This window comes from Mus musculus, chromosome 3, assembly GCF_000001635.26.
Source record: "Mus musculus strain C57BL/6J chromosome 3, GRCm38.p6 C57BL/6J".
NCBI classification, from domain to species: Eukaryota; Metazoa; Chordata; class Mammalia; order Rodentia; family Muridae; genus Mus; species Mus musculus.
This window is the reverse complement of record NC_000069.6, coordinates 155,944,458-156,088,636: the sequence shown is the minus strand read 5'-3', so window position 1 is coordinate 156,088,636 and position 144,179 is coordinate 155,944,458. Positions and strand designations below refer to the sequence as shown.

Below are 144,179 nucleotides of genomic sequence, written 5' to 3'. Positions count from 1 at the left end.
CTCATATGAACTCTGCATCTACATGTATTTTTAGTCTGTCTTCACGATGGGATGCAAATTAAGCAAAAGTCATGCAAACTGTTGGCTTCCTTGAGTGCTAGAGAATATACCAAAGTGTCCAGTGTTCTTAGTATATAGCATGCACTTATTCAGCCCTACTTCCCAGCCTTAGGCAACACTCCCGTGCCCTGTGAACTCACAGGCAGGCCATGGTAGAGGAGCTGTCTACATGGTCTTCTATGTAATGTCAGCATTGGGTTCAGTAATGTTTATATTCTTTCCAATAGTTATTGATTTTCTAATATTGCTGTATATGACTTCAGCAATTATAGTTTTCTAATTCTGATGATACCAAACTGGGACTATTCCCAGAAAAGACAACCAAAATATTTTATAGCAGCTGCATTAATGTGCAGCCTTGTGTTTGCATCTCTAACTCCTTCTCTTTTACTGGACTGCGAGTCTCAGAAATTTCAGGCTATGGATTTCTACTTTTACACTTAGGGACTGTAGTCATTGGTTTTTCTCATCAAAGTTACACACAAAGTCACCTGACAGAAGCAGCCAAAGGGAAAAATAGATTTTGGCTCACAAACTACAATTGGCCAAAAGTATGATGAGAACAACTGTCAGCCATACCATAAATCGGTAGCAAGCAGGGAGAACAATGCGCACAGAACAGGACCATGAACCCAAAGAAACAAGGACAAACTCCAGTAACCTAGTTTCCTCACATGCTACCACAGCCTTAACTTGTGCATAACTTGATTACATCATTTTTAAATTCTGAATTCAGTAAAAGATTCATCTATTATTAGGTCAGAAATGGCCTCTTTGAAACATCCACATGAATTTTAGAATCTTCTAGGAACTTACGTATAAGTCCAGCTATGTTTAAGGTCAAATTTTACTATCATCTGTAGTAAGTTGTTTCTAAAATAGAACATCTTTTTAAAAACATACAGAAAAATTAATTCATGAAGAAGTAGAACCTGTCATACTATTATCTTTTATCTTCAAGTTTCCATGTAAACTAAAAGTTACTAGCAATGTGTTTTTGCATTTGGAGTAAGAAATGAAAAAAAATTCATGGGAACAAATACAATCAGAAGAAATCGGAGGAAAGTTAATATTTAGCAAAATTTCATTAAGCTGGATATTATATGATATTTCTGTTAGCAATGGAGATATAATGAGAGTATAATGTCCTTCCTACTCCACAGAGAGTTATGTATTGGTGCTATATTAAACCTGTAAAGCCATTATTAAATAATTAACTTAATGAAGTCTATTTGTTATAATGTTAAGAGAAATATTTGACAAATTAAATATATATGCTATAATATACTAGAATTCACATCAATATAATTAATTTGTGTGAAACAGAGAGACTGAGCAATGATTTACTACTACAAACTAATGAGCTCAGAAATGTGTAACTGACTTAATCAGGCTTAAAGAATGAAAAGCTGAAACCCACACTATCCTGTGGTTCTTATTCGCCATTAGCTTATGTGTAAGAATAATATTCTGTAATTAGATTGTAAACTTCCTGCAGGCATACACTCTTGATTTTATTGCTTGCCTTTGTTTCCATGTTTGAATCATTCTGAGAAATCCATTCCCACTTGAGGATGAGATGCCTAAGGCCTGATGACTCTCTACCACCTCCTTCTTCTCTTTGCCTCCACGGTGTCATCTCACCTTTAATGTTTAATTCTGATAAATTAACAGTGTTCAACATCTCAAACTCAATTTCACACTTCCTCAGGAGTCCTGAGAAATTTCCACGCTTCATCAAGACAACAACTCACAAAACTAAGTGTGAAATAACTGTGAAGACGAGGCAGAAAACGTAGATGTAGCATTCCTCTATAAATAAGAACGGTACCTGTGCAAATGGTATAGGAACGGGATGGGCTTGTTCCCCTGACGCTCAATTCTGGCACTATAGATTTCTCTGTCTGTCTGAGAAACTCAAAAGTGAATGTCCCAGGGCTGCCAGAATGAGGTGACACTGTAATTACCACTGCTTTCTAAAATTCCCGAGATTTCTCCACTTACTGACAAAAACAGGAACATAGCATAATCATGTCTTACGTGGCTGAATTATATGTTTCTCCCTTTTAACTAAGCTTTTCAGCAATCCTTTGTTAAGCTTCAGCTTCAAAATAATTTTAAAATCTTATAATTTATCACTTTCTACCTCTTCACACTTAACGTATTGACAAATCCCAGGTATGCAACTGTAGACATCGCTTTCCGAAGCATAATTGGCAGAGTTATTTATGAACCTTCATGCTATACAATTTACACTCCTGTGGATGGCACAAACATGCAGAGGGAGCCATCCCTCTTTCTTATGCTTCCTTTCAACCTTTGTGAAAATGTCATCATAATTCAAGAACATTTATTGAATGCTACTCAGAGAGAAAAACTGGAAGCTTGATTCTAACTATTAATAGAAAATTTCTCCATTCAATTTCTATTAAAGTAATTTTGATTCATCAAGAAATAATCACACTTCATTTTCTATTTTTGACTTTTCTTACGGTCAACACCTACAGAGCAGTTGAGGTGTATGATAATCAAAGACTTGTTCACGGCTGAATAAATTCAATACCCTTCTTTCATCAGTGTATTGCATTAAAAAGTCCCTTGGCATATTTAGCATGATTGTTTAAGACATTACAGTGGATTTCTAATATTACATTCCTCAAATACAACACTGGCAAAATAAGAATCTGATTTTATCCATCTCTTACATGTCATGAAAATTGGACCAAAATAATTTTCTCTTTCTAAAACAAACAAATATATTAGTAAACCTATAATCTAATCTTTGTATGACAAAAAAGAGTAAATATTAATTTTCTTTCTTGTAAAAAGAAGTCCTATGATTATTTTTCTGTCATAGACAAGTACAAGTTTTCCAATGATGGAATGAATACCATTGGGGAAAACCCACCATTGTTCAATACCATCCATACCTGGTGACTTTTTATATAGGATGACTACTACCAATGACAGAGATATACTCAGGGTATAAAAATAATCAAATATAATTCAGTAGTGATGTGTAAGAATGAGTATAGAATTTTCAGAAATCTCATGTTAAAACTGCACTAATTGTAAATGTTAGATGGACTGTGATGATCTAAATTAGCACGTATTTAAGTATATATTTCCACCTCTATATCTTTTCATGGAGTCATGCATGCAACGTATATTTACTTTATAGACTTTCCCTTTACCTCAAGTGATTAAATTTCTTTCAACAATAAACTGTATTTTTTTAAATACCCACATTTTCTGTGGACAATTAATATATTCTAGAGGAAGTACTTAAGGTGGTAGGATACCTTATACTAAAGAAATGGGGAAAAGCGAGTAGAGAATTTTAAACTCTAGGCATGTTTGATGGAAACTGCTTTGCATTCCTAACATGCACTGTGATGACAATTCTTTTTAGAAATCCAGGTGGTGACACCATGTTGCCAAACCTGATGTTTAGAGTTTTCATCATTGGACTAATTCATAAAGTTATCAGATAGATATAAAGACATTAAAGAGCTTTTGAGATGTTGTCCACCAAACAATATCAATCTAGTATATTTGAATATGATGCTTAGTGCCTTAATCCTAAAAGACTAATCTGTAAAAAACTAGATCAATAATGAATACTCTGAGAAGTCCATTACATTGATGATTTAGATACCAAGGACTCAAACATGTGTGATGTCTATCTGACCTCTTTGGACTATCTAATGACCGTTTCCTGGGAAATAAAGCACAGAGCTCCTGACTCTGTCCCTGGCATGAGCTCACATCTGATTTCATTGCAGTCTTGGCATTTAAATGGGTGTAGAATGATTCAGAAAAGGACCTGAAGACTTTTGACTATTCTTTCTAATTAAATCTGCCTGCTATAGATTACTGATCTATGACACCAGGACAGGCACATCCCTCGACATCGATTCTTGACTGTTGGCCCCTGCATTCTGGTAATAGTACGTTTTTCCAGAACTCACACCTCCTTTTATTTTTTATTTTTTAGAATTATTAATTATTATATATACGTATACTGTAGCTGACTTCAGATGCACCAGAAGAAGGCATCAGATCTCATTACGGGTGGATGTGAGCCACCATGTGGTTTCTGGATTTGAACTCAGGACCCTTGGAAGAACACTCAGCTCTCTTACCCGCTGAGCCATCTCGCCAGCCCATCACACCTTCTAACTGTGCAAAAATTATTTTTATTTTTATTTTGTCTGATTCTCTGTGCATCACTTTTTCAACCAAAACCTACTCTTTTAGAACTAAGAATTATCAAGGCATAACCATTTGTGAGATTTCTGCCTACAAAATACCAAAGGGACTGGCAAATAGGATCACAAGTGATGGGTTTTATAAGCTCTGTCTTCTCCAACTGCCCCATGTATTGTTGAAGGCACACATGAGGGGGTGTTCAGACATTCTACTTAGCTCCCTTGTGACAAGATACCCAAAATCTTCCACCAAATTCCTGATGAAAGTGCATTCCTTGAACTGAAGAGTTTGAAGCACACAGGGAGATCTGTTGGAAGAAATGGAAAGGAGTAGGGAGGAGAAAAATAGGAACCCTTTTAGAACTACATTGCACAAAATCTGACTCCTTTCTACCAGATAAAAACTGTTTGCTTTTTCACTAAGTTAAATATCTGATTCTCATTCTTGTCATTTATCTAAATTGTGTATTAAGAGTGAATTTATGACTGTACATTGATTAATAATGTAGATAAAAATTCGACTCAATATTAACATATTAATATATATTTTATTTGTCATTAATGATCAGAACAAGAACTCATGTACAGGTTAACTTGTTAGGTTCATGCTGTGGCTTTGATCCTGTAATCCTTATCACTATTTTGCTCTTGAGGAGTTCTCTGGAGTCACAACAAAGGTACTGCCTTTACCTTTTCAAGTGGTGGATTTACTTTCTGTTAAACTTTTCCCTCCCAGGACTGTGAGACATTGGATATCTTTAATTCTGTCTTCCCTTTACTGACAGATATTCCTGTCCACATACTCAGTGTCCCATGACAAAATGGGGTCGTTGTACACCTTTACCAGTCTGAGGCTCATTTGTTACTTGGCCTCAGCATCTTCTCATTTACATTTTCATACCTAACCCTGCAGCATCTCAGTCATCAAATATTTGGACTCTGTCCATTAACGATCTTCTCTTTTTCTGATACCTTCCAAGATCTTCACTTCACTCTTCTTTCAGAGCATCTTGGCCTTCATATCATTTCACTTCACTCATTTGTTGATACAACATAAACCTCTACATTGTTGACTGTAACACACCCAACTTCCTTCTTACCCACTCAGCAAAGTTGCTCCCACATTCCCAGAAATGTCCCCTTTCTTGGTGCATCCTCTATAGCTTGCCAGCCTACAAGTTCAGTTAATCATTGTAGGTATATGCACACATGGCCTCTGTTGTGTTCTGCCCTTAATTTACTTTATTTGCTCTGTAACAACAATACTCTCATTCAGCTAAATTCAACTTTCTGTTGTACTGCTCTTTGCATTGCTATTTTGTTTATTTCTGTTATATTGTGTTTATAAATGAATTTATCCAACTAGGGATCACTTAGGAAGTCAGCTGCAATTTTCTGTCCCCAGAGTCTCTGCTATCCCCTAGTCTGACATGCCAGGTTTCTCAACTTTGCCATTAATTACTTTTTGAAATGGAAATATTGCTTATAGGAGGGGAGATTTCTTAGTGCCACCTCGAAACACTATTCTATACTAAATACCAATCAATACTTCTTCTAGCTGTACCATCAAATAAAGCCACCATTTTCCCTAGGTGGGTGTGACCCATTCTATCTTTTGTGGAGAATGACTGGTCCAGAGGAATTTCTAACAAATTTACAGAATCTAATTCTTGCTTCTACCTTCTCAAGTAGTTTTAAAGTTAACTAAGCACAAGGTTCTAATACTTTACTCTCTTTTTTTGCTTTTGCTTTTTAAAATTTTATTTATTTATTCATGTTAAATCCAAATATTCTCCAAGTACCCCTTTATGTAGATCCTCCTCTTTTCCTTCCCCTCTTCTTCTCTGAGAAGGCTGAGCCCTGGTCTATGTATCAACACCCCACCTCCTGGCACATCAAGTAACTGCAGGACTAGGTGCATCCTCTCTGACTGAAGCCAGACAAGGCAGCCTAGTTAGGGGAATGGAATATATAGGCAAGCAGGCAGGCAGGAAAAAGATACAGGGACAGCCATCACTACATATGTTGGGGGACATTCCAGAAGAACAAGCTGTACATATGCTATATATGAGTGCAGGGTCCTAAGTCCAGCTCCTGCTCAAACTTTGGTTGGTGGTTCAGTCTCTGACAGCCCCAAGAGTCCAATTTAGTTGATGCTGTTGGTTTTCCTGTGGAGTCCCTCTCTTCTTCAGGTACCTGAGACTTTCTTCCAACTCTTCCATAAGACTCTGTGATTTCCATCTAATGCTTAGCTGAGAGTATCTGCATCTCTTTCCATTGAATACCTGTTGGAGCCTCTCAGAGGATAGTTACGCTAGGAAAACAGAATATCATTGATAGTGTCGAGATTTGTTCTTTCCATGTGATGGGTCTCAATTTAAGCAGTCATTGGTTGGCCATTCCCTTTGTATCTTCTCCATCTTTGTCTCTGCACTTCTTGTAGGCAGGACACAGTTGGGTTGAAGGTTTTATGGGTGAGTGCTGTCTTTATCCTTACATAGGGAATCCTGCCTGGCGACAGAAGTGGCCACTTCATGATCAACATACTCCTCTGCTAAAAGTCTCAGTTAGAGTGTCACCAATAGACAACCTGGGCCTCCCCCACATTCTAGGTCTCTGTTATTGCCTATTTTAACTTCCATATTTTTTAATATTGAGGATTAGACTCAAGGATTTGCTCATGCTAGACAAGTCCTCTGACATTGAGCCACACACGGGGCATTTTTACTTTTATTTTTATAAAAAAAAATCTCTTTCAAGTTAAAGAAGAACAAAAAGGAAAGTGTTCTCTTGATAGTGGGCTTATCTTCAAACAATTATTCATTTTTTTTTCTTTTGAAGATACTCAAACAAACCAAATGAGAAAACTGGTGTGGAACATGGTAGCATGGGGTGAAGGGTGTGGGTGGAAGGAGAAACACATAGACAATTATGTAGCAGTTTTAAGCATGTATACATAAAAGAGACTCAAACCATTAGCATTCAGTTCACATAAATTATTTAAACAAAATGTTTTCGTGTGTAAAATTAGAAAGTAATTCTGTTGGGGTAATATTTGAGGTCAGGGTTGATTGAAAAACCAAATCTATTCTTAGTAAAACCACACAGATTACTTCTTTTTCACATAGCTCATCCAAAAGATGAAAACTTTCCTTTTTTCTTAAAACGTAGGGTTGTGGGAATGATAAACCTTGCCATAATAGTTGCATTTGCTATCATGGCTTAATAGATGATCTTTCTTTGAAACAAAAGTTCTTGGAAGAAATGCAATGCAAACTGATTGTCATATCTATTTCTTGTCCTCTCTCTGACCCCTCCCCATGCTTTCCACCAATTGAATAACTCGTTTTCCCTTGAAGACAAGTGTGTGGTGTAGTTTCTGTGAGTCCTTCTCTGTTCCCTCCTGGTATGGCTAGCACACCGGTAAGAATCGTATTTTCTGCACAGAATTCCTTTACACAGCATCCATTTCCATTAAACCAATTTAGTAGCCTTCAGTCTGATTTCCTCTGCTGTTGTATGGCATTCTGCACTCCAGGCTGTTCTCATTCCCAGAACAGCCAAATAGTGTAGACTCTGGAGGTTGTTGTTGGTTCTTGTCCTTTTGTCTGTCCTCCTGGTTTCATTAGCATCAATAAATAATTGTCTTCTAAATGCCTTTGCCCAGCACAACTTCTCCTTACTGTCAGATGTAAGTAAGTCTATGTATCCATGGCTTTCTGCCTGTCTGAATTATTGTTATTAGTTTTTACTGGATGTGTATTCACATTATGATGCTTAGGCTGGCCTCACACTTCAGAACCCAAGAAATCCTCTCTCTTTTTTTTTTTTTTTGTTTCAGTCTCCAACAGAGTTGAAATCACAGTGGACACCAGCCCATTTAGATTCTCTCTTTTCTTGATATCTCTGCTTCAAAATTTGACCCACATCCTAAATTTATCATCTCTAAAACCAAACTTATTGATGCTCACTGAAGATGTTGAGGAAAAATTTAGTAGCTTCTCCCACTGTACCTGGCATTTTGAATACACCCAACATAGGTTCAAACCATTGTAACCTTTATACCTCAATTGCTAATAATGGTTCGAGTTCATTCCACCTGCAGATTTCTCACCAATATCCAAATATTGAGCTGTATTAAACAGCATTCTTCTTCATCATTAATGTATTCTACACCCTTTCTTTTGAGAGTATTAGTTATGCTACCTGTTTCCTAGGAACTTGGAATGGGGACAGCTTCAAATGCTTGCAATGTGCAGGCCCCACATGGTTTATATAATCCCAGTTTCTATCCTGCACTTTGATTTCTATCCTGGCTTCTCTGGTTGTGTCTAGCCTGTTTGCACATTACCAACTTGCAGCAAAAGCCTCGGCTGATGAAATGCAAGATTACCAGGTGGCATTTCCTGGAATGAGAATAAAGAGAAAGCTTGAGGTGGTAACATTTCTTGTTGGCCTGTGACTTGACACTCTTTTACTGTAGACATGATCTACTCACTTATCCCAAGAATTAAATGCATATATAACATGACTTTTCTTATACAAGCATATCAATTGGGAATTTTATAGCCTGAGTTTAAATTGGCGAAAAATTACTTATAAAATCTGTTTTACTCTGCTCCATCCCATCCTCATCACAGATGAATTTTGTTATTTTGCTTTTTTTTTATTTTTCTAAGCATCTAGCCTCTCACCCTTTATTCCAAGGATCACAAAAAATCTGTATTTTCCAATTCCATTAACAACCCCAAGATTGTTGTAGGAGTGACAGAAGCAACAACAATTAAATCCACTAAAACTACCACGATTTTGGTCACATACTCTAACTTTCCTCTTGTTTTACTGAATAAATTCTCCACATTCTTCAAGAGCACTAATTGCAATTAGCCAGTGTTCGGTGAATACAATCCTTCCTTGGTTCCTCAAGACCTTGGTCATCTCCCTCTCTTCCTTCCCAGTGCAGTCATGCTTCCAATCCTTAGAGGTGCATTCATCAGCTTACATAAACACTGCAGTTCTTCCAAAGACAAATATCTGCATCCAACATGGCCAATGAGTTACCCATCAACTTCCTGATTTTTTCCTTATAATGAAGCCACTGAGGAAAGCATCTGCCACTGAAGTCATTTCTTGGAAGAATTCCTCTTATAATTCCACTGTTCTGTATTCAATCTTAATACATAGAATGAGTACACATAAACAATCGGTGAGTGAGTGGGTAATACTGTAATAATACTGTGAAAGAATCAAGTTTTCACTTAAGACAACAGATATGCTAACATTTACTCAGAACATGACATAGAAAAGAAACAAAATGAGGATGGTTAAGGGACCAAATTCACATAAAACAATACAAAAACAAACAAGGTTTTCAGGGACAGAAACTTAAAGTTAAATCTGGCGCAACCAAGCGAATGACAATCGATGACTCTTGAATCTATAAACTAACCTGGAGGTGGTGCATTTGCTAGGGCCCACCTCCCCGATGTATTGCAGTCTATAGTCTACAGGACTCTGCTCTGAGTAACATTATCTGATCTACTAATCTTGAGTTGCTAATCTATATTATTATATGTGTAACTTTACTTTGTTTCTTGTAACCCAATATTCATGTTCTATGAACTGTAATTTCATCAAGGATAAACACCTTTTCTTTTCATACTTTGTAATTAAATTAAAATATTTAATTTAAACTTTTGTTTTCATTGACGTAGTCTCTCTATTTATTTTTATTAATTTTAATTTTTATGTTTATATCCACGTGTCATTACGTAGGTATGACACATGTACAGGTACTGGTGAAGGCAAGAAATTAAAGGATTTCCTGAAGCTGAAGTTACAGGTGAGTTTGAGCTGTCATATGTGTGCTGGGAATGAAACTTGAGTCCTCTGAAAGACCAGCAAACCCTCAACCACTAAGCCATCTTTGCAGCTCCTGTCCACTTATTTTTAAAATTTAATACCCATTATCTATTAAAATTCATTTTTATAGCAGACACTGTCACCATGGCTCCATGTCAGGCTTACAGTTTTTATCATTGATATTGCTCAGGCAACACTGGACAGGAGACAGTGTGGTTCTTATTTTGTAATGAATCCTCAAGCCTAGTGCATATTCAAAACAACTTTTCTCCACAGTTCTAGTGTCATCCTAGACATTTGGGTTGGGCTGCTTTCCTTTGATATTTTAGAACCAAGCAACTTTACTTCAGAAGAAATTGAAAGCAGCACCTGACTCCTTGTTTTGAGACATTGACCCACATCCACTTTTATTCAGTGTTATGGGAAATGGGTTTTTAATTATCTTACCTTGCCATTTTCCCCTTATCCTCAGTGTATCTTTGCTTTCTATGAAATGATAGCAAATGAAGTACATTCATGATAGTTCACTCATTTTATCTGTCACTAATCAGATATGTAAAATTGAGGAATCTAAAAATTAAATTTTCTTAAATAAATGAAAATAGAGATTACTATTCACTTACTATTATTAGATTATGTGAGGAAAGATCAACATAAAATGAAGGTCAGCTTCCAACTTATCATTTGTGGGCGCTTCTGTTTTCCTTTTTCCTATGCAGTCAGATATTTGTCTTCCACTTTAAATTATTACTTAATGTATTGAGGTTGAATATGAACTATAAGTTGTTTATGTCTCTTAAATATGTGGAGGAAATGCAATTTTTTAATATTGTATGAAAAAGAATTAAAAAGTTAATATTTGCAGCAGAGTATTTTGTTTTTTTAAGTACCTCTAAGAAGCAATAATCCAATATTTTAAACACATAAACTTAAATATTCTCTCTCTCTCTCAGTGTGTGTGTTTGTGATTTTATGTGGGTATCACTACCCTGATATAAATGTGAACATGTTTTGTATCAAAGAATAAACAGGAAAAACATTTGTATGCAGCAAAATTCATTACCCAATTCTTCAACCACTTCTGAAGTTCTTGCACAGTCAGCTGTTAACAGGGAAGGATGCAAACTCTTAGAATTCTACAAATTTCATCAGTTTGTTTGAATTTGTAGCCCTGTGGCTGACCCAGAAATGTTTTCTATGTGTTTCTTTCTTTCTTCTTTCTTCTCTCCTCTATCCATCTCTCTGTCTCTCTCTTTTATTTTTAGTTCTGTATCACATTTATTTCATTCGTTCATTCACTTTCCATCCTGCTCACTGCACCCTCCTGGTCCCCTTCTCCCACAATCCTTCACCCCTTTCCCCTTCTCCTCTGAGTGGGTGGGGGCCACGCTGGGTATCTGCTCATCCCGGCACATCAAGTCTTTGAGTGGCTAGGAGCTTCCTCTCACACTGAGGCCAGACAAGGTAACCCAGGTACAAATACATATACCAAGGACAGGCAACAGCTTTTGGGATAGCCCCTGGCTCTAGTCGTTCAGGATTCACATGAAAACCAAATGACACTTCTCCTACATATGTACATATGTGCAAGGAGGCCTAGGTTCAGCCAGTACATGTTCTTTGGTTGGTGGCTCAGTCTCTGAGAGCCCCAGTGGTCCAGGATAGTTAACTGTTGGTCTTGCTATGGAGTTACTATCCCCTTTGGGCCCAGAATCCTTCTTCCTATTGGTTAAGTAATCCAGTCCCCAAAGGACATACATGGTATGTACTCACTCTAACTATGAAAAAAAAATAAGTGAATATCAGCCTTAAAATATAGGATACCCATGCTATACTCCAGAGACCCAAAGAAGCTAAACAAGAAAGAAGGCCTGAGAGAGGATATTTGGATCTCACTTAGAAGGGGAATGCAAATAAAGAAAACAATTAAAAATTTAAAAAAGAAGGGGAAATAAAATAGTCATAAGAGGCAGCTGGAGGGAGGGAATTTGGTTGGAAAGGGAATGGGGAGGGGTATGGAGTATTCAGGATCAAGAGACAGGAGAGATGGCCAGATGACTATGTAAATCTGCAATAGACAGGGATAGAGAGGGGTGAGGCATCTCCAGGATGAGTGAGAAACCTTGGAGGAACCCAAGAGTCACTGGGGGTGGCCTTAGATGTGAATCTCAGCACTCAGTATGTGTATGACACTTGGGGTCTCCTATGCTATGCGTTTCTTTACAAAGAACTAAAGGTGCACCATAAAGGGCCAGAAGAGTGAGGTTTTGTGGTCCATTGCTTAACTGCTAACTATGGATAATTGCATAGAACATAAATTTTAATGAAAGCAGATAAATTAGACTTGAAGACATTGTATGTATACATAACATTTTCATAGACCTACACAGGCATACTTTTTATTAAGAAATTTTCTTTTGTAGCACCCAACACTCTATGCATCTTATTCAAGATTTTTTACATTTATTCATATTTTTAAATCATCATACAGGAGCTTATAAGTAGTTACAAATGACATATTATAAATAATAAGGACAGAAGTATGGCTTTTGGACATCCAAGTGTGATCTGGTTTTAATGAATTTTAAGATTACAATTTCACCCATAATCAGCTTCCAAACACTTACACCATTGCATACACTAGCAAGATTTTGCTGAAAGGACCCAGATATAGCTGTCTCTTGTGAGACTATGGCAGGGCCTAACAAACACAGAAGTGGATGCTCACAATCAGCTATTGGATGGATCACAGGGCCCCCAATGGAGGAACTAGAGAAAGTACCCAAGGAGCTAAAGGGATCTGCAACCCTATAGGTGGAACAACATTATGAACTAACCAATACCCCGGAGCTCTTGACTCTAGCTGCATATGTATCAAAAGATGGCCTAGTTGGCCATCAGTGGAAAGAGAGGCCCATTGGACTTGCAAACTTTATATGCCCCAGTACAGGGGAACGCCAGGGCCAAGAAGTGGGAGTGGGTGGGTAGGTGAGTGGGAGGGAGGGTATGGGGGACTTTTGGGATAGCATTGGAAATGTAAATGAGGAAAATACCTAATAAAATATTTTTAAAAAAGAATACAATTTCACAGTCTCCGGTTATCAGAAGGAAGGGAGGTTGCAATGAACTCTCTTTAGCATCTGACCATGATACTGATAATGAACTGTTAAAAAGTGTAGCTTTTGGTGATCCGAGGGAACAAAATACCAATGGAAGGAGTTACAAAGTGTGAAGCAGAGACCAAAGGAATGACATCCAGAGACTGCCCCACCTGGGATCCATCCCATATACAATCACAAACCCCAGACACTATTGTGGATGCCAACAAGTGTTTGCTGACAGGAGCCTGATATAGCTGTCTCCTGAGAGACTGCCACTGCCTGACAAATACAGAAGTGGATGCTCACAGCTATCCATTGGACTGATCACAGGGTTCCCAATGAAGGAGTTAGTGAAAGTACCCAAGGAGCTGAAAGTGTTTGCAGCCCCATAAGAGGAACAACAATATGAACTAACCTGCACCCCCAGAGCTCCCTGGGATGAAACTATCAATCAAAGAAAACACATGGTGAGACTCATGGCTCTAGCTGCATATGTAGCAGAGGATGGCCTATTCAGTCATCACTGGCAGGAGAGAGGCCCTTGATCCTGTGAAGGCTCTATGCCCCAGTATAGGGGAATGCCAGGGCCAGGAAGTGGGAGTGGAATGGCTGGTGAGCAGGGGGAGGGGGAGGGGGAGGGGGAGGGGGTTAGGGTCCTTTGGGGGTATTTGAAATGTAAATAAAGAAAATATCTAATAAAAAAATTAAAAAAAAAACTGGAGCATTCACTCTGATTTTCAGTCCTGTATTCTTTGAACAAATATCAAGGGTCTAACAGTTTCATATGCATGCATAGCCCAGAGCCCTCTAATTACACCATGTGTCCCGACATCCATGTAGATGCTCTCCTCGACTGGTTGAGAGAAATAAAAATTTAAACGTATGCTCTAATGTCAGCACATCAACCAGTTCGCACTGGCCCAGCAAGAAATAGTCTATATGTCAGTCACAAGTGACAGAAACCTTTGCTTCCGTGCTACAAGGTCTACTAGGTTAAACACAGTGGTCATAAGATGACATTTAATGCTAGCTTGAAGCCTGTTAATGTGTCATTACACTCTGTAAATTAATTCTGTTATTGTGCTAATGACTCAGGAAGATAGGCACAGATAAGAATTTTCTACAGGTCTGAGATTTTGAGGGCAGCAGATCAGACTGACTTTCTTTGGTGTTTTCTAATTGTCTTGGATGTGTAAATTATCAAGATACAATCATTCCTTGGCAAGACTCCAGAGGAGGAAAAGACTCTTTAGGCCCTAACCAGACCAAGGAAACCACCACTTTCTCAATATTCCTCATTTTTCTTCTGTGGCAGTCAGCTTACTTAAACTATTTTTCTCTCAACATCTAGGCTCACCATTATGCTCAATAAGAACTCTTTAAAATATAGATTCTTGAAAATCAAAGAAACATTTCAAAAAACAGCTGTGCCCTAATAGAGGGCTGATTGATTTCTGATTCCCTTTAACATAACTAAGTAGGGCATCTTGAATCCAGCTCAGCTGAAAAGGCTTTTCTTCCAACACTAAGTTGCCATTTATCTAATGCTCCTAATGAGAGCAAATGCTACATGTTAATATTTCTGTAGAACTGGAAAGTCCTTAGAAAACTAAACAGAATTTTACTTAACTTGAAAGAAACAAGTTTTTGCAAGTTTCCTCAGTGGTTTAAGATAATTGAGACCTATTGTCTGAGTTACTGTATTTGTGGTTTGTAGAAGTAGCATGCATTTTAAAAGTACTGAGGCAGAAGCAGAATTTCCATATTTCAGGATGCCCTTTTTCCATCCAGTGTATGTTTTCGTTGTTGCCAAATGAACTCCTTTTACATCAAGCTTATATTATAACACATTTCTTTTGCTAGATTTGAAGTTCCTGCATCACAATTTCCTTCTGTGGGTGGCAGCCAGAAGTGGACATTCACCAATGGGAAAGCCGGCTTGTTCCATCTGAAGTAAAAAATAAATAATAATTATAGGAAGTAGCTATAGACTGGAAGCACGAAACATTTTCTTCTGATTACTTTCTATAATATAAAACTTATACATTATAGTTCTGGAGATGGATGAAAGGATTTTTAAGAATTCTCTCTTTAGTCAATGGGAAGATCGTTCAGGGGTTAAAAACACTTACTTATTCATATCACCTACATGGTGACTGACAACTGACTGTTAATACAGTTTCCAAAAAATGGGATATCCCTTTGTGGACTTTATTGGCACCAAACCTGAGACTTGCACAGGCTCACGTGTGCTCTCTCACACACAGATGTGAGTGTCTGCATGTACATGCATATACATATAATATACATATAAAATGTATATAATGCACATATAATATATACTATACATATAACTTACATATACATATGCAGGCAAAACACATAAAAATAAATAAATACTTAGATAAACAATACAAATTCTGTACTTTATTGGTTGTGCTTGGCACCATGATGGCTGCTAAGCTTATTGTAGGTACATCAAATTTTTGAGTTGTGAATTTTTACATTGAGGTGATAAAACCAACTTTTGTTGAAACTTGTTTGACACAATGATTTCTAGAAAACAGATTATTACTCGTGTGATACCTTATTTTAATCCTTCTTCCAAGAAAATCATTAATGGAGTGTGACAGTTTCTTTTTAAATTTTATTCTATGTGTTTTCCATTTTCTAGCCATTACTTCTGTATATGTGGATGAGTGAATCTGTAGCAACCAGCACTGATATTATTTCACCAAGCTTACAAACAAATCCCTTACCTGGATGGTCTCACTATCCCAGGGGCATGCATTATCATGCTTGCTTTGCCTTCCTCTCATCACACAGGAACTAGGACTCTTACTGGGTCACAGAGTAAGGTAAATATATGGTTTTTTTGTTTGTTTGTTTTTTTTTTTAGACCATATGATTCCAATTTGATACAAATTCATTGCTTGCTTGACAAGATCCTGTGCATGGAGTAGGTTTGAACAATGCACTGTGCAATATGGGTAGGGACTGTTCTCATTATGCACTGTTAAGTGAATTAGAAAGTTTTCATGGGCATATTTTGCAAGCTCACATATAAACGCTGCCATGACTCTAGGAGTCCCTAGGCCTCTTGAAAAATCCTCTCAGCTGTGTCATCTTGGTGGGTGTTCATAGTCTTACACATCTTTATGATTTTACCTATGCAAAGTGCATAGGGTCGCCCAAGTGTGGTAGGGTTCTCTTGTGAAGATTTGACATTCATCAGACATGTAAGGATACTTCCCATCTCCATCTTGTCTTACACTCTCTGCCAGTTAGAGCAGACAGAAACATAGTCACTCAACTGTGCTACTGTTTTGTATCTCTATCTGATCTTGATAAATTTCAACTACTGAAGTCCTCATTTTCTCATGTAAAAATGAGGCGAATGTACAACTTTGGTATGAATTAAAATGAGATGGCATACATGAGATGTTGGCTAGTCCTTTATGTATATTTATGTCTCAAATCATTAACATTTATAAATGAATGTATTTTAACTACCAAACAAATACTTCTAATATATATATATTATATATATACACACACACATACTTCTAATATATAAATATATATAAATTTGGAAACGATGTCAACATGCTGAGGGACTCTTTGATATTATGTGTAAGGTTTAGAAACTGGTTTTAACTCCCATAAGTCTTCACAGAAGAACTTATTCAAGTTGAATAAGACTTTATAGATGAGTTAAGGTTTAATAATTTTATTTGTTTGATTGATATATTAGCAAATGTACTTTGATGAAGAATTTATTTCTCAGTTAATTGCTGTTCTTTGAATAGTATCTCTGTCTCTGTCTGTCTCTCTCTCTCTCTCTCTCTCTCTCTCTCTCTCTCTCTCTCTCTCCCTCCCTCCCTCCCCTCTGTACACTATAATGAATATTTCCTAATAACATGAATCATAAAATGAAAACATCTAGACTCACCAAATTAAATTTATTCACTATTCATGCTTCATTGAGCAGGGGTGACAGACTTGAGAAAGTGGTATCTGTCTACTTCTTTCTCTCTGCATCCATTTAGTTTTATTTGCTCCATCTTATTCTATAGGGAAAAAAAGTCAACATTTTACCAGACCTCATACAACGCACAGTTTATGTTCCATGGTACTGGGCTCCTCATTGATTCTCTTCAAATTGGATCCTTGGGAACGATTTCCTCTCTTCTACAACCTCCAACGATTCCATCTTCCTTCCAAAATACAGTGCCTACAATGCTCACATTTCTGCCTGGCTGTAAGTCACATATTACATATGAGATATTTTGAATTGCTTCTAACCCCTTGTAGTTTCAGTTTTAAGTATGCATATGCACTTCTTACATTATATTTTGAAGTCCTTGGTATCACAAGGTTGGATGAACAGTTTTTTAGCTTACAGGAAAAAAAATGACCATGTGTTTGAGGTGCATTGTGATAGTAAAGGCTAAACATGAAGATGTGGCCATTATTGCCCTAGCTGGTGGCACTAATAATATTTTTTTGAAATTAAAATATAGAAGCCTTGGTTTTTGAAACTAATTTTCCAGCATCGAAGTTGACCAATGAATATTAGCTTCTACATTTTAGTAGACAGGAGAAATGGAAATGTGTGGCCTAAGATTGGCTTCACAAACGTAGTGTAGTCCAACCAGAAGACTGTTCACCTCTGGAAACTACTGAAGATCTACTTTAAACGTTATTGAAACATAGGTGATTTTTCTTACAAGATGCTTTCCGCCATTAGAGCCTTCTCATTTCTTTCAGCCAGAAAATACTTCGCAGGCTGTAGCTTGTATTTCATACCTGTACTTTTCCGCAGCTAGTGAATTCTCCAAGGAATCTCTCTCCATGGAGACCAAGCCAGACAGCCCAACTATAGGCTGTTCTTGAGATCCTGTTTGCAAGTAATGATTCGGATAAACTGGAGATTGGTTCCCTTTCCTGAATCTCTGGCAGCTGGAATAATTCTCCAAAGACTCCTCTTTGGAGCAAACAGATGGTCTGTAGGCACGTGCTTTCCTTGGGATTGTACCAGCTTTGAATAATTTAAACTTCCAAATCTCTATAAAACTACTGTATTCCCTTTTCCCAGTACAATTTTTTCCTCTTTTTACCTTAGAAATTCCATCTCTCTATTTTAACATTTGGCTGCGACTTCTCTGTTTTGTGAGGGGCTTCATTGTCATGTGTCTCCCGCTGCTCTGTCACAGTTTCAGATAAGTATAGCTTTAGAAAACTAAGATGCTTTGAGAAACTCCTGTGCTGGTGACTTTCCTACTTACCATTTGCAAAGCACTTTGTATACATAAACAGCACATTAGCCAAGTGAAGCTGTTATCACAGCTCCTGTTGGGTCGCACGTGGTTCCTGCTTTAGAATTACCTCAAATAGGTTCGCAGAATTTTATCGTTGCATTATGAAGCACTCAATAATTTGTACGAACTTTGGTGATTACTTCTCTGCCAGCCTGCTTCAGAAGGAGCCAGTCCCTGCTCTGCTAAGGATTCACTGCCTTTCCTGTGGAAACACAACACAAAGGTCATGTGCAGAGTGGTTTTCACAGGGTTTGAACTTTTCTTTCCCAAACTGAGGTCTTTCCATCTTCAAATTAAGAAGATTGTCCAAACATAGTTCAGACATTTCTATGTGATCCAGCGAACTGAAAGTGTGTGCCTTAGTCTGTTGTACAGAGGCACAAACCATTTCAGCTCACACTGCAAACATTTCAGGAACTAAAGCCATGACTCAGTTCTAGAGGATCTTCAGGGATGGCTGAGGTAAAAGAATAAAGACAGCAGAGGCGTGTGTACACAGTCATCAAGACTCTACTAATTTTTGTGTAACATAGCCATCTCATCTGAGGAGATGAAAAACAGTGCTCTCTACAGTGTGCAATTAGCTTTTACCAAGTGATTTTCACATTGTCTTTTGTTTCAGTCATTTCTTATAAAGGCGATTTTACCTTTGATCATACTATGAAAGCAGATGCTAAAGCCCCAGAGAGACTTTGTCTTAAGTAGATTCACCCAGAAATGGGAGCCAGGGAGGGAAAAGCTCTGGGTATTACAGCACCAGATTCTGTGTTTTCTCATGTGGAAAGAACAAAGTAAATAGTAGATTATTTAGGGAATAGCCAGGTATCTTTCATCACAGATACTATTTATATTATGTTCTTATTAATTTAAGAAATAAGATATAAAAGTCATTATTTTCTGTTATTTCTGTATGAAGTTTGGAAAAGTGAAACTCAGGGAAAGTAAACAAGTCTAAGAAAACTCATGTGTTTGACGGGATACTTCCATATAGAATCTCATGGTGAAAATACAGAACAATAACCAATAATCAATAACCTTTACAAGCCTCTCCTCTCATGCTTTTCAACCATCTGTGGATGTAATGCCACCTTCATCCCTTGCAAAGTGTATCTACAAATCAGCAAATTTCTCAGGGTGGGTGTTTTCTATGTATTTCATCCTAATAGTCATATTCTACTTTCATTCCATTCCCCTATAAAGGCTATACTTTATCAATTTGACACAAGTCATGGTGTTCTGAGAGGAGGGAAGCTCCCTTGATAAAATCCCTTTAGGATTTTTTGTTCAAAGCCTATGGAGCATTTTAGTCACAAGTGACTCATGTTGGAGAGCCCAGTTCAGTGTAGTCAATGCCATTCCTGGGCAGGTGGTACTGATTTATATAAGAAGGCAGACTTAGCAAGCTACAAGGAGCAAGCCAGAAAGCAGCACCCCTCTGGCTGACTCTGCATCAGCTCCTGCCTCAAGTTTCCTGCCTGGGTTCATGCCCTGAGTTCCACACAGTTCCACAGGTGATGTGGTCAGACTGTAAGCTGAAGTGAATTATTTCTCTCCAAATGGCTTTTGTTTATGGCTCTTTATTACAGCAATAGAAACTCTAAGACATTCCCATAGCTCACAGAACGGAAGCACATCACTAATTTGTTTCTTATTCCACACATTTCAACATTTGGCCAACTGGCATTTTCTTCTTTGATTTCTTGCTTTCTTTGGAGTTATGGCTCAGCAAAAAGCAAATTCTAAATACACCACTTATAGCATTTTCAAGGTGACTTTTGGCCCGAGAAGCCCATACTCACTCCTGGCTGTATCTTATTCTTTCCCTGAGCTTCTCTTAAGCCAGTGCTCAAACCTCTGCTAAAGTCTCCTAAGAAACTACAACTATGTTTTAAAGTACCAGTTTTTATGCTTTCAACTCAGAATTTTAAAGGTAAGAAACTAAAATGTGAATCCAAAACAATTTAAATTGTGCAGCAGTTTAGTCCAGAGACTACTTCATTTAAGAACCTGATACAGGGGCAGAGGGAGATGGATCAGGAGCTGAGAGAGGTCCTTGTACAGGTTTCAGGATCGGAGTACAACTAGCCAAGGCCCAAGTCAAATGTACCTATAACCCCAGCAGCACAGGTCAGCAGAGACAAAAGCTGTACATTTCAGTGGTTATCAGCATACAACCAGCATCTGCTAGAGACCCCATCTCAGAAGAACAAAGCAGACAGTGGAAGAGCAGGACACTTAACTCCTTTAAGCTAGTGCATCTTACACACACACACACACACACCACACGTGCACACACACATTCATGTGAACCACGAGAGAAACATCTTAATAAAATGGAATCTCACAAAGTGCTATTTTGTCATATAGGGACTTTGACACATTGATGACTCTGTCTTCAGGGTACACCCATTAAGATGAAAAACATCTCCAATTGTGAGGGGATGGACCTGCATGTTGTGTGCCTCTGGATACCCTTCCCTTAGCTGGGCTGCCTTGTCTGGCCTCAGTAGGAGAGGATGTGCTTAGTTCTGCTGCAACTTGATGTTCCAGGGATCTTAGTGCCAATGGGGGCTTCTCTGAGGAGAAGGGGAGGGGTAATGACAGGAGCCATTTGTGAGGGTGGAACTGGGAAGGAGAAGAGTAAGAGGGGCTGCAATTAGGATGTAAAGTAAGTAAATAAATAATGAAATAAAAAAGATGGAAAATTCTGTTACTGAATTGGAAAAGGCTCAATGGCTTGTTCTAAGAGTATAACTGAAATCTGCTTTGCTTTAAGTATGACACTCAAAGAACTGAATGTCACAGACTGATAATTACTTTTACTGAATTTCTGTCTTTCTTAAATTTGAATTCCAGCTCTCTTTTCTTCTGTTTTTCCTTCCTTCCTTCCTTCCTTCCTTCCTTCCTTCCTTCCTTCCTTCCTTCCTTCCTTCCTTCCTTCCTTTCAGTTTTTGTGTGTTGTTTGCTTGTTTATGACTTACAATTTGACTTACCTGCTGTCTCCTTCTTGAAGTCATTATTTTAACCTTAGAATTTGAAAGCATTCATCATGACCACTCACGACTCACCTTCTTTTTAGGGTGAAAATTTAGTGGTAAACAATTAGGGTGCAAATTGAGTGGTAAACAATTTCACATGAGAGTTTTCTACCTTCACCAAAAAAGTTCTCATAGATATTAAAATGAATTTTATTTTCTTCAGAAGGCAAGTAAACTTTTATCTTTAAGCAGGGTTTTATTCCCCCCATCACGTATGCACAGTTGGTAGTGAGAATTGTAGATAAGTTTTCCTTCTGTACTTACCACTGAGGCACATCACCTCAGTAAGTACCAAGAATGATAATGGGAAGTGCTTGCTGGTCACCATTCATACAAGTGTTCTGCTGGATCCAGGATTCACAAAACACCTGGAAGCAGTCACCAGCTTGTGGAGTAACTCAGCTTATTTGTCTAAAGATCTCTTAATACTCCATGTCTCCGTAGTGTGCGGTATGGTGCTGAGGCAGGGTTGACTTTGAACAGCATAGGTTGGTAAAGCGTGCAGACCATGACATGGGCCACAGGCAGGCCACCAAGGATTATTCTGAAACTTCAGCAGTTTAAGTCACTGTGGCTACTGTGTTAAATCCAGACATTTTCTGCTTTTGTGAAAGGAAGTTTTATTGTCATAGAGACACTACATTTGTTCACAGATTGTCTGTAACTGCTTTTCTGCTTCAACTTCAGAGTAGTCTATTCTAGGCAGAGAAGGTGTTGCTTGCAAAGCTTTGATTGTTTAGGATTTTTCACAGATTTCTAAAGACTCTAGGCTCTAAAAAGTCACTGAAAGATTTGATCCAAAAGATAACATTATCCTTCTACCTTTTAGAAAGTTGGACAATAGTGCAGAGTGTGAGTAAACTCACTCCTGGAGGTGATCAGGATTTCATCCTACAGTACTCCACCTTTCCCTTTCTTTTGTTCACTCTTCATTGTACTTGGTTACACCTGATATTCAGACTTCTTACCCAATATATCAATGTCTAAAATGTGAACCTTAAAAATATAAGTGGGAGAAATTTACTAGATTTGAAAGTAACATTACAGAAATTAATTCATAATTATGAGAAGCATAATATGGTCTGAGAAGCATCCTGACTGAACACATTTTAACGATACTACATTTACTATTGCTTATTTATCTTAGGTGGCCTGGACACACCAACTCACAGAGCATCCCCCATTCTGTATAAAACATGCAAAAATAGCTCCATGCATTCTCAGATTCCCTACAACCCTATAAGTCCCAAAAGAATGCAAAAGCACTAAATCACATTGCTTTCTTCCATGTAGTATCTGGAATGCATATATTCTGATTAGATATTCTTCTATCCTGAAAGTTGAGATGGCAGACTAATGCCATGCGACTGGTGGGCTCAGTGAGTGCCGGCAGGTCTTCTTTTCCTCTTGGAAACTGACTTCACATTGTGCTATTTTCAACTTGTGCAAAACCTTCCTGATGAAATCAAGGTATCATATTGCAATTGTCTCATTTTTACATTCTCCCACTGTAGTCTGTTGACCTTTTCAGTATTCGAAGCAAGATTTCCAAGGAGCTGCCCAGTCCTTTCTCCTCCTATTAAAATGTCCAGTGACTTGTTGTAGGCACTGAGATGACTGGCCAACTGAGATGGAGAATTTTAAAAAGGTCACAATGGTTCAACACATCATGTATTTCTTGGGGTTGATAAAGTGTTTTTAATGTGCACCTTAACTATTTTTAAATAAATGCCAAACCAATGATTCTATAACAGAATATATCCTGCCAATGTCTTTTCTAAACTGGATCTCACTTGCTTTTATGAATTTTGCTTGTACTTAGACATAGAAAAGTGGAAGGTACGTAATTCATGTCAAAATGATGAAATTTTAAGCAGTGTGACAACTACTTATAATTATCATGAGTCCACTCAGCTATACCAAATTTCAGAATAAACACATAAAACTCATTCAAATAAAAGACACAATGTCACTTATCTAGCAACATTGCGGGAATTTTCTTTCAGCATGCCTTCACCCTAAGTGAAAGGACACCCACTTTGCATTATTAACATAACGAGTGTAGAAAGCAAGGTTAAGGATGATTTCGCAAAGGGAAGAATTAAACGTATTTCAGAGACACATGAGCATCCCACAGTATACTTTGGTCAGGAATAAATTTCAAATTCCTTGCACATCCAAAGCCAAACACATTATAACACAAGATGGAACTACCACAGGATTGTAACATTCACTATCTGCAGTATATGTAAATGACACAAATCCCTGGGTATAATAATCATGCAAAACCATTATCTTCTGCATCTTATTTGGTACCAGGGGACATAGCTGTTGCCTACATACTCAATTCTGCAAACACAAAATTGAATAAAGGGTAGGAATTGGGTACAAGTATATATTTTTGACATGCAGATTGTGAAATTTGTTCAAAGGTGTCATGGAAACTAAAAGAAAGAGTAACCAAGTGTAGTGTTAACAGAAAAATACATCAGCATACACTAAATGCAGAAAAATGAAGATAGTATGTATTTCAATATTTAGAATTTCAATAATAATATTGTTTTTAATTATGAGGAAAGAAATCAGGAGCCTCACACTGGAAATTTAGGAAAATGAATATAGAGTACTTATTTTAAAACTCAAGTAACATTTCAAAATCGCAGTCACAAAACCAGGCTTTGGATATGTGTTTATAAGATCAGTGTTTCTGTGTGTGTGTGTGTATAGAAGACTACATGTATAACATTCCGTTAAGAATAGCTCTTACATGGAAGAGAACTGTTGATATGTGCACTGAATTAACAACTTTATCTCTATATTTAATACTTGGAATTATATTGCAACATAAAGGCAAAATGAAAACTTACTAAAAAAAAAACCTACTTCTTGAAATATTAACTGTGAAGTCCATGTACTAAATTGAAAAGAAATAAAAAACCATATATGATATAATATCTGCCAAGAAATTATAGTCTCCAGGGTGATTAGGATCAAACAAATATGCTTTTTTTTTTCTGAAGTAGAATTTTATACTTTTCAACATGGTATTCTACTCAGATCTGGCCATTTCCTCTTTTATTTTAGTTTTGGGAGAGATACTCTGGCTACCTAGTAAGACTGCAAAAGTGACCTCATTTTAGACACATGAGCTAACTGGGAATGTGCTTTGTAATATAGTCCACTCTGGGAGAGTTGTATATAATGATTAAAATGTGACAACCTGCAGGTTGGTTAGACTCATATCATTACCAAGAATTTCACACATAGAGTCTGTTTTTTATGTTAATTGCCCTTAAAATTCGGAGATAAAATTTGACTTTAAAATAATCTTTCTAATCTAATGGTATTCCTCTGACTACTTTTAATTAATAAACTTATATTAAGCAATCTGTAATCACAGCAAAGAAGAGGAAAAGTACATGTATGTCTGCTCACTCAGCATGTGAGCCAACCGTGATCAACACAACATCCTGTGTCAGTGTGAGACTCCTGTGATGCTCAATAAATCTGTGATGACAGACTGACATGTACTCACCCTCAGAACAAGAGTCCTCACACACAGCGTTCATGCTGTGGTGGTAGCAGGTAGACACTGGGATATAGCACAGCCACTGGAATCTCATAAAGGCTAGCCCCACTGTCCTGTAAAATCTTTGTTTCCTGGTGCTTGGTGTTACCACCCTACCTCCGGTAGCGATTTGTCTCCAATGGTCAACACAGCTTTGCCATTCGCAGATCATCATGAGGATGAATTCACCTAGAATTTTGCTTTTCTTTGTAGCGTCTTTTACTGTTTGATTCATTCACGGTCCTTCCTTGTCTTTGGGTAGCTTTCTTTCTCATTCTCTGGATATACTCCCACAGTGAATGATGATTCAGGTACTCCTAACCTTCGACAATTGAGTTAAAATGAAGCCACTTCAAGATGTCTGCTCCTCAGGTATGGAAGATGAAACCTCCTTGGATTTGTTGTAAGGATAGCGTTTTTCAGTAAATTAATTAAATTTAATTAAGTACCAAGCTGTGTTTGTGTTAGACTCCCCTGAACAACAAATGGGAAGGCCTGCTGCCATTATGTAGTGGTGTCCTGTTCCAGAACTACACTTTCAGGAAGTGTACAGTACTGATTCCCTGGAGTTTAATGTAGATTTTCCTAGCACATCCTTTCCTAATGCAACTTTTTGTTTCTGCCCACTTACAGTCTGTGTATATTTTTAGCTGAGTAGTCAGCTTGGCTCTTTAGCCCATGTTTGAATTAAATTGTTCATTGTCTTCATATGGAGTTTTAAGGAGGCACTGTATATTTTAAACAATAGCCTTTACTCTTTTAAGCTCTGCACATATTTTTTTTTCCAAAAAAAAAAATTCAGTTGTTTGTTCATTTTTTAAATTTTAGTTGATAAGGTTATTTGAATAGAAGTTTTCTTTTTTATGGGTGATAACCTTATCTGGCTTATTATATAGGTTTGGCTCTGCCTTGGACATTGTACCTAAGATTGATCACTTTGTGTAGCTTCCTAGCCTTACATTCATCTTCCAAATGCATGGATTCTAAATTGTCATTCACTAGTTATATTGTAAACAAAGTGATATCTCGCCTAACTCAATGGGTCACATATCGACGACTCATATATATGGCATAAGTAAGATGCGAAATGAAGAAAGTTCAGTGCCTGGTTCTACACAAAACATAACAAAGGGTTAAAACTACAGCAGACTAGAGTGACTTTATGAGACATTGAAAATAATTTTTGTTTCAAGAGGAAATTTAAGTTTATTTAATATACAGTTTATGTCTGACACTGATAAAAATGAAAATGCTATTTACATAAAACGGGCTAAAATACACATTATCTGTATTTTAATGTAGTAATAACCCCTGAATTCAAACCTGGCTTCCAGCACTTGCATCATGTAGTTAGTTTACCAAGAGCTATACCAAAGGGCAACATTGGCAGTGGGTCCCACACATCACCTTCGTGGCCTGGCATCTGTGGAGGAAGACACAGTCTCTTCAGCACATGTCCCAGTTCCCGAGTCTTCCAGTTCTGAATACTCAACAGTTTCTTCAATGTTATCCAGAGGTTCATTACTCAGCCTCTGGATTACCTCGGCCATGTACTGCACGTGCTCAGCTACTTCTGCCAAGTCTTTCTTATTTATTTATTTATTTATTTATTTATTTATTTATTTATTTAATTGGGTATTTATTTCATTTACATTTCCAATGTTATCCCAAAATTCCCCCACATGCTCCCCCACCCACTCCCCCACCCACCCACTCCCACTTCTTGGCCCTGTTGTTCCTCTGTACTGAGCCATATAAAGTTTGCATGACCAATGGGCCTCTCTTTCCAATGATTGCCGACTAGGCCATCTTCTCATTCATATGCAGCTAGAGACACGAGCTCCGGTGGATACTGGTTAGTTCATAATGTTGTTCCACCTATAGGGTTGCAGATCCCTTTAGCTCCTAGGGTACTTTCTCTAGGTCCTCCACTGGGGGCCCTGTGATCCATCCAATAGCTGACTGTGAGCATCCACTTCTGTGTTTGCTAGGCCCCGGCATAGTCTCACAGGAGACAGCTATATCTGGGTCCTTTCAGCAAAATCTTGCTAGTGTATGCAATGGTGTCAGGAATTGGAAGCTGATTATGGGATGGATCCCCGGATATGGCAGTCTCTAGATGGTCCATCCTTTCGTCACAGCTCCAAACTTTGTCTCTGTAACTCCTTCCATGGAAGTCTTTATTCTCCTTTCTCAGGCAGGCAAATTTCACTGTCCTTTTGTTCAATTTCTTTATGAAGTTTCTCATTCTCTTTCAGTGCTTCACAGAGAGCTTTCCTCTGCTGCTCTGCCACTTCTTTCCAGTACTGAGAAGATGGGCTTTCTTTACTTACAAGATCAAATGATTCCTGGGTGAGGTCTCCAACATCCTTATTTTCATTAGCTTCTGGACCACAGCTTGAAGTCTTAGATGTTAATTGGTCATCCCAAAGCTTCCTTTTGGACAAGCCTTTTGGCAACTCATTTTCTCTGCATCAAGGGATCCATCTGCAGAAAGCTGTATCATCTTCAGCATTCTCCTTGGGACAGGACTATTCTTCACATTCTCTTGGGCTCCCTCCTGTTTCTGCTTCATACTGAGGTTCATTTTTTAGCAAGTGGGCCAGAAGAGATGAATGTCCAGAGTAGTTGAGGGATGAATTGGTTAAAGAGGCACCATTGCCATGAAACTCCTCAAGGATGTCTTAGTTAGGGTTTCCATTGAGTTTCAGGAGTTTAATCCATTATCATCATGACTGGGAGCATGGTGGCATGCAGGCAAACGTGGCACTAGAGAAGTAGCTGAGAATTTTACATCAGGATCCACAGGCAGCAGGAAGAGAGGGAAAATAAATTTAAATGTGGATCAGGTAGAAAAGTAGCTGTTGGGATCAAAGTGGGAAACTGAATGCAAGAAAGCATGAGGGATGTACTGTCACAAACTAAGGCAAATAAATCACCGAATCATGCACTGTGATGGTGGGCTTTTCCACCCAAGCCCCAGTTCATGAAATAAGGATGCTAAGAATTATATATAAAAAATTGCCTAGGCCATAAGTTTGGGCTTGTAACCCTTCTAGCTTATAACTAATGAATCCATTTCTTCTATTCTACGAGTAACACATGGCTGGTTAACTTTCCTCAGTTTCATGTGATTGTCTTCTCTGAATTCGGGGTGAATCTACTCCCTTGTCCGTAGCTATCCCAGAATTCCTCTTTCTCTAGTGAAACTCCCACCTCCTATTTCCTGCCTCAGCTCATTGGCCAATCAGCTTTTTACTGGCAGGAGATGCTTCCATACAGTACACAAGAGATTCTCTCTGCACGATGCAAATTCATTTGAATTTCTCACATTGTATTCCAAGTCGTTGTCCAGATTATTTCATCATCTGTGTTGAAAATCATAGTTTTGTGCCCATCTGTGGCTATTTTCACATTCTCCTCCAGCCTGAACTATTGGATGTCATTTGCCAATATTACATATCTCTATTTCAGTGACTTTGTAGTGTGCTGAAGCCAAGTAGCATAACAACACAAACCCCATTCATCTGTCTAAATTTTGGGTTAAATATTCTGTCATTTAAGCTTATCTACACATTGTCATACCAGCTTGCATTGCTTGGACATTTGCCATGTTGGAGATTTAAATTAATTGGGGAAAATAACATCACCTTTACATATTTCAAACCATGACTGTGGCATGTCTGTTATTATTTTAGTTCTCCTATGATGTACTTTATCAAGTTTTTTTTTAATTTCTTACCCTGAGTATCTTTTGGGTATATGCTATTTAATCAAACCATGTCATGTATAAGTTACAGAAGTAACCACGTGAAACATTTGCTTCTCAAACAAGTAACAAGCAGTCAAGAAAAGTTTGGTATTAGTTGCCTTTTAGGTAAATTCAAATGATGTGTTTTTGTTACACTTATATTTTTGGTTGGCAATTATATATGTATACATACATGTATGTTTTTACATATACTTCATTATATTTATAGCAGCACGTATCAGCTGAGGCAGAGAGTATGCTGAAGTCGATGGCCATATGTTTTCACTTTCAGTTCTCCATTGCTATAGTATAGGAGAACTGTGGACTTCATAAGAACAGTGAGCCCCACTCATCTGCCATGACTACTTATTGAATCCAGGAGCTTTATAGCAATTCTTTCAAATTTTCTGCATGGTTGAACATATAATATGTAAATTCAGATAGCTTTACTTCCAGATTCAAGATTCCTGCACCTTTTCTCTATGCTTACTTCTCCACAAGCTCTTTAGAGGTGCTGCCTAGCAGGGGAGTGCTTCGCTTTGCAATTGATCTTTGCATCCAAGCTTGTGATTTTCTCATTTCTTTCTTGCACATTGCTCCACCCTCCAGCAAAACAATGGGCTTCTAAAGGAGCTTTTGATACTTAGTCTTTAGGGATCACTATGATCCCGGCTCTAGTGTTCCCTACCCCAATCTGCCCCATAGGCTCATGGGAATCTTACAATACACAAAAGCTTGTAGTCTGTCTCTGAGATTCCTCAAGTCTTATCACCTCTTGCATTTATCAAACGTCTGAATTCAGAGTCTCCTGTTAAATGTCTGTGAGCCTCTGTGGAAACGAATAATCAATCACAGACTTCAAGAAATGGTTATGACGGGGTCGTTCCACTTCCACAAACGTGCAATCAGGAGATGATATGGTGGAATTAGAACCACAGCAGAGCAGCTATCAAATCCTGATCTTCTTAAGCCTGCCATCCAGAACATCTAGTTCTATTCTGGTGAGATTCAATATAAGCCCCCAAACCTTTGAGATACCCACATTGAAAACTTGCCTACTGCACACCAAGTGCTGTTCTCTGGGATAATTCTGTTCCCGTCCCACAACTCCCTTCCACAGTTCTTTGTGCTCCTCACACATCCAGCATCTTGGTTCTTCATTGTAACTTCTGTTTCATCCTCAGAGCTTCACATGCTATTTCATCATTTGATGCTTGCAGGAACTTGGAACCTAGCACATGGTGTGGCCTTGCAACTATCCTTGGAATATCAGCAGAAACTTCAGTCACTCTGTCACCACCACATCTGCATATCTACAGAGCTAATGTCACATATTTAATGCTGAATCCAGTGGGTGCTTCTCATTGCCTCCACAGTGCAGCAGAGCCTGGGTAACCAGGATACTGCACCTTACTATCAGACTCTTCTTTTCCCCTGTGAGCTTTTCAAACAAATTTGTACCTTCAGACTTTTTAAACCAATGATGTGTATCGTCTAACGCATCTATGACATACCCTGGAATTTTTCTCTTGTCCTTTTGTAGAAATCTAGTCTTCCTTTGGTGGGGCTAAAATCTCTACCAATGTCTCTCCCTTTATATACATTTAACACACTTGTTTTCTGGCCAAACAAGATTTCCAAATGTTTCTCCTCCACTTCTTTTTAATCTTGTTTCTTCCTCTTAATCAGGGTAAACACAGATATCAATGCATACATTCCTGCCAACAGGTTGAGTGCACTGCTACTTGAAGTTCCATCCTCTAGATTAATCAGTATATCACCTTTAAAACCAGCTTTCAAGGTGTCTCAGACATCATAACAATTTAACTGTAACTTCTGTCATGGAATGAAAAGTACATCCCTTGGTCAAATCTCCAAGATCACTGTATTCCATCCCAAAATCTGTTTGCATGCCTGCCAGATCCAGTATCTTAATGACCAGCATAACTGTATATTAAGTTTGCCTCTAGTCTACCTCTCCAAGCTGCCCAAACTCCTGCTGGTCCAGTACAAAGATTCTTCCATGTCATGCAGCACAATAACTCCAGCAAGCAGCTTTCCTTTACCAGGTCTTTATGTGAGGCACCATTCTGTCACTGTAACTAAATGTGAAATGGGAGCTAATTTAATTGCAGGGATAAATATCCTATTTGGGCTTCTTTTAGAGGTTTAATTCCATGCTTGGTTGATCATTCCCCTTGATGATAAAGCAGTAAATAATGTTGGCAGCATGTGTCCATGGAAACTGCTCACATCATGATCCCTGAGCAGTAATGAGTTGAAAGAGTAGTGAACTGAAGTTCCAATATGCCCATCAAGTCTAAGGTTGCAGTCACCAAATTCCTTCAACTGGACTCCACATTTTAATATGTCTCTTTTGTCCCAATAATGCTAAGGACAGAGGACCAAGCATTTAACATGTGGTCACTAGAAGATATTTAAGATATAAATATTAGCAATGGGACACACAAAACCATTGGCTATAATGTGATATGGGAAATACCGCTAAGGATTTCAAAAAAAATTTCCCCTTTCTCTTGGCTTACCTATTTATTTATTTATTTATTTATTTATTTATTTATTTATTTAGAAACATGGTTTCTCTGTATAGCCCTGGCTGTCCTGGAACTCACTTTGTAGACCAGGCTGGCCTCGAACTCAGAAACCCGCCTGCCTCTGCTTCCCGAGTGCTGGGATTAAAGGCGTGTGCCACCACATCTGGCTCTGCTTACTTCTTTATTATTGATCTGTTATCTATCTTCTATGTATCTTCCAGTGAATCTTTCTCTACTGTCCTATTTACTTATCAGCTATTGTGGTAACATGGTGAAGAGATTGAGCCATGGTGAACAGTGAGAGGAAAAATGCAGAGGGCCTTTTACTTCACTTTCTTACTTGGATCTTTCTTGGATTTGTTTTTGTGCCTCTTGAGTACAACACTAAATTGACATTCAGTTTGTAAGACATGTTCTTGTTGGATATCAGAACTTAGCTTATAACCCAATCTGGTCAGTGTACGCTGAATTTGGATAGGCCTTCTGCCTTGCTTTCATGCTGACTCAGATATAATCTATACTACATGGCAGGTCGTTATTTACAAATTAGTCTGTCCTGAAAACAAACTGCAATCTTAACATTTAGTATATGTTTACTGGCATACATGTATAAAGAACACTGAAATGGAAATGTCCATAACACCAGACTTTAGTCTGTACAATTCTTTCAGGTCCTCAGATCCCAGGTTCAGCAGACAAGATCAAAACAGGTCAGCTGAGAAGCTGACAATCTATGATCAATTTTTTTATCTATCTATCTATCTATCTATCTATCTATCTATCTATCAATCATCATCTATCTATCATTTATATATTCATCAATAATCTATATACCTACATACCTATCTATTATCTATCAATCTATCAATCTATCAATCTATCAATCTATCAATCTATCTATCTATCTTTCTATCAATCAATCAATCTATCTATCTATCTATCTATCTATCACTTATATATTAATCAATTATCTATATATCTACATACCTATCTATCTTCTATCTATCTATCTATCTATCTATCTATCTATCATCTATCGATCTATCATCTATCTATCATCTGTTATCCTTCTATCTATATATCTATCCATCTATCATCTATCATTTGTCTATCTATCCATCATCTGTTATCTATAATATACATCTATCATGGATCTTCCATCTATCTATTGTGTCTTACTGCAGACAGTCACTTTATTTTCACATAGAAATTAAAATTTTCTTGTTATTTAAAAATGTTTCTTCTCTGAATTCACTACAGATTCAACATCTTCTGTCATTAATATCAGTTAATGTGATATTGGCTTGCATAAATGACATACTAAATTTTGTAAGTTTACCTATATAGTATGGATGGATACAATGTTAAAATTAAATATGATGCTAGTAATCAGTCTAAAACATAAAGCAATGGGTAACTTGTCACTAAATTTATTACTTATTCTAGTGTAATTAATAAATTAGTTTCAGCTAACAGTGGATTGCTCCAATAATATCAGTTAATGATGACTTCATATGTCATATTTGAAATGAAAGTGTAAATTACTTTAGACGTTTTGGAATGAGTGCTATTGCAATTTAATATTGATCTAAAATTTTCATGAATTCCTAGATTATTTCTTGAAAAGTAATAAATTACTCAATATTGACTTAGTATCCTAATTAACTGCACAATAAATAATGTAAATGACCTAAAGTAATTAGTTTTTAGAGTTTACATAATTGATTACAATTTATAGAAAATACTCACTGTAAGTTTTTTATGAAAAGTTGATTCATTTAGCAGAAGTAAGGAGAATGAGCCAGCACTTATCAAATCATTACTCAGAAGAAACAGCCAGTGATGTTCAGGAGAAATATTCTTTCTTCCCGTCCACAGGGGAACTATTTAATAAACTGCCACTTCAATGTGCTAAATGACGTCCCAATGGACAGAGAGGAGACGTCTCTCAAGCTCTAATTCGCACTGTGGGAGCAGTTCACTCACTGGCAAGTGCAGGCATGACGTATCAGACTCAAAATGCCAGCACATTCATGCAAATATAATTGACAGCAAATGAAAGGTGCAAAAAAATTACCTCCCCTTATTTTCTCTTCTAAATGTGAAGTCCATGATGCACCAGTGCATGGCTGAGAGAAAGGCATCTCATGAGTAGTAGGAATCTCATCTGACATTTTAACTTAGTGGGGTCTTCCCAAGGATTTCTGTGTGGTGAGACTCAAATAGTTTCAAAATCTGCTCAGGTGTTCCCACTGAAGATGAATGAAGTTTCTGGAAGGATCTTCTTTTGGTTAACACAGTTGTGATAATGAATCAGCTTCATTTCTTTATACAAATTTTGGATACTTTATGAAATATTGGGGATATAAGAAAATAGAAAAAGTAAAGCAGATCTTTGTAAAAGCAGTTCTGGCAAATATATATATAAGTTTTTTACAGTCCAGTATTTATCCCCCCTCCCAGTCTACCCTCCTACAGTTCCTTAACCCATTCCTCCTCCCCACATCTCCAAGAGGATATCCCCACCCCACCCTCTACCCCACTAGCTCCCCCAAACTCCCGGGAGCCTCATGTCTCTCAAGGGTTAGGTGCATCTTCTCTCACTGAGGACAGATCAGACTGTATATGTGTTAGGGGTCTTGTATCAGATGGTGTATGCTGGCTAGTTGGTGGCTCATTGTCTGAGAGATTTTGGTGGGCCAGGTTAGTTGAGACTACTGGTTTTCCTATGGCTACACTTTAGCTTCTTCCAGCCTTTCCCTAATTCAACCACAGGGGTCCCCAGGAAGAGATACTCGAAGCAACCTCTGGCAAACATTTTTCAAGAAGCCAATTTGATTTTTCCAGAAAGAGTGAAAAGTCAGATCAAGCATTAGGGCCACAGTTTTCTGGAGAAGACCAGCTCCCAGCATCAGCTCCCAAGTGCACAGCAGGTTTCTGGTTACCTTAATAAATCTGCCTGTTGATGCATTCCTTCAAGAAAATTCCACAAAGGGTAAAAAAGAATGCCCAAAGAGTAATAAAATATAAAGTTTTGATATGGGTACATATCCTGAAGGTACACACACACATACACATACACGTGTGTGTGTATGTGTGTGTGTATACTAAATATAAATAATGTATTAACTATATAATTTTAAATATATATTAACTAAACATATATAATACAATATAATACATAATATTATATATGATGTATATTAGCTAAAATGTTCTTATCTGGGGTGACAATGTTCCTTCAAAGAGCCAAAGGCCACTTAACAAATCCTCAGTATCAGGAATAACATGTCATTTTTGAGTTGTTGGTAAGTAAGAATTTTCCAAGAGACTCCCCCAAAATTATAGCCTATTGCTATTGTCTCTGGTTCACCCTCTTAAATTAGAGGCTATGTACTTCAGAAACAGAATCCAGAGACCCCTGAGCTGGAAGTTACTTGATCACCTGCTCCATAAGGACTAGCTTTCATGATACCAGAAGGTGTCATGCAGACTTCCAGAAGAGGGAAGCTACCAACAGTCCAACCAGCTGCAAAACCTACAAACCACAGCTATTACAAGCATGACACACTAAACCCAAGGGTACAGTACTGCTACATATACATTGGCAGTAACTAACAGGTCTCTAATTGAACTTAAGACCCACTGAATAGGAAGAAAATCATGCCTTGCATTAGAAATATGGCTTGCTACCCAAGGCTATTGAATTCATAGGTCTTAAAGGAGCTCCTACAAATACCACTTTATTAAACCAGCATAACCCCTAAATATATTCTTATTTCCAATTTAAGTTTAATTTTTACTCATTCACTTTACATCCAGCTCACGGCCACCCTCCTGGTTACACCCTCACAGTCCTTCTCCATCCCCTCTTCTCTGGTCAGGTGGGACCCCCTAGCTATCCCACACCCTGGCACTTTAAGTATTTGTGAAGCTAGGCACATCCTCTCCCACTGAGACCAGACAAGGCAGCCCAGCTAGAATAACATATCCTACATGTAGGCAACAGCTTTTGGGATAGCCCCTGCTACAGTTGTTCAGGACCCATATGAAGACCAAGCTGCACATCTGCTAGATATGTGTGGGGAGACCTAGATCTAGCCCGTGTATGTTCTTTGGTTGGTAGTTCAGACTCTGAGAGCCTCAAGGGTCCAGTTTAGTTGACTCTGTTGGTCTTTCTGTAGTGTTCCCATTCTTTTCAGGCCCCCAAATCCATCCTTCTGTTCTTCTAAATGAGTCCTAAAGCTCTACCCACAGTTTGGCTATGGGTGTCCATATCTGTCTGAGTCAGATTCTGGGTGGAATCTCTTAGAGGACCACATTCTCCTGTCTGCAAGCAGAAAAGTGTCATTAATAGTGTTATGGCTTGGTGTTTGCCCATGGGATGAGTCTTAAGTTGGACTGGTTATTGGTTGGTCATTCTCCCAATATCCTCTCTATCCCCCATGCCTTCATCTTTTGTACACAAGATAAATTTGGGGTTAAAGTTTTTGTAGGTAGGTTGGAATCTCTATTACTCCACTGAGGATCCTGCCTGGCTCCAGGAGGTGCCCTATTCAGGTTCCATAACCCCAATGTTGTGAGTCACAGCTAAGATCACCCCCATTGATTCTTGAATGCCTCCCTTTGTTTCTTCCTAGAGAGGCCACCCACCTTCTCACTCCTATCGGTTTCAGATTTCCATTCATTTTAATGGTCATCAAGACATCTCGCCTGTTCTTTTCTGTACCTGATTCTGAATCCCCTCTCTACCACCCCCCCCATCACCTCTCCCTCATGGTTCTTTCTCTCCATCTGCCTCGTATGAGTATTTAATTCCCTCTTCTAAGTAAGATTAAAGATTTCTTGCTTGCCCTTTCCTTCTTGTTTAGCTTCTTTTGGTCTGTGGATTGTAGCATGGTACCTGTATTTTATGGTTAATATCTACTTATAAGTGAGCACATACCATGCATATTCTTTTGGGACTGTGTTACCTTACTCAGGATGATATTCTCAAGTTCTATTCATTTGTGTGCAAAACTCATGATGTCTTGTATTTCAATAGCTGAATAGTATTACATTGTATAGATATAACACATTTTCTTTATACATTCTTCAGTTGAAGTAAATCTAGGCTGTTTGTAGTTTCTGGCTCTTAGGAATAAACTGCTATGAACATACTTGAGCAAGTGTCTTTGTGAGATGGTGGAGCATCTTTTGGGTATATGCCCAAGAGAGTGGTATAGTTGAGTCTTGATGTAGTACTATTCCCAATTTTCTCAGACACTGCCAAACTGATTTCCAAAGTGATTGTACAAGTTTGTACTCCCATATGCAATGAAAAGTGTTCCCCTTACTCCACATCCTGGCCAGCATCAGCTATCTCTTAAAGATTTTATCTTAGCCATTCTAGTAGATATAAAACGAACCTCGGAGTTGTTTTGGTTTATATTTCCCTGATGACTAAGGACTTTGAACATTTCTTTAAGTACTTTCCCACCATTTGAGATACCTCTGTTGAGAATTCACTGTTTAGCTCTATACACCATTTTTTATTTGAGCTTATTTGGGCTGTTGGTGTCTAACTTATTTACTTATCTGTAAATTTTGGATATTAGCCCTCTGTCAGATGTAGGGTTTGGTGATGACCATTTCCCAATCTGTAGTCTGCCAATATGTCTCTATCAACAATGGCTTTTGCCTTACAGAAGCTTAGCAGTTTCATGAGTTCCCAATTATTAATTGTTCTCTTTATTTGTTGAGTCTTTGTATGGTTTAGGCATCAGTGTGGCAGTGGCATCATAAAACGATTTTCGCAATGTTTCTTCTGTTTCTAGTTTGTGGGTTAGTTTGTGGAGTATTGGTATTAGCTCTTATTTGAAAAGCAATCTACAGCAAACCAGTAGCCAACATCAAAGTAAATGGTGAGCAGCTGGAAGCAATCCCACTAAAATCAGGGACTAGACAAGTCTGCCCACTTTCTCCCTACCTCTTCAACATAGTACTTGAAGAATTAGCCAGAGCAATTCGACAACAAAAGGAGATCAAGGGGATACAAATTAGAAAAGAGGAAGTCAAAATATCACTTGTTGCAGATGATATGATAGTATATATAAGCGACCCTAAAAATTCCAACAGAGAACTCCTAAACCTGATAAACAGCTTCGGTGAAGTAGCTGGATATAAAATTAACTCAAACAAGTCAATGGCCTTTCTCTACACAAAGAATAAACAGGCTGAGAAAGAAATTAGGGAAACAACACCCTTCTCAATAGTCACAAATAATATAAAATATTTCAGCGTGACTCTAACTAAGGAAGTGAAAGATCTGTATGATAGAAACTTCAAGTCTCTGAAGAAAGAAATTAAAGAAGATCTCAGAAGATGGAAAGATCTCCCATGCTCATGAATTGGCAGGATCAATATTGTAAAAATGGCTATCTTGCCAAAAGCAATCTACAGATTCAATACAATCCCCATCAAAATTCCAAATCAATTCTTCAACAAATTAGAAACAGCAATCTGTAAATTCATCTGGAATATCAAAAAACCTAGGATAGCAAAAACTCTTCTCAAGGACAAAAGTACCTCTGGTGGAATCACCATTCCTGACCTAAAACTTTACTACAGAGCAATTGTGATAAAAACTGCATGGTACTGGTATAGAGACAGACAAGTAGACCAATGGAATAGAATTGAAGACCCAGAAATGAACCCACACACCTATGGTCACTTGATCTTTGACAAGGGAGCTAAAACCATCCAGTGGAAGAAAGACAGCATTTTCAACAAATGGTGCTGGCACAACTGGTTGTTATCATGTAGAAGAGAATGTGAATCAATCCATTCCTATCTCCTTGTACTAAGGTCAAATTTAAGTGGATCAAGGAACTCCACATAAAACCAGAGACACTGAAACTTATAGAGGAGAAAGTAGGGAAAAGCCTTGAAGATATGGGCACAGGGGAAAAATTCCTGAATAGAACAGCAATGGCTTGTGCTGTAAGATCAAGGATTGACAAATGGGACCTCATGAAACTGCAAAGCTTCTGCAAGGCAAAAGACACTGTCAATAAGACAAAAATACCACCAACAGATTGGGAAAGGATCTTTACCTATCCTAAATTAGATAGGGGACTAATATCCAATATATATAAAGAACTCAAGAAGGTGGACTCCAGAAAATCAAATAACCCCATTAAAAATGGGGCTCAGAACTGAACAAAGAATTCTCACCTGAGGGATACCGAATGGCAGTGAAGCACCTGAAAAAATGTTCAAAATCCTTAATCATCAGGGAAATGCAAATCAAAACAACCCTGAGATTCTACCCCACACCAGTCAGAATGGCTAAGATAAAAAATTCAGGTGACAGCAGATGCTGGCGAGGATGTGGAGAAAGAGGAACACTCCTCCATTGTTGGTGGGATTGCAGGCTTGTACAACCACTCTGGAAATCAGTCTGGCGGTTCCCCAGAAAATTGGACATAGTACTACTGGATGATCCCGCAATACCTCTCCTGGGCATATATCCAGAAGATGTCCCAACCGGTAAGAAAGACACATGCTCCACTATGTTCATAGCAGCCTTATTTATAATAGCCAGAAGCTTGAAAGAACCCAGATGCCCCTCAAGAGAGGAATGGATACAAAAAATGTGGTACATTTACACAATGGAGTACTACTCAGCTATTAAAAAGAATGAATTTATGAAATTCCTAGGCTAATGGTTGGACCTGGAGGGCATCATCCTGAGTGAGGTAACACAATCACAAAAGAACTCAAATGATATGTACTCACTGATAAGTGGATATTAGCCCAGAAACTTAGTATAGTGAGATATAAGGTAGAATTTGCAAAACACATGAAACTGAAGAAGAACGAAGACCAAAGTGTGGACACTGTGCCCCTTCTTAGAATTGGAAACAATCACCCATGGAAGGAGTTACAGAGACAAAGTTTGGAGCTGAGACAAAAGGTTGGACCATCAAGAGACTGCCATATCCAGGGATCCATCCCATAATTAGCCTCCAAAAGATGACACCATTGCATACACTAGCAAGCGTTTGGTGCAAGGACCATGATATAGCTGTCTCTTGTGAGAGTAGGCCGGGGCCTAACAAATACAGAAGTGGATGCTCACAGTCAACTATTGGATGGATCACAGGGCCCCCAATGGAGGAGCTAGAGAAAGTATCCAAGGAGCTAAAGAGATCTGCAACCCTATCGGTAGAACAACATTATGAACTAACCAGTACCCCGGAGCTCTTGACTCTAGCTGCATATGTATCAAAAGATGGCCTAGTTGGCCATCACTGGGAAGAGAGGTCCACTGGATAGGCAAACTTTATATGCCCCAGTACAGGGGAACGCCAGGGCCAAAAAATGGGAATGGGCGGGTAGGGGAGTTGGGGGGGGGGTGTAGGAGGCTTTTGGGATAGCATTGGAAATGTAATTGAGAAAAATACGTAATAAAAAAAAATAAGAGAAAAAAAAAAAAAAAGAAAGTCTTATAGAATTCTGCACTAAAACCATCTGGCCCTGGGCTTTTACTGATTAAGAGACTTTTAATGGCTGATTCTATTTCTTTAGTGGGTAAGGGCTGTTTAAATACTATAAATGATCTTGATTTAACTTTGGTAAATGATATCTGTCTAGAAAATTGTCCATATAATTAGTTGTGAAGACAGACTTTTGAAGTAAGACCTAATAATTCTTTAAGTTTCCTCAGTGTCTATTGTTATACCTCCTTTATCATTTCTGATTTTGTATACTTAGTTACTGTCTCTCTTTCTTTTGGTTAGTTTGACTAAGCGTTTGTCTATCTTGATCATTTTCTCAAGTACTAGTTCCCAGTTTCTCTTAGTTTTGTTAATTCTTTATATAGTTTTCTTTGTTTCTAACTAATTGATTTTGGCCATGACTTTGAATGTTTCCTGCCTTCTGCTCCTCTTTGGTGTCCCTTCTTCTTCTTTTTCTTTTTCTTTTCTTTTTTTTTTTTTCTTCTAGAGCTTTTAGGTGTATTCTTTTTTTTCCTTTTTTTTTTTTTTACAATCCAGTTGTTGCCCCCCTTCTCTTTCCAAGAGGATATCCCTCTTGCCAGGTCTTCCTACTCCCTGGGGCCTCAACTCTCTCAAGGCTTAGGCACATCTCCCACTGAGGCCAGATCAGGCAGTCCTCTGCTGTATGTGTATGTGTTGGGGGCCTCTGACCATCTTATGTATGTTGCCTGGTTAGTGGCTCAGTGTCTGAGGGATCTCAGGGGTCAGAGTTGGTTAAGGCTACTGGTCTTCCTATGAGGATGCACTACTCCTCAGCTTCTTCCAGCCTTTCCTTAATGCAACCACAAGGGTCCCCGACTTCAGTCCAATTGTTGGGTATAAGTATCTGCATCTGGCCCAGTCAGCTGCTTGTTGGGCTTCTAAAAGGATAGCCATGCTAGGCTCCTGTATGTAAGCACCCCATAGCATCAGTAATAGTGGCAAGCCTTGGAGCCTTCCCTTGTGATGGATCCCAAGTTGGGCCTGTCACTGGGTCACCTTGCTCTCAGTCTCTTCTCCATTTTTGTCCCTGCAGTTCTTTTAGATAGGAACAATTCTGGGTCAGAGTTTTTGACTCTAGCATGACAACCCCATCCCTCCACTTGATGCCCTATCTTTCTATGAGAGATGGACTCTATGAGTTCCCTCTCCCCACTGTTGGGCATTTCATCTAAGATCCCTCCCTTTGAGTCCTGATATTCATTCACTTCCCAGGTCTCTAGCACTTTCTAGATAGTCCTCCCAACCTTCCACCCCTGAGGTTGCATATTTCCATTCATTCTGCTGGCCTTCAGGGTTTCTTTCCTGTCTCTCTCCCTATACCTGGTAAGAACTTTCTAATTTTTTAAGGAGGTATTTAGTGCTATAAACTCTCCTCTTAGCACTGCTTTCAATGTTCCCCATAAATTTGTGTATGTTGTGCCTTCATTTTCACTGAATTCTAGCAAGTCTTTAATTTCTTTCCTGACCCAGAGATCATTCAGTGGAGAGGTGTTCAATTTTCATGAGTGTGAAGGCTTTCTTGTGTTTCTGTTGTTGAAATCCAGCTTTACTCCATGGTGGTCTGATAAGATACAAGGCATTATTTCAATTTTCTTGTATCTGTAGAGGCTTGCTTGTGACCATTTTGTAGAAGGATCCATGAGGTGCTGAGAAAAAGTCATATTCTTCTGGGGTTCGGTAAAACATTTTATAGATGTCTGTTAGGCCCATTTTATTCCTAATATCTGTTAATTTAATTATTTTTCTATTTAGTTTTTGTCTGGGTGACCTATCAATTGGTAAGAGTGGAGTGTTGAAGTCTCTCACTATTAATGTGTGGGGTTTGATTTAGGCTTTAGCAATGTTTCTTATACAAATGTGAGTGAACTTGTGTTTGGAGCATAGATATTCAGAATTGAGATATCACTTGGTAGATTTTTCTTTCGATGAATATGAAGTATCCTTCCCTGTCTCTTTTGATTAATTTTGGATGAAAGTCTATTTTATTAGATATTGAATGGATACTCCAGCTTGCTTCTTGGGTCCATTTGCTTGGAGAACGTTTTTAGAGCACTTTACTCTGAGGTAATGTCAGTGTTTATTGCTGAGGTATGTTTCTTGTATGCAGCAGAATGATGATTCTTGTTTTTGCATACATTGTTAGTCTGTGGCTTGGTTTTTTTGTTTTTGTTTTTCTGGAGAATTGAGTCTTTGATATTGTGGAATATTAATGACCAGTGATTGTTATTTCATGGTTTTTTTTTTTTTTATGTTAGTCGTGTTTGTGTGTGTGTGTGTGTTGCTTTCCTTTTTTTTTTTTTTTTTTTTTTTTTTGATGTGGAATTATTTGTTTCCTGTGTTTTCTTGGATGTAGTTATTTTCCATGGGTTAGAGTTTTCATTTTCTTCTAGTATTTTCTGTAAGGGCTGGACTTACTAATAGATATTGTTTAAATTTGGATTTGTCTTGAAATATCTTGTTTTCTCCTTCCATGGTGATTGGAAGATTTTGAGGGTATAATAGTCTACTTTGGTACCTGTGATTTTTTTTCTTATAGGTTGCATGATATCTGTTCAGCGCCTTTTAGCTTTTAGTCTCTGTACTGCATGGCTTTATGTGTCAACTTGACACAGCTGGAGTTATCACAGAGAAAGGAGCTTCAGTTGAGGAAATGCCTCCATGAGATCCAGCTGTGGGGCATTTTCTCAATTAGTGATCAAGTGGGGAAGGGCCCCTTGTGGGTGGGACCATCTCTGGGCTGGTAGTCTTGGGTTCTATAAGAGAGCAGGCTGAGCAAGCCAGGGGAGGCAAGCCAGTAAAGAACATCCCTCCATGGCCTCTACATCAGCTCCTGCTCCCTGACCTGCTTGAGTTCCAGTCCTGACTTCTTTCAGTGATGAACAGCAATGTGGAAATGTAAGCTGAATAAACCCTTTCCTCCCCAACTTGCTTCTTGGTTCTTGGTCATGATGTTTGTGCAGGAATAGAAACCCTGACTAAGATAGTCTCTATTGAGAATTCATATATATATATATATAACGTATTTTCCTCAATTACATTTCCAATGCTATCCCAAAAGTCCCGCCCACTACCCCCCCACTCCCCTACCCACCCATTCCCATTTTTTGGCCCTGGCGTTCCCCTGTACTGGGGCATATAAAGTTTGCCTGTCCAATGGGCCTCTCTATGTATGCCTTTGTATGTTACCTGGCTTTTCCCCTTGTTACTTTTAATATTCTTTGTTCTGTAGATTTTGTGCTTTGATTATTATTTGGTGGGAGGGTTTTCTTTTCTAGTCCAATATAATTGTTGCTCTTTAAGACTCTCATATGTTTATAGTCATCTCTTTCTTTAGTTTGTGAAAATGTGCTTCTTTGGTTTTGTTGAGAATATTTTCTGGGCCTTGGAGCTGCAACTTTTCACCTTCTTGTATTCCTATTATTTTTAGGTTGGGTCCTTTCACAGTATCCCATCTTGGATGTTTTGGGCAGGCATTTTATAGATTTAACATTTTCTTTGACTGATGCATCAATCTTCTCTATTCTATTTCTATGCCTGAGATTCTCTTTTCCATCTCCTGTATTCTGTTGGTGATGCTTGCATCTTGTTTCTATTCTCTATCTTTTGTTTTCGATCTCCAGGATTTCCTCAGTTTCTATTTTCTTTATTGCTTCTATTTCCATTTTCTGGCCTTTCACTATTTTATTTATTCTCTTCAACTGTTTAATTGTATTGTCTTCTATGTCTTTAAGGGGTTTATTTGTTTCCTCTTTAAAGACCTCTACCTGTTTGGTTGTATTTTCCTTATTAAAGGCCTCTATCATCTTTATAAGATTGGATTTAAGGTCATTTTCTTGTGTTTTGATTCAGTTAGGATATCCAGGGCTTGTTGTAGTGAGGTAGCTGTACTTTGGAGGAGGGGTCATATTGTCCTGGCTTTTGTTGTTTGTGTTCTTTTGAGGTCCTTTATCCATCTAGATTGTTTTGATCCCTGAATGTTCTTAAAGTAGGGATTCAGATGGTAGTGTGTTACCTGTGCTCTAAACAGCTCATTGACTGACCTTACCAGCCTCTGGGGATTGAAGGTAAAGTGGTGAAGAGTCAAGGACACAGTCTCTGTGAGCAGGTTAGTAATTCTGCAGCAAGCTCATCTGAACACTGTTGCAAGCTCCTTTAACACCCTTCTCTCATGAACCATTGGTAGCAAGAAAGCATCTCTTCTTCTTAACAGCAGTTCCTGATTGGCTGGCATTATCTGCACAAGTAATCTTTGGTCTCTCAGCCAGTCCTCAATTCAGTCCTCCTGCATGAGATGCTATTGCAGCTGCACTCCCTGGCATTTATATAAAGGTGGCCACTGCTATTCCTGCTGAAGGGGTGAAACTCAATGGTTTTGATGTGGCTTAGGCTGTATAGTTTGGACCTACAAGACTGTATGGTTTAGGATCCTCGGGTCCAATATTGGTAGACAGAGTGGCAACAGGACAATGGATGGGACCCTGGGCTAGCAGGTGCTTAGGGTGGCTAGGCTTGTCCCAGAGGGCTTACCAAGCAGGGAAGATGGATGGGAGAAGGGAGGCTAGCATGGATCGATCAGGAGGCTCAGGTCTGATGAGGTGGGAAGAGGGGTGGCAAGCAAATGGAGGTCCCTCTGAGATAGCATGCTGCATGCCATGAAAATTCCAGTGAAAGACAGAATCAAGACATTTTAAAGTTAGAAATAAACTTATAAAATGTCTGGTCATAATCTGTTCTAATTAAGGGTGAAGAAATAAAATCAAAGAAAGGAACTTAGCTAAATATTATACAGTTCGATGATAGAAGAGGCAGATTACAGCCATGAGCCCTTTCCTTGCTAAGACAACCGAGTTTTTTTTGTTTTTGTTTTTTAAAGAATAATCAAAATAATTCAGACCTCCATATAAGGTTTCAAAACACAATGGGAAATGAAGAGAGAAATCGTTATCTTTTAATTGAGAAGCTCCTGTTGCACAGCTTGGATAAGTTTGCAAACTCTATCAATGGTCACAGAGGTCCACTACTATCAGACTCTTTCTGACTTCTTTAGTGGTCCTTTGAGAATAACGAACTTGTGAATGTTCTTGTATTTTATGAAACACTCCTTACATTTTAGATAATGGAATAAAAATCGTATTTTAGAATAAAGGATGTAAAACATTTACTCTCCAATTTCTTCTTTAAAAATTAAGGATAATTTTGCTATTCAGTGACAAAACTAGTGAACTCTTAAGAAATATTCCACAGAATATGATGTGAGAGGAATGCCATCTATCTGGTTTTGGGAGGAAAGAACAGTATTTCGTCAATCTCTGGGGATAACTGTGATGCGGGGTGAACATTAATTAGATGAGGGAAGCAAGAATCAATATTCTACACTCTATACTCTGAGTCTGGCACTGTAGACCCTAGAGTTAAGAATTATATTGTATAATTAGAGGTAAAGGTAGCAGCAGGAAGACTTTGTGATCTGCAGAACAAATGTAACGTTAAGGGTGAGTACTGGCATGTATCATCCATCTGTCTTCTATCATCCAATATATCTGTCTGTAATCCAACTAGCATCTATATGTATGTATCTATGAATCTATATATGTATCTATCTTCTATCTGTTACCTATCATTTGCATGTCATCATCTGTCTTCTATCTTCTATCGAGTAGCATCTATGTATCTATAAAGCCATGCATGCATGTTTGTACACACCTATCTACTTACCAATCACCTATTTTCATCTATCACCAATCCATTAATTATGTATTTACTTATATTCTGTCTATAAATATTTCCTCATATATTTATCATGTGTCAATCCTTCTCCCTCCCATGTTCTGGTTTTGTAACCATGGGAGAGAGTCTGATTGATAATTGCCACAGGCTAGCAAGAATATGAGCACCATAGCATCAGCAAGTGGGAAAAAGAAGGAAGGGTTTACAGGTGAATGTCAGGCCTGCTCCTGGTGGTCTCTTTTCAAGTGTTACATTCAAAGGAGATGGAGATCATCAGACATTCATGGAAAGTAAGAAAGGCAAAAGCAAGGCACATGGGACCTCAGATAATCTCAGTCCTAGCAAACTACTCATTGACAACTATCCATTTATTCATTTACAACTGGAATTAAATGCTCAGGGTCAGAGTTTCTGACATAGATATGAATATGGTGTTGTCTAAGGCCAGTAAGGTAATGACACATAAGTCTCTTATCTTACTGATAAAGAGACTGAAAAACATGCATGAGGGAGATGTGGAGATGTGAATAGTCAACCTGCTCCTCTACAGCAACACAGAATACAGCTGCTCTCCTGAATACATCAACCCAGAAGCAGTGGGAAGCAGACGTTATAATGCTAAATAGTGCCCTCAAGTTAAATGTCTAAGCTGAAAAGAAACTTGTTCTATGTAAGCTATCATTTTATTTTAATCATCTTTTCCCCATAAAAACAATCCATTCTTTCAAAGTAGAATGCAAACACATAAAAAGGATGAAACTATTATAGTTCAGTCTCTATTTGAGAAAAATGCAGTTTAATAAAAAGAATAAGAAATGAGGAAAGAAATATCTTAAATTGTAGGGAGAAAATGAGACAACTAAGAGGAATGTGAATATCTATTCCAAAAAATTAAATAATAAAATGTGAAAGCTTAAACTTTAAAACTTCTAGAAGAGAATGCAGGAAATAAACATTGTTTTATTTGAGAATAGTAAATTGGTTGTGAATATATAAGTCCTACCTCTAAAAGAATTTATCAAAGGAACTGGAATAAAGTTATAACTCAGTTTATCAAACTGTTTCAAAATTTCAAGTTGGAAAAGAAGATAGGAATTATATGTAGTACAGTTTAAACACTTAATGCTGTATCACATGCATTCATTGCAGTTTGTAATTAAAAGAAAGCAACTTCACTGGAACTTGACTGAAGTTCTACGTACTCTGATATGAAAATGGAGTTAACATTTGAGATTGTGGGAAGATCCTATTCTTGTCAATGACAAGAAGACAAATTAACTCCATAATAAGATAATATTTTATAAACTATGTTAAAAAGTAATACATTTTGATGTAACCAATGAAAATACTAGATACCAAATTGGGGATATATATATATATATATATATATATATATATATACATATATATATATCAATATTTTCAAGAACAATGTGAGTCTTGCTTTCAAAGTTATCTATGTGTGATGTAATATCAGTATTAAATGTCTGAATAATAAGTACTGGACTTCTGAGTTGTTCATTTTTTTCCTCTGTTACCAGATTCTGAAATAATGATAAAAGTAAGAAGTGACCAGTGTGAGACTAATTGCAGGAACCAGCACTAGATGATGACAGAGATAGACTATGAATGGAGACACGGAAAAAAGAAGGTACTTTATACTTGGCATCACCTTCAGTAGCTGAACAGCACCACACTGAATAATTGTGGAGGCAGATGGCTGTCCAGCCGGAGGTTCCAGGAGTGTGAACCAGCACAAATAACCTGTGTACAAACTTCTATCAGTCACTGAGGAGTTCTGATAATCTGAGAGTTTTCAAACTTCTAAGACCAAGGTCTGTCTCAGATTGTGTTACTGATTCATCTTCCCTAATCTGCTCTATCTTCTACCCATCTGTGTCTATGTCATCTATGTCTATATAACCATCTCTCATCTATCTATCATCTATTATCCATCTCTATCTATCTATCATCTATCTATCTATCTATCTATCTATCTATCTATCTATCTATCATCTATCTATCTATCTATCTATCTATCTATCTATCTATCTATCTAGTGGAAGAGCATTCACTTATTCATTGATCATTCTACTAACTAATACCACGTTGGGTCAAAATTGGAAGGTAATGAATTTTGATATCATTTCCTTTTATCCCTGGAGAGAAATGTATTTTATATTTTATACAAGACATAGTATTAATTAAATACATTTTAAACTCAGCCTGTGGTTTATATAATATGGAAGGACAAGAATCTTTTAAAAGATTTTTGGAGTTTTCCTCTACAGGAAATAGCCCTATTTCTGTCTGTTTGTTTAATGTGTGGTATACTTTGTGCCTCTCTCCTCACCACAGCTTCAGTTGCTTCCATGCTTTTAACATGGAGCAGAAGAGTCATCTACTTTGGCAACACACAAACTTCTGGTCAATGATGTCATTAGAATGAACAGCACACAGAAAGGAACAGTGTGAGCTAACCTGCACATCCATGGGAGTGCTTGTGCCAGAAATCCCACTATATAAAGCCTTTTGCTTAGAAAGTCTGAGAGAGTCTTCTGCACTCCTGGGATACACGATACATTACTCTAAATGTACATTGCCCTCTATTCATCAAACAAATTTCTATGTAATTAAAATATATTTTGATGCATTAATTTAAGTAAGGGTATTTGCATTTGTAGTGTCTTTCTAAAGTAAATAAGTTTTTACATTTTTATCTAGTGGTTTTGAGTATGTGTGTATGAGTATGTTTGAGTATGCATTTATGAGTATATACTCACCTGCTATGGCATGTGTGGATCATAGGACAACTTACAGGAGTTGGTTTTCTCTTTCTACTGTGGCCTCCACATGAGAAGACATGAAAGCAGGCATAGGCACACCTGTGGATATACACAACATGCATACACACATGAGCACACATTTGAATGCACACACATATTCATATATGCCACATTCATATGCAGACACCAAACACACATGCTCATATAACACACTCACAAAAATGCATGAACACACATGAATGCATAGAAACACACATATATATATACACACACAAACACATGCACAAATAGACACATACAAGAAGTCATTTACATTTTGTTAGCATTTTACAAATCGGAACATGACATTCTTCAACAGCTACCCCATGCATTTTAATGTGTGATAATGAATTCTAATGGGTGTAATAGTAATACACATTTTCTTTGTATAACTGAATCAGTGGCAAGCTTTATAGTCAAAGCTCAGCAACATATAAAGAAGAGTAACCTGTCTCTCTCCATATGATTTCCAATTATAACTCAGAATATTCTTTGGAATCATTTTATTCCATCATCCTGCCAATTTGCATTATTTACAGTTTGGCTTTCCCCTTGGAAGACACAATTCTTTACAAATTCACACTTCATTTTTTGTTTGTAGAAAACAACCATACTGCTAGTAGTATTTTCTGAATTCCTTCTGTAAACTGCAACTTAAATATTGGCGTGGCCAAATGTGCATGGCTCTGGGCAAAGGCAAGAAGCACAATATACAACCTAGAATAAGTTACATTTAAGATGTTATATTCCTTTATATTTATTTATAAAGCATTGGCAGGGTTTTTGACAGAGAAAAAAAATCCCAACTTTTTAAAAAAAAATCTGAATTCAATATTTTCCATACATGCATTAGAATTTGGTAGATAAAGAGATGTTAAAATTAGTGGCCTAACTTACTGTGAGGAGTACAATGAATAAAATATTAGAATAATTATTATGATTTAGATAATACATATAAAAATTAGAAGAATATTATGTCATCAACATTTTATATAAATTAAGCTAAATTTTCAATTTTCATTACAAACTTTTATTTCAGACCTTTTTAATTAATGACTACAAAATATATTATTAATTTATGCTGTTATACATCCATTATACTCAAATAATATATATATATATATATATATATATATATATATAATAAACACATATCTATGAAAATTAACAAATCTAATATTGATATTGAAAAATCAAATACCTGAAATAATTGTGTATGCTTTAGCCAACTAAATGTTCACAATGGCTTTCTTTTTTTCTGAAAACTATGTGGAAAAAAGATATAACTGCATAAATGTTTATCACACCTTGAAGTTACTTTCTTCCCAAACCTTCCTTCAAAGTGACTCTCTCTGCCTAAGTGGCCAGAGTGAGATCAGGCTATTTTACTTGCTCCAAAAGCTACTCCTAGGTTTGATCACCTCAAAGTGGTCTTAAACTTATTACTAATTCATAGAAGGTTTATTCTTAATTATTTCTCTCATTTCAATGTTTTATTTTTATCAAATAAATAAATAAATAAATGTCTAGCATAGTTTTTGTTAACTTAAATGCTATCTTTGTATTTTAATAAAAATTATTTAACATTGTTCAAAAAAAGTTTCAAAATAGTTTACAAGGAATGTAACATTGATTCTTTATAAAAGTTGTTAATTATCCTTTAACATATTTTATGTCATTTCTCAGAAATAATGTTATAGGTATGGATTATTTAAGACAGTTATAACACAATCTTTTATTACAGTTTCTGATTTATTTTGCATGTCATTATACTGAGAAGAGTGGTGGAGGCCACAACTTTCATGTGGAAGTCAGATGACCATATGGAGACATTTTTTCCTTCTATCATGTGGTTCCTTGGGTTAGAACTCATGTTATCAGGACCTGAAGTTGGCAGTCCTGTCTGCTGGGTAATTTACTGGCATGTTAGTGCCCTTGGGATGTAGAGCTTTTGAAAATTAGGGTAATCATTTTCATATTTCAAAAGCCATCAGGCATTAATACTAAAGCTTTCATGTGTAGAGTAGGGTGGAGGTGGAGGGAGAGGGAGAGATTTTAAAGCATCTTTACTTATTTATTTATTTATTTATTTATTTATTTATTTATTTATTTATATTTTTTAAAGTACCAATGGTGCATTGTAAATTGATGAGATAGGATACTATAAGGACACAATAGTAATTAAATTTACAATTATGTTGTATTAAGACACAGAGGGCATATCACCATGGTTATAAAGCAGGCTGCCTCACCATCAAGCTGGATTTATTGGCAAGGACAGGTGTTAATTCAGTTGTTTTTATAGCTGTGATTTTGCAAAACAGCATGGATTCTAAAGAATTTCAAATAATTGCTTCATGGCATTGAAAGCTAAAATACTGTGTTGAAGCATTTAAGATCAGACAAGCAAGTCACTGATGGCCAGAGAGCGCTCTGCCCATGCCTGAGTAAGAGTGACCGAGTCTGGGAACCTACCTGTGGTTACCTGCAATTTCCAGTCTAAAAGTTCTAGTAAATCAATGCAGAAAGCCATATTCTGATGAAAGTTTGGAAAGTACACACATTTTCTTAAGTAGCTCCAGCTGAATATGTAGCAGAAGATGGCCTTGTTGGGTATCAATAAGAGTAGAAGCCCTTGATCCTGTGAAGGCTCGATGCCCCAGTATAAGGGAATTTGAGGACAGGGAGGTAGGAGTGGGTGGGTGGGGGAACACCCCCATAGAAGCAGGGGAGGGAAAATGGGATAGGAGATTTCGGGGGACTAGGAATGGGGATAACATTTGAAATGTAAACAAAGAAAATATACAATAAAAAATTGAAAAAAAAAAGAATTTGGGATTTAAGCAAACTTAATCTATAGTTCCATTTTCTACAGTATGATATAATTCAATGTTATCTATTGCTATTAAAGAATACCAGAGTCACAATAAATATGAAAAAAATGTTAATCTATTCACATAGTTCTGGAAGCTGAGAAAATCAAATGAAGTGCCAACATTTGCCATTCTTGTTGGTAAATACTTACACTATTCCCAGAATCAGTGAGTATAAGAGGAGGATTACCATAAGGTTGAGGCAAGCATGGTCTTTCTAATGAAAAAAATCAAAAGACAGCCTGAGCTAACAGTGAGAATCGATCAAGGAACTTCACATAAATCCAGAGACACTGAAACTTATAGAGGAGAAAGTGGGAAAAAGCCTCAAAGACATGGGCACAGGGGAAAAAATCCTGAATAGAACAGCAATGGCTTGTGCTGTAAGATGGTGAATTGACAAATGGGACCTCATGAAACTGCAAAGCTTCTGTAAGGCAAAAGACACCATCAATAAGACAAAAAGGCCACCAACAGATTGGGAAAGGATCTTTACCTATCCTAAATCAGATAGGGGACTAATATCCAATATATATAAAGAACTCAAGAAGGTGGACTCCAGAAAAACAAATAACACCATTAAAAAATGGGACTCAGAGCTAAACAAAGAATTCTCACTTGAGGAATACCGAATGGCTGAGAAGCACCTGAAAAAAATGCTCAGCATCCTTAATCATCAGAGAAATGCAAATCAAAACAACCCTGAGATTCTATCTCACACCAGTCAGAATGGCTAAGATCAAAAATTCAGGTGACAGCAGATGCTGGCGAGGATGTGGAGAAAGAGGAACACTCCTCCATTGTTGGTGGGATTGCAAGCTTGTACAACCACTCTGGAAATCAGTCTGATGCTTCCTCAGAAAATTGGACATAGTACTACAGGAGGATCCTGCAATACCTCTCCTGGGCATATATCCAGAAGATGTCCCAACCAGTAAGAAGGACACATGCTCCACTATGTTCATAGCAGCCTTATTTATAATAGCCAGAAGCTTGAAAGAACCCAGATGCCCCTCAACAGAGGAATGGATACAAAAAATGTGGTACATTTACACAATGGAGTATTACTCATCTATTAAAAAGAATGAATTTATGAAATTCCTAGGCAAATGGATGGACCTGGAGGGCATCATCCTGAGTGAGGTAACACAATCACAAAAGAACTCAAATGATATGTACTCACTGATAAGTGGATATTAGCCCAGAAACTTAGTATACCCGAGATATAAGAGACAATTTGCAAAACACATGAAACTTGAGAAGAACAAAGACCAAAGTGTGGACACTTTGCCCCTTCTTAGAATTGGAAACAATCACCCATGGAAGGAGTTACAGAGACAAAGTTTGGAGCTGAGATAAAAGGATGGACCATCTAGAGTCTGCCATATCCAGAGATCCATCCCATAATTAGCCTCCAAACAATGACACCATTGCATACACTAGCAAGATTTTGCTGAAAGGACCCTGATATAGCTGTCTCTTGTGAGACTAGGCCGGGGCCTAGCAAACACCTAAGTGGATGCTCACAGTCAGCTATTGGATGGAGCACAGGGCCCCCAATGGAGAAGCTAGAGAAAGTATCCAAGGAGCTAAAGAGATCTGCAACCCTGTAGGTGCAACAACATTATGAACTAACCAGTACCCCGGAGCTCTTGACTCTAGCTGCATATGTATCAAAAGATGGCCTAGTCGGCCATCACTGGAAAGAGAGGCCCATTGGACTTGCAAACTTTATATGCCCCAGTACAGGGGAATGCCAGGGCCAAAAAATGGGAATGGGTGGGTAGGGAAGTGGGGGGGAGGTGGTATGGGGGACTTTTGGGATAGCATTCTAAATGTAATTCAGGAAAATACGTAATAATAAAAAATATTAAAAAAAAAGAAAAGCAAACAACCAAACCAAATCAAAACAAAACAATCAATCTTAATGTGCTGTCTTGAAAGCCCCCTTAGTGAGTCCTGGCATGCCAGAGAAAAGCACATGCAAGCAGTATGGCAGAACCCTGTCACACATGCTGAGTTTTCCTGTAGCATTGCATTTAAGTCCTTAGAACTCAACCAATGTAAATTTATTAATGTAAGTGTGGCTTGCATCCAAAAGAGAAGGTAGAGTTAGCCAGTCTTCACAGAAAGCAGAAGATAAAAGATAAAAATCTAAACAAAACATCATAGGCTAAAGTGCCATGCAATGAACAGTTATTAGCAGACCTTTAGTTAGTCTATTTCCTTGGCAGAATTTAGACTTTGATACAAACATTCAGGGGCTCTATGGATTTTTTTTTCAGTTCTTTTAAATAGGTTAAGGCAGCAGTCTCTTCCCAATATAATCCATAGTTTTCTGTAAAACACTATGTTTTAAGTGATGACAAATAATGTGGTTACCAGAATTTAATGCAGAATAAAATCAGGTACAAACACTCATTGTTTTTCAACTGAAATGATAAAAATAAATTATAATAAACTATAACAAATTATATTTGCAGAATATTTATGCTTATTCTTACCATACAGAACAAATTGAATTGAATCTATCCACACATAAAATAACAGCTGATATGTACTTAGTGCCTGGAATGTACCAGACTTTATTCTTATTGTACTTAATGTGTTCATGTTTTTTTTCTGTACTAGAGTGATCAACTTCCCAATGAATTTTGAGAAATACTTTTCAATGTCATCACCACCACCACTTTAAAGGTGTACGAGGTAACACCTTTAGGAGTGATTCAAGGTTAACAAGTTAGTAATCTCTGAATTTTGATCCAGAACACCAAATGTCACTCCCCAAGCACATATTTCTGACTGTATATTGTGCATTTAAGTTTTACAGGAAAAAGCATGGCTCAGATATAAGAAAAGAACTCTCTAATATCTATGACAAGTATATAATTGCAACTAACAGAATATTTTCAATGTTTAGGTATTTTTCTGTTAAAAGAAAACCAAAAACAAAACAACCGTTAGAAATCTTTCTATAGTTAAGTGTTCTGACAGAATCAGACAAGATTTAGATAGAAAGTCCATGGATGTGGGGGTGTAGTACTTTGGTAGGATGCTTGCCTACTTTGTGCAAGGCCCTGATTTTGATTACCCATACTGTTTGGAACCCCATAATAATCTAGGAACGATTTTAAAAGTGTAACAAAGACACTAATTTCAGCTGGAAACACTGAATGATCATATTTTCAGCATAATGTGCATTCCAAGCAGTTTCTGTTTACTGATATGTGTGTGCTTTGTCTACTCCAAGATGCCTAAAGTACAGAAAAGGATCAATCAGTTGTTAGTCAGCAAAGACAAAAGCCACCTCCCCTGATGTTTAAAATAATTACCCATAATGTTTGTAGAGCCAATGAAGTCGATGCCCAGTGTCATTTTATTTCTTCTCATTAAAGAGAGAACCTTGTCCTGAGCACACAAATCAATACACACCGTAGGACTGAGCACAGCAGCAAGGCCTGCTGGGTCCAGGTGTTGGAGATTGTGGGGGTAATTCTCTAATAGTAGTGTGAAAGCATACGCCCTTTCTTTGTTTTAAAAACACACTTCCACAGCACTGGATCTGGACAATCAGAAGAAGTAGGAGAAGAGGAGAGAAGAGGAGGAGAGAAAAGTAAAGTCATGTGATTTCACTCAAAGGGAACATGGGTTCAAACTAGACACCATAAAATGACTGATGGTGGTGAGATAGATTTTGTCTTTCTACTAGACCCTCTGAATCTATGACTAAATTCTCCCTTATCAATATCTCTCAAAACTGTCACTAAAGAATTCTTCCCAGTTTTCTTAAATTTAATTTTAATATATATATACTATTTCCTGTATTGCAGAAATATTCAAATGTATTTATTTAATTTGAAATAAAATTTTACTTTGAATTTTACATCAATTTTAAAGTGGCTTATGTATACACATAGTTAAGATATAACTTTTTTCTGAGTTAATTTTTAGGAATGGTAATGTCCAGTTTTATAGTTTACTTTTTCCTCACATGAAATATACTGTATTAAAGAACAGCTACAGCTAGAATAAAAGAACAGTATATTTCTAGATTTTTTTCTTTATTTCTAAATAATTCTACTCCTCTACTCCTGTAGTATTCTCTTTGTTTGTTCTGCTCTGTTCTGCTCTCTTCTACTCTATGTACAATACTTACCCAGCCTTACCCAGCCCAACCTCATCCTTTCCCCTACTCTCCTATCCTCTTCTCTATAAATCCCACACAACACCATGCTGTCTACCTACCTCAGGCTTAAAGTAAAGTCATAGAACTGTAACTATTTTGTTTGTACAAAGAATCCTTGATAGACCATGAGCTAAATTTTCTTAACCTCTTGAAATATGATTCTCATCTCATAATCTTCGTGTTGTTCATTTGTTATAAGCTTCTTTGGTTTGATAATTAAATTTGATTTTCATAATTTTACATATTGAAGTATTTATTTCTATGCCTGTGCTTGTTTTTTACTTTTGATATGCAATTTGGGGCGTCTGAATGTTTAAATTTAGTAACAATTCTGATCATTTTGTATTTTTTCTGTATTGAATGGCTTATGCTTATTACCTTTGATACATAATACATTAATATAAAATATATTTCAAACTCTTGAGTTTATGATTTTGTTATGGCTCATAGTTGCAGAATCACCTATGCTATTTTTACTGTTTGATGGTTTCAATGACCATTTTCTCCTAAGATATCTTCATGAAACTTTTTGTTATTTCCTGAAATATCCTGACCACCATACATACATCAAAGGCAATGGAAGGTATGCAGGAGTCTTAATCTCTACATAGTTTCACAAAACAGTATGTGGCATGCAATGGCCAAAGTACAACCAACATTACAATTTATGCAAATGACTTGTGTGTCACATCAGGTAAAACAGAAAAGCATGTACTTTGTGATAGCTCGTGTGTTTAAATATAAACACACATTTGTGGAAATTATCAAAAATAAATGTTGTGCTTATATATCAGCTTGAGAAAATTTTAAAATGCCCAAGCACTCTAATATACAGCAATAAGTCAGGCAAAGGGACTACACTATTATTTTGGTTTATGGGAAAGATTTATGACCTGTTTGCTTCTTATGGAGAAGATAACTTGTGTAATATACTGCTTTGCACACTACTGATCAGTGAACATTCCTGCATTTATCTGGGGTAATTAGAAAAGTTTATAGTTCTGATTGAATGACTTCTTTCTTTGCCCTTGATTAGAACCTCATTTTATAGCTAAGTATTCCATTCTTCTATAAATTGTGCTTAGGTACTTCTAAAATAACTCAAGGAGGAAATACCTTAAGACACCTGTTGATCCAGATTATGTCATTGTTGATGAAGGCAAAACTCGAGCCTAACAGATTTACTACAGATTTGTCTCATGTGCCTTTGGGCTTCTATACTCTCACTTATACTGACGTCATTGGATTTTGACTTGAATTTAAAAATCCATCTCTACAGCATGGCTTCCTTGTGTGTAAATGATTCCAATTCTACTCAATAATTTAAGCATCGCTTTATGTGATCAAGTTCTTTGCTGCTCTGCCTATATACTTGCACTTGATAAACTCCGATTCTGATCCCATTGTGTGGTACAAGGCTTTAGTATTCTCAAGTAACACTGGCCTCCATTGTGTTCCCTGGGGTATAACATCAGTGTGACAACATTTTGAAAGACTATCTAGGTTAGCTAGGCTTCCATAGTTACATAGCTATATGTGATTGTCGGGATTCATCAAAAACTGCACCTCGGAATGAATAATTCATTTCATGTACAGTAGGATTTACTTAGTCAGGTGCTAGGAGGAGTGATAACAAATCAACAAATATACACCAAAAATTTCTCTCTGATTCGAGTTCATTTTAACTGATGTTTGAGTAAAGCTTAAGCATGTTATTGAGTGACTTTGTGTTTGATACATGTATAAAAATTAGTTAATGTTTTAAAATCCAGTGTATTTCACCTTTTCAAACCTTTATTATTGTTACATGAAAAACAAAATTTAAAATTCTTGCTTTTAATTTTGTGTAGTGTGCAGTAAGTTTTTGCTTTCTCTGAGTTAACCCTCCTGGAAATTTCTCCATTATGAAAATAGAGCAGGATATACCGATGACTCCTTTAACGTTTTTCATTGACATCTATAAGTTTGGGGAAGCATCTATTTTGTGAAAGGATGCATTGATACACTTATATTATTATTGACATTTATAGCTTCAAGGAAGCATATGTTCTGTAAATTGATGGAATCCATATAGTTATGTTATTATTAACATTTATAAGGTTGGGGAAGCATCATTCTGTATAAGGATGGATTGATACACCTATGTTGTTATTGGCATTCATAGCTTTGGGAAAGCATCTCTTCTGTAAGTTGTTGGAGTTGTTACACCTATATGTGAGTTGCTACGCCTATGTCTGCTTCCTGGCTTATCATTTAGAGAAGGAAGAATGATGTTTAGAGAAGAAATTAGTACAGTGAAGCTGAGTGGAGTTCTCAGTGAATGGCAGATGGCTCACTGGGGCTCAGATTCACAATTGCAGTCTCTTTCTTTTATCTGCTTGTTGATAGACATCTTAAGGTTGGTGAGAAACAGAATATTCGTGACTTCCTCAAAGTTATTCTTTTGTTATATACATTATAGTTGAAATCCAATTTATTGGAAGAATGTGCTCATGGATTTTTTTTTTTAGCTTTTTGTGTAATGCAAAGTGAGAACTGAGAAAGATTTTAAATAACAATACAAATCATAATACATAAAATCACATGCTTTTAAAGGATAAGCAGAGTAGAATTTTTAGAAAGTGTTACTTCTAACAGATTACAAGCTCTTTGTTCTGCAGCCTGTTGAGATCAGTTTCTTTGCAGGCTTCCATGCGGTCCTCTTTTCCCAAGCAGGATCACATCTTCTGTTGTCTGTCATCCACTGTGACTTTAAAATCCCTTCAGCTCTCATCATACAGGAAATTGATCTTTGTCCTTGTAACTAAACTCTGAAGAAATGCACTATAGCTTATTTTTATGGCCACAGTAGCTGAAAGGAGAGAGTGGAGCAGAGAGAAGGGAGAAAGGCCTTGGTCTGCAGACGAATACTCCATTCTCTGCCACAAACTGATCCAACCATAGCATCACCAGTGAAATAGATGTGTCTTCCTTTAAGCATATGTTCGTTCAAATGAAGCAAGTTTAGAATAGAACTGGGAAAAGAATACAAAAAATAATTTATTTTCTTAATATCAGTGACCTTTGTGCTGCATTAAGAAGCAATGTGTGACAGAAACATATTTTCTAATAAATGGTATTCAATACTCAGAGAGAGAAAAACACTTTGGTACTAACATACACAAAACACGGTAATGTCTGATATGCATTTAAAACGCTTTAAGATAGAGGGCATCCAAAAATTTTAATTTCAAAAATATTTCATGGCATAAAATTGAGACAAAAAAGTACCAAAAGAGACAAGTACCTCCCATTTCATGTGGCATTGCAGAAATAGCATTATTTTATAATCAAAACCACTATTCTTTCAGCAAAAACAAAAAAAATGGACAAAAAGAATTTTCTAAGGGTCTTATTTCTCTTCGTCTGAGAAGATAATCTTAGAGATGTGTTTCTATGAGAGTTGGGTAAACATAGAAAGAAGTCATAAAATTATATTGGGGAGGAAGTCACATAATACTCAGAAAAATACCAAATAATAATGGAGAGGCTATGCATGAGAAATATGTATGTTATTTTTAGAAGATCCACATAAATGTAGATTCTAATTTTTAAATTTCACTAATGATCACAAAACTTTTAAATTTAAAAATAAGCCATTGCAATGAGATAGCCAGAAACACACCAAAATGTGGTAAAATCTATATTTATACACATATTTACATCTAAAACAGAGAGTTGTGTATTAATGAGATTTTTCAGCTGCCTTGAAAATTATGCTGTCATTTTACAGCATAAATTAGATGAATTTCTAGCTAAACAGTTTTAGTGAACAATAGGCATGGGTCTTTATTACACTATGCAAAGCTGGATCATAGTTGTAATCTTCCTTTAACTTAAAGTATGTTTATAAATGGGTCTTTAACGACATATAATCTCACACTTATAATCTATGTAAAGAGAGCTATTGTGTGCACATGGTACAATGCTATCTCACAAAGCAAAACAAAACACTGAGCATCAAGCTTTGCAAAGCCTACAACAGTTGCTGTCATTCTTCCTGAAGTAAGCAGCTGTTGCCATGGTGAGAATCTGACTGAGATACAAGTTGCTAGTATTTCAAAATCCTCTATGTGCCCAGAAAAACCTAACACTCTCAAAGGATTTACCAGCTGCATAAATACATTCTCTGCGTGGAATAACCATGCAGTATTTAACAGAGGATTCTGTATTCAAAGGTACCTATTAAAGTTTCATCGTAATTGTGGTAACATAACAGGCTCCTTAGAAGGATAGACTGTAACAAGACTGCAAGGAGCATGCATTTAAGAGGGCTGGCTGACATGTAACACATTAGAATTGAAATTCAGTATTAAGGGAAAATACGATGCATGCTTTGAGAGAGGTCACAGAATAAAGCTCGTTCAAAGACTAACAAGATGATTTGTGTGGAGGGCACAAGGTAGCAGATGCAGAAGAGGTAGCACCTTAAGAGAAAATGTTCAGGAGGTGAGGACTGAAAGATGTAGATGAGCTCTCTGAGTCAGAATATGATCCCTTGAGAATATCTCAGGTATCCAAAGTGTGGGGCCCTCAGTGGGCAATTGGTTGAAAGCACGTGTATGCAGAGCAAGATAGGAGCCCATAGAGTGAAGTTCCAGAAAAAGGCATGGCCTCATTTCCACAGTCAAGCAGAAGCCCAAATCTCTGAGCCAATAATTAAAACAAATTATTCAAGTTTTAAGTTTAGTCATTACTTTTTAGACATGCACATTAATCAGTTCTGTTTAAGCTGTAAGTGAATGAGTGATATCTATGGCTCAGATGGTAATGGCTAAGAAAGAACTTTCCCCTGCAGGAATAGGTTTTCGAAAACCTACTTTAATAATGGTTCATAAATTCGTCAACCTCCTTTCTAGCCCACTGACCAAAGGTAAGAGAGAAAGATAGTAGGACAAGGGGGATATGTACCTGCTTATAACTAGTTCTTTGGGGTGATTCCAATCTTCATTGTCAGGATATTAGCCATCCAGTGCAAAACTTCAACCATGAATCAGTAACAGCAGTCCAATCTGAAAACACAAAACAGTACTCAGTAGCTGAGACTCCATTCAGAAGAAACCGAGAGGATCCACCAAATTGGTATGAGTCTGCAGTAGTGACAGGAAGCAGCCGGAATACCACAAGATGTTCTTTGGTGCTCTTTCTTTCTACAAAGCCATGGCAAATAAAGATCGGTGAAGACTGGCAAAGCACTGCAAAGCAAGCCAATACAAGAGTGTCATTTATGGCTTGCTGGGTTCTACACATACTCTTTACAAGCATCACATGTCCTCTCAAGCATCTGCCTCAGCAAAACGTCCTTTCATAGGACAACTTTCAGAAAAACACTACATGGCCCAACAGTCTCCAAAGGAACCAGAAATGTCTGCTTTGTGCTTCTTTGAATATTTTATAGTTACTTTGCAATGACTACCATGTTATGTTTTCCTCAGAGTGTGTTTAAAGTCAGGCTCCTATGGCTGATGATATATTGGAGCCTGGGATTCCTTCTAGATGGGGCACTGGTTTCTTTGACAAATTTTTGCTGGTATTCTCCTATTGATAATACCCCATGACTCCCCCTCATGACAAGGAATTTCCACAGCAGGCTCTACTCTTGTCTCTGTTGGTCTGAGTGTGTCCTGTTAACCTTTAGAGTGAAACTAAGTTTTCTCTAAGTCTCTTCTATTGAATTCATCCAGGAATATGTAAACATCTCATCAAACTTTCCATTGTCTCTCATTTCCAGCCATTTATTACAGTATGAAACTGAAATTTTGTTTATTGTGCTTGTTTTATTCATTACTTAAACCAATGCATGTTTTTTCCCAGTGTGGGATCTGAGTGACTCTGAAGCCCTGTGTTGAGTTCACATCGCCCTTCTCAGGTTCCTCTGGCAAGGGTAGCAGGGCACCTCTGCTTCTTAAGGTTTTTCATCTGCTCTTGCCTAATGAATTCTTGAAGTTTCTTGCCTTTCAATTTGAATTCTGCTGTTTCACTTTTCGGTGGATCACCCTTGCAACTGAAGGTTTTTAACTACTGACACATATTTTAGTACTCAAAGTTTTATATATACTAGTACTTATATTTAACCATTATTTCTCTGTTACAATCACATCCATGGCTCTCAAACAATTACACATTATTGCAAGATATTTCATGATTTTGTCAGTAGGCTGCCCCAAGTTCCGTTTTATAAATTTGAGAATTTCATACATGCCTATAATATGTGCCAATCAAATCCAATTGTCCCTTTTCCATCTCCCCTCTAACTGTTTCCCTGTCTGCCTCCTGCTACATTTCCTTCTCAAAGGCCTCTACTTTTATTTTGAACCCAGTGAATCAAACCTGTACTGCTTGCATATGTGTTATTGTAAATGGGTCTACCAGGAGCCCCATCCTTGAAGACAATCTTTTTTTTTCTCCTTCTACCAACAGCCAGCACTGCCAATATCTTCTCAACGTGGGCTGAAGCTGTGTGAGAACCTCCCCATTCATGCTAGGATTTGAGCCAGCCTGATGTTGTACTGATCTTGGGCATGAAATCATCAATGCTCTGAATGTCCTGGGATGTTAACTTCCCATTTTGTTTTCCTTTCTTTTTTTGGGACCACATAACTCAGTGATTTAGTAATCTATGTAATATACTTCCCTGACACAGGTAGTAATAGACACCGTGTTCGCACATTTGCACTCACAGAATTTGCCTACTGTTTAATGTTAACATCAGCATTCAATAAGACGTTGAAATTGTGTTAATGTCAGTTCAGTCTGCATTGCTCCCTTTATGCATATCTGTCTGATAGGAAAATGCCCATTTCCTGTTTAGCTAATGGCTATTCTCATGCTTCAGTATCCTGGAATAAATGTGAAAAATTAATTCCCAAATGCTTTCCATGCCACACAACATGCTATTTTCCCAAAAATAATTTTAAAAACACTGACTTATTCCTCTTTTTATGATGAAAGAAAACCCAAGTGCTAAATATGGTGAAAACCTGATCAAAGTTTTATAGATATTATAAACACACACACACACACACACACACACACACACACACAGAAACATAAACACGCACTCACACATACCCTATTAGGAAAATCACATCTATATTGTAGAGAAGATTGTATCTGTGACTTTACAAAATGTTCCCATATTTGCAAAATTAAACATTGTTCGTGGCTTCCAAAATTTACAGTTGGCATGCATACTGTCATTCATTTACACATAGTAAGCATGCCAAGAGAGAGAAAAAGAGAGTGCAGGGAAAATAAAAGAAATAAAGTTTTTTTCTACTTAAAAGAAATATACATATAAACAGTTTATATACACATATTAATAAAATTTTACATTATTTTACTATCAGCAGTGATTTATTCTTTTTGCACTTAATCCATGCATTTGTTGCATTTTATAATATTCACCCCACTACTTTCCCCCAATATTTCTCCATTTCTTCCAATATGTTTCTTTACCAGTTTTATGTCTTCTTTTAGTTATGTTTCTCTTTCCTTGTTATTATAACCTACTGAGTCCAACTAATGCTTACCCTAAGTCTGTGTGTCTGGATCATTCACTTTAACCTGAGAATGTACTAGTGGCCACACCTGCACAAAACACTATACTATGCATGATAATGTGCACAGACTGAAAAGAAACAAGAAAAAATAAAAGGAGAGAACCATGCATGAAATCTATTAGACAAAATCTTTGAACCCATAATAATAATCCTGATAGGAAATGAGGAAGGTTTCTAGACTCTGAGAAGATGTTGAAAGAGCTCTTCAAACATAAAGGAAAGCTGCAAGAATGAAACCAAAGTTCTCAATAACTCTGCAGCAGTGAAACTTGCATGAAAACCACTGGCGAAGCTTCATTATCACAGCATTGAAAGATGAAGGAAGGGGATGATTAAAAGATTCCTAGGTCTTATTTTTTTCAGGAGTAAATGATCAGTCAGAATGCTTACATAGGCACAGATATGACCGAGAAAAGAAAGAATAAAGAGTATACAGAGTATAAAGAAATCAAGTAATAAAGTGGAATTATTCTCCAAGCAAAGGAGTATGTCATTGAAAAACCAAGAGAAAACAAACTAGTTCTGACGAGAGAGAGAGAGAGAGAGAGAGAGAGAGAGATGTCCAGCCTACTAACACTGGCTCTACTAAGAGACACTGGGGCTCTTCAGACAGAAGAATTCACCCAGAAGAACAGAATGACACAAAGGTGAAGAACTGAAAATAGTACCAACAAGCCAGAAAATGGCTCTTGCATTGTGGGATAAAAATATACAGTAGAAGGAAATACATGGTAACAGCACAACTTGTGCTGAGTTGAGTTGTATTAAATGATGCAAGAGTTGCTCATGTAATATTTGTTTTAAATTATACAAGACACATGGAATCTGATCACCATTTGTGCCATGAAGTAAGTTTGTCTTGTCTACTCACATGGTCTTTATCAAGGATCTGGTCTCGGTTGTAGTAGAGAATGACAGAAGATTGGGAAAATGCATTTTCTAGTCTTTGAGTAACAGGTTTTTCTAGAGAGAGCTGAGAAAGAAAGGAAGAATTCCTTAGTCTTCAGGCACACCTATGATGGAGATTAACTCATGCACTTCTGGTTCTACTGGTCACATAACCACCCTCTCCTATATCATTGTCTGCTGCATTTACCTTATTTATTTCTTCAGAGCCAACGACTCTGGATAGGGCATTTGTCTTAATGTCAAGAGCATTATTCTTAAGTTCAGAATTCCACATCCTAGGTACTTCAGTGTCTGTACAGTCGTTTAGCACCGATCAAGACAAGAACTTGCTCCACGAAAATGCCAGGTTGGGAGAATTTTGATAGAATTTCACTCTGGTGTGACTGAGTACAGACTAATTAGGATCTGCTATGGTTTGTGGACAACACTGCATTTATCATACAGTCACAATGACATGTACTTCACTTTTTTTTAATAATAGTAAAATATATGTGAGCACATGAAGAAGGTTGCGTGTCTTAGAGAGAGAGTGGAGATTGGATTTCTTCACTGTACTCCTTGCCTCTCCTTTACTGTTTTTCTACTTTCCTTGACACTAAGAACTGAGTACGAGAAATTTGCACACTAAACATCATACCTCGTTTCACCTAACTACAATTCCGACTGCTATGTGTTTTTCTTTTATTACTGCTTTTATTATTGGCATGAATTTTAAAAATGTATTATTTATTGAACTGGACCAAATGTCATGCAAACAAAGAGCTAGTAACTACCTATAGTTTATTTGCTTGTACTAGAAAATCTTTCTCTATAGAGGCCAGTTTAATGTGAGATACTGGCAAAGAATTCGTAGTGAACCCATTTGCCCATTTTGACTCTCTATACTAGCAACCATATTTCAAGTTTATAGACACTCTCTGAAATGGGTGAAGTTTAGAGAAAGAAAAAACTTTGTTTTACAGTGACTATGCTCTTCTTTCTATTGGGCTCCACTTTTAAAAAATGCATACAGATGCATTAGTTTTAAAGACCTGTCAAAACCACTTTTTAAAAAGGGCAATTAGACAATGACACATTACCAGAAAATGCATGTGTGTGTCTATAATGTGTTACATGAATATAATAAAAATAGAATAAATGCTGAATATATTTAAATTAAAATCATCCACTAGCAGCTGGAGTTATGGCTTGGTGATTAAGAGCACTGTCTTTTCTTCCCTAAGAACTCTCTTAGTTCCCAGCATCCACAGGGTGATCCCAGAGGATCTGACACTCCTTTCTGTCCTTCTTAAGTTTGTATGGTATACAGACATTCATGCAGACAGAAAACTCATATTTAAAAATAAAAACATATAAGTGTTTTAATGAAGCATCCACTATATAAAACATATACACTTTAATTTATGAAAGTCAATGTGGGAAAAGTTTAACTGGCATTGTTTTATTATTATTATTATTATTATTATTATTATTATTATTTAGAATGACCAATTTTGATATTCTATTATGTAGTAAAACCCCCACACTCTCTCATAGTTATCCACATTTCATAAATTTGAAACCATTTAATTGGTGTATTTATGACTAAAATACATACAATGTTTTAAAAGTTTCCCAGGGAACATTGGCTAAATATTTTATTGTTTCTCACATCAAGACCAACTCAAGCAATTCCTTTCTCATTGAGGGAGAAGGTACTGTAATGAGCATGTTTTAGTGGTTTTTAATTCCCTCAGTGAATGCAAACTGTCATCTTTTTCTTCCCAAAGATTTCTACTCTGAATAAAGGATTCAGATATTTCCAGCCTCACCCTGTACAGGGTTCTCCCTGTATTAGCCTTCCCTTGTGCTACAGAAAGGAGGCTCTGCGTTTTATGTGATTCATCTCAAAAGACTTTAGGCATTTCTGTAAAGAGGGAAATAGATGTTCTCTGTTCTCATGTCCTGATTTGATCAGGAAACTTTTTTTCTACACCTTACAGATCCAATTGATAAATGGAAATAAATGAGTTTACATCACTTTTCAGTGATACCATCAGAGATGTGTGGATTTATATATGAAGTGTTTTGGACTACAAACATCTTCCATGGGAAAAATACCTAGATACTACCTACAAATACAGAAGAAGGAATGAGAACAGACCAGAGAGTCACATGACACTCTCTGAACTTTCATACCTGGGACCAGAAGCAACAACCTCTCCTCAGATGAACATAGAGACTTAGCTAGCAAGATCAGTATGCCCTAACCACAAACTGTACACATCATGTGACATGTTCCCAATATCATAAAGCTGTAGGTTTGTCAGATGATGGGTGGGCATGAATTGGAGAGGTCTATGTGAATATACAGCTGAGTATCACATACCCCTGATATATCTTGTAGACCGAAAGAAGTTGAACAAGAAGGCCCAAAGAAGGATGCATGTATCTCACTTCAAAGGGGAAACAAAATAGTCATAGGAAGCAGATCGAGGGTGGGATATTGGTGTGGGGGAGGGAAGTGGGTATGGTCACAATCAGGTGCTAGAGAGATAGGAGAGAAACCCAGAGGGCCAGGAGAACAAATGGAAATCAACATCTGCAGGGGTGGGCAGAGGGGAGAATCTCTAGGAAGTCCTAGAGATTTGGAATTGGGAAGGCTCCCAGTAGTCAATGATGGTGACCTCAGGGAAGATGCCTAACAGTGGGGACATGGAATCTGAAGAGACCACCTCTTGTAGCCAGGCAGAACCTGCCACCCACCCCTGCCCAGAGGAGGGATAAGGAAACCAACCCACCCACAAAACTTTCAACACAAACTTACACTATTTAAAAATAAAACACAGAGATGGAGCAGAGACCAAAGGAGAGGCCAACCAGTAAGTAGCCCAACTCAAATCCCATCCCATAGACAATAACTAATCCCTGAAATTATTAATGATACTCTGTTATGCTTGCAGACAGGAGCATAACTGTCCTCTGAGAGTATCTACACATCAGCAGACTGAAACAGATGCAGATACCCATAACCAAACATTAGTGGAGGTCAGGGACACTTATGGAAGGAATGAGGAAGAATCAAAGGCCCTGAAGCAGATGGGAACCCCACAGGAAGACCAAAGGAGTCACCAAAACTGTACCCCTGGGAGATCTCAGAATCTGAGCCACCAACCAAAGGACATACAGGGTCTGGAAAGAGGGACCACATATATGGAACAGTCAGGTAGCTCAGTCTTCATGGCTGCCGTATCTGGTCTAAGTGGGAGAGGATATACCTAATCAGGCTGAGTTTTACTGTGCCAGAATAGGGAGATACCCATAGGGGTCTCACCCTTTCAGAAGAGAAGGGGAGAAAGATGGGAAGAAGGAGTCTGTGAGGGAGGGACCAAGAGGGTAAGTAGCTTTGGGGATGTTAATTAATTAATAAAACAACAACAACAACAATAACAACAACAACAAAGAAGGGCTTGCTCTCTGTAGCAAGGTGTTTGACGCTGGCAATGAAACAACAGAAACAGCCAAGGAAGAGCCAGATGTTACAAAGGAAAGAAAACAAAATGAATGTGTCATAACCCAGGCCCTTGTAAAGGAGGAAGTACATCCATCCATCATCCATCACATACATACATGTCTCATGAATTCAGAGTTGAAATCCAAGCCTCATGACCCTTTAGACTGAGCCTGTGAAGGAGCAACATCTCTATAATGCACATGAATGGAAACACACATGTCTGTGTTGGGTCTTCCCACACTGGATTTCATTCCCCTCTGTTTCAAAAGGTAACAGAAAGCAGAGGTAAATGTACGACTGTATTTCATTAAAATTAAGGATTTATCTCTGAAACATTACCAGTCCTTAATGTTTCTGTGACTGTCCGCACTAAATTTTATACAATGGAAAAATTTCCAAAATGGCCACTGTAATGTTAGGGAGCAATGACTCCTTTCTGTATCTGATGTCACTGACATCAACCCTTAGGTTATGAGAAGTGACTGGGCCAGAAGATCACTCTGTATAGGAGGAAGCTGTAGTTTTTTGTTTGTTTATTTGTTGGTTTGTTTTGTCTTGGTAATGAATTGCTTCAGTAATGATTACATTGGTGGCAATCCCATGTTGTTTTAAGAGTAATATTTTAATAATTTTAGCACTAAACGACTAAACAGAAGACACAAAAAATATTTTCAGAGAATAACATTCTCAATATTTTTAGTAAGGGCAGTTTTATTATAAAACATGTCATAAGTATACATATAGAAGGTTAGCTTCCAAAATATCCAGAAAATTAGAGTTTGAAAAGAATTGTTATTGAAACTTGGTTTTAGTGCTTGGAACAAATGTGTGATCTCCACAGTTCACTTTATTTTATACTCCTACATTTTAAAAAAAAAGGTTTGCTTTTATATCCTCATAAAATCTTATCTTCTAAGCTGACTGACTTAATCTGGCTTCATTCTGGTTCCCAATGAATTGCTCTGCCTGGCCCCATACTAACTTTGTCAATATGTTCTAATCTTCTGGCTCCTTTTCATTCTCTGCCTCATTCGGTCTTCACCTGTGTCTAGCTTATTTTCTCTGCAATCCATCTCTCTATAACTTCCCCAGTAAAATTGCCATAAACAAATGCCACACACCACAGACCACACATCCTTCTCTCAAGATGCTCTTCCGTATCCTCTCCTCCTGTGCTATTCTCAAGAGAATTGAGTAGGTATATCAAATCTCTGACTTATTCTGTCAAATCTTTCTCTGATCCATTAATTTATCTGTCATACATTTAGTTGTGACTTACAAACATGGATTTTTCCTTCTACAAACCGAATTTACCTTCCTTATTAGGGATTGAATGTATGTATTAAGGGCACATCTGTATTCCAGCCCAGATCCTACTGTAATCTAGGGTGTGTCTGTATTCAAGCCATATCATACAGACCTAGAAAGTCTTTGGATGTGACTTCTTGGTAGAACAGCCATGTTGCTGGATTAAAATTCCTCTCTATATATTCAAATTCCAAGGAGTATCATCTCTTCCCAACATTTACCTTACCTTTTGGATCCATTAAATCATACCATGCTTTCACACCAGAAACACTTTAACCACTACTACAACGGACTTAAAGTCAGATTGGCCATCTGGCCTCTTCTTTCTAGCCCCATACATTCAGATCAAACAGGCTCCTCAGCTGCCTACCAGGTATATCTATCTCTTACCTCTGTAGCTATGAGTTTGTTTTGCTGTCACGCTAGTTTAGAAAATGCACGTTGAAAGTCTCCTCTAAAGCAGCCACCCACTGATTCAGATCCATGCAGCAGATGCTACAGTTACCAAGATCTTCCTGTTTCTGCTTGTCCAACCATAGGTCATTTTTTTCATGCATGGTGAACCCTAAGACATTATGATAAGATCATTCAAACCTCAATTTTTTTCATGTTACATTATCTGTCTAATTATGAATTAAACTTTATGTAAAACATAATTGCTAGACTGTGGTTTATTGCTTTGATAATTGTCAATGCTTTTAGCTAATTGACCTGAAAACTTTATCTATTGTGATGGATAATATCTGGCTAATTATAAATTAATAGTGTGGGATATTATTTCTTTTAATTTTTTATGTAATCATAAAATATATTACTTGAAAATAATGCAAGTTTTAAAGAACTTTTAAAATTTAGAGATCATTAATGAAAAAGGGTTTATATATAATTTTAATATTTTAATGAATGTATGCAAATATAGTATCTAAATTATGCAGAAATAAAGAAATACTAGCAGTGATTTTAAATGCATGTTCGATTACTCACTTTGCTTGAAGGGACTAATTCCTGCCTGCCCACAATGTGTAAGCCAATGAAAGTTCTATTCGGTTGCTTATTCCTTTGTCAGGAACATATATTTCAGGTCTTATTAATTTCCTGAATCCTTAAGGTAATCTATCTTTTCTTTCTTTTTATAAATTAAGTTTTCTGCTGAAAACTTTCAGATTGGGTGCGATCCACGTGCACATAGCATTCTAACATTTTATTATGGGTATTAGTGACCATCTGGTAATTTCCAAGTATAGACTTTAAACTGATTCAATGAAAATTTAACTGTTGTAGTCTCCTATGTAAAGATATGATTATCAGAAGGATTTTCAGGGTAGCTTTTCCTACATTTCACAGAGGCAAACATTTTTCTGAAACTCAACATTGATTCCACACGTTTCTCATTTGTTTTTGGAGTTTTGTTTTTACTGAGTTTCTCCTCAGTAGCATACTGATAATCAGGTTATTACTGAAGTAGTAATAGAAAGCCCTGTTTGGTTGGCATCCATGTTAGTGAACGTTACATTCTCCAGATCCTTTGGACTGTGAAACCTGCATGCTTAGCCAGTGCAGTGGTAGGCTTTCATAATGTGCAATCCTTTTCATCATTGTGACACAAATGATTTTGAGGCCACTCTCTTCACTCACGTGACATTACAATTCAGAAGGGTGTGTGTCAAATCCTTACAAGAGAGCAATTGCATGCTTGCACTTTTTTTCTACTTATGAGGAGCATTTAACTGGAAAGTAAGAGCCAGCATTACTCTTTGTAGAATCCTCAAACCTCTTTTGTTTGACGTTTAGCCTCCTGGTGCCCTTAGAAGCTTTTCTGCAGCTAACCACCTTCATGCTTAGCTATTAAGTTGCTTCCATGAGAACGCCACAGGAATTTGTAAAAGCATGAATCACTGTGGCTGAGAGTAAACACCCAGCTTGGGGACAGAAGACAGTCGAGTTCTTTTAATACCGAAGTCTCATTTGTCATCTTGCTGAACATTACAGCTGTGAGAAGGTCAGAAGACAATTTGTTACATTTCATTTTTCTCCTTTCAGAATGCGGATCTCAAACATCAAAAACTTTCGTTGCCAGGATTTGAAGAAAAAGCTTTTCCCCACTGAGTCATCTACCACCACCAAATTTTTACAATTAAAGCTAAAGAGAGGAACCCCACCTAGGTGAACTATATTGCTATTCGAACACATTGGTAATGAATATCTCAGAACCAGAGTACCTCCTTACTTTGAATGAATCAGGTAGGTCTAAATCCTTAGAATTTATAGCTACAAAGTGTAAAAACTATGACAAAGAAGCTCTGATGTAACACTTACTCTGAAATTCCAAGCTTTTCACATCAATACTGGTGGTTTTGTTAGCTAAATATTGCAATGATATTGATGATTAACATGAACAAAATATATATTACTTAGTATTTGTTAAGAACATACTTTTACTTTACTTTTAAAATTAAAATCATGACATATTTGATTCAGTTTTAAAAATCATTCTATTTATAAATGCATTTGACTGCTCTTATTCACAATTACAGTAACTTATAGTGTATCTATGAAAAGTTTATTAACAAAGCAAATGATGGTTCTAAGATGTGCATGCCTAAGCTATTATGAAGGTCTGGTATATTTTCTACAGCAGACTCCTATGTAGCCTCTATTGTCCCATGTGTCCTCATTTATAGACAACTTATTTACTGTAAGATGTTAATTATGTGATATTGAATTCATGATCAATTCAAGAGTAAGTCAGACCTGAACTGAAGCTTACCAAGCACATATAAGTCCCAAGCCTTATATAAATTGTCTTTCTCTAGGAACAAGAAATAGGAAGCTGTCTTAGTCAGGGTTTCTATTCCTGCACAAACATGACCAAGAAGCAAGTTGGGGAGGAAAGGGTTTATTCGGCTTACACTTCCATACTGCTGTTCATCACCAAGGAAGTCAGAACTGGAACTCAAGCAGGTCAGAAAGTAGGAGCCGATGCAGAGGCCATGGAGGGATGTTCCTTACTAGCTTGCCTCCCCTGGCTTGCTCAGCCTGCTCTCTTATAGAACCAAAACTACCAGCCCAGAGATGGCACCACCCACAAGGGGCCTTTCCCCCTTGATCACTAATTGAGAAAATGCCTTACAGTTGGATCTCATGGAGGCATTTCCTCAACCGAAGCTCCTTTCTCTGTGATAACTCCAGCTGTGTCAAGTTGACACAAAACTAGCCAGTACAATTGACCCCTTGTCAACTTGACACACAAAAACATCACTAGTAAGCCTCAACCCTTACAATCTTATTCATCCCCAAGATCTAAATAACTTTAAAAGTCCCACAGTCTTTACATATTCTTAAAATTTCAATTTCTTTAAAATATCCATCTCTTTAAAATCCAAAGTCTTTTTACAATTAAAAGTCTCTTAACTGTGGGCTCCACTAAAACAGTTTCTTCCTTCAAGAGGGAAAATATCAGGGCACAGCCACAATCAAAAGCAAAAGTCAATCTCCAACCGTCCAATGTCTGGGATCCAACTCACGATCTTCTGGGCTCCTCCAAGGGCTTGGGTCACTTCTCCAGCCAGGCCCTTTGTAGCACACGCGTCATGCTCTAGGCTCCAGATGCCTGTACTCCACTGCTGCTGCTGCTCTTGGTGGTCATTTCATGGTACTGGCATCTCCAAAACACTGCATGACCCCTTCAGTCCTGGGCCTTCAATTGCAACTGAGGCTGCACCTTCACCAATGGCCTTCCATGGCCTCTCACAGTGCCGAGCCTCAGCTGCTTTGCGTGACCCCTTCATGCCTTCAAAACCAGTACCACCTGGGTGACCCTTACATATTACCAAGTCCCGCTGCAGCAGGAGTACAACCTTGGGCATCTCTGGAACACAGCCTCTTTGTGCTTTCAGAAAACACTTCCCAGAAGATGTCACCTCAATGATGCTGATCTCTTCTTAATCACCGCTAATTTCTTAGCTCCAGCTAACCAGCATCAATAGTCCCAGTAATGCAAAGTTTTTGCTTTGGTAGTTCTGGTATCTTGTTAATCACGGCTGAATCTTCAGCCCCAGCTAACCAGAACCACAGAATCTTCACAATCAAAACAGCAATGGCCCTGAAAAGAGTCTTTAATTTTCCCTCTGAAATTTCACAAACCAGACCTCCATCTTCTGCAGTGTTCTCAACATTATCTTCCAAGAAGCTCCTACACAACATCCGACAGAGCTCTTAACAATGGATGGATCTTCAAGCCCAAAGTTCCAAAGTCCTTCCACAGTCCTCCCCAAAACATGGTCAGGTTGTCACAGGCATACCCCACTATGCTGGTACCAATTTGTCTTAGTCAGGGTTTCTATTCCTGCACAAACATGACCAAGAAGCAAGTTGGGGAGGAAAGGGTTTATTCGGCTTACACTTCCATACTGCTGTTCATCACCAAGGAAGTCAGAACTGGAACTCAAGCAGGTCAGAAAGTAGGAGCCGATGCAGAGGCCATGGAGGGATGTTCCTTACTAGCTTGCCTCCCCTGGCTTGCTCAGCCTGCTCTCTTATAGAACCAAAACTACCAGCCCAGAGATGGCACCACCCACAAGGGGCCTTTCCCCCTTGATCACTAATTGAGAAAATGCCTTACAGTTGGATCTCATGGAGGCATTTCCTCAACTGAAGCTCCTTTCTCTGTGATAACTCCAGCTGTGTCAAGTTGACACAAAACTAGCCAGTACAGAAGCTGTTCAGGTTAGAGGCCCTATCACTCTGATATTTTTAAACATGTTGGGCTGGCTAAAACCTGAGCATGTGAAAACACTTTCTGGAAGCCAGGTACCTGTGTTTCATTTGTGTAACACACTAATACTATGGAAGGTGAGAATCAACTCTGATCAATTCCTCTTGATGCCCACATGTGACATGAAGTCAACTCCCACCCTGCCCTATGCACATACATGCAGACACACACAGTAAGTAAAATAATAATTTTAAGTGTTAGTGTGGAAATCACCAAGGAAGAACACATATGTTAAACAGAATGCAGAATAAAGAGGCCACGTAAAGACTGGATCACATCAGGCAGTTGATGGGGAGGCACATTATATGAGGCTACCCCTGCTGTAAACATGCCTCTGGAATAACACACAGCATTCACTGGGCTATCTCTGCACCTGTCTCCAAAGAGTTCAGAAAAAACCCACAGGGATTTTACTACATTTACATTTTACTACACAGGCACAATTGCAAATGTGGTTGTCCTGGTGACACACTGTGTGAGAGCCAGATGTTCTTGATATTTGATGAGTGAATTCAGACTTGAGTGACAGAAAAGTGGCTACAGCATTTGTCAGATCCTCTCTTAGGATTGTATCTATAGACAAATTCTCCACAGCAACTGCTGATGCGGTGGAACAATAAAGGTACAAGGTGCAATGCCTCTCAGCCAGTTATCTTAAATTCAGACAAATGAATTATATTGTGTCCAAAGATTGTTTTTCCATATTTAAACACAGATATTGACATCTGATAAGTGTTTGAAAGTGACAAAATCTGAATGGGCCTAAACATTCTTAGGCAGGGCAGATAGTCACAATACATTTATCACAGTGTAGTCTTTTTCCCTTTCTCGTGGTCAGAGCTAACTGACACTCAAGAGAGTTATGACTTTCAGTCATTCCAATATCATATCATAAAAAAGCTTTGCTATCAGCATATCTAGGAAGCATGCTTACACTCCATAACCTTATACATACATATTTCTGTTTCTTCTATTGAGTTAATTAAAATGATAAATCAGTGAATTGTTTTTAATCTTTAAAAACTCTGTAAAAATGAGTTTCCAATATTGTCAGATACATCTCCCATCTTGATATTTATTACAGCAATCTGATACATTTTAATGTGTGTTCTATTTAATGGAATTTTTAGGCCATCACTTTACTAAAATTTCATTTGGGCATTACTTATTTCATAACATTATTATTTAGATTTAATGGGCACCTTTGTTATTTCCTTGACTTATGAATGCAAATCATATTTTATTCTAAACCACGTGTCTTTATCCTTGGAATTTTCAAGGGTCATTTTAGATATGCCATGCTAATCTAGATTCTGGACACATTTCTTAATTCTTTTTAATCATGGATTTTGCTTAATTCCAAGAGAGTTCCTGACCTGAGCCAGGTGCACAAAAAAACAGGGTCCTTATCACTGGCATTGTCTGGGCAGATATCACTGCTTCCAGCAGTGTGGCAGATTTATCCACTATGCCACAATTTGGGTCTTATCCAGAAGATGTGTCACTCATAGAAATAATTCAGATAATCCTTCCCATGTATTTGGAGGTTTTATTAAAATTATTAAAGATCATATCACCAGAGAATCTGTGTGGGCAAATGAAGAGTAAAGGTAGGACAGAAAACTCATGCTACTGACTTCTCAAATCTGTTCAGTGCTAGGGATACATGGATGTGTGTGATCTGCATGGACAGCAGACAACACACACACATGCACATCTATAAACATGAACCCCATCTCCTTTCATCTGTACACATATGTGCTCACTTAAACAATCTGTAAACACACTCACGTACACACACACACACACACACGCACGCACGCACACACACACACACACACACACACACACATTCGTTTTGCTAAAAATCTGAGCTAAAGTACCAATGCCAGTGCAAGTGAGTGACAAAAATGCATGGCCTAATGCAAAGTGTCTTGTGGGGTCTCTAGGAACCCTTTCTAATCTCTGCTTGTGACCAGTACAAGTGAGAACCTGGTTAAAATTGTGCAAGCATAGTTACAGCACATGTGACAGTGTAGCTACATATGTCCTTGGGAATTTAAAGAATAAGCAAGGCTCAGTGCTAGGAGGAAACCCATGCATACTCTCAGGGAAAAAGCCCTGCCAATCCAGGGCTTTAGAAAGAGATGAGATGGTTTACTCATAGGGCTATGCGGCAAAAACAGAGCACAACACTGTGAACTGAATAACAAATCTTTCACTTAGTACCCTGTTTCTTCACTTCACCATATATGTGTGTGTGTGTATGTGTGTGTGTGTGTGTGTGTGTTCATCCATTATGTTAAAAATATAAACAAATTAGGACTATAATAAAGGAAATTGAAATAATTAAAAACCCTAACCCTAAACTAAAAATTTTTCATGTCCTAGAATCTCCCCAGATTTAAACTGAGGATGAGGATAGGAGGAAGACTTATAAGCTGAGTAGAAAAAGGGGTTAAATAAATGTACACAGAGTTATTTGTGTTATCAATAAATTATAAGTAATCAACCACTTGGTATGTACAAGTAAGGCCAAGGCATTTCTAGACTACTCAAGGGAACCTTCCAGTATCTTCTAGTTTTGACATTTTGGTAATTCACAATCTATAGACATATGCTTTTGGTCACAAAATCTTTTGTATTCATCTTCAGGGTTGTGTGAATGGCATAAATAATTCAATGTCGTGTTAAAAGTCAAATAGAATGACCACAGGAAAGTTTACTCGCATTGTAGAAATGTTTAAATTTTATAATTAAAGATGCTAGAGACACTCATGTATATATTGTCTATCTCCACACACACTCAAGAAAACGGCAATCCAGTGAATCACTTCTTATTGTTATGACAGGTTTTTAAAGACAGCTCTGAAACTACTTTTACAAAACTTTTATAGTGTATCATACTAAGAAACCATGAGACTCTCCCCACAGCCTTGTACTGCAGATGTGCTATTGTGGGTATTCACTTAGAGATAGGTCTGGGGGAAGGATGAGAATAAGTGAGGTCATTTCAATAGAGGCCCATTTTTGAAATCTTGTGCATCTTCAGTGTGAGTTAAAGGAAAAGGAAAGAGGTGCAGAAGAGAAAGAGGAAGAGAAGAGAGGGAAAGGACAGACTATAGATTCACATATGCACTTCTTGTATTTCAATAGATGCCAGCATAATCCTGTACCTTTGCTGATGTGAGTCTCGGCATTGCATTTTGTGATTTCACATTTGAAGATAATGTGGCAATATGTATCCGGATATATTTATGATTTAGGTTGGTCCAATTCTTTATGTAATAAATCTCCTTAACATTTCATAGCTGTCTTGATCACTGTGCCCTTATCTTCAGTTATCAGATAAGATGAAATATTTATCTGTTAAAGTTTGAACCCCTCATTAATTTTCAGTTGTTGCTTATAAATATTCTTTACAAATATTCAAAACTCAAAACTGAAAGATATTCAATTATTCTTTATAAGTATTAACAAACTAATTTGTATGAAATTCCAGCTGTCCTGTAGATGTATTCTCAAAGTCTCCTCTTTAATAACAGACTGAGATTCTTATCTGTCTCCACTTATCTTGTGTTGTATTTAAAAACTCCAGTCACACAGAGAGACAGATAGATGATATATGGATATATGAGTATGATTCACCCACATAGAGAGACAGATAGATGATATATGGATATATGAGTATGATTCACCCACATAGAGAGATAAATAGATGATATATAGATATATGAGTATGATTCACCCCAGATATACTCTGTGATGAAAGACTAATAATAGGTGCCTTAATATTAATATTAAGACTAATATGAGTGTCTTGGTTGATTGCATTCAAACTCATCTCTCCAATATTTCTTACTTTTGACAACATTTACTTTAATATACTGGTATTGTCATTTCTTATCTCTTTTACTTTTAACAAATGTAATGGCATTATACACATCCCCAACAGAATGGATTCTTGTCATTGATTTTCTTCAGACGTACAGCTTGAAACTCTACTTAGGTGAGATTCCTATTGTTGAGATGCATTCTGGACCTTAGGGGTCTGCAGGTATTCGTCAGCCTCTTCCTGGGGAGCAACAACCTTATTCTTCTCATTCTGGTATCACATTTTAACACTGTGTCCTGCTTGATAGAAAACATTGTCCTTTACTCCCTCTCTTGTTAAGTACTAGTACACAGTTTTTAATGCTGGTAATTTATTGTTTTCCTGTCTTTCGCTCATGAGGCGGAATTGAGATTTAGAAGTCTTGCCCAACTCTAACTCTTTAAAGTGTTTCAGATAGCATTTTTCCTTTCCATAATTTATTTACTTTTTATTCACATTACATCCCAGTTGCACCCCCTTCCTCTTCTCCTCCAAGTCATTCCCTTTCAAGTCCCTTGTCCCACTACTTCTTCCCCTTCTCCTCAGAGAGAAGGAAGAACTCTTGAGTATCACTCTACCTTGGGACATCAAGTCCCAGCAGGACTTAGCATCTGATCTCCCACTGAGAATAAATCAAGAAGTCTATCTAGAGGAAGAGGACCCAATGGAAGGCAACAGGATCATAGATAGACCCCTGCTCCAGTTGTTCGGGAGCCCAAATGAAAATCCAAGATGAACATCTGCTACAAATGTGTGGGGGACCTAGGTCCAGCCCCTGCATGTTCTTTGGTTGGTGGATCAGCTTCTGTGAGCTTCTATGGACCCAGGTTATTTGACTCTGTTAGTCTTCTTGGGGTGTCCTAGCCCCTCTAGCTTGGTCAATTCTATTCCTCTCTCCTCCATTAGACTCCCCAAGCTCCTCCTGATGTGTGGCTATGGGTCTCCCAATCTGTTTCTATTCGCTGCTGGATGAGGCCTCTCAGGAAAGAGTTATGCCAGGTTCTAGTCTGCAGTCATATCACAGTATCACTGATAGTGTCAGAGATTGGATCACTTACATGGTTTGGGTCTCAAGTTGGGCCAGCCATAGTTTGGCCATTTCCTCAGTCTCTGCTTCATCTTTGTCTCTGAACATCTTGTAGGCAGGAAAAATTTGGAGTTGAAGGTTTTGTGGGTTGATGCTTCCCTCCTTTTACTGGAAATCCTGTGCAGCTATAGGAAGTGGCTTCTTCTATATCTCCTGCTGGTAGAAATCTCAGCTAATGTCACCTCCGTATACTCCCCATATCTTCCCCCATCCTAGGCCTATAGCTAGTCCCAAACATGCCCCCACTGACTCCATTATCACGCCCAGCCCTTCCCCACTCAATTTCCCCCCATACCTGTTATGTCTCCCCATGCCCCTCTTCCCCCTCCCACCTAATTTCCTCTCTCCACCAACATATGTGAATATATACCATACATGTCTTTTTTGTCAACTTAACACGAGTTCAAGTCACCCAAGAGGAGGAAATCTTAGTTGAAAAGATGCCTCCATAGGATCCAGGTATATGACATTTTCTTAATTTGTGATTGTTTGGGGAAAGCCCACACCAGTGTGGTTGGTGCGATACCTGGGATAGTTTTCCTGGCTCTATAACAAAGCAGGCTATGGAGCAAGCCAGTAAGCATCACTTTCCATGGCTTCTTCACCAGTTCCTGCCTCCAGGTTCCTGACCTACTTGAGTTTTTGGCTTAACTTCTTCCAGTGATGAACAGTGAGGTGAAGGGTAATCTGAATGAGCCCTGCCTGCATGGCTAACCCCCCCACACACACACACATTGCTTTTGATCATGACTTGTCAGCATAGGTATAGAAACCATAGCTAGGACACAGAACACAGCCCTGTTGTTTCCTACTTCCTTTTCACATAGCTAGTTTTTGTTCTACCATTGTCACCTTTTAATGCCTTGTGCTGTTCTGGGTGATTTCTTTTAATCTCTCCTGCTTCAAAGATATTCAATTTTTAAATGTGTGGATTGAAATAATGTACAGATATTTGGAAATCTTCCACTATTATATGCAGTGCAAATACACACAATGTAAGCATTTCCTTCTAATAATGTAACTTCATATATGTTCAGTGTTCATTCTAAAGTTCTACTTCTTACCAGTTTTCAACTGTTTAATACAGTATGTCCCTGAATGTAAATATGCAGTTCTGAAAGATCTTTTATATACTTTAAAACACTAACATGTGATTGTCAATTTAATTCTATTCAATTAAGAAATAAGTATTTGTGGTCTTTCGAGCATTTTAAAATTATTTTGTGCTTTAACAACTTATTCTGCTCAGGGGATGATAATTACACTATGTAACCATTTGGTCTTTTGTATTTTTCTGTCTGTTTGCTTACAGATAAGAACAATGAAAATCTATAGCTCACATACATTTGCTTGTACATGGCCACTAGAACTGACAAATATTAAAATGCACCTCCATATGTCCAGCACATACTTTATTTATACATAATGAATTCATACACATGCCTGTGATATAAGTCTTCATATTATGATTACATAATATTAGTAAATATGTAGACAGACAGATGATAAGAATAATGTAGATATATGATGCATAAGTAATAAGTTGTAATACAGAGATAATAGATGGTAGATGATACATAGCTAGATACTTGTAAAAATATGTATAGATGTATAGATAACAGATTTAAAAATAGATAATTGAAACATAGACTGATAATAAGATATATAGGTCTTAGAAGATAATTTGATCAAATACTCCAAAACTCATTAAATATTCACATGTTAATAACATGTTCTTCTATGTGAATGTATTATAAAAAACAACAAAGATTCATGGAAAACTACAAGCAACTTAAATGTTTCCATAAGAAAGTTTGGGCATGGGACATTGTGTATTACTACAAACTCATACTATAATTTTGCTTAAATAACATTTACAAAATGGGAAACATTTTTCTAAGTATGCTCTGTCTAGGTGTTCATATTTGTTCTAACAGTGCTATTGAGCTGTTATCTCCACTTTACAGTTAATGAAGTTAAAGCATGAAATATTTAAGAAAATCCTCTTTCCTCACACTAGGATTCTCTGGTGGAGACAGCAATAAGCTCCAGGCAGTCCTGTGGTCCATGAGCTTATGCCATAACTGCATAAATCCACCATGCTATTATTCATTGTTATTAAAATTTTAAGATATTTTATTCTTGAGAATATTTAACATTTCAGGTTATTAAAATAAAAACATTAGACAATATTCAATAGGAATACAGTGTAAATGTCAATGGAGGATTAAATAAAATAAAAACCACTTTCTCTTTTGAATAAATGAGTTATTCAAGGTGATAGAGATATTTATGTTCCTTTAAATTTCTACATTAAAAGTGAAGTACCAAACCAAATTTCTACATTAAAAGTGAAGTACCTCAACCAAAACCACATCTATGGGACTGGAAAGATGGCACCGTGGCTCAGAGTACCGATCTACCAGAGGTCCTGAGTTCAATTTCCAACAACTACATGGTGGCTCAAAACCATCTGTAATGGGATTTGTTGTCATCTTCTGGTGTGTCTGATGACAGTGACAATGTAATCACATATACAAAATAAATGATTTTTTAAAAAAAATAAGAATAAAATCTATATAACCAAATAAGCAGTAATTGACAGTCTGTACCTAAATAGGAATTGTAATGACATAAGTTATTCCAGAACTTTAATATATTAATGAGACTGGAAATATACCGGCTGTTGTTTTGTTTGTTCATATGATCTGGCATTCTACAAAAAGAACTCACTGTAGAAAGCACAGCTTAGGATAAGCATCAGTGAACCTAGATTGTCCATTGAGGTGGCCTGTTTTATTCAAAGCAAAAAATGAATGACTCCCAGACACCTGGAATGCTAGAGTGAAAAATGATCAATTAATCTGGTAATCCTTGGCTCCTCTATTAGGATCCAACCTGCACCCAAATCTCCAATATACTGAACGTGGTCTAGAACCTAATCCTGCAGAAAACAGACCACAGCCTGATGAAAGAGCAGAAGGCATGAATTAAATAATAGCATTTACTGCGGAGTAGGTGAGCATTTCTGCACCCAGGTTTACAGCTTTACTATTAGGACATTATGGACATGAGTTTGCTACAATCTAATTATTACTTTTAAAATTTGGAAATAGTGAAATAATTTCCATGTGATTATAGGAGGTCAGCAATTTGTGTAAAGTGATCATTAAGATGTTGCAGTTAACAGCTCTTATCCCTTAACAGACTATCTCATTTAATATCATTTAATGAGCCACTAAATATATTCAAGGGCTCATTAGAATCATCAAATGCTCTGAAAAACATCCTGTGAAGTATGTGCAGCTGAGATGGCTCAACACAGTTCATAAGGCTCCAAACATGCCACGAGTGTGGCCCAGCCACATCTCATCCACCAGGATGATCTGTGCAGCAAGAGTCTCAACTCCACGTAATGCTGTGGGGAGCAGCCTTTGCCTTTCACACCATGAGTGGACAACGACTGAAGACAGGTGTTCGTTTTCTACTTTAGACTTCCTTGAGTTAGGCGAGATACAAAGAATAATTTTCTGCATTAAAATTAATTTCCGATTTCTCCATTTGAGTCTCAGGTCCATCTGCATTTCCTTGACTGACACATCACCCCAGAAGAGCATGACAGTGCATGTGAAATTCTATCCTTGCCTTCTATGGTTAGAGGCAGGCATCTCTCTCAATCTGAGCCCAGAGGTTATTTCCTCAAAAAGATGTGGCTTGTTTACCAGCTGATCTCTGAGACAGGGGGAAAGAATTCATTTCATGAAGAGAATTTCACCCTTGTTGATTTAGAAATATATGGGCCAAGAAAAAACAAAATGCCATATTCCTTCATCCCTAAAATTATGGTAATAAAATGAAATGCCAATAATATCTATCTCATATGATAAAAGTGCCTCAAACATCCCTAGACAGGAGACATGAGTGAGCAAACCCTTCTCTTTTAGCCAGGGGCCATATGAAGAATTAACACCTGAATATTTTTCTCACAGGTGAGAAATATTAGGGCTTTAGTGATAAAAACTGTGCTGCAGACAGACTTTGTATCCCAGACAGGCTGCATTGTTGGGAATCTGTACTCTTTGAGTCTTAAAATTATTATTTATATCAAAACATTTTCTGGCTGCCTTTGATAAGCGTCATAAGTACAATGAGTTACCTTGCTTTCTTTATAAATCTGACTTTGAATGTTTAAAATAAGTTTTTTGGCTTTTTTTTTTCCAGTCACAATAGACTTGTTTCTACTTGCGGGGCATAATCTAGCCGGCAGCTTCCTGCGGGCTCTGGAGTACCCTGCAGCGTTGCACACAAACACCTTTATTACTGTGCAGCTTCCGACCCCCAGGCGGCTTGTTTACTTCATATTCTCGGCTCTAGGTTGTTCACACCCCAATCCCAGTGGTAGTTATTTAGCTCCGGTGACTTTTGACAATCCACCAATCCAGATCACGTTCCATCTTCAGGTTATAGTGGTAGCAATCCAACTCTCTTCCTATCTCTGTGCCGGGAAAAAAACAAAAACAAAAACAAAAAAGAGAGAGAAAGAATGCCACGGTAGCATTGAGATTTCAGACAATCTGTTCAGCATCTACAAGGCCCTAAATAAATTAGTCTGCTGAACATAGTGGTATGGAAGTTCAGAAGGGATAGATTAGGATTAGAGTTTATTGGTTTTCATCAGAGGTGTGGGTCCGTTTTGGGTTGAAGGAAGACAGCCATACCATGTACGGGATCTGCTTTATGACTTTTATTCTTTTTTTACTATTAGATATTTTCTTCATTTACATTTCAAATGCTATCCCAAAAGTCCCCTAAACCTTCCCCTGCCCTGCTCCCCAACCCACCCACTCATGCTTCCTGGCCCTGGCATTCCCCTGTATTGGGGTCTATGATCTTCCCAAGACCAAGGGGCCTCTCCTTCCATTGATGGCCGACTAGGTCATCCTCTGCTACATATGCACCTAGAAACACATCTCTGGGGGGGGGGGGTACTGGTTAGTTCATATTGTTGTTCCTCCTATAGGATTGCAGACCACTTTAGCTCCTTGGGTACTTTCGCTAGCTCCTTCATTAGGGGCCCTGTGTTCCATCCAATAGATGACTGTGAGCATCCACTTCTGTATTTGCCAGGCACTGCCATAGCTTCACAAGAGATAGCTATATTAGTGTCCTGTCAGCAAAATCATACTGGCATATGTAATAGTGTCTGGGTTTGGTGGTTGTATATCTGATGGATCTCCTGAAGATCCAGCAATACCTCTCCTGGGCATATACCCAGAAGATGTTCCAACTTGTAAGAAGGACACATAGTCCACTATGTTCATAGCAGCTTTATTTATAATAATAGCCAGAAGATGGAAAGGACCCAGATTTCCCTCAACAGAAGAATGGATACAGAAAATGTGGTACATTTACACAATGGAGTACTACTCAGCTATTGAAAACAATGAATTTATGAAATTCTTAGGCAAATGGATGAATCTGTAGGGCATCATCCTGAGTGAGGTAACCCAATCACAAAAGAACTCACATGATATGCATTCACTGATGAGCGGGTATTAGCCCAGAAACCTAGACTACTCAAGATGACGTTTATTCTTATGGCAGGAAGGCCAAAAGTATAATTTTCTTTTCCTGTTGGTTAGACTGGTATTTCCTTGTGGCTGCATCATTTACTCAATCAACTCCCTAGCTGTGATAGCAAAAAGAGGAGGATGAAGCCATTCAAGCCACACCCCACGATGTGCCTCACTTACAAAAGAGAACTCTGCCTGGGTATGCAATTTTCTCGGGTTGTTTTCATTTAAGAGTGGAATTGTAGACTGCTTCAAATGTTCTGAAAAAGAAAATACCTCGTCTCACACTAGAGGCTGGGAATGTGAGGGCTACCCTCTTCCCTCTCTACTTTAGAGGCGAGCTTGATGAACTACTGTAGGATATTGCAAGTGCATTATTGATCAAAACTAAAATAAACGAACAAAATACCCATTAAAAAACTCCTTTCAGCTGCCACTAACTGGTGTGTTTCAAACTGGAGCCATCCACCTCCTTTGTGAGTCTAACATTAGAAGAATCAGTTTCCCAGCTTTTTTTTTTCCACGCACAGTTGTCAGGTAACCACCTGACAACTGTGTGATAATAATCCCACATTTCCATCTTCTTATTACATCAAACAGCTCATTTACAGCTTGGGATTGGAGAGCTTTGCTCTTTGCCCATGTTCCTGGTGTTGGCTGCTGACAGAAGGAACACCTACTGCTTGGATGATGCAGTCTCAGAGGAAAACATCAAAGCATGGATCAAGGCAGAATTATTTTATCTGAAACAACTTTGGGTACCAAGACTCTGAACACTTAAATTACTGTCCAAAGCAAGACACAACGAACTACATAAACAACATTAATCCCTTTACAAAGAAGGTAAGATATGGTTTTAAAAAAATACCATGACTTCCTATAACTCCAGAAAATATGTGTTCAGTAGGTTCAGAAAAGCCTGTGATTCTTTCTCAGCATCCATGTGTCAGATAAAGACATATTCAATTTGGGAAGCATTGAGCTAAGTTGATGTTGACCGTGCTGAGGTATCTCTGACTGACGCAATGTAGCACACACCAGAGCATGCATGTGAAGAAAGTATTTGCTGAAAACTATTTATTGAAGATCCACTGTTGGAAGAGTCTCTGTGTTTGTGTGAAATGGCATCTCTGTGAGCACTGGTAATTGATATCAAACTGTAACATGCTGATAGCAATAGGAAATAAATTATGAAGTAAACAGAGGTGAAATAATGAGACTGAAAAGATTTGTAGTCAAAATTAAACTATCCGGAATATAAGTATTGATGAGTATAATTGAAAATGTGTAGTATTAAGCCTACAGAGTGGCAAACTTCAGTAGTAGAGATGAGTATAGGAGAATGTGTAGATGAGATTAAATGAATATAATAGAAAGACAAATCAAATAATGAATGGAAATTTATTATTAAGAAAATTGATGCTGGAGCAATTTCTCAGTAGTTAAAAATACTAACTACTCTTACAGAACACCAGAAAATGGGCTCAGTTTCCAGAATTCAGATGGTAGCTCACAAACATCTGTAAACCCAGTTCTATGGGATCCAGTATTCTCTTCTGGCCTTCACAGGCACCAGGCACAAGGCAAAGTGATAGTGTACAGGCTTATATACATACAACACCCATCCACATAAAATAAAATAATTTTTAAAAAAAGAAAGGAAACTTGACACAAATAAGAGAAATAAGAGAAGAAAATATATGATAAATGATAAGTAACATGCCTATTTTTTAAAGGGTGAATAAGTTATTTGAAAGTTCCAGTTTTAACAATGTGATATGCACATGCCATTCAGATAGGCATGTATTATGAATTAATAAAATACTCTCTAATGTCCTAGAGGACACAAGCCAGTTTCAAAATATAATTTATCAACATGGCCTTAGACCTCTGTGTACTATAAGATCTGTGAGACAACAAATCACTTAGTTCACATTCCTCAGGAGAAAACGAGTTCAGAGACTGCCATTTCTTTATAGCTCAGAATCCTATCTGCACATAGCGAATGGCATTGCCTCCATTTCGGTCTTCAGAAAAGATGCCGTCTAGAATTTTCTTTTCTTCTAATGTAATCCAGAATGAGAGTTTCCAATTATAGCAGAAAGGAAAGGAAATGATCATAAAGGTAAGAAAATACATTAATACAAGTTTGAAGACTGAAAATCAGCTGAGAAGGGGACCAGAGTCTAACCTTTGACAGCACAGCATGTAATAACATTCTGGATACACAATTTTTAATTATGTATATAGAATTCAAATTACTCTAAATGTCATAGTATTTGAGAGAAGTTTGGGAAATATCAACAACCCTCTTTTATATTGCATAAATGCATATATATGTGTATGGACATGTATGTGTGTATATGACTATATATGTGTGTATATGACTATATATGTGTACATGCATTACTCATTTTCAACAAGACACTTCTCTGATTAAAGTTTAAAGGAGGATAAATCTATAGATATAAACATAAATATTTAGAAGACAGTTTCATAACTGGACAACTTATCAGGAAATACTACCAATTGCTACACTTCGCCCATAAGATCTTCTAAGTAATGGGCTTATGACAATGTCTAAAGTACCAGACATCCCTCCCATGAGGTCTCCCTCAAGTACAATTTATAAAATTGGTTGGTTACTCACATAGCTGTTGTGACACTATTGCAACAGTGGGTAAAACTTTCCTGGCAAGCCAGTATTATAGGATGCAGGGTTTGACTTTTCCATGCCTGAAAAAAAAAAAGTGGGTGGTATCCTCATAAATAAAATCTTACTTTTTTTTTCTGTGACCAACCAAGACCAATGCCAATTTTCTTAGAGGTCATATTTCTACCATGTAAATCACAGCCAATATTCAATATTAATTAATGTACTCTAAGTTTATCAATGTTAGGTGTATTGGGAAAATTCATGTAATATCTTATTATCTGACTCACTCTTTTTGTCACAAAGGATGAAGCAGAGGTAGATGGTTGAGTTTCAAATGCCTAAATCTTCACCCTGGTTTTCTCTCCCTTATATTTTTCACTCAGACATAGGAGTGACCACAAATGTTCATGCACCCAGTAACTACAGAACTCATTAATATTCCTCAATATTTATTTGTAAACTTTCAGGATCTCTTGGTTTGGGTGTTGCTATATGAATAATTTAGATCAATTTGAGATAGCTGATACCTGTGCAGTATTTGTGTCAAATATTTGGTTGTTGGTGTAAACCTCCCCAAATGCCCTTCTACCTGAAATTATGATCTGCGATATTTCAGACAGTGGTTGCTGCATTACTCTGGGTCCTTAATTAAAGACAAATGGAAGCAGAATTCTTCTTCTCTGACAAATACCTTATGTAAGTGTTTCTACTGAGAATAGGCCACATGTAGTAGACATAAGCACATTCGCCAAATGTCATCATTAGTAATTTGTTAGGCTGGAAAATTATAGTCTTGTTTTGCTTGTGTGAATTTTACAAATTGTACTTAATAGGTCTAACATGCTTTGTATTATAAATCATAGCTTAAGTATATGTGTTTTATTACTGTGCTTCCTTATGCAGCAACTTGATAAATTGAATAAAATATGTATATGACATTTTATATTATGTGATTATTGCCATGCAGGAATTGTCTTTTAGCCACTTTTAGCCATTTACATTATTTGATGAATCTTCAGTGAAGTGACTTCTTCTCCACCACCATGAAATATGGAACAGAACCATTGTTCATGGGTGGTTTTGGTTGAACCAAAAGGAAGTTTCGCTCACTTACTGAAACCAGGCAGACACAGCTTGCAGAGTTGTGAGTTTGGGGGGGGGGGGGGCTCTCCTCTACTGGTCTGAGCCATTACAGATTTGTGAATCAGTGAAAACATCACATCCAAAGAGTATGGTCAGCAGACCCATAAGATGCACTTGAAGCTATAATGTGTTCTGCTGGCATGTCAACAAAAAGGACTCATTTCTTCTTGAGAACAGCCTCCTTCTAATAACCAGCCCTGTTAAATTTGAAGGAATTTGGGTTCCTCATGACCATGTTCACCTGACCTCTTGACAAATGGCAACTATTTCTTTAATCACCTTTGCAACTGTATACAAAGAAAACACTCCCCAAAACATCAGGATTCAGAATATGTTTTTGAAGACTTCATTAAATTCCAAAGTGCAAATTTCTATACTATAACAATAAGCATTCTTATTTATTGTTGGCAAAAATATGATGAGTGTAATGTTTCCTACTGTGATTAATAAAGATATGAGCCTAGTTATAATAATTTGAACTTCACAGTACAAAACTGCATAGCATGGGGGAGTACAGAAAGAAAATGTCTAGATACTGACCTTTGTAGAGGCTAAGACCACAGGGAACTACAAATAAACAGAACTATAGAAAACTAAAATACCAGCACAGTAAAGGGTCAATGAGATGAAGTCGCAGCTCTAAAGAGTGGGATAAACTACTTGCAAAGATTATATTGCATAATGGAAGAATATTCAAAACTTGAAAAGAATTGTTTAAATCAGTACTAGAAGACTGGTAAGTTGATTAAAAGATGGGCAAAATATTTAAATTTTCATTTCTTTTCAAAAGTCATCACAATTGCCTAATATATAAGAAACACCTTTTAAATGTGATTAATTATCAAGAGCTGAAATACGAATCAATAGGGGACACTAACTTGAAATCTATAGGGTATTAATAAAGTCAGAAGTCAACAAGTGTTGAGAATGTGAAACTGAATGTGGAAACCAAATGTAAACATGAGTAATCTTACTAAGAAAATTATATAAGTATTGAGAAAAATATTTAGTCAAATGTTTGAGCTCCAGTAATGCACTGCCTAACCCTAGCACTATTATACCCTGATGATTAGACCAGGGGCAAGATCACTAAAGTAGACTCATGGAAAAGTTTTCCTGGGAAAGAATCTGAATTATCATATAATGCTGTCAATGTATATTATCAAATAACGCTGACATTCACATTATCATATTATACCTCATGAACTCTAGAATCCATCTTCTTAACCAGTTCAAGAATGGGAAACAGACTACTTATGGCTGAACTCACCCTAATTATGGATATTTAAATAAAAGATTGATTTCTTATAGATAGGTCAGTTTAATGAAGGCATGGGATCTGTATCTGTAGGTCAAAACCCAGGATCATGCAGAGATACAAAGGACACAGTTGCAAATGCCATGTGCTGGCATATCTCCTTCAATCTCATTCCATCGTAAACTCTTCAGGAATGATATTGTCTGACTCCCAACACTATTCACAGTATTAATGTCACAGTGATCTGCCACGTCATTCTACTTTTAGACATAGAACAGTCCAAAGAATGTCTACTTTGGAAACAATTGGCTTATTAATCCTTTCATTACATACGATGTTGGCATTTCTCTCAAAGAACAGATGAAAATATATCTTCATATTATTCCTTGCAAAATCACATATTCTGTATCCTCTTAAGTTAATAGCTTTGAAGAAATCATATGTTATGACTAGTCTGTAGTAGCACCTCTGTAGCAGATTAGCGGCCACTGCTGAGTCTGAGAATTAAAACACAATATGCTGTCTGTGTCTGCCGATTTAGAAAACAAGAAGTCAGTAGTTACACATACATACACACACACACACACACACACACACACACACACACACGTGTGTGTGTGTATATGATGTATATGTATATGTATATGTATATGTATATGTATATGTATATGTATATGTATATCACAGTATGCTACCAGAATACCATGGAAAAATTATTAAAAACAAATTTAAAGGAGCAAGGGCAGATAATAGATTGGGTAGTAATAATGGCAGTAACTTCAAGTAAAAATAGTAAAAGCTTTTGGATTAACTCAATCATGTTAATGTATATTGTTAAATTTCATTGTTAAAAAAATTAGGTTGTACACTGAAGTCATTCTTTCCACACATAAAGATCTATCTACATGATTTCTATGTCTACTCAGATTGATCAAATCTGTAGTTAGCAATCAGACTTTAAGGAAAGCTATATCTTTTGCTCTCATTTTAGTTGACAATGGGCTGTTTCCCAATCACTGCATTTCTCATTATGCCTTGTCTATTTTTAGCTTGTGTATAAGTCTTCTACTTTCCCCTATGTCCTTACTTCATGCCCCAAAGTCTCATGGACATTTCCTGTTGCTATGATGTGCAAGCTATAGCTCTCCATATATCAGCTAGCTGTAAAGTGGCAATAGTAGAATGAGAGGCAGAGCCACAATGAAAATGGTGCCATATTATACACATGTGCATTATGTGCCTCCATTCGTCAATGCTGAAGAGCAAATGTTTGTCTCTCATATTTCCTAATGAGGCCAATACTCCTCTTATGTGGAGTATAATGCCCAGAAGAAAATTGGGACTCAAAAGAGAGTCACAACTTCCTTTTCCACTCTACCTTTGTGCTGAGATTCAGGGTAGCTCTCAGTATTTCTTGTTTGTAAGACTTAGTTTATATTTCATTTCTGTGTCTGTCTGTGCATATAGACACATGCATGCAAAAACCCACAGAAGCCATAGGCAGCAGGTCCTTTAAGAAGGAGTTACAGGTGTTTGTGAGCCCCTTGATTAGTAATGCACTCAAGTTCTCAGCAAGGGCAGTGCAAACTCGTAAGCAGTGATCCAACTTACCTGTCTCTTCTGAAATTTATTTTTGTTGTTTTGTTTTGTTTTGTTTTATTAGATATTTTCTTTACTTAGAGTTCAAATGTTATCCTCTTTCCTAGTTTCCCCATCTGAAAATCCCCTATCCTCTCTCCCCTTCCACTGCTCATTAACCAACCCACCCCTGCTTCCTGCCCTGGCATTCCCCTATACTGGGGTATTGGATCCCTTACAGCTGAGTTACTGAGAGTTGTGAACAGCCTAATGTGGGTTTTGGGGACTAAACCCAGTTCTTCTGCAGATCATTAAGCAAAACACCATCTCTCCAGCCTCTACCCTGCAAAAATTTAATAGAAATCCTGCTGCTGGTATAAATGAGAGATTATAGAAGTGTTTATATTTCTTCCTTCTCAAAAGCATGGGCACATTAACTCATGCATATGGAATTTGAATACAAATGGGCCTTTTGTAATAAAATGTTAGCAACATGTAGTCAGTGATTTTTTCCTCTGTATTATTCAACCTGTATGCTCCTTAAAATGCAAATCACAAAAGTTAAAAGATAGCCTTAAAGACTATATTATTGTTATGAAAACAGATGAAGCACACAAGATGACGCACTTTTTAAAATTTTCCATAGAAGTAAGTTACTTCCTTTCAAAGACAATGCAACCATTATTACATTCAACGTCTGTCCATCAAATTCAAGTCACACATTATTTTAATTCACTTAAGAATAATACTGAGAGGAAAACTGTACAAAAAAAATAATAACTCTGTAAGCATTCTCTGTGGTCAGTAAAAAATTGTTTAACAATATGTCAAATGAAAATCCTCACCCTTCTCAGCAAAACCTAAAAGAAATGAATTAGAAACAGTTTCTTACATTCTGAGCTGTATTTTATAGGAGGCTATTATACGTCTATATTCCTGAGCTGTTTGCGAGAAAAGAAATTCTCTTTATGAATAGCTAGTTTTAAAAGTATTTATCAATTTTGATGCCAAAACTCATACAGCCTGTTCTTTACTTTTTTTCATTTTATAATTATCTTTCTAATGTTTAATAAGGATGTTGCCCTCAAAAAGTTTGTCTATTGTAATTAACCTTGAATATGTTATTTCATTATTTTCCTTGATTTAAACACTAAAATAAACATTTATGAATCACCTACTCATAGCAAATGCATGTAATACATTCTATCCTTCTAAAAGCATCTAGATATTAAATACCCAATTAGTCTTCTTGTCATGTAATGTTTCTACCAAGCATAGGATACAATGATATTTGTGTGTGTGTGTGTGTGTGTGTGTGTGTGTAGAATTCAGTGTGATTGAATAAACTTGTAAGACCTTCCTTACTTGTGACTGCTGCATTTCTATGAGGAAAGATAATGACAATCCCCTTTTCTTTATGTTTCTGGCATTATATTCTCATACTTGTTATTGGATTTCAAAAGAATACTCTATAATGCATGATAGGATTACAGGGCCCACCACTTACTATCACCTCTCTATGTCTGACATCTTCATGAATGCTAGCATTTGTGGTGACATGAAATTGTAGTGAGAATAAAATAATCCAGTATTGGGAGGCAATCATGTATGTCCTACACTTCTGGCTGGAATTTTTTTTTTATCAATACACAAAGGAGTAGAAGTTTTCAAGTGTTTGATTACTATCTACCATTTGGCCAATATTAAGGAAGGGTGTAGAAATCCATACTCCCAAGTTCATAGGAGCCATGTGGCTGTGTCCAGAATTAGATGAGGTGGTGAAACTGATGTGGCTTCCTGTAGACTTAGAGAAGGAACTTCATGAGAGACTCAGTGGATGACACCATTACAATAGGGGAATAAGTGGAAGCCATGGTTTCTCTTCCTTCCTGTATTTCCTGTAAACATTCACTCCTGCACTGACTTGATAAGAACCTGGTTCAGGTTAGTGGTGGGTGGATCCTTAGGTTTGGGCACAGAGGAGTACCATCTGGAAGATGAAAACACAGTCCCACCAAATCGACAATGAAAGTGTGTTTTAGTTGTGCATGGAAGAGCATGGATGTTACTGTGCAGGTGGAATTTTAACCTAAAAAAGAAAATCAAATATATGTTTCATATAGCACATCCTGGGTACTCTTCGCCAACCTGAAGAATTTAATGGATATTTAACACATTTTATTCCTATAAAAAGGAAAATTTTCTTTGATGCTAGTAATGAATCCATTCTATCTAGACACCCACTTATCATTTCTGAATGTGGAGAGTCCATATTTATATACATGGTAGGCTATTTACTTTCACACACACACACACGTCAATATACGACACAAATTTTACCGAGTGAAACACAATTATAAAGAAAAAGCTCAGTGCTTGGCTTTTCCTTTTGCTTTGGTATTGAAGTGGAAATTAAGTCACATGCTTTGTAAGTCAGATGCTTTTTTATCGAGGGCCATAAAGCATCCGCTAAGGCTTCTACCATTTTTTTTTTATCAGATAAAATACGGTCAGCATGGAAAGGGAAGAGTGGCTTCTGAGGTGGCATGGCCATGAGTGCAGACTTGTGGTTGGATTTTACATAAACATTCATTGCATTAACTCAGAAAGTGGTATGTTTTATTCTTGCATTTTCACTCTTGCAAGGCGCTGTACCAAGGAAGAGAGTTACCCCTTCCTTGTCTTGCTGCCCACTGCTGCCGACCCATGACCTCCTGCCTCCTTTTCTGTTGTTCAAGTTATTTTATTCCTGCTAAAGAGGGACGTAAGGCATAATTTGGTATTTTGTTAGCTTGAGGGAAGAAAATAATCACAGGCTGAAGCTAAAGAAATTTCAAACCCAAATACCAAGGTGCCAAATTCCCTACAAGGACAGTTTACTGTCAGACACCTACATGCATTTATTTTCCAAACTCTACAGTTTTAAAATACAAATAACTTCTAAGGCCTCAGCCAGGGCTTATTATGAACGCCATTATTATTTCTATTTATAAATGGCCAGAGATAGTGACGTTGGAGCCTTTCCTAAAGTCTGATCTCCCGTCTCTTAAGTTATTAGAGCAAAGAGAAGAAAAATAAGCCTGGCATTTTAGCTGTCAAGGCAGTTGCTTAAATATAATTTTGTGGTTGGGTAACTCAAGAGTGGATTAGGTGCAAAACTCCTGATTTCTGCCACTTGCTCTTGAAAGTGCTGAGGAGCAAGGAAGAGTGGCTGGATTTACCACATGCATTTAAACAGCAATGTGGGACCAACAACCACCTGCGTGTAGCCTCCTTATTTGGATTCTCATCTGCTCTGCAGCCATGTTTGAACTGCACAAATCACAGAGCCTTGGGTGTTTATATGGAAGGACATTTGCTTTCTCCAGCATTTATTGACCACAAGGGATTCCCAGTTGAGTCCTGACAAAAGCAAACTCAGGCTGGGTCTCTGCAGGTGCCACCCAGCAACCTCCAGAGCTCCCGGGCTTTGTGGGTAGTCTGCCTTTTGCTTAACCAGCCTCTCCCAGGAGAAGATTTCTTTAGTGTGCTCAGACAGTTTGCAGAGTAAGGCAATAAAATGCTTAAGTTAACATTATTAGGGAAATGTAAACACCGTTTTGATAGATGTCATGAATGTGCTCAAAGTACAGGCTCTGTTGTAATGGAACAGCTGGCTACTTAGTGATTTTAAAAGAGCAGAGAGGCTGAGTGTAGGGTCTTTTATCTCCTTCTTTCTACAGTTAAATCTGGAGATGTCCCCAGAGAACCAATGCACTTGCTTGGATAAAAGGAATAACCTATGGTGTGATTAATAGATATTTAGAACTTAAATGCAAGTTCTACATCAATAAAATCATTTTTAGACCGATTTTGATCCCTGGTCCATCTAGTTCTTTGATAAAACTAATTATTTACAAATGCAATCCTTTTTCATGTCCCATTTCATTATACTAGTAATATCAATGTTCACACTTGGTTTATGAGGCTTTTCAAAATGTATTTATCACCAGACAGCTGTTTTAAACCTCCCCCCCCCCTTGATTTTCACTTTAGTTCTTATGGCTGGGCTGCTCTATTCATCGGGCAAGTCTATTCTCAGTGCTCTGTCAATTTCCCCCTGAATGACCTTATCCTAGCAAGAGTTCCTTTTGGAAAATTTTAAATGAACTTTAAACTTTCATTATTGTTAGTTTTTTAGATGCTAAAAACAATGTTGGATAAGTGGGAGTCTTAATTTCCCTGGGAGGATGCACCGGGGACCCTGTTCTTAGTGATGCTCAGAGCTGCCTCCAGGACCACTTTGTTGCTGGAGCATCCCTGGCATTCTTTCCTTCTTAGAACAGCTGACAAAAGGTGGAAGACTCACCTGGCTTTTGCTCTTTCTCTTAAACCAGACAATGAGGAACCCATGAGTTTGCCAAGATGTAAGTCCTCCTTTTTATTAGATAAAAATAGAGAAAGGAGAAGCAATTCAAAGTCCCATGAGACCTGAGGGAGAGGTTATGTCTCCTCACTTGGCTTCTTTAAATCTTTATTCTTTCTTTTGTTGGTCACCAACACAATCTTCAGATAGCATTCTCTGTACAGACAGTTTTTCTTGGCCAGTCCTACTGGACCTCTTTAGAACTAGATCTGTCCAGACCAATGAAAACCATTAAAGGTCAGAGTCTATTTTATTTTCCTTTGAGAATGCTGACCACCAGGAAATAGAATAAACCAAAGCAACCATCTTGACAGCTCTCACTGATATCCGTCTTAGTAAAGTTAAAAAGTCTGAAGACAGAGATAACCCTAAATCTGTAATTTAACCCTGATCAAATGTTTCTTTGATGAAGCTAAACTACAGAATTCTCCAACACATAAACTTGGTCAGTTGACAATCACCACTGGTGACAAAAACAATCTGGGATTGTCGTCTTTGCTAAAAGCTGTCTTCAGGCATTTGGATTAAAATGGATGCTGTTCCAGTAACTCCCTGATAATGTTATACAATGTATTGTATTATATTCACCACTCACCCCTTCCTCCTGGACTTGCCCCCCATTTCCTAGATACCCAACTTCTTAATACCAGTCAAGTCTAATGTGTGCTGCCCACACATTCTTGTATGTGCCCTTCTGCTAGAGTTTAGCAGATCTAGCCAGGGCCACAACATACAGAAAACTGACTTTCCTTCAGTAATTATCTCCTAGTGGTATCCCCTCAGTTACGGGTTGGGCTCTACACCTGCCTCCCCTCTTCTTGCTGGGGTTTTGGTTGGCTTAGTCTTATGCAAGTCTATGTAGGCTGTCACCCCTGCTGCAAGCCCATGTGTGCTATCACACTAGAAAATACCATTTATTTGTGGTCATTCATCATTTCTGGTTCTTGCTGTTTCCTCTCTTTCTCACCCAAAGGAACTTTGATAGATAGGACTAAAAACAACAATGTTGGCTTTTAAAATTTTTTCTATGTTGATTGCCTCATCTGGCATCAGTGCAATGGAGCATCTTGGTCCTGTGGAGGCTTGCTCGATGACCTAGGGTAGTGAAATGCTAGGGTGCTGAGTGGGAGTGGGTGGGCGGTTGGGGGCGCACCCTCATGGAGGCAGGGGGAAGGGAGTGTAGGGGTTTGTGGAGGGGAAACTGGGAAGGGAGATAAAATTTAAAATGTAAATAAATACATAACCAGTAAAAAGATGGAAACACTACATTTTTTTCCTATGTTGTTTATTGAATTACAGATATTTATTTACTACATGGAAAATACTGTTAAAACTCTAGTTTTGGAAGAGATGGTTTTGTGTTGGGTTTGTAAATACTCATTACACCATATTTCCAGCACAGTGACATATACACAGAGTTGTTTATGTTATAGAAACCTGGGGTGGTAGAAGACACCCTGATTATAAACATTCGACTAGTAACTTTTATAAAATAGAGGAACGTGTGTTTGCATAGGTCATATGACTTTTTTCTTTTTTTACTGGTTATTTTATTTGTTTACATTTCAAATGTTGCCCCCCCCCCATCCAGGTTTCCTCTCTGCAAGCTCCCTTCCCTATCCCCTCTGCCCCTGCCTCTATGAGGGTGCTCACCCACCCCCTACTCCAACCTCACCACCTTAGCATGCCCCTATGCTGGGGCATCGAGCCTCCATAGGACCAAGGGCTGTTCCTCCCATTGATGCCAATAAGGCAAACCTCTGCTATATCTCTGTCCCTCCATGTGTAATCTTTGATTGGTGGTTTAGTTTCTGGGAGATCTAGGGGTCTAGTTGATAGTGTTGTTCTTCCTATGGGATTGCAATCCCCTTTAGCTTCTTCAGTCCTCTCCTTAATTCTTTCACTGGGGTCTCCATGCTCAGTCCAATGGTTGGCTGTAAGCATCTGTACTGGTCAGGCTCTGGCAGGGCCTCTCAGGGGACTATATCAGGACCCTGTCAGCAATCACTTCTTGGCATCAGCAATAGTGTCTGGGTTTAGTGACTGCATATGGGATGGACCCCCTAGGTGGGGCAGTCTCTGGACGGCCTTTTCTTCCATCTCTGCTCCACTCTTACTCCCTGTATTTTCTTTAGGCAGGAACAATTCTGGGTTAAAATTTGTGAGATGGGTGGATGATTTCATCCCTCAACTGGGGATTGTGTCTAGCCACTGAATATGATCTCTACAGGTTGTGTGTCCCCTGTGTTGCGTATTTCAGCTAATGTCATCCCTCTTGTATCCTGAGAACCTCTTGCTTACTTGCCATCTGGGACTTTCTAGTGGCAACTCCTAGTTCCCCATCCCCCACAGCTGACTTTTTCAATGGTTTTAATGTGACCACTCCAAAATCAGGTATTGTCCATGTGATAAAACAAGAAATATGATGTTAAAAGTTAAATAGAATATGGGATATGGTGGTACCCAGACTTTGGAGGCTGAAGCAGTTTGATCACTGTGAGTAGGACACCAGCCTGGTATACATGGCAAGTTCCTATCCAGACAGGGATACAGAGTAAGACTCTGTCAGGAAAGAAGGAAATAGTTAATCAGGTATAAGGTTACTGGGAATGAAAGGAAGACCCTAAACTTTGCCTTCTACCTCCCAACAGGCTAGAACTGCTGACCCCTGCAGGGGATTAAGCAAATTACTAGTTCTGTACAAATTCACACTGATCTTGGATAGCCAGCTTTCATAAAGACAAGAAAATAAATAAATATCTTCTTTTGCTAACTTACTATGTCTTGGGTATACTTAAAATCAAGATGATAAAAGGATGGCTGCCACAACTTAGGTTATGAGTAACAGTGTAGATCAGCACAGCTATGTTTTAGATGAGGCTTTTAACATAATGGTTCCCAGAAAGATTTTGTTTTCATTATAACAGTTATATCATAGCAGTGAATAACTTAGAGATCATTTGAAAACCTTTAAAAATAGGTGCTACTGACTCTTTTTCTTTTTACTTTGCCCATGTTTATACCTTCAATAATAGTCACTCTTATTCAATGATGAATCCAATTTTGTCTTTTAAAATCTACAGCATTAACAAACACATCATGTACTTCTGCTAGATCAGACCGATACCATCCAACAGACTACACAGAGCTTATTGGGTTTTCTTGTCATGTACTGAACAGTTTGTCTTCATTAATACACAGTAGACACACTAATATCCAAACAGTGAAAGTATCTATACAAGCTAATGGAAATGCAAACAGGGTGTGCTAATAAACTCCTCTAACTAGGGGTGAATGGCAAGGATACCACATTTTACCTTAGACTAAACTACATAGCAATACCACATCTTTAAAATTTTTACAAAGAAAAAAATTACAGTCATATAAAATTAAGTAACAGTATTTTGTTAGTGTTTTACTATGAGAATAAAAGATTATATAAAGCAACATATGAGACAATTTGTTGTACTCTTTGCACAGCAAAAGTCCTAAATTTTTAAAATAAAAATCAAGTTTTGTATTCTCTGTCTGTATTTACAGATGAATATAAATAGTATGTATATATAATGTGTATATATTCACACACATATGCATAAAATTATATATTTTTTCTTTATCTCACATGTACTTCTATGTTCTTTACATTTTCAATCTTCCTCTTGCAACAGAGAGATAGTGAGGAAGTCTGCTCAGAAACAGTACAGGCTCCAAACCCTTAGCTAATTACTATCCAGATATGTGATTTCCCAACGCAAAATGTTTTGTGAATAAGATTTAGCATTATAAATTCACTGTTATATATGTGAACTCCACATTGTAGCAGTATCATATAAAGTAAGTATAATAGAAAGCAATCCCACTGGCTATGTTCATGTTAACCCTAGAAAAATAGTTTCCTCTCTTTCAGAGTCAGTGATAGATTGCCAAGATATTCCAATAATATTATGTTTCAAAAATTCAGTATGAAAAAAAACAGATCTTCTGAACCTTATTATAAAAGGTATGAAATAGGTGATAAACTCAAAATAACAGGTCTGAGAAATAAATTAAAGATTAAATGGATAAATAAACAGTCTCTCTGATACCACAGCAGACCTGATTGCATCTTTCAGAGATAGCTATTGCTGCTGACCTCCATAATGACCTTATGAATCTGTCCTCTCAGGACCAAGGCAACAGTGTGATGACTGATAGATACAAATATAACCAAGTTGGAGAAGATGAGTTTAAAACATACTAGGAGGTCCTGTGCTGTGATCTCATAAAACATCTTCCATAAATAAAGGCCTGTCAAATAAATACATGTACAAGAAAAATCATAAAATAAAAACAAGAATAGAGTTAGAGATACAGGAAACCATCTAATGTCTTATTCTCCTGTGCTCCATGTTAATTCTGCGCAAAGGAAAACGAGTCCACTGTCTCAGATTCTTCCCAAATGCAGATTTTTAAAAGGGAAACAGGTAAAGGCTTTTCCAAGAGTTAAGGATAGACCTTAAATTTAGATGTGCTATAAAAATGCAACAGCACTTGAATCCACTTAATGCCCTTTGACATGTCCCAAGGCCAAAATCATCATGTTTGTGATGTAGCCTGTGACAAATGAAGTGATGAGTCTCAGACACAATTGGCTTCCTATCTTGTGTAAGTGGTAACTAAGACCTTGGATTCCTAAACCCAACTTCTGTGTTTATAGACCTTTCTTGTTGCTTTATGCTCTTTCCAGTTTTAGTTTTCTAGATTGTGTTTAAATGCCTGCTTTGAAAAGCTGAATGAAAGGGGGGGGGGGGGTTTCTGGGCCTTTCGGGGTAAATATGTTATATTTAGAACCAGTCCCTGACTAGCTTCTGTGGAGCAAGATGTGTTGACCAACATCATCCTATAATCCCTAAAATATAAGTAAATGACCTTTGTCTTCCTGCTGTAGCTGTTCATGTGTGCCTATAGCAGTATGGAAGCCAGCTGTCGAATGTGGGCTCAGGAGACACCTCAATCCTACAGGGAGCTCAAAGGCGTATTATTGAAACCTTAATCTGAAATTGTCAATGTGTGAAATGTATTTATGATGTGCTGTGGAGCTGGCTTTACCTTGATAGCATATGTCACAGCTTCAGAGGAAGAGATCATGTGTGTGTGTGAAGGAACACTAAGGAATTACAAGTTGGGTCATTTCTACAATGGAAGCATTGGTTAAAACATGTTGATCAAATAATCGGCCCCTATGAGAGAATCTGCATTGGGTTATTATTGCAGGAGAAGCACTGATTAAGAAGGTAGTGATCATGAAATGAAAAAGACCAGCCTCATTAACCAAAGCACATGAAAAGTTTAGAGCAATTCAGATGTGCTTGACCTCACCAGGACTTACCCATCAACAAAATATATCTCTTGTATTGTGATGGGATATCATAGTTGTCTATTTGACACATCTGAACATAGGGAATGATTGAAGAATTTTCATCATCAGACTGGTATAAGAGAGTGCTTTCTGGAGTATTTTTAACTGGTAATTAATGAAGATGGCCAAGCCCATTATGGGCAATGCCACCTTTAGGGAAGTGGTCTTAGTTTGTATAAGAAAACAGGCTGAGAAAGGCCTGGGGAATAAGTCTATAAGTAATGTTCTTTCATGGCCTCTGCATCAACTCCTAATTCCAGGCTTTTCCTTGAGTCCCTGCTCTGATAGTCTGTAAACCAAATAAATCCTTTCCTTCCCAAATTGCTTTTGGCCACAGAAAATTAAACAGAGAGTTAAACTATACCAATATGTTTGAGCTTTCAAAAGATATAATATACAATAACAATTTATAGAAGTAGAGGGATCAATGTTTATTGATTCTGTAATACACTGGGGCAGAAGCAGGGTATTTGATATGTGTTTCATGTTCATCTCATGAGAGCACAACATTGCTTTTCCTCATGGTACTTACATTCAGTGTGCTGGAGACTCGTTTTCAGAAGCGGTGTATAACATCTAGACAAACACAAGCAATAGGAAGTTTGGGACAGAGCTGAGTCTCGGTGTTTCTCTGTGGAGAGTGTAGAAATGATCAGGAGACAACATGGTTAAAGCTGAGACACGGATAGAAAACCATGCCTGCAGAAGGTCTGCCTTGTTTGTTCAGAGCAGGTTTGGAATTTCTGCTAAACACTGACATGTGTATGTGTGAGCATAAGCTACAAAGTTCAGACAGGCTCCACTATAAAGTAAGAAGATGAAAAAAAAATAATACAGAACAAAATCTCACATGTGGCAAAAATACTTTGTTTTTCCCATCAGACAGAGAAAAGGGAACTTCTAATCCACAGGCATGAGTTAGAGATTCTGAACGGCAGCATCGCAAGTCTTTTTTGGAAGAGCCAGGGAGAGTCAGCTCTGAAGTGAAGGCTCTACTGGATGCTGGCTAAAGAATAAAGGAATAAAAGCAAAATCCTAAGGAGATCATACTTGGAAGATACGTAACTACATGACAGAAAATAAAAAGAAAATGTCCACACAAGGTAAAGGGATAGGACAAAGTTCGGCAATCAATAGAGTGCGTGCCTTGTACCCAATTAAAAATGACCAAAATATAAAAAGGGAAACTAAAGAGCAAGAGAATGATCAGTGAATTAAAAACTTCTAGACGAGCAAGAACAGCAAGTGAAAAATCAATAGACAAGGTCATTAGAAATGCTATTTTAAACATCCCAATGCTAAGAGAATGAAGAAATATATAAGCATGCATGGAAAGGGATAATATTCTTATAAATCCACATTAAAGCAGAAAAGGTGGGAAATACAATAAAGAAAACTAGAGGCAGATTAGTGAAATGCTAGTAATTTTTAAAATCAACATAGGATATACCTTTACAAACAACGAGAATTGAATAGACCTTCATAGACCCACGAGAAAATCTTTTCAAAACTCTTATGAGCATAACTAGGACATCACACACACACACACACACACACACACACACACACACGCACAAAATAAAAATAAGAGAGAAAATAGAAAAATAACACATAAATAATGTAAATATAAAGATATGATTACTGTGATATAACAAGGCCTAAGATTTCCAATCATGATTTGGCACAAAAAAATATATATGAAAAATAACAGTGCCTTCTATGGTAACTGAAATCCTCGCAAAAGAATCCATTTTCAAACAAACACAATATATTGTACATATTTGTTGTGATTGTTTGAGAGAGGATTGTTGCAGGATTTTCCCTGTCCAATCACATTAGGGCAGTGGGAGGACTGTGATTGGACAGGAAAAGGGAGGTGAAGCTAGGATTTGGGGAGACAAAGAGGTTGCAAGAGGGAAAGAGGAGGTGAAGCCAACATGGAGGCAGACTGGACAGGAAGAAGATCCTGATCCCATGTGATTTTAAACAGCCTAAGTAGCTAAGATTTTCATAAGGTTAGAATAATTGGGGTAAACCTTTTATCATTATCAACTGGCTCTGAAATTATGGTATTGACATCTTGTAAATTGTGTTATTATTGATACATATATCTGATTTGCTGATTAAGCATTAAGAGTCTTGATTCTACCGGTAATTAGGTGTTGAGATGGCTACCAGGGTTGAGTGGGGCACTGTATGGAAGCAAGAGGAACTCAGGGCCCCCATCCTAGAGATGGCCCAGTGGATGCCCTGTGGTCTCACAGGGCTGGAGCATGGGAAGGCCAAGAAACCAAGTGAGTGAGGTCACCTGGTACAGATCTAGCTCGAGAGTTGCTGCTGGTGGTGGCAGGAGCTTGGGAGCGAGGCCTGGCCCCACTGAGAGTTGGTGAGTTCATATTTTCAATATTTCCCGCAACGCAGGATTGCAGTGTAACCCAGGTTGTTCTCAAGCTATAGCAAAACTTCTGTCTCAGACTTCCAAGGCTATAATCTCAGGTGCCTGGTACCTTACACTAATGCCACATTTTCTTTAATACTTTCCGGTTAGTGAACATATATGTTGATTGTGAATGGTGTTGTGTTTGTTTGTTTACATTTTTTTGTTAGTTGCTGAACGTCATGTTGAAGGGTTTATTACAAGTTAGGGGACAGAGAGAGAGCTGAGATGGTGGTTCAGGAAGTGACGCTCTGATTCTGCAACCTGAGAACCTGAGGACTCAGCCTCAAAACCATGGAAGTAACCAGGTTTGAGACTAATCCAATGACATCACCAGGCCATTCTGAGAGAATGACACCGGGGTTGAGGAACCGTCTGGATCAATAACTCAGATACACAGTAGGTTCCAGACCACTCTAGACTACAACACTTCCTTGTTTAAAACAAAATTCATGAAATAATAAAAAAGCAAAACAAAACATAACAGATATTATAAAATACAGTGTGTTATTCTCTGGTTGTTCATCCAGCCATACTCTAGGCAATTTAGTTCTCGCTCTAATTGTTATTCTTCATAATTGCACACTAGATCTGTTCATTTACATGACCTTTCTACACACCCACCTCCTTGGTGAGCTTGCACCTGCTCACTCTGTCTAAAGTGACCACGCCTTACTCCTATTTCATACTCCAGCTTTTTGCATGTTTTATTTTTGTCAGTAGTTTTTTTGCTATCTATTTCTTTCAGGAGGATTAGCTAAGGGATTTGGGGCTGATCAAGAAAAAAAATATGACTACCAGAGGCAATACCATATAATTGATTTATTTGAGCTGTTTACAGACATGTTTGAATGAAAAGGAAAGTTCCCAGCAACAGAAGTCTGCCTAGAGACAAAGGCTGACATCACTACAAAGAAGCAGGGAGAGGAATCTGAGGGATAGCGACCACTCAGAGCCCGGCTTTCACATCTGTGCGATGCTTTTTAGCATCTCTGGGTTAGAGGCCTCCTCTGTGGCTAGAGGTGTTTTAAGCAAAATGATTGCATATGGAAGATGTATATGTCATATACATCTTTTGATATATAAATTTGAGTTTTGTGCCAGTGGGATCTTAAGTTAACAAGTTCAGTCTAATTAATAACAGCAGTAGCCTAGGCACCTTTGTGAGATGTCATCCTGTCTTCATATGCAATTGATATTTCTGTACACTAAGTCCTTAGCTGCTTTCTGACAATGAGCTTAATAATAACACAAACCAAGCAGGGTTTGCTTACTTTGTACATTATTGAAATTTTGTATATTAGTATTTTACCAGGCACCCAGAATGTATTTAATAAATAATATTTATTACTAAATAAACATTTTGTCTTATGATTGGGAAATGTAACTTAACCTTTACATACTGTTTAATCAAATGAGTTAAATAAGGAAATATTGGTTAAAAGTTGTCTTTAAAATAACTGAAGGGACTCTGGCCAGCTGGATCATGGTGAACATAGTCCTGGTAGGACTTGCCCTGCATCCTATTTCCTCTGCCTTGTTAAAAATCATTAGATTATATTCCTACAGGTAGCCACCAAGGTCTAATCCCTCATTTGGCTGCTTCCTCCTCCTGAGAGTGACTATCCAACTATCAAAGTATTGAAGTCTAGCCATCAAACGCCTTCTTTGGCTGACCTAATTAACCTAATTAAAATTATGCACTTCATTCTAACTTGAGGTTTCCCCTTGTACATTTATAGACAGTCATTTTCCTGTGGGTCATGTTGCCTTCTCTGTATCCAGATGCAGTGTTTTGTTCCCTGCCCCCTCTTTCTTCTTCCTATCCCCTTCTCTCCATTCCTGAATCTCATGTTTCTGTCTCTGATTCCTGCTCTCTGTCCCCCTGGGGTAAATTGATCTCTGTGTGTTGAGAACTTGGTCTTGGGGATGTTGAGAAGATACTTTTTCTTTCAGTGGCATTGTAATAATGATTTATTCTTCACACTTTGCGATGTTAGAACAAGACTATTATTTAGCGCACAACTGTATTCTAATGGCTCTAATGTGACTCCAAGTAGAGAGTATTTTAAATTTGGTAGGAGCTTAACCTTAGCTGTGAGAAAATACTAGGAACAAACATGTCATTCCTATCTATTTTTCTAATCTCTGAAGACCACATTTCATTTAAGAAGACAACAAGATAGTTTAGTGGAAAAATTTTAAAAGATAGTTTAATCATTTGTCTGTATCCTAGATTTTAGAACATTTAGTTATGTCTGTATAACCAGAAATCTCTTTGTTTAATAATTTATCATAAAAAATAAATATGATCAATTTTTTTCTAAGAAATTATCACAAAATAAATAAAAATATTTTTAAAACTGAAGAAAATATTCCTTGTATAAGACTGCTCAAAGTAATATACATAAGCCTATTGGTGGACACAGCTAGTGGAGGGGTCATGAGTGGGCCTAAGTCTGGCCCATTGGCCTTGAGGTACTTCAGCGTCTACTCTAGCAGAGCTGTCACAGAAAATTCCCTCCTGCTATGAACAATTGGAAAAGTAGGGCAATTTTATAAAGAAATAATTTCAGAATGAGGATGGCATGCAGTACAGGCAGGTGGTCTGAGAAAGGATGCCAAGAGGTTGAATTTCTGATCAGCTGGCTTTTATCTTAAATTAGATGCGTTCAGATGGACCATACACCTGCCTAGGGTCACATAGCACTGAAGCGATACAGTACAGAATTTAAGGAAATTGATGACTGGAGTCTAGAGGGATGTAAGAACATGTACAAATGTGTCCAGGAAGGACTGTGTAATCAGGCAGCAATATTTGGTCAAAAGCATGCATGCAAGCTGTCAGGTATGATTCAATACCTGTTTAACAGTGGTTAAAGAACTACTGTGATCCAGCTGATTAGGGCTACATTGGGGTTATTCTTTCAAAGTGTGACTACTCAGAGACAGATTGAGACTGACATCATGACTCATTTGGTCCAGATCTGAGTGGTGTTTTGGTTCTCACAGTGAGGGATAACAGTGGTAATGTTGAGTAGCTCTCAGATATGCAACTGAATCTCCTATTGCAGAGTGCTGTCTTCAGTATCAAACAATCATTCAGGTCCAAATGTGAAAATTACAAAAATGGGGTGGGACATCTTTGTTGGGTATCAATCTGGCTATCTGGGCTGGATCTAGTTCAGAAGTGCTTGGACAAAGGTGAAAATGGGTCTCTGCAGAATGTGTTGACTTAACAATGGATCTACTATAAGTCAAACAAAACTCTACATTATTAAGAGAAGAAAATAAAATCTGAGTGTCACAAAATGTAGTAAAGACAGTGTTGATAACACAGTAAGACAGTGATCTGTGGTGGAAAAAGATCACCAAGAATGAAGGTAATGCCTAAGCCAGTAACAACTTTGAAAGTACGGCTACATGTTTATTCCAAAACTGAATGGAATGTAAATGTAAGCATAAGAAAATGAGGGGCATAAAATTAGAATTCCTAAAATTGAAGTATGATGCCCGAAATAAAAAAAATATTTAATTTAAAAAAGATATATTTCTGACAATACTTTTGAGTTTCTTTACACCATTTTTAGAGAAAAAAAGCAAACAAGCAAAGATTATATGAACTATCCATTTCTTACTATATGAAATCCTAGCTGGGGAACCCAGCACCCACTAAGATGTGCTGTTGGGGGACTGACTGTAGTGGTGTGAGGGAGATTCTGGGTGATGGTATAGCCCTCATCATGATGATCCCTATGATCCTTACACAGGGGTGTATATTTCTCAAAATTCAATGAACTCCACATGGAAAATTGATTTTAGGATATATAAATTGTTTTTAATGGAAAAGTGATGAAAATAAATATGAAGAATCAGAAAGAACAGAGAAGAAAAGAGATATAGTAAAAGACAGACACACACAGAGGGAAGAGAGAGAACCAGAGAGAAAGAGAGAGAGAAAGAAAGAGAAAAAGAGAGACAGAGACAGATATAGAGAGACAGACAGAGACGGACAGAGAGAGACAAAGAGACAGAGAGGAGAGAAACTTAATATTTGTCATAGACTCCTATCCCTGTTGAGTCCCAGATAGGGCATGAACTACATCAAGTAAGCCAGTGAATTTACCAGGACCACTTACATGAATAAGAGTGACTCAAAATCAGCTACACAACAAATAACTCCATCAATACATCAGTAGAGGGTCACAAATGCTGTGTCCCTGGATCTCTCTGCTTCACTTGGGTGATCACACTCACTTCTCCCCAGCAACTGTTACTATGGATTTAACCATAGCCAGGGCCTTGTGAACCTTAGCCTCTGGGGCTTGTAAATTCTGTTTGCTTCCTGACTTATGAAGCTCTCTTCTCTCTCTAGTAGGAAATCTTTCGGGTCAGGTAGAATAGCTACACAATACATACAAACTTCCAGTACGGCAGAACGTGTTTCAGTCAGTTCAAATAAGAACCTGGGAAGTAACTCACGTGATTACTGGGCTCAGAAGGTATGCCTCCAAAATGGGGTCCCCTTGAATGATAAGCAGATAAATGGACCTAGAGATACAGCCCATGTCATGCCACTTTCTCTTCACTGCCAAGCACAAGTAGGGGCTGAGACTTCGTTGTCTGAAGTTCCTGTGTCAGAAGGAAATATGTACCTGACAAAATTCTGCAACCAACTTGGAGTTCAGCCCTAAAGTCACATTAATGAGGGCAATTTAACCTCATGGGGCATAAGTAGGGAAGAAGGCAGGTCACCTATCATACTTATCCTTTGTCACAGCATTGGCCCGTTTGTCCATATGTATTTGAGAACCAGACTTCAAGCATGATTGTTCTTCTAATTCACTCAACCTCTGTATCACCTGCTGCCTTCCTGAACTATGAAATCTCTCCATAGCGGTCTACTCTTTGAATACTGTAGCCAATCCTTAGTTGATTTCACATATGCCTATCTATGCTACATGTTTGATAGATTTATGCGACTTTTCTTCTTGCCTTCAATTGTTGCAAAAATCCTGGATACTAATTAGATTTTTTTTTGCTTCCCCTTGATCAGTCATATCTTTTTACATTCCCTAAGAATACAGAGATGAAACCCGAGTTTCCATTAAAATCATATCTAAGGTTAAGTCTCAGAAAGGTAAAATGTGTACAGAGTAAATAAACTATCTGGAATATACTTCCTGTAGTTAAAGAAAATTTGCACACAAGCAGCCATACACATTCTTGTTGCTATCAGTAATATCAACACTGTCAAAAAATTGGAAGAATTGAGGTGTGTGTGTATGCATGTGCACATGTGTATGTGTGTATTTTGCACGTGTGTGTGTGCATGTATACATGTGCTTTGTATTCATTCATGTGTGTGTATATGTGCATACATGCATGTGTGAGGGAGTATGTTTGGCCCCAGCCTATTAGTATAGCTGTAAATTTTCCTTGACTCAATTTTATCATAACAACATTATCAGCTTTCATTTCATGTTCTTCAAATTTATCAGCCTTAATGATGTGTTTAAAGTAAAAACGTTTATCAGGGACAGACACCATAGCAGGCCAATGTATCATTGTCAATAATACTAAATGTCTACACAAACCACTAAATTAAATGTCTGGGAATGTTACAAAGTGCTGCGTTTGCATAGGCATAAATAGAACTTAGAAAGGAGACCCAGAGGGGTTCATTTGCATATCATTTGCATTGTCACTACTGTCAATTAGCCCAGACACAAGCCAATTCAGCAGAAACATATGAGGCCAAACTGAAGAACATATGCCAACTTGGTCTATAGTCCATAGCTGGAGGTACACAGAGAATACTGGTTGGAAAATCTAGAAAAATCAACCCTGTGTTTCCAGTATATGTAGTATCTGGGAGGGTCAATCATGTGTGTGTGTGTGTGTGTGTGTGTGTGTGCATGTACGTGTACATGTGCATGCATGCATGTGTGTGTGTGTGTGTGTATGTGCACACATGCATGTGTGCATGTATGTGCATGCATACAAGTTCCTATTCAACCTAGAGCAATGATTTGGGAAGAGTTAGATATTTTGATTGTTACTACTCATTTGTGTTTTGAGGAAGAACACTTCCCTTCCAATGTTTAAAACAAAGCACTTAAGAATGGTGGAAGAGTGTAAGAGCCAGGGGAAATTTAGATCCTAAGGAAACAAAGCCTTCTAAAGATTCCATGGAAGTCACAGAATCTGACTACATGCACAGAGCCTGCATAGGCCTAAACCAGATGAAGTCCAGGGGTGGGGCTTGGGGGTAGAAACAAGGCCTTTATCTAACCCAAAAGCCATCCTGATCACAAAGGAAGAATTAGTGTTCTTCAGTGAAGTCTCCTAGGAATACTAACCACATTTAAGGTCGGGTCCTTTACCAAGTAGTAATGGACAGAACAAAATCAACTCGATGAGGTTTTTGAATTTTGTTTCATATAGCTTTAGTTGGGCATCTTTTGTCTTATTGATCTTTTGCTTGTATATTATGGATTCCAGTGTTTTGTTTTAATATGTTTTATGTGTATGTTTCTTGTGTTTTCTCTTTACTTCCCTTTATTTTGAATTCTGTTCCTTTGTTTCTTCACCTGTTTATTCTTTTTGTGTGTGTGTGTTCACATGTATCTATTAAATAGACATCTTAGACTACATTATAATTGTCTTTTTACGAAGAAAACAAGATAGATTAGCTCTTAGATGTGAATTTTTAAATGTGATAAGAAAGATCTTAATGAATGTTATTTCCTTTAGTGGGCAACACTGTATGTCATTATCTGAAGTATTTTATTTTTCTTTTATTTTTCCATTTTTTAAGATATTTTCTTCATTTAAATTTCAAATGCTATCCCAAAAGTCCCCTATATGCTCCCCTACCTACTCACTCCCACTTCTTGTCCCTGTCATTCCCCTGTACTGGGGCATATAAAGTTTGCAAGACCAAGGGGCCTCTCTTCCAAATGATGGCTGACTAGGCCATCCTCGGCTACATATGCAGCTAGAGTCATGAGCTCTGGGGGTACTGGTTGGTTCATATTGTTGTTCCAACTATAGGGTTGCTGACCCCTTCAGCTCCTTCGGTGCTTTCTCTAACTCTTTCATAGAGGGCCCTTCGTTCCATCCAATAGATGACAATGAGCATCCACTTCTGTTTTTGCCAGGCACTGGCATAGCCTCACAAGAGACAGCTATATCAGGGTCCTTTCAGCAAAATCTTGCTGGCATATGCAATAGTATCTGTGTTTGGTGGCTGATTATGGGATGGATCCCCATGTGGGACAGTCTCTGGATGGTCCATCCTTTCGTCTCAGCTCCAAACTTTGTCTCTGTTACTCCTTCCATGGGTATTTTGTTCCCTATTCTAAGGAGGAATAAAGTATCCACATGTTGGTCTTCCTTCTTAATTTTCTTGTGTTTTGCAAATTGTATCTTGGGTATTCTAAGTTTCTGGGCTAATATCCACTTATCAGTAAGTGCAAATCAAGTGAGTTCTTTTGTGATTGGGTTACCTCACTCAGGATGATATCCTCCAGATCCATCCATTAGGATTTTTACCAATCCTATATCTGATAGGGGATTAATATCCAATATATACAAAGAGCTCAAGACGCTGGACTTCAGAAATTCAAATAACCCCATTAAAATATGAGGTACAGAGCTAAACAAAGAATTCTCACCTGAGGAATACAGAAGAACTGAGAAGCACCTGAAAAAATGTTCAACATCCTTAATCATCAGGGAAATGAAAATCAAAAGAACCCTGAGATTCCACCTCACACCAGTCAGAATGGCTAAGATAAAAAATTCAGGTGACAGCAGATGCAGGAGAGGATGTGGAGAAAGAGGAACACTCCTCCATTGTTGGTGGGATTGCAAGCTTGTACAACCACTCTGGAAATCTGTCTGGTGGTTCCTCAGAAAATTGGACATAGTACTACCAGAAGATCCAGCAATACCTCTCCTGGGCATATATCCAGAAGATGCTCCAACTTGTAACAAACACACATGCTCAACTATGTTCATAGCAGCCTTATTTATAATAGCCAGAAGCTGGAAAGAACACAGATGTCTATCAACAGAGGAATGGATACAGAAAATGTGGTGCATTTACACAATGGAGTACTACTCAGCTATTAAAAACAATGAATTTATGATATTTTTCTGTTTATTCTTAAAGAGAGAAAAAAGATAGAGTTGGGTGGGTAAGAGAGGTGAAGATGATGTGGGGGAAGATGAGGGAGAATATCTTGTACATGAAAATATTTTCATTTTTAAAAAGGTGGGCACAAAAGTTTTCAAACAAATGTTTCATCATACCTATATATGTTGATTTTTCAATCAGGCAAATTTCATTTTAAACAAGTCTTGTTCCACTTATATCATGAACCTGTGATAAATTTAGGTACTGAATTTGAGAAAACTGGTAAAAACATTTTCTTTGGTTATTGCTTGTGGATTTATTTGTATATGTGCATATGTGTATGTGTTTGTGTGTGCACGTGTGGTGTGTGTGTGTGTGTGTGTGTGTGTGTGTGTGTGTGTGTGTGTACTACATGTGCACTAAATCCAATGAAGTTAAATGAGGACATTAGATCTTTTGCAGCAGTCTTGGAATGCCTGATACAGTTGCTTAAAAACCCAGGTTTTCCGCATGAGCAAGAAACATTTTTAGTCATAGAGACATCTCTCCCATCCCATCATTTTTTAATATATAGAAGAGAAAAGGAAAGTATATCACTTAAGAACAAAATCTAAGATTCTAAAATTTCTTAAGCCAGTACATCTTAAGTGATTCTTCTTACAAAAAATAAATGAGTTAAAATAGGAACAAAGGTTATTTAAAAAAATAGATATACTATAGGTAAAAGTTAGAGAACTTCATTGTGTCTCTGCCATTCCAAAGATATCCAGCCTGTCTTCATTCCATTTTCAGGGCATTTATTTCCTCAGTAAGTTTCACTTATGTTTTTTATAGTACACAGGCACCTCACCAGTGGTGGTACACTGAAGACTATGTCTCTATGCCACCCCCAGGTCCACTTCGCTCTCAGGGTAGCCAAGCCCATTGCCCATGGAGACTGGAGGGAGAGAAACTTACCCAGAGAAGGTGGATGCAGTGCAGGATCTTTGCTAGTGATGAGAACTCAGCAGAGAAGTTACTGATAGGAAGAGTTCTATTGAGAATGCAAATGTTCCCACATTACAAAGAGTCAGATCTGTGTAGTTGAGCAAACTGGCTTAAAGACAAATACCTCACAGGGAAGCTTCCAAAAAGCCCTAGAAAGTCTTATTTCGTTCAATAAGTAATCAATTGGAAAAACTATGTCAATAATAATTTAAAAACATACCAGGTGTGTAGGAAATTTCTGAAAGTGAGAGCTGATTGCACTTTGTGTTTAAAGAAGGAACAAGGATGCTTTGGCTGTTGGAGAACAGAAACATAATATCTTTGGTTCAGGAAAGAATAGTCTGAGAGAAGATATTTCTGGTGTTCAATTTCCTTCCTATATGTCCAATTAACCTTTATTAACTTAGAAAATATCACATTCTAATTTGATTGGCAGCATCAGAGCTGGCGCCAGGCAGAGGAGTGGAGAAGCCCTGCTGTAAAATCATGGTTTATTAATACATCATTAAGCACTTTAAATGGGTTCCAATGGTGCATTTCTAAGGGAGAAATAATTCAGTATTTGTTAGTTATGACAGAATAGAATTGAAATTTACATTATAAACCTTACACTAAAAATCCTAATGTGCCAGCAATTGGATTATGTTTCATGAAATGATAGTGTAAGCCACCAGCCTCTTTACCAAATAGAGCCATAAATGTTAATGATTATATACTTTTATCCAGACAAAAACATATTATCATCTAGTAATATGATCTAAAATGTTTGAGCACAAATAAAATAAGAATTGGATTTATTTTCACTGAGAATGTAATGGGACTTAATCCAATGTGATCTGACTTCAGAGAATACTAAGTAGAGTTGAAGATACAATTAAAGTTGTATGTGGTTCCTGTGAGCAGACAATCAGGAAGACTGCCATGATTTCAGGCCATCATTATGTTTTCCTCTGCATGTGAACAAAATAAATAATGCCAAAAAAAGAACCATAGATTTTAATTTAGCCAACATTTCTACCTTTATTCTCAAATATCAAATGAAAAAGTAGATATTTCCACTAATGTCTTTATTTTCTATTTTGAATTTCAATTTTTAGACAAATTCTAAAGAGTAAGGTGAATGTATGTGAACTATCTGTGAGACGGTCCATGCATGAGCAAATTCAGCTTCTCAGAAGCAGGGTCATGTGTCTTATTCTCTTATTCTCTTGAGATAGAATCTCTCACTGAAACTGGAGAATACCAGCTGCCCAGCAGATGCCGAAATCTTCTCTGTCTGCCTTAGGACACTGCTGAAATTCAGGCTTGGAAGGTTCATGTGGGTTTCTACTGTTTGCCTTCCCACAGTACAAGTGGGTAAGCCTGGATGATTTCATATGGTTGCTTGGGATTTGAACTCTGCTCCTCATACTTCTGTAACAAGAACTCTTCTCTACTGAGTCATCTCTCCAGGCCACATGGTCTGTCATCATATATGATTTATTTAAGAAACATTATAGGTGCATGAATCTCATTTATTTATCATGGTACCTAAGGCACAAAATTATTTCTTTGGAAATATTTGATATTCCCAAATCTTAGAGAATATTAATTAGATAAGAACTAACAAATACAATTTAGTGCATCTATACAATATTAATGATATATGTGTAATTTATTCTGCAGGGCAGTGCTCTGAGCCTTCCATAGTCTTAACCTCTCATTGTCAATGTGTATCTTTATATGTAAATATTTTAGATGTTTAGCTGGTATGCCAAGAATACTGACTACATGACTACATTTTGGCATGTAAACCCAGTCAAATAAGCCATTTTATAGACGTAATTTGTTTTCAACACACACTCATAGAAACACAGAGACACATGCATACACATGAATAAACACACTAAACCAATAAATAAATGTAAGTTTAAAAACTGTATAGCAGTGAACACCCAGCCTTTTCTTATTCTCCCTTGCTGAAGTAGGTTATTAGGCAGAAATTGTGAATTAATTCTTGTGAAAAGTTCAACACACAAAAGTAAGAAAAACTAACTTGGAGGAAATCACAATACCAGGTTGCTTCTCTATATGTGCAGAATTGCCCTGCCTTTGTATTAAATTGCATAAATGTCTTTCCACATGACCTCTACACAAGTAACTGCAGTAAGTGGCTGTTTCTAGTGGGCTCTGGGGACATTTAAGGAAAAGTGATATAGAGGATGTTTCTGAAACAGAGAACTGCACATCCACTTAAAGTCTTGCTACAACTCCAGTTTGTGTAAATCCAGATGCATGTCCTTATGTAAGAATGTATCGATGTCATGTACAAAACTCATGTCTAAGAAGAAGACAATAGCATCAGGATGAAGTCTCAGGACAACAGTGTGAACTGCTTTGAATTAGAAACAAGAAAAGAGAAGCAGGAAGAATGTAAGTGGTCAAGTCAACAGGCTTCTTCTGGTAGACCTTAGGGTTGGTATTGCAAGATTAAGTATGGCCTACTGTATAAAAGGAAAACAGTTATTTGAAGTGTGTGTGTGTGTGTTTGTGTGTGTGTTTATGTGTGTTTACTTTATTTTGTACATTTATTAGTTCCTTGAGAGTTCCATACATTATCTTATGATCATATCCATCTTCCATGAACTCTTCTCAGATATGTCCACCCCTGCTTCCTTACCCACCCACCATTGTGTCTTTTTTTTAACCCCACCAAGTACAATTTGTATGCCCCCACTATTCTCTGGCATGTGGCTCCCTACACTGGAGCATTCCTGACTTAGCAGAGCCCACATTTTCAGGGAAATCAACCCTTCTCCCAGCATCTATTAGTTGCTGGTAGTGCCTCAGCTTGGCATGGGGCTTAAAGCCTATTGCCCATTACCATGCTGGACTCTGGTCTGGCTTAGACTAAAAATTTCTAAACAACAACAAAAATAAAAGCATCAATATCATGAAAATAGGATCATGAAATGAATCTTTTTTTATTCATGTATTTGTTTGAAGAAATAAAATAAATGGGAAACCATAAGTATTCTCATTGTCAAAATATATACAATATATGATGTTGGTTACGAGCTCTACTGAAAATCAAGGGATTATTTATGTGAGGCAGCTGGATTTGCCAAAGAGGATGAAAGGCTATACAGTATCCTCTAAAGCAGTGGTTTGCAACCTTCCTAATGCTCTGCCTAAGGTATAGTAGCTTCTCAGCATTTGTTTTCTTTCAACTCCTGTTTGTTGCTGTAATGCAAATATCTTCTTGGTTTGCCACCATATAGCAATGCTCTCTTTAGATCAACAGTTCTCACTGTAGATCATGACTCTTTATGCAAACTTCTATTTCCAAAGATATTTACACCATGACTCATAACACTAGAAAAGTTATAGTTATGAAGTAAAAACAAAAATAATTTTATACTTGGGGTCACCACAACATGATGAAATAAAACTCTGTAATTTATAGATATTAATTGTGTAAATCTGAAATTATACCTGAGGCAACTGGAAGCTATGTGTATTTATATTTCTAAAGAACGCATCTGTTATAAATGAGCTACATTTGGAGACAGCATGGTAGTAATGATAAGTGTGTTTGACATAACAAGAATCAATAGGGTAATTTTGTGGAGTGCCATGAATAATGAACACAGAAGCTTCAGATAGTTCAAGACACAAGAAAGCACCACTGCTAAGGTACTGGAGGAATCCTGCAGTGAAAACAGGGTCCCATCCTCAGAACTCAGTTGAGTTCAAGAAATGTTTTACTGAGTGGTTTGTTAATATACCCAGTGTTTAGCTTACACCGGCCTGTAACTGGCTGAAGAACTGTATGCTCTTTCATATTTGACTTTGTTCGAAGTAATAAAGCATGTATATTTATTGTGCTAACAAGAAAGTGTCAGGCTGCATAGGAACATGGCAATAGAAGAGGAAATCACAAAGCAGCATGAAGGAGCTCATTTCAGTGTTGAGGAAGTGTTAAGATTTATCCTTAGAACTGATATAAAGTTGAAAGAACCAACCACACCAAGTTATCTTCTTGCCAACTGCCAAAACTTTTCCTTAACACATGTGCCTACTCATATACCATGTACACACACACACACACACACACACACACACACACACACACACACAGGAAACACACAAAGGAAAATAATAAACAAAAGCTACAAAAAATGAATCTTAACATGAAAATCCAAAACAAAACCATGCAGCCATGTGGGGCTGTATACAAGTCATGGAGATTTTGTTGTTGTTTACTGTTTGTTTGCTTTTGATTTTCACATAGTTGGGAAAAAAGCCTTTATTCTTGTTTTACTGGTAGCTACTCATATATGGATCTGAATTCTTGCTTTGTACTTACTGTATAAATGTACCTCAACTTTACAACTGGATAGGTAGTATCTGTCACATAGAAGACTATCATCATTACCAGAGAAGGAAAAAAAATTAAAATAATTGAAAACACAACTTTGCACCCTGTAAAGGTGAAATAAGTATTCAATCTTTTCTATATTTCAAGTTACATCGGTAGCTCTAGATTTTAATTTAATGTAATATTTTTGCTATTTAAAATAACAACTAGTTTTAGCCAAAATTAACCTGTGATATTTAAAAAAAATATATTGAATATAAAAAACAAACAAATAATCATAAAACAAATAAGAATAGTTACTTAGAACCTACTGTTTAGTTAGATATTTACAGATGATTTTACAGTAGGATTTAACCTACAAACAATGTGTGATATTTTACCTCCATTACTCTTATTTTGGATATTTAAGATCTTTCTAACTATCACTAATCACTAAAGTTAGAATTCTTTAAACAGAAAGTTTGATGAGAATCCAATGTTGTGCACAGGTCAATAAAGAGACAGAAGTATTTTCATGTAAAATGCTATAAAGATTTGAACTATAGCTACATTTTCACAAATGCCCAACAGTTTTAGGGTCTGAGTCAGAGTGTTAGAGGCTGTGTGATTTTTCTGCCCTCCAGTTATTCTATAGAAATTCCAAGAGCCAAAATTTCGCTAGAAGAAACAGATCACCAAGGGTGAATCTCTGTGCTAAGTTCTCTTACCATTTCCTATTTCACATTTTCCCTCCTGGTCTGACATAATGGAAACACCCCCCACTGCACATTCCTGTGGCCATGCAAACCACTGTTCAACACCTGCTTCTGCATGATGAACTTCAGTCCCCAAAAGTGTTCTTAGCCAAAATAAATATGTCTTTCTTCTCTTAAGTTTGTTTTGTTGCAATTATGGTTATTACATGATAAAAGGAACACATAGTTGGCACAGGAAAATGAAAGCCATTTCCAAGACTAACCCTAACTATATGCTTCTTCACATATTTAACATCCTTAATAAAAGGAATTGGAAGATCTTAGAGATGCAAGCTGAAGAAAATTTAGGATGTTTCAGTCAGATTTTTAAGGGGTGATTTTTTTGAAACCTCAGAAGAGCAGTGTCACAAGGTCTCACACAAGAAAAATAGTATATTGAGATATGGAATGAAGCCATCCATATCAAATGTTGGCAAAAAAATTCTATGTATTTTCTTGGCAGACCTGAAGTTTGAGTGAAACTTACTTTATAGTACTAGACTTGTGTCTTAGTCAGGGTTTCTATTCCTGCACAAACAACATGACCAAGAAGCAAGTTGGGGAGGAAAGGGTTTATTTGGCTTACACTTCCATGTTGCTGTTCATCACCAAAGGAAGTCAGGACTGGAACTCAAGCAGGCCAGAAAGCAGGAGCTGATGCAGAAGCCATGGAGGGATGTTCCTTACTGGCTTGCTCCTCCTGGCTTGTTCAGCCTGCTCTCTTTTTGAACCAAGATTACCAGCCCAGAGATGGTCCCACCCACAAGGGGCTGTTCCCCCTTGATAACTAGTTGAGAAAATGCCTTACAGCTGGATCTCATGGAGGTATTTCCTCAACTTAAACTCCTTTCTCTGTGATAACTCCAGCTGTGTCAAGTTGACACAAAACTAGCCAGTACAACTTGTTAATTTAATAAAGAAAAATTCAGGCTAACATCATAATCATGATGTTGCCCGGTTACTGCTGTGTGCTTTGGTGACAGTCACAATGGAAAATTGTAACAAAAAGATATGGAAACTCTGTGGACTGGCCAGAAAATTAGTGTGCTTCACAGGGCAGAGAAAGAGGCCTTTGTGACTAAAGAGACCTTTCTTTAGCAATAGGAACCAATGACTTTTCATGCTTCCAATAGAAATGGCTTTGAGGGAATATCAGAAATGGATGAGACTTTACATGGAAAGCTTCACAGTGACAAACTGCAGAATCAGTTGAATGATTTCCTTCCTTGATAACAGCCAGAGACCCTCCAACAGACATGTCTTACTAGGGTTCACGAGCCCAGGAACTTGAAATCTGCTACAGTGCACTACCACGAGAGCCTTGCGTAATACATGTCTGGCAGCAGAACTCAGCATTGGTCAAGTAGTTCTGGTTTTGCAGGTATTCAGAATGGAAGGTCATGGGGGCTTCTTAAAACTCCAGGGAAAATAATTTCGACTTAGGAATTTGTAGCCAGGTCATATTCCCTGCTTGGAAGACTTCAGATGAGAGAAGAGCCATGAAGCTGTGAGTGGAAAGTTGAAGCCTAAGATGATTATAGAGCCCCAAAAGCTGGGGATGCCAGGAGCATGAGCGGCAGAGCAGAAGGCTGCAAGAGCCCAGTGGGGCCAGCTAAGTCAGACACATGCTGGATCTGATTTGTGGGAGCTGTAGTCTCAGATTGGTTTTGCTTAGGTCCCCTCCCTTGTTTGTATACCTCCAATCTTCCTTGAGATAAGATGTTTATACTGTCCCTCTGTATATTGGAAGTGTGTAACATCCTCTTCTGTTTCATAGGGACATACAACAAAGATTTCGTCTTTGTGAATACATTGTAGACTTCGGACCAGTTTGTGGACTCTTATAAGACTTTCCAAATGGATTAAATACACCCTGTATCATGAGATGGTCCTGGTCTTCTGAGGCCAGAGGAAATTGTTATAGCTTGATTCTGAAATGTCCCTCTCGATTTGCATTTTAAGTGGTTGGTCCCCAGCTGGTGCTCTTACTTTGGTAGGTTCTAGAAACTGGAAATTGAGGTATAGCTCCTGAAGTAGGTCAATGTGAGTACTACATTCATGGGAGAATGTCATCCTCACCCAGTCACTGTCTGGGTTTCTGACTCCCGGTCTGCTGTGACATGAAAAGCTTCAGAAATAGTTTGATGCTGCCCTGAGATGAGCTTTTCCTCTGGGTATTCCCTGACAAGATGGGCTCAAACTTTGAAAACGGAAGCTCCATAAGCATTTCTTTCCTCAACCTGTTTCTGTCAGATAGGAAACTAACTAATACACAATCTCTTAAACTTTTAACATTGTATCAACATCATACTATAATACAATAAGGATGGAAGTTCATGATGTATATAAGCAACTAGAATAAGTAATTAACAGTTTCCTTTTCTCATACATATTATATTACTATCTTCTTTGTAACACATGCATATTATCAGTATCAGACAGAACTTTCTTCTTTGTAGAAGACCCATAATTCCCTTTCCTTTCCTTCATTCTGTTTTAGTTTCCTTGACTCCTGACCAAGTGTCAGGAAACTTACAAACTTATCTTTGTAATAAAAGCCAATTTTAGCTAGGATAAGCTCATCAAAAAAAGATTGAGACAAGAAATTCAACTAATTCTCATAAGTTTCAATCTTATGATTGTGGGTTTCAGCCTGCTTAGAATCCTTCCATTTTGGGTGCTTACCTCCATGAACTTCAAGCTCCAGAATTAGAAATAGAAGTAACAGTTTTACATGCTGTTAAGACTGCTAAAATAGCTTCCTGTAATCCAACTGCATATAGCAAATCTCTAAATGTATTTGATTGTGTAATGAACATTGTAAATTGTATATTTATGCATACGTGTGTGTGTTTTCTATGCTGGTTCTGGGAATTCTGTAGCTCATTCTCTAACATAAGCTGCTTTAAATGAAACACAGATGCTACTTTGTTAACATGAAAGACAAATGCAAGTGACAGAACAATATATGGAAAGTTAGTCATATTATCACTGATAGACATTTTTTAATATATTCTTTAATCTTTCTTTACAGTCCAGACTTTATCCACCTCCTGGTCCATCCCCTGACTGTTCCAAATCCCATACATCCTCTCCTCCCCCGCCCTCCCCCCACACACCTCCATCTCCAAGAGGATGTCCCCAACCCTGACTCCCATTTGTAATCAAGCACCTAAGATGACAGGGGTGATTTTTGCCAGAGCTATTACTTTGCAAGATTTTAATGGAAATGAATTTGTTTTAGAAATTCCTATGTTCTATGTATTGGGATCTTAAATTCCCAGCCCAAGATCTTCATGAAGGGTTTAAAGTCTTCCAACTACTCAAAAATCACTGTATTCTATATCTTCAAGGTCAAGATTTTTTTTTAAAGAGCTATACTTCAGCAATAACATCATTGCAGTATGAATGGCATTTCTATTCTGTAGGGTCACCTCTTCATTGTTAGACCATAGACATGAGGCTCTGGGTTCCCTCAATGGGCCTGGAGGATTGTCATGGAGAAACAGTAAGGCTGAGCCCTGCCAACATTGCTGAAGGCAGAAGATATTGGAGTCACGGATGCTGCTGGGTCTTGACCAGTAGAGGAATGTTCTATATGTTTCATTGCTGACACGATGAGAACCCTGGGCCTAAAGGAGAATCTAGAACAGAGACTCTGTTCTCTAAGCCACAGCAAAATTTCCTGGGACCATCTGATTTTCCAGATCTATAATGGAATGGATTTTAGTATTCGCTGGTGCCCCAAAATATGTGTGAAATGAGGTCAAAAATACCATAGTCCTTGGAAAATAATTCACAAATTGAAATGTGGATATGGTTTTCCTTAGTAAATTTGATTGTGGTAACAAATTGCCATGATGTGATTATATATTACTAGATACAGAAACAAATTCTGCACTCCTCTGGAGGCTAGGAAGATCAAAAACAAGACACTGGTGGACTTCGTGTCTAGTTGGTCACCAGCTTCCTGAATTAGAGATTATACTGTGTTAGTTAGATTTCTGTTCCTATAACAAAATACTAGAGGACATAATTTTTAAGAAAAAAATAAAAGGTTTATTTTACTTACATTTTGGATTTTTTCATTTGTTGTTGATTTATGTGTTCCTTTTCTCCTTGTAACAAGGTACTATATCACAGCGAGTATAGAGACATAATCTTCACCTCATGTCTACAAGCAAAGTGAGAAAATGTGAGCCCAATGGGCTACACACTTTCCTTCCTTTGCAAGTATGCCTGCAATGACCTATGACAGTCCAGTAGAACATTTCCTATCAATAGTTTCAAGCCTAGGAATTAAGCCTTCTGCAACTCTGTAAGGAAAATACAAGAGTTAAATAGAAGAAGGTACTTTCAGGCACCTTTGTATGCTAGAATGCAGACTCTTCATGAAGATAAGGAAAGATCCCTTTCTGAAAGGCGACTCCACCTTCCCAACAATCTCCATGTCACTTCTTCTGCCTAGCCTTGGACTTTCAGACGTAACTAACATTTCTGAAATGCAAGCCCTGTGCAGTAGAATGGAGACTCCTAATGTGACAAGGGCCTCATGGCAACCAGTACTCTTCTCACAACAGTGATCATGTTACTCATCCCCGTGCTGTGTGTTTCACATGGCTAACTGTGTAGTTTTCAGAATTACATGGATGTAAAACCAGCTATATTTTACATGTGGTTTGTACTTTTCATATGATATCTGATATACCAAAGTCTTCAGATTGACTTCTGAAGAGCTAGCCACAGAATATATTTAGTCTATAGTCAGGATCTACTCCTAGGTTGATGATTATATGTGGAGAAATCAGTCCTTTGTGAGATTATGTCTATCACAGTATTCTTGTTGTTGTATCAATACATATCACCTATGTATGAAAAAAATGCATTCATTATTTCTATCGGATATTGCACTTGCTTGCAGAAGAGTTCTTACCTCAGGTATAGAAGTCACTTCAGAGACATTCCTTGTGAAGTTACCACCTGCCCACACCTTTACCATATGTGGGGACACAAGAAAAGCATGATCACAAGTGTTCTTCTTGAATAATAAAAATGCAAGCACAGGTGAAGCCAGACAGCAGTGTACTGAACACATGAGCCCACCTGGGTACACTCTCCACGTTTTCTACACCCAGAGGTAAAGTTAAGCAATATTCTGTATGGGAGCCCTCTCAGTGGCTCAGAGCAGTTACAAGGCTCAGTCCTCTTTCCTCAGCTGTTTCACTCTGCTTTCCAGTCCATCCTTTAATTTTTTAACAGAAAACATCTCTGTTGGCGGGTGAGTATTTCTTCTTTTTCCGTGTGTGAGTAACTGTGTTCTGTACCAATTTCCTCTGACTTGAAATATTCCCTTGGGAAGGAAGCTAGCAAGAAGCAGGCAGCTCATGAAAGTTACAAAAGTCAGGAAGCTCACAAAACTTACAAGGTTCAGGAAACCTCTTGGGTGTAAATAAGCAATAAACAATTGATGGGCTGGAAGGGGTTTTATGGTGCAGTGGCTGCTTTCAAGTCATCCTGGGGAATTCAGTGATGTACCATTCCTGGGTTGTCATTTATTCTGATGGGCCGCTATAGTAAAGCAAATGCATTGGCCTCACTATATTCCTGTAAGGAATCCTGGGGCCACACTCCTGTAACGCCTCAGGAGTAAATACTTATAACCATCCTCGTGTGAATAACTTCTCACCCCTCATTCTGTTAATAATCATCTAACCATTAATGTCTAATCTTTCACACATGATCCTATCAAGATCCCTGTGCTCACCAATGCTCATGTCATTATCTCCTCATCCATGTTCTCAGAATCAATGCCTTGTCCACATTCCTATGAGCAACACCTCTCCCGTAACCTGGGATCAAACTTTGATACAAGCAGCAGTTAATATCCCCACAGACATGCTCCCATGATCAACCCTTTACATATGCTCTGGTATTTAGAACAAACCCTTCGGCTCACTGAGTTAGATTGAGAAGGAATGGATTCTCTTTTTGTTGTTTCCAGTTGCTGTAGGGTAAATAGATATTTATTTTCATCTCCCTAGGAAAGCTCACAGCACAGCAAGCAGAAATTAAAGAGCCCAGTGTGCTCTGAGCACAACTGTGATCTCTATCTTTCTTTAACCCAAAGGTAAACCCAATCCTTAAAATTCTTGAGGACAAGACTGGAGATATGGCTCAATGCTTAAGAGTATTGGCTACTTGTCCAAAGACCCTTGATTCAATTCTGAGCACCCACATGGCATTTTACAACTGTCTATAACTCCAGTTACTGGAGATCGAATGCCTTTTTCTGGCTTCTGCGGGAATATCAAAGTATAAACAATATTTTCTTTTGTTGAAAGTCTAAACAGAGATGTTTTGAGAAAGTCAACTGTCTTAGAAGGATTTAATAGCCTACAATTAAGAAATTAAGATTTGGGGTTTATTCTATGGTATCAGTATTTGTCTACAGAATATTATAGGATTGAGAAAATAGCTTAGGGTGCATTTTGTTTCCCAACACAATATATTTTGAATTTGAAGTATTTCCTTATATTCAGTATGTTTAATTAAATATGGAGTGCTAGATATAACCCTCAAAATTTTAGAGTATTCAGTATACAGACTTGCTAACACCACTTTTAAAACATTAAATATATCATTTTGTATTCTCTGACAGACAATTTTAGATAGGTTTGCTAGGGTCTGATGATCAATTATTGGATCAAAATTGCTATGTTTCCCCAGGTGATGCATTGAGGTCTAAATCACATACACACATACATAAAAAAATAAGCACACACACACATATATAATATATATATATATAAAATAGAGCAATAACTTTGGTTATATTACTGGCCAGTGACTTCTGTAACTGCCCTCTGTGTTTTTTGTTTGTTTTGTTTTTTGTTTTTTCCTCTTTGGGACACCTTTTGATGATCGCTTTGATTGAATGTTCTAGCCAATTTGAAATTTCAAACCCCCAAATTTAAAGTCCCCAATATTAGTCTTTAATGACATCATTTATGAATGAGAGCATTCTCATTTATTTTCATTGACATTTTTTCCTTACATGCCCAAAAGAAAGCAAAACTTCTAGGTTTTAATCGATTGGGTCAGAATCTAAATCATGGACATATTCTATAAAGTTGATTATAGCTTTACTTCTGACATTTTTTATTTTTTATGCCAATAAACATATTTTTCAATTATTTTCTGTTAGGAGAACTCATACTTTCTGTGTTTTCAGTCTTCTCTAATTGAGTAAAGATAACTAGCTTTCTAAAAATGTTCAACTTCTTAAACCTAGACACCACCTTCTCTTTCAGAATCGCACACATACTCATTTGCAGCATTCCAGGAAAACTTTGCCAGGTTCTACCAGACTGTTGCTGGACCACCACCATTAAATCATCTCTACTCATTGGAAGGACCTTATATACTGTTGGAAACTGTTAGGTTCCCTTGAGTCCCCTAGCTTTTGAGATGCCTCATTGGGTATAGCATGCTTAAAAATCTTGGGTGAATTAATGAGCAAAAGAGCTTTCTTCAAGGGACCTAGAGATTGTTACTACCAAATTTTATTTTAATAAGATATAAAAATCAAATACCTTAAAAGCATATTAATATTAGAATGAAACCTCTTATTTTGTTTTAGTAGTACATTGTAGCTTTATCATTTTATCCTATAAAATATGAAGTGAAATATTAGACTTATGTAAAAATCATAAATAACTGTCTCTTAGAAAATTAATTGAAATTATGAGTGGTTGCACTTTTTACTTACATTCAATTTTAAGGGCAATATTTATTCTTATATAAGCTAATTTTTAATTTTTAAAAATGGTTTTAAACCATCTATGTTTGTTTTTAAGATTCATTTATTTATTTTATGTATGTGAGTACACTGTTGCTCTCTTCAGACATACCAGAAGAGGGCATCGGATCCTGTTAATGGTTTGTAAGCCACCAAGTGGTTGCTGGGAATTGAACTCAAGACCTTTGGAAGATCAGTCAGTTCTCTTAACTGCTGAGCCATCTCTCTGGCCTCCAAATTTTTCTTTGATGGTTTATTTTATGTATATTAGCAAACTGTCACTGTCTTCAGACACACCAGAAGCAGGCACCAGATCCCATTACAGATGGTTGTAAGCCACCACTTGGTTGCTGGGGATTGAACTCAGAACCTCTGGAAGAGCAGGCAGTGCTTTTAACTGCTGAGCCATCTCTCCAAACCCCCATTCTTTTCTCTGAATTACATTATCTTCTTTCTCTGAGAATCACTCAGATGTTCTTGCCAGATGACCCAACTTGAGGTGCAAATTCTACTTCTGAATAGTATATGGAAGTTATGAAAACAGATGAAAATGTTTGGGAACATTAGAAGATGTTTGCTGTTATTTTCAACTTATTTCACATTTAAACATTTTGTGAAATACAAAGGGCATAGGTAAATATATGATTTCAAGGGTAAACTGTAATGAAGGTAGGTATCAGCTGAGTCACTTTTGAGATCCTGCTGTGTGAGGAGCTGGTGTAGCCACGGCCCCAAGATGGTGCCCTGGATGGCTGCCAGGTCTTATGACCTGTGCCTGACTTCCTCATTATCTCAGACTTAGCCACATCCCAGCCACTGCCTGCACTGCACAGATGTCATGCCTCATCAGCTTGCCTGAGGTCACTTGCTGTGAACCTATGGACTGCCATTATGTGACTGGGGTGATTGGGAGGAGTCAGTAGGAAGGCACACCCTGGGGTTTTGTAAGAGATTCCTGTTCCTGCATTGCAATGCTAAGTGTTCCTGAATAAACCTGCTTGAAGAAGGACAACGTGGTGTTGCATCTTTCCTGCTGGTCAGGGTGGATACAACACTGCTGAGTCATGGCTGAGGAGATCCTAGATCCTCCAGCCCTGGATACATACGCAGTTCTCTGATGGTGGATTACACCATTGCTGTAAGACATAGCTGGGCTCTGGGAAGTGCAAAAGGTTTTCATTATTGAAACATAGAGCTATAAAACTTATTTAACTTTTATAAGTATAGTTATATATTTTCTAGGAGGCAAAAAATGTATGTGATTTTTGAATATTTTAACTGTACCAGACACATTTCTCCCCAGAATTAGCCACTGTGAATAACTGTTGTTTGTTGATGCTTCAAGGGATGAACCCAAAGGCTCACTTACAGCAGGCCGTCCTCAATCTAACACTGAAGTACATCTTCAGCCTGATGTCTACACTTCACACAGAGGGCAGATGGGATTCAAAGACATCTGCTCAGTTGTTCTGTATTTCTCTCTGGTGAGCAGAGAAAACATAGGTGTCTTCTTTCACATAATTACTTTGTGATCTTCAAATGGAAAGTGAGGCCTTCATTTCCCTTTTCCTATTGCATTTGCTTTAAAGTATCATTCTATAGAAATGATCAATAGTAATTGGGTTGTACTAAAAACAGGAAGGTATCGATATTTAAAGTGCATTTAGTAGGGACAAGGAGTCATTCTATAATGAAGAGGTCCACGTTCCAACTTTGCATGGTGCTGTTTTTAGTGTTCTCAAACACCCAGGAGTTATGTTTCATTACTTTGGATAGATTTTCGTGTTTACACTGGAAAGCTCCATACTGTGTTCACACTAAGTATTTCTCATGAAAGAAAATTCTATATATCTGAGTTATGTTCTTTCTTACAATTGTATATTTTGGTCATTGTCTCCCGATGTTTATCTAGTATTAAGTGTTGTATTATAAATATTTTTTCTTTAGCATTTTCCTTGAAAAGAATGAATGTGGTAGCCTAAAATTATATATTTCTCCTAGAATCTTAAAGCTATAGATACTGGACCAGAAAATGAGTTGAAAGTGTTTTTAATATGGGCATAAGGGCAACTGTTAATCAACTATATATGGAGACATGTAGGGCATATACCCATTTGCTATCACTCCATTCTATGCTGGTGACCCTACTGACAGAGAAATTTCCATAATCAATATAAAATAAAAATGTAAGGAGTATCACCACTGTTGTGAAGATCAAAAATTGTCTGTGAAGGCTTTTCTCGATTCTCAGAATTATCTGTATTATATAAAGAATAATGACCACAAAAATCAGGTCTTGCTAAACCATTGGGAATTGTCCCCTGTGGCCCATTTCTTGTCTTTCATTCCTGATAACGGCAGATCTTTCTTCAGACTGACTATTCACCTCTTATTCTTCACATTTAATGATGCATAAAAATGTGCAATGAAACTCACACTTGGCTATCATTTATCCATGTTCAACACACATTCTTCTCCATTAGAAATTCACTCTTTTGTCAGACCACTTCTTCACACATTTCTTTTTATTTTCCCTGTTTGCTCTTATATTTTCCATGTTATTTCCTTACTTTTTATTCTGTGTCTTTAGGATCTGTTTTGCTAGTATTTCCACAAGATATATTTAATCATTCCATTTATTTATAGTACCAGAACTTCCTCCTAAGACATCTTGCAGGTGTTTCTCATGGCATTTCTACATCAGTCATGAAGTACACACCTTTGCAAAGATGAGAGGTACATTTATTGACAGGTGAATGGACTGAAATTAGTTACTTTCCACCCATTATCATAGTGAGCTTATGGTAACTTCAGAAGAAAATACTGAATACTGAGAGAGAGAGAGAGAGAGACAGAGACAGAGAGAGACAGAGAGAGACAGAGAGAGAGACAGAGACAGAGAGAGACAAAGACAGGAGACAGAGAGACATGAGTGTGAATGTGTCTCTCTGTGTGAATATGTGTATGAGTGTATTTATGTGTGTAATAATGTGTATGTAATTGCATGAGTCTCTATGTGTGAATGTGTGGATATGTATTTGAGAGTGCTGTTTGTGTACATGAGTAAGTATGTGAATAGTGTGTGATGGTATGATTATATATATATATATATATATATATATGTGTGTGTATGTATATGTGTGTATGTGTGAGTGTATATATATATAAAGAGAGAGAGATGTGTGTATGTATATAGGTGTATGTGTGAGAGTATATATATATATATATATATATATATATATATATCTGAGTGTGTACATGCATGTATGCTTAAATGTATGCATGAGGGTGTATGTACTTATGTGTATGTGTGTGAGTGTTAAATATATATATATATATATATATATATATATATATATATATATATATATGGGTGTGGGTGTCTGTGTGCGTGTACATGTATTTATGCGTGTGATTTTATGTGAGTGTGAATATGTATGAGTATGTGAACACACATGCATATGAGTGTATACACATTTGTGCACATTAAGGTAAGTGTGGAGGCCACAGACTAATGCCCATGTCTTTCTAAATAACACTCAACCTTGACTCATGAGCAGTATATTTTAATGAACCTACAGTTCCTCTAGACTTCCTGCCCAGTAGGCCCCGAGAATTATAGACACATAAAGATGGACCTAATTTTATACTAGGGTGCTGAGTACCATGTAGGTTCTCATGCATTTTTGGTGAACACTTCATAGGTTTAACCACTTTCCCAGGTCTAAAGACATTTAAAAAGTATATATTTGTTTATTTGTTTGTTTGTTTGTTTAAATGTGTGAATTTATGTGCACAATGCTCTTACAAGCCTACAGAAATCAGGGGGTACTGGGTCCCTTGGAGCTGGAGTTGCATAGATTTGTGAGCCATTCTGTGTGGTCATGATGGATAATCTTTATTCCTTTTCACTTATCATCCCTTCTTATTGTCCTCTTTCTCCTTTAAAGCCCTTTCCAATTTTCCCCATTCCCCCCATCATAGATGCTTTGTGCTTCTATATTTCTGTTTAGAGCTCACCTCAACACAGTCCCTTTTGCCTAATGTTTTTCATGTTATATGATTACATCTAAACACTGGGAACCAGGACTTGTCATTTTCATGTGTGTTACATCATTTACTATAAGAATTTTTAGTTCTACCCAATTACCTGCAAATGTCATCATTTTACTTTCCTTTCTACTAAAAAAGAATGAAGAACTATAGATAACTAAGACCTGCTAAGAAAGTGAGAATCAGTCCTTTCCAGGGAGGAGGCCCATGATAGGTTCCCTGATCCCAAACTAGTCAGTCTGAATCAAATACACATTTCAAGCAACATGAAATGGACTTACCAGGACACATATGAATTCAGAGAGAGTTGGTAAGCACAGTAAAATTAGAAGGAGAGGGATTAGAGTAGAAATGTTACTTTCTTTTCTAGAAATTGATGTATGAAATTCTCAGTAAGATAAATATAAAGATGCTTAAGAAAAACTTATGTAGATACATAGAAATTTTAGTCTTGGTGAATATTTCTTTCACACTTTTTATATTATAGACTGAAGCAAAGAATCCATGTAGCTTGTGCTTCCCTTGGTGAGCATTTACAGAGTTCTTTTGGGTTTAGGCAATGGTTATTTTGCCTCATTACAAAAAGGAAACTTTACAAGCTCGATTTTTTTTTAAAAAAAAACTGCTTTTGGTTAATATTTTGTTTCTCCAAGGAAAGATTTTTAACCACAAGTAATGGTCTTAAATTATTTTTTTGCATCTCGGTGCTCATGACTTTCCCTGGATTTAATTATAACCAGGAACATTTATTACATTTATTTTGTAATTACAATAATGGTGTGGTGTTTACTTTTTAGCTTAATTCAGAGGAAAGCTGAAGAGAAGAGGTATACTATGAAGCAATGGCACTTAAAACACAGAGGTCAGTATGTATCTTCCAGGTGAAACAACACAATGAGAAACTTCTCCAGTGTGGAAGCAAAGGAAAAACAAATCTTCCTAGATTTGAACTATGAAATCCTCCACAAATGCTACATAGTATGAGGGAAACCATGATCTGCCTTGTAACACCACTGCTTGTATTATTTCATCAGCTTTTCCTTGGTTGCCAACATACTTGAAGCTAACAACTAGGATGTGCTCTTCCTGAGATGGCTACACCTCAGATAATAATTCAAGATAGATATGAAAGACAAAGGATAACTTGATTTAAGGAAAAATTTCTGCTATTAATATGTTTTTTTTCCTGATATTTATTATTTACAAGGTATTAGTGGACCCTTTTGAGCAGATCTCTGCAGACCAGTAAAGATGTACTGTCTGATAGTGAAGCTATGTAGACAACTGGATGATGTCCTAATTTTTTTTTTCATTTATACAATCTATGTCTTTTTTTATTTATATATTTTCTTTATTTACATTTCAAATGTTATACCCTTTCATGATTTCCCCACCAAAAACCCCTTATCCTCTTCCCCCTCCCCCTGCTCACCAACCTGCCCACTCCTGCTTCCTGGCCCTGGCATTCCCCTATACTGGGGCATAGAATGTGAGCGCCTGACTCGCCAGCAAAGCAGACACCAAAACAGCATCCTTCTGCAACACATTTATTTGGAGAGCATTTGACTGCGTAGGCAAGAAGACCCCGAGCCCAGAACTGGTGCTGCTTATATAGGCCTAGGAGAGGCGTGTCTCACACCTGGATTGGTTATACATTCTACCTCGTTTGCATGTCACTCATCTGATTGGTTATTCTCTCAGTATCTCATGGAGCCTCATAATCATGCCCAGGCTGGGCAGTGACTTGGTGAAAAACTTTACTGCAAATGTACACAGAAGGTTGTATACCCAGACTTATGCATGGTGGCCAGCAGTAGCCAGTGCCACCTTGTAATGGCATATGTGGCTTCCCACAATAGAACCTTCACAGGACCAAGGGCTTATCCTCCCATTGATGACTGACTAGGCCATCCTCTGCTACATATGCAGCTAAAGCCATGTATTTTCTTTACCATGTATTTTAATACTATGTATTTTCTTTGGTTGGTGGTTTAGTCCCAGGGAGGTCTGGAGATATTATATTGTTGTTCCTCTTATGGGACTGCAAACCCCTTTAGCTCCTTGGATCCTTTCTCTAAATCCTTCATTGGGGACCCTGTGTTCTGTCCAATGGATGGCTATGAAGATCTACTTCTGTATTTGTCAGGCACTGGCAGAACCTCTCCACAGCTATATCAAGCTCCTGTCAGTGTGTTTTTGTTGGTATTCACAATAGTGTCTGTTTTTGGTGGTTGTGTATGGGATGGATCCCATGTGGGGCAGTCTCTGGTTGGTCATTCCTTCAGTCTCTGCTTCAACCTTTGTTTTTGTAACTTGCTCCATGGATATTTTCTTCCCCATTCTAAGGAGGAATAAAATATCCTCATTTTGGTGTTCATTCTTCTTGAGTTTTGTGTTTTGCAAATTGTATCTTGGGTGTTCTGAGCTTCTGGGCTAATTTCCAAATATCAGTGAGTGCATATCATGTGTGTTCTTTGTGATTGGATTACCCCACTCAGGATGACATCCTCCAGATCCATCCATTTGTCTAAGAATTTCATAAATTCATTGTTTTTAATAGCTGTGTAGTACTCCCTTGTATAAATGTACCACATTTTCTGTATCCATTCCTCTGTTGAGGGACATCTGAGTTCTTTCCAGCTTCTGGCTATTATAAAAAAAGACTGCTTTGAACATAGTGGAGCATGTGTCCTTATTGAATGTTGGAGCACCTTCTGGGTATATGCCCAGTAGTGATATTGCTGGATTCTTCAATAGTATAATGTCCAATTTTCTGTGGAACTGTCAAACTCATTTCCAGTGTGGTTTTACCAGCTTGCAATTCCAACAGTGATGGAGGAGTGTTCCTCTTTCTCCACATCCTCACCAGCATCTGCTGTCACCTGAGATCTTGATCTTAGGCATTCTGACTGGTGTGAGGTAGAATCTTAGGGCTGTTTTGATTTGCATTTCCCTCTTGACTATGAATGTTGAACATGTTTTTAGGTGCTTCTCAGCCATTCAGTATTCCCCAGTTGAGAATTCTTTGTTTAGCTCTGTACCCCATTTTTAATAGGATTATTTGGTTTTCTGGAATCTAACTTCTTGAGTCCTTTACATATATTAGCTATTAGCCATCTATCAGATTTAGGATCAGTAAAGATCTTTTCCCAATCTTTTGGTTGCCATTTTGTCTTATTGACAGTGTCCTTTGCTTTATAGAAGCTTTGCAATTTTATGAGGTTCCATTTTGTCAATCATGATCTTACAGCACAAGCCATTGGTGTTCTGTTCAGGAGTTTTTCCCCTGTACCCATATGCTCCAGGCTCTTCCCAACTTTCTCCTCTATAAGTTTCAGTATTTCTGTTTTTTTTTTTTTGTTTTTTTGTTTTTTTGTTTTTTTTGTAGAAGTCCTTGATCCAGTTGGACATGAGCTTTTTACAAGGAGATAAGAATGGATAGATTCACATTCTTCTACATGCTAACCCTCTCAGTTGAGCCAGCACCATTTGTTGAAAATGTTCTCTTTTATCCACTGGATGGTTCTAGTTCCTTTGTCAAAGATTAAGTGACTGTAGGTGTGGGTTCTTTTCTGGTTCTTCAATTCTATTACAGTGATCTACCTGTTTGTCAATGTACCAGTCCCATGCAGTTTTTATCACAATTGCTCTACAGTATAGCTTGAGGTCAAGGATGATGATTCCACCAGAAGTTCTTTTATTGTTGACAATGTCCCTCAAATGAGGAATGAATACAGAAAGTATGGTACATTTACACAATGGAGTATTACCCATCTATTAAAAACAATGAATTTATGAAATCTTAGACAAATGGATGGATCTGGAGGATATCATCCTGAGTGAGGTAACCCATTCACAAAGAACACACATGATATGCACTCACTGATAAATGGATTTAATCCCAGAAGCCTGGAATACCCAAGATTCAATTCGCAAAACACATGTAACTCAAGAAGAAATACCAAAATATGGATACTTCAGTCCTTCTTAGAATGGGGGACAAAATACCCATTAAGCAAGTTACAGAGACAAAGTGTGAAGCTGAGACTGAAGGAATGACCATCCAGAGACTGTCCCACATGGGGATCCATCCCATAAACAACCACCAAAACCAGACACTATTGTGGATGTCAACAAGAACTTGCTGACAGGAGCTTGATATAGCTGTCTCTGGAGAGGCTCTGCCAGTGCCCGACAAATTCAGAAGTAGTTCCTCACAGCTACCAATTGGATGGAGCACAAGGAGGTCCCCAGTGAAGGATTAGAGAAAGGAGCTGAAGGGGTCTGCAACCCTATAGGAGGAACAACAATATGAACTAACCAGTATCTCCAGACCTCCCTGGGACTAAACCACCAACCAAAGAAAACACATGGTGGGACTCATGGCTTTAGCTGCATATGTAGCAGAGGATGGCCTAGTCAGTCATTAGTGAGAGGAGAGGCCCTTGGTCCTGTGAAGGTTCTATGCCCCAGTATAGGGGAATGCCAGGTCCAGGAAGCAGGAATAGGTGGGTTGGTGAGCAGGGGGAGGGGGAAGAGGATAAATGGGTTTTTGGTGGGGAACCCATGAAAGGGGATAACATTTGAAATGTAAATAAAGAACATATCTAATCAAAAAAAGGAAAAAATGTTTTCAATGTTCTTAATTCACAGATGTAGAAGTCAAAATATCTCAAAGAGAGTAGACAGGAATAACCAACATAAATATTCCTACTTTACATGATGGAACCTGGGGATATGCTTCAGTGAGAGTATTTACCATGCTTGATGCCCAAGATTCAACTTGCATCACTCTTCATAGAGCTCAGTGCTACCTATTGTTCAGGAAAAGGAAACTATCACTGCTGTGGTTGATTCAGAACTAGACAGTAGAGAACATAATGATGAGCCCCTTCTTCCATTTATATCCAGATGATTTATAGGAAAGTTGCACTAATCAATGATTCAAGCTATGTAGTAAGGCCATGATAATCAGCTCTAGGAATTCAAGTCATGGCACCTCAAAGTATCTCAAACTACATGGTTCTGAAGGTGTAGAGACACAGTAGAAAGAATGAGATCATTAAATATTATTGAGGAAAATAATTTTTATTTTCCTCAAAGCAAGAAAATGAAAATGCTGCTTCTAATTCAATAATAATAATAATAATAATAATAATAATAATAATAATAAAAAGAAAATTGATGGTATCAGATATTAGAGATTGTTTTATGACCCCTCAAACAAATGTACACACACACATACACAATGACAATTAGAAATCAACTTTGCTAAACATCTGGCAAATGCCTTTAGTGCAGATAACTTTCTTTCTTTCTAAAACTTTGGCACCCTCAGCACCATGTTTTCTTGAGTTATTCTACACTTCTCTCACTAGATGAACAGCTAATGTAACATGTCTTGAATGGTGTTTTAAGCAACTTTGTTTTATAATTTCAGTTTATTGCAAAATATAAAATAGAATTAAAAAATAAACATAATAGCATTCTCTTTTAAGACTGGTGGTTGGAAAATGATTAGGAGGTTGTTTTTAATTTCAACAAGTCTCAGAAAGGTACTGTCTTAGGAAATGATTTTCCTACCCTTTGCCTCTCAGCTATGTCCTACATTATTAGATCTATTTAGAGGAAATCTGGTTCATGAGTGAATATTCAATTCAGATAGTACTCAAGAATGGGAAAATTCTAGTTGTTCCTATGTGAAAAGTTCTTTTTTAATAGGAAGGACAGATGAAAGTGAAGTTCATTTACTGACATGTCTAAAGATATACCATGTGGTGAGAATATGTAAATGAGTTGATAAAGACACATTTTATGATACTTTAACATTTTAACTATTATGCACAAGCTATAGCTTGTAAAACTGGATGAGAAATGCAGCTTTTAAACTTGTCTATACACAATTAATTTTTTATGAATCATTATAGACAAGGGTGGAATCAATAAGCAACATTGTCAAAATGAGGCAACATTAATCTCTACAATTCTACTAATGAGAAAAATGGGAGAGGGAGACATTGGAAAACCAGCTCAGAAAGTCAGTGAATTCTATAAAAGACCATTCAGATTATTGGCCATTTCTCCATGTTTATGCACGGCTGAATATGGGCATGATTGAATGTGATTGATGGACCTTATGAGAGACCTCAGTCTAAACATTTGCAGGATGTATTCAGAAGCAAGGACAAAGCATCCCAGGTGGCCAGAGAATGGGATGCTATGAATAGTAATTATGAAAATCTGAGTAAAATGATATTGTTTCCATTTTCACTCTCAAATATCTAGTAATTGCTGTTGGAATAAAATATTTTTTTAAAAAAAAGCAAATGAATATGGATAGAGAAAGTATTATATGTAACCCACCTTTTATCAACTTATTCATTGAGGCAGTGAAAACTTACAAGTCAAGCCAAATATCTCAAATATCAATCATCTATATATTTTTATCTACTGTCTAACATTTGTGTCAGTATTTTAATATATAATAGATTGATGGATAATAGATACATGCACAGATTAGATAGATAGCTAGAATCTATCTACCTATATGTGCATGCATAGTATGAATGTTTGTATATATAGACATGGCAAACATAGACAAATAGACAGACAGACAGGTGCAGTATTGGTAATGAACTTAGTGCCTCAGGCATGCTAAGCAAATGTCTTATTACTGAACTATATTCACAGCCTCCAATATCGCTAACTGATAGCCCTGATTAATATGTCTCACAGCTGTACCCATGAAGAATGTTGTTTAAATAAAACTTGGAAACTACATTCTTTTGTGTGAGACATTCTCCTGCCACCAGACACAGATAATCACCACTTTGTACACTGTCCAGTCCTCCTTAATCGCCACTTTAGAGGAAGGAAATTCAATGTTCTACAAAAAAATGTGCATATACAAATCCCCAAAACTTCTTCACATAGAGAATAGGGAAATTCAAGTCTCAGTTGGGGTGAACATTGATCACTATATAAAGACTATCCAGTAAAGTCCACAAGCCGCAATGGAAACATAACAATGCTTTAAAGTAGAGATACTGGGACTGTAGAATAGTTCATTTAGTAAGGTGAGATCAACAGAAGAATCTCAGTACTTAGAAGCCAGTAGAAGAATTTGAGAAATTGATATATGAGTCCATCTGGGCAAGTATATGAACTTGAGATTGGATCAAAGCACATGACTAAAAGACCAAGAGGAGATGCATTCACCCATAAGCTCAGTTCATTGGGCAGCAGTGACTAGAGCATCACTGTGACTTGCTGGCTTCTAAACTAGCTCCAGCTTCAGTCAAACACCCCGAGCTAAATGACATGGAACATGATCAAGCAAGGCCCTTGATGTTGATGCTTTCCTTAAGTTTCCATGAACAATTGATAGGTATGCACACTTACATGCATATGCACATGCATCAAATACATACATTATGCACATGAATGTACAAATAAAGACATAGACAAACATGCAGTTAAACACACACACACACACACACACACACACAATGTACGCACAGAGAGAAGGAAAAAGGGCCATGAGACAGTTTAGTGTGTAAAATTACTGTGTAATAAGTGTGACAATTTGCATTGTTTTACAGATCCAAAAATGGAAAGATAAGAGGTTAAGTTGACTTCTGACCTCCCAATACACAAAGTCTGCATGAAAATACAGGGAACTTTTTAGTTTGGCTCACAAGGTACAATATTACCATCTCAACATTCCAGAAATAGCGGAATTACTGGGAAGGGGCTGAGATTCTTGTAAGTACTAAGATCATGATCCTGGAAGTCTCTGAAGTCCTCCCTGTCACTGAAAGCATCAGAGATTCCTGGAGAGTATCTAGTCTTCAGTGGAAACCCTAAGATGGTTCTAGTACCAGAAAGGAATAGAGAAGCAGCAGATACAGGGTAGATGACCTGAACATTAGGAGTAAGGCTTGCAGGCCAGAGCATGCCATCCTCTGAGAAGCTTCACCCAGCAGCTGACTCAGACAGATACAGACACCCACAGCCAAGCAGTGAATGAATCTTTGAGGCTCTTACACATCGAAGAGGATAGGAACTGCACAAAAAGATTAACTAAGCCAACTAAACTGAACCCCTGGGGCTTTCAGAGCCTGAACCACCAACAAAAACACATATATGGACTGGATCAAGGCCTCTGCATATAATGTAGCAGATGTGCAGCTTGGTCTTAAGGTGGGTCCTGAGCAACTGGATAGGGGGCTATCCCAAAAGCTGTTGCCTGTGTTTGGGATATGTTCTTCTAGATGGGCTGTCTTGTCTGGTCTCAATTGGGGCAGTCTCTGGATGGTCTTTCCTTCCATCTCAGCTCCGAACTTTGTCTCTGTAACTCCTTCCATGGGTGTTCTGATGCCCATTCTAAGAAGGAGCAAAGTATCCAGACTTTGATCTTCCTTCTTGAGTTTCATGAGTTTTGCAAATTGTATCTTAGATATTCCAAGTTTCTAGGCTAATATCTGCTAATCAGTGAGTGTATATCATGTGTGTTCTTTTGTGACTAGGTTAACTTACTCAGGATGATATCCTCCAGAGGCATCCATTTGCCTAAGAATTTCATACATTCATTGTTTTTAATAGCTGAGTAGTACTCCATTGTGTAAATGTACCACATTTTCTGTATCCATTCCTCTGTTGAAGGACATCTGGTTCTTTCCAGCTTCTGGCTATTATAAATAAGGCTGCTATGAACATAGTGGAGCATGTGCCCTTATTACCAGTTGGAACATCTTCTGGGTATATGTTCAGGAGAGGAATTGCTGGATCTTCTAGTAGTACTATGTCCAATTTTCTGAGGAACCACCAGACAGATTTCCAGAGTGGTTGTACAAGCTTGCAATCCCAGCAGCAGTAGAGGAGTGTTCCTCTTTCTCCGCATCCTCTCCAGAATCTGCTGTCACCTGAATTTTTGATCTTAGCCATTCTGATTGGTGTGAGGTGGAATCTCAGGGTTGTTTTGATTTGCATTTCCCTGATGATTAAGAATGTTGAACATTTTTTCAAGTGCTTCTCAGCTCTTTGGTATTCCCCAGTTGAGAATTCTTTGTTTAGCTCAGGACCCCATTTTTTAATAGGATTATTTGATTTTCTGGAGTCCATCTTCTTGAGTTCCTTATATATATTGGATAATAGTCCCCTATCTGATTTAGGATTGGTAAAGATCCTTTCCCAATCTGTTGGTGGCCTTTTTGTCTTATTGACTGTATCTTTTGCCTTACAGAAGCTTTGCAATTTTATGAGGTCCCATTTGTCATTTCTCGATCTTACAACACAAGCCATTGCTGTTCTGTTCAGGAATTTTTCCCCTGTGGCCATATCTTTGTGGCTTTTCCCCACTTTCTTCTCTATAAGTTTCATTGTCTCTGGTTTTATGTGGAGTTCCTTGATCCACTTAGACTTTTGCAAATTCATCTGGAATAACAAAAAAAAAAAAAAAAAACAAAAAAAAAACAACAAAAAAAAAAAACAAAAAACAAAAAAACTAGGATAGTAAAAACTCTTCTCAGTGATAAAAGATCCTCTGCTGGAATCACCATGCCTGACCTAAAGCTGTATACAGAGCAATTGTGATAAAAACTGCATGGTACTGGTACAGCGACAGAAAGGTAGACCAATGTAATAGAATTGAAGACCCAGAAATGAACTCACACACCTATTATCACTTGATCTTTGACAAGGGAGCTAAAACCATCCAGTGGAAAAAAGACAGCATTTTCAACAAATGGTGCTGGCACAACTGGAGGTTATCATGTAGGAGAATGCAAACCAATCCATTCTTATCTCCTTGTACTAAGGCTCTAAACTCTTAAAGCCTATAACTAGTGAAGTACTTCCTCTAGCAAGTCTCTACTTTCTAAAGGTTCATTATATAACTCAAGAAGAAAAAAGCTATAAACTATAGCTGGGACCAAGAGTTAAAATACATGAGGCTTGCAAGGAAATTGGGGTCAAGTGGGAGGCAGCATTTCTCATTCAAACAACCAAACATTTCTTTAAAATTAGTACAGAAACATGTTTCAATTATCCTTACCTTTAATTTTTTAACTTCCAGAGACATATATATTGCTGCCATTAAGAATTTGGTTCTAGAGTGAAGAGTAGCTGGACCAGAGGTTTTACCTTTTTAGCATGTTATATGCTAGTGGAAAATTCTGTTTCAAAAGAGAAAAATAGTGGTTCCTAAGGAGCAAGGCTCATGGGCATGTTCTGCTCTGCACATGTGTACCTACACACACATATCCACACTTACACACATGTTCACATATGTGAACTTGCATACACACAAATAAAAATGCATTTAGAGACATGCGTATATACAAGTATATCTGCACAAATGCAAACACACTCTTGCCTACACAGGTGTCCTTTCATACATACAAATGTACATACCTTCACATACATGCATGCACACACACAATATGGAACACACTTTTTGTAGAGTTAGAGAGATGAGACTGTGGATAGATTTTCTACAAGAAGAACTGATGCAGCAATTGCTGACTCTGAAGACAGGGAGATTCCTTCCACTGAAGAATGTGAATGGCTTTTTAGGAGGCATGAGCCAGTAAACAAAATCCCAGTCACATGGTGTCAGCAACTGACCCTCAAATACAATAGCTGAAATACACACTGCTCCTATATTCCCAGCATCCTTTGGAAAAACATGGATTCAGCAAGCTCATAAACTTTCTGAACCAAGACCTGTGTTAGATTTCAAACTCAGAATTGTAGAGGTAAATGATACTGTTTTATCTATTATACACAGTAACCTTTTATGTTATACTTTGGATTTGAAAGTATTTATTCTGTTCAATTTATATCTAAAACTTTGGTTACTTCCTGGTTCAAACTCTGAAAACATCTGTGACTCCTGTTATCCTGACTTTTCTGAGATTTTTAGCTTAGTTGTCTTTGGGCTAATTCCATTTGGTGTCCAATTGAAAGTCACCCCACCCACCAGTCCATTCCCTGTCTAAATTGACACATTTGCAAATTAGCAGTCAGACTAGAGAACAGGACAAGATGTAGCTATTGTTGAAATAAACTTAAACCAAGTCTCCAAAAAAGTCAACAAATCAACCAGTAAATGATTAAAATAGAATATAGATGAAGAATGACTTACAGTTTCTGTAAATTTAGAACACTTGTTACCATTAATAAGAGAACAATTAAATCATGCTCAATAAAAATGCTTCTTGAGGGTGATGTATAGCCAGTACCCTAGAGCAAGCACAATTTTCTAATAATAAAAATCAATTAACAATTTAACCTTGTGATAGATTGTATATGCATGCTCCAGGGAGTGGCACTATTAGGAGGTGTGGCCTTGTTGGCATAGGTATGTTACTGTGGATGTGGGCTTGAATATTCTCTGATCCTAGCTGCCTGGAAGTCAGTCTTCTACTAGCTGACTTTGGATGAAGATGTAGCATGCTCACTTCCTCCAGCCCCACATCTGCCTGGATGCTGCCTGCCATGCTCCTGCCTTGATGATTATCGAATGAAGCTCTCAACCTGTAAACCAGCCTCAATTAAATGTTGTCCTTGTAAGAGTTTCCTTGGTCATGGTGTGTCTTCACAGCAGTAAAACTCAAACTAAGACAAATGTTAATACATACTTCCTTTAAGTGGCTTTGTTGCTATGGGCATATATCTAGTACAGTGAGCACTGAGAGAATTACAGGACTCTGGCAAGTTAAGGTACTGCTGTCCATCCATTTTAGACACAAAATTCTGCAATGGAAAAGGGGCTCCCCTTCTTGTAAGTAGATGTTTCTCTATCACAACGTGCTGGCCTGCAGAAGGAGAAGGAGGCCATTGTGTCTTTTATTTTTGCTGATGACATCCCACTTATTTCTCTATTCCAAACTGCCCTGACTGTAATGGGTGTTCAGTTGGTGAAGCACAATTACCCTCTGCAAATGTCACTGAACCCATGACAAATTTGATAATGACACCATGATCCTCATTTTGTTATGGAAATGGCTGCAAAGGGGGTTCCTAAGCACTGGGCAAGCTCCCAGCTACCCAATTAAGATGGCTTCCTCATTTGTCTTCTAATAAACTACCCAGAATTACTTAATTACAGTAGTAAGATTCCTACTTAACTGCTTTTTATTTTTATTCCTTCCCTTCATCTTTCCCTTTTCCAGTTGATGTTTATAGATGTTCAATAATGTTTATTTTTTCAGTGGAAGGAAACTGAGAATAAATGAAAGTTCTAATGACCTCCTGGGTAGCCTGTAGAAAGTGATAGTTCAGGTTTTAAATTCAGACAACTTAAAAATCATAATGCTGCTGACCAAATACAGATACCTTATTAGATTTATATATGTAAGTGGTTATTTTTATTGTGAACTTTCTGGTTTTGGTGATCTAATAATTACATTTTATATTAGAGTCAGAGGGAAAGTCCTGTGTAGGCTGCTTAAGAAAATATCCCAAAGGTTTCTAATTTACAGTGCAATTAAACACACTAGTACACTAGAATGAATTCTAGATTTTGAGAGTTGGGCTCCATCCCTGCTAGAGTTAGTATTCACTGCTGTGTGTGATGGTGTATGTCATTGACTGGCTGAACTGTTGCATGCCCACCTCTATAATTCTAAAACATCTATAATAAGAAACACAAAATGGTTAATAGTATTTTATTGAAAGATAATACTAGTTTGAGTGATGGAAGGCTTATATTCAACATGAAAAATTTGAGTATCTTAAAGTATAAAGCACCCAACTGACAAACAAACAAAACTGCCTAAGAATGTGGATGTAATTTTACCCCAAATCTTTGTGTTTCTGATAATCAGATGAATGATCTTGGAAAAAAAGCTGGAAAGTCAATACCATGTCCTCTGTCTGTCCATTTCTAGTTCTGAGGTCAAGATCGAGGAGGCAGAGGAACTGAACCAGGCCTAAAGTCATGTAGTATCACTTAAAGAACCTGGGAATAGAGCATGCCAGGCTGATTCAGCATTTCTTCATAGTTACTAAGTGCAGGTCACACAAGGGCAAATCAATGTAGTAGCTCTATAGCATAGAGAGTCTCACTCAAAAGCTTCTCCTACTATGCTGAGCATGAGGGACCAGTCTTTGTGCTGCATTTTATCCTTGGAGACTGTTTATTAAGCTAATACAGGTGTCTTTTGACATTCTACCCCTTGCTCCCAACCTGTTATGTAGAAAAGACCACATTCTACTTGTTCAAAGTGTGAGCATCACAACTCAGTACAGTAATATTTAGCTTATTAGTTGATGCTTAGAAAGAAATGGAAGTTATCAAAGGCATTTTTCTATTGTTATATTAGAGGTGGTTTCTCATATGATTTTGTATTTTCTTTGAATTATGCTATAGGTATATAGTTTCATTTTCCATTTTTTTTGTCCTGTAATCCAGGCTTATTGAAGTGACTCCATATCTGCCCCCAAATTTCTTCCTTCTTTTCACCTACCCTTTCTTCCTCCCTCCTTTCCTCCCTGTGGTGGATTCAATATGCTTGGCCCATTGAGTGGCACTATTACGAGGTGTGGCCTTGTTGGAGTAGGTATCACCTTGTTAGAGGAAGTGTGTCACTTTATGGGTGGGCTATGAGACACTCTTCCTGTCTGACTTTAGGTCAAGATGCAGAAGTATCAGCTCCTCCAGCACCATGTCTGCCCACGTGCAGCCATGCTTCCTGCCACGATGATAATTGACTGAAGTTTAGGACCTGTAAGTCAGACCCAATTAAACTCTGTCTTGAATGAGAGTTGCCTTGTCATGGTGGCTCTTCTCATCAATGGAACCTCTTACTAAAACCCTACATTCCTTTCTTCCTCTTTATTTTCTTCCTATTCCCTTCTGTCTCTTAAACAAGAGAAGTAGAAGATAGAACAAAGAGACAACTGTTATTTAGGATTACTCTGAAAACAGGTATGAATGCAGAAAAGCCAACTATAACAGTGACTGTTATGTGCTCCATGTGTGTTACATGTTCCATGCTTTTATTCTGGCAAGATCATGAAAATCCATATGTGTTTAGTGCACTCTAACCTCTACCATTGCTTTCCCCACTTGGATGTGTTCAGTGTCACAACCGGTTTATTTGGTGAAGATATTGATTTTGCTCTTGACTAATACTACACCTGTGTCTTTATCGGGTAATATTCATAACAGCAATTGAAATTCACATTTGATAAAAAAAATACAAATGGAATAAACAATTAACTGATTTACAATATGCCTTGGATAACATCTTCAATTACTAAAGTAATTAGTGAAAATGAATCATGATAAAAACTCAGCTTAATTTGAACCTGTCCTTGAAGCTACTTTCTGACCCATTTTAACACATTTGCTGATGAAACTTTCATAAGTTAGGGGACAGTGTAAGCTTTGTATTTAAGGTGATTTTCTTTTCAGCTAATTTACTTTTGAAAATAAGCTTCTCACTTATACTCCTTTCCCTAGATAAACTTTTGCTATTATATCAATACAGATCACTTTAATTCATTGTGGGTTTGGAGTCTTTGTCTTTTTGTAAGATTTTTAAGGCTTCAATGTTTTTGTTTCTTTCTACTCTACAATAATGTGAACTAGAATTTTACTTATCACTGTTATTTTGAGAATAGTAAAAAGGCAGACAGAAAATATCTCTTTAAATTTATTTTTAGCTAAAAATAAAGTATATTTATTCATCACCATGTGAAGCATTTTAAAACTATATTATATAATGAAAATATAAGCAGATTTCTCAGTGTTTTTAAATGCCTGGCATGTTTCTCTGTGAGATTACCAGACAATAAGTCAGCATTCCTAGCAATCCTTAAACTTCCTTCTCTATCTAACATGGCTTGCTTTAAACTCAAATGGTCCATGGCATGAGAGAGAGAGAAAAGGCTCTAAGCAGTAAAAGATTTACTTACCATGTCAAATATTGAGACTCTCACTGTTTCAAAATTACTTTAATCATTAGCTTGGACTTTCAGATAAGAATAGGGCATTTACTGT

At 37.5% G+C, this 144,179-nt stretch overlaps 1 long non-coding RNA gene and 1 pseudogene across 1 annotated transcript; both read right to left on the bottom strand.

Annotated features, from left to right (window-relative positions):
• Positions 26,574 to 27,748, bottom strand: Gm6510 (predicted gene 6510; annotated as a pseudogene).
• On the bottom strand, positions 80,045 to 112,283 carry 9330178D15Rik (RIKEN cDNA 9330178D15 gene). The gene is made up of 5 exons (NR_040553.1): positions 112,195 to 112,283; positions 101,190 to 101,288; positions 86,870 to 86,955; positions 84,400 to 84,479; positions 80,045 to 83,141 (listed from the first exon to the last, which is right to left on the bottom strand). It is a non-coding gene; the product is annotated as an RIKEN cDNA 9330178D15 gene (long non-coding RNA).
• Positions 112,284 to 144,179: the final 31,896 nt, after the last annotated feature.